Below are 121896 nucleotides of genomic sequence, written 5' to 3'. Positions count from 1 at the left end.
TTCATTCATCCTTACTGCATAGTCAGTGGACTGCAGCCTGCTGAAACCTTTTGGCAAGGATGTTGTTCTTTTTTTGGGCACCAGAATTTCTCCTGCCTTAAGCAGCCATTCTCTCCACAACTGAGTTACCTTCCTTTAAAAAAAATTTTTTTTAAAAAAATAAACTTTATTGGAATTCAAATTAAAATATGCTCACATAAACACATACACACTCATGAAACAATAATATAAATAATATAGAAATAATAACATACAAAATCATATATAATGAAATAATAATAATGAAAATATAACATAAAAATTAATCTCATACAACATCCAACTTAAATCAAACTTACATAATAATACAGTGGTACCTCAGTTTATGAACACAATTGGTTCTGGAAGTCTGTTCATAAACTGAAGCGTTCATAAACTGAAGCGAACTTTCCCATTGAAAGTAATGGAAAGTGAATTAATCCGTTCCAGACGGTCCGCGGAGGAAGCGTTCATAAACTGAAGCAAACTTTCCCATTGAAAGTAATGGAAAGTGGATTAATCCGTTCCAGACGGGTCCGCAGAGTACTTAAACTGAAGCGTTCATAAACTGAAGCATGGGTGTAATTGGTTCCGGAAGTCTGTTCATAAACTGAAGCGTTCATAAACTGAAGCAAACTTTCCCATTGAAAGTAATGGAAAATGAATTAATCCGTTCCAGATGGGTCCGCGGCGTTCATAAACCGAAAATTCATAAACCGAGGTGTTCATAAACCGAGGTTCCACTGTACTCGTAATCCTAAAAAAATTATGAGTAGAAACAAAAACTAAAATCCTACATTCAAATGCTCATTCAAACCCCAAAATATAATAATCATAATACTCAAAATACATTCCAGCTATAATCCCCTTTATTCATGCCCCTATATCTCCTGCTCTCCTAATACCGGTAGACTTCCACTCATCTCTCTCTCAGGTTCGTTAAATACTATATTCTGGTACTGCTTCCCCTTATTCCTACAAATATATATCCTAAAATTCTCAAATATAATCATGCCTCATAGAAAAAAGAAGTTCACCATCAATCAACTTTATCAACTTGAATTAAATCAAATCAGCTCAGTACGAGATCTTAGAAATAAACCCAGGATTTTATCGTGGGGCGCTGCCTCTTCATATACTCTCCAAATTTTCCCCAATTATGATGGAATTTCTTGTTAGAATACCCTCTGATTGAATTGGTCAATCCACATGTCACGCCTCTTAAGGCTATTTGCAAGTGAAGCCATACCCATAGGTTGACACATTATACAGTAAAAATAACACATATCACATTCTCTCATTAGATTACTTATGTCATTCTAGCACTCTGGGAGAGACATTCTTTCAATAATGGTCTACCCTTTATGCTTGGCAGGAAGGTCCAGTAATAATTGGGAATTGCAGTTTGGTGTGCTTCTGTTTTCTTGTTTTCTCAGGTGTCAAAGTTAGCTCTCTCCTGGTATTGCACCTTCAACACAGCAACAACCTTCCTCATGAATCCCTGGTTTTAGGGCTTTCATTGACCATGTCACCTCCCACCCAGCACAGGTTTGGACATGTTGTGAGATAATAGTAATAACCAGTTAAGGTGGTGAAGGTCCTGTGTGAGTGTCTGGAGGCAGTTGGAGGATGGATGGCGGCTAACAGATTGAGGTTGAATCCTGACAAGACAAAAGTACTGTTTTGGGGGGACAGGAGGTGGGCTGGTGTGGAGGACTCCCTGGTCCTGAATGGGGTAACTATGCCCCTGAAGGACCAGGTGTGCAGCCTGGGAGTCATTTTGGACTCACAGTTGTCCATGGAGGCACAGGTCAATTCTGTGTCCAGGGCAGCTGTCTATCAGCTCCATCTGGTACGCAGGCTGAGACCCTTCCTGCCCACGGACTGTCTCGCCAGAGTGGTGCATGCTCTAGTTATCTCTCGCTTGGACTACTGTAATGCGCTCTATGTGGAGCTACCTTTGAAGGTGACCCGGAAACTACAACTAATCCAGAATGCGGCAGCTAGACTGGTGACTGGGAGCGGCCGCTGAGACCACATAACACCGGTCCTGAAAGACCTACATTGGCTCCCAGTACATTTCCGAGCACAATTCAAAGTGTTGGTGCTGACCTTTAAAGCCCTAAACGGCCTTGAGCCAGTATACCTGAAGGAGTGTCTCTACCCCCATTGTTCAGCCTGGACACTGAGGTCTAGCGCCGAGGGCCTTCTGGCAGTTCCCCTCACTGTGAGAAGTGAAGCTACAGGGAACCAGACAGAGGACCTTCTTGGTAGTGGCTCCCGCCCTGTGGAACACCCTCCTATCATGTTTGTGCATAACATGGCATTGCCCTGGGCTTTCCACTACTTCTCTGTTGCGTGTGGATGGTGCAGTTTTGGCTACATAAGCACAAGAAGACTCAAATGGGTTAATAACGGGACTTTCCTTGCCCATCTCTCTGCAGTGAGCTATCTCCGGGTGAGTGCACTCATTCAGGCAAGGAAAAATGAATTTGTCTATGCAACATTTTCTAGACTCATATCTATATCTCTAAATTCATACCATGTTCATGAACAGGGGTCAGCAAACTTATTCAGCAGGGGGCCAGTGCACTGTCCCTCAGACCTTGTGAGGGGCCAGACTATATTTTGAAGAAGAAAATGAATGAATTCCTATGCCCCACAAATAACCCAGAGATGCATTTTAAATAAAAGGACACATTCTACTCATGTAAAAACACGCTGATTCGATTTAGAAGGCGATTGGGCCGGATCTGGCCCCCGGGCCTTAGTTTGCCCACCCATGTTCATGAACATCAAGTCAGAGCAAATGCATATAACAAGATGGGACGACCATTTCTATCTTACTGAATGCAAACCTGCTTTCAAAGAGAGGGATTTGAAGTGAAAAAGCACCAGAGTTGTTCCCTTGCAATCCTTCCTCTACAAGCTTGTCTTCTTCTTGCAAGGTTATAAAGGCAAATGTTGGAAGGGGGAGGGCAGGTGGGAGGGAGAGATTTGCAATAGAAAAACTGTGGGTGGTGGAAGGGCACACTCTGCCATGTGCTTGTCTCTGCTCCAAATGACCTCCGCCCCCAAGTCTGCCTCTGAGGACGACTAAAATGAAATGGGCATCCCTTTTATGGACTGCTTGCATCTTTTCCACAGTTTTCTGGCAGCTCCTTGTCAGAAACGTAACGTGGGGCTTAGATGGACCTTTGCTCTGCTCTGATCCAGCAGGACTCTTCCTTTGTGCTTGAACCGCCAATTCTGTCATTTCAGCACCGGAACTGAACTAGCTTGCAACTCATTGTGATTTTTTCTTCCTGGTCTATGTATCGTGTCTGGTAGTGCCATTGTACAGAGGTTGATGACAGGATATCTAATCTTTTTACATTCTTTGTTGGTCCGTAACATGGGGACGACAGAGGATGAGATGGTTGGACAGTGTTCTCGAAGCTACCAACATGAGTTTGACCAAACTGTGGGAGGCAGTGGAAGACAGGAGTGCTTGGCGTGCTCTGCTCCATGGGGGTCACCAAGAGTCGGACACGACTAAACGACTAAACAACAACAACAACAACGTGGTCAGTGGGTGAGCTGAAGAGATTTGCTCTGCTACCAGCTGCATTTCCTAGCAGTGCGTAGGTCAGTGATGGCGAACCTATGACACGCGTGTCAGACGTGACACGCAGAGCCCTTACAGCTGGCACACGCCCCATCGGCCCATTCGCGCTGTTGTTGTTTTTTCCCCATTTGTTCTCCCGCTCCTCCTCATGCTGCAGCTTGTCCCCGCTGTTAAAACCCATTGTCTCCGCTGTTAAAACCCGTATCCTTTTGTTATTGTTGTTGTTGCTTGTAGCCAGAGATTGGTTTTTTAACCCTTTTTTCTGGCACTTTGGCAGAAGATGACTGGGTGTAACAGCGTTCATTTTTTAACCCGTTCTGTGCTGGGTTTTTTGGTGCTTTGGCAGACTATGTCGGTGCTGCATGTTAGTTCCAGCGAAGGTATTATTCGTCATTTATGTTCTCTTCCCCCCCAAAAAAGTGCAGCAGCTGTGGGGCACCCCCCCCAAAAAAGCAAAGCAACTTTTGCATCCCCCCCAAAAAATCTCCAAAACTTTGGTCAGCAGCTCCCCCCCAAAAACTCAACAACTCTGGGCACTTTGTGATAAATAAGGGTTTTTTGGTTTGGTTAGTTTAAATAATTAGTTTTTGGTTTATTATATATTACAATTATACATTTTTGTTATTTAAACTATAAATATTGCAAAATTATGGTTTTTTTCTCGAAGTGACACACTACCCGAGTTATGCTCGGTTTTTTGGCGAATTTTGACACACCAAGCTCAAAAGGTTGCCCATCACTGGCGTAGGTTCTGCCATTTGGCAGCGTGGTAGGCTATTTATCACTGTCGTCGTCGTCGTCCTAATGGTCTGGTTTTGCAATGTCCAGGTGGCTCAGCAGCCATTGTGTGCTGAATTACTGGGGCCCACCCACGCCATCCTAGCCCCATGCCATTGGTGATTCTCGGGTCTTGCACAAAGCTTTGCAGGTTCCTGCAAACCCCTTTTGGCACAGCTGCATCTTCCTGCACCCCACACCTGATGTTAGATGCTAGATGGGTGTGGCTTTGATATGGGCGTAGGCAGGATATTTGTGGTGGGGACAGGCTTTTGTTAGGGGGGCTCCAAGGGGGTATCTGCGCAAAACAATAGAAATACTGAACTTACTGACCAATCACGTCGGTCCTGCCCCCCCCAACAGAAGTCCTCCCCCCCCAACCAAGTCCTGACCCCCCAACAAAAAATCCTGGCTATGCCCATGGGGGGGGCGCTGGCTTTTGTTAGCGGGGGCACAACCTAAGATTTGTATTGATTTTTATTGAATTTTACTGATTCAGTTGCTCCCCCTCGCCTCCCCTTGGCTACGCCCATGGGGTTGGCCAACCTGGCCGTGCAGGCCAAATGAGGGAGGCTTGGGGCGTAGTATTAGATGGGCTCGTCTACCCGGGAAGGGAGCCCATCTCGGAGAAGGAAAACTCTAGTCCTAAAACTCCGCTGCCTTGCGGGACATCTTTGGGAGAAGAAGAGGCTATACAGTATTCTGTGATTCCGCAACACACCGTTCCGGCGAAGAAGGAGTTAAGTGCTTTTCCCTGCCCCGCCTCCCCAGGGAGTTCCCTCCTCTGCTTGCGACGTCAGCGCCCGGGCCCCGCCCACTTCGAACGCTCGTACAAGATGGTGGCAGCTTCGCGGCGGCAGGTAGGAAGTTCCCCTTCCTCTCCGTTTCCGCGCGTCCCGCTGCTCTCTGGGGGTCGGGCGGAGAGAGGAGCCAGGGCGGACCCCGGGTCGCGAACCCTTCCCCGGGGCCTTGGGGTCTTCGTGGCTGGGGTGGGGTGGGGGGCGCTTTGCGAACCCTAACCTGAAAGGAATGGAGGCCCTTCGGTTCACAGGACACGCGCACACCCGTGTTCCAGGGAGCGGGACGGGGCGCGAGGCGGTCGTGGGAATCCGAGAGAGGCGCGCGCGGGCCCTTTTCCCGTTAGGATGGCGGAGTTGGGGCAGGTGAATCTGGGAGTGAGAGCTCCCAGGCTGTGGCAAGGAAGGAGCGGGGTGGGGCCCCTCCGTGCGGTGGAGCCGCCTTCCGCCTCCTGAGGAAAATATGAGGCGATGGAGGCCTAGTGGTTGGAGCCGCAGGGTGACGTGGCCCTGCCCCCCCCCCGGAATGCTGCCCGACTGGCCTGGAACTCGCCTGTGGCTCAGGTTTAAGTGGTGGGGGCTTTGAGAGGCTGGAGCTGCCTCTCCTCTAAGGACCAGCCCAAGACATTTCAGCACCTGAGGCGAACCACAAAATGGCAAAGGGCCCCCCGCCCCCCCCCCCGCCAGGGAAGAAGGAGTGAGTGGAGATCTACAATGGGAACAAGCAGAGGCCAAAGATCTACCTTGGGGCCTGCTGCCCCTGTGGATCCTGCCACCTTAGCTGGGCCCTGTCTCCTACTTTTCCCTGGTTGGGTTTAGGCCCAGCCTCAGCTAGGATGAATGCTGGTGGCCAGGGCCTGTGCTTCCTGGCATGAGGGGTCCCTCTCACCCCTCACGCTTCTCTGTTTAAAAGCAGCCACTGCCACCCACTCTGCATGTGGACGCAGCTGCATTTCATGCAGAAAGTGTGTGTGTGTGGGGGGGGGGGACACGACCCATCAGCCCCAGGCAGCATATAGCCCATGGTCAGGACAATTGCCTCTGGGAGGCAACATATTGGCTGCCCATGGACTACAGGATCAAGACTGACAGTTACCTGCAAGAGATATTTTCTTTCTTCACTGTCCTTGCCCTAAAATCAACTGGCATTTCCTCTCCGAATTAGAGATCCCAATATGGCAGTTGCCCTTGTTCCAAAAGCATTTTTGGTGCTGGACAAGAGATCCCTGTATAAGGAGGCAGTTGCATATTAGACACACTAAACAGTTGTGTTGTAGCTTTGGTGTGTGTGTGTGTGTGTGTGTGTGTGTGTGTTGTCAGCAATGCAGCAGGTGCATTCATGAGATGCAGCTTTTTGAGCAGTGGCTTCCAAGGTTTTGATAAAACTTCAAAAGCAAGTTATAAAAGAAAGCAGCCTCTTGCCAGTTTCACTTTTAGTCAGGCAGTGACAGTCTTATTCCTGCAAAGCTTTTACAGAATTTCATGATAAATAAATTGAGGTTCAATAATAAATAAATTCATTTCAAATTGTATTTCAAGGTCAAGGGATCCCAGAGCCAGCTTCATTTTAGCCACTGTATCCTCACTTCACAAGTTTTGTAATAATCGCAGTTCCCAGCTGCAAACCTGTGTCGTGTGTTTTCTGTTTCAATATTGGGACAGTAGCAGCACGATGCGCCTAATGCCTGTGATTAATTGGCGCCTGAGTGACGGAAGTGCTAATTTATTTCAAAAGAACACGCTCTTTGCGAACAAGCCTCCCACACTAGCCTCTGAGGTCTATCAGAGAACAGTTTGACAGCCAAGTGGGGAGGTCGGGGGACACCCCTTTATTCTGATGGAAGGTAGCCTGCTGTTGCTTGAGCTTTAAATAGGAGCCTCTGGAGCTGTAATGACGGTGGAGCTGCAGAGCGGAGCTTGAAGCCACCAAGACTCCCTGAGGGTGGACCTGAAACAAGTTGATACTGGTAACTCCAGGAAGCCCTAATGTTTATTCCCCCCCCCCAACTGGAACTGAGCAGATGAAATTATCCAGGGTACAGCTGCTCAAATGTCAAGTTCTCTCTGCTCCAATATACTATTCCTGTTCAAACGCTATTGCACAAAAAGAAGGAAAAGCTTGTTCGCTGTCACTTGCCTTTGGTTTTTCTCCTCACTTTGCTTGTATTATCCAGCATCTTCAGGCCCTTCACGGTGATTGGCTGTATGCATGGGGTTCATGAAAAGCTGCGAATGACTTGGGCAAAGGAAGGGTAACTTAGGAGGGGTAGCTAATGCCGCAGAAGACAGAATTGGGATTCAAAATGACATTAACAGATGGGAGAACTGGGTGCAAGCTAACAAAATGAATTTCAGTAGGTACAAATGTAAGGTCCTTCACTTAGGCAGGAAGAACCAGATGCACAAATATAAGATGGGGGAAACCTGTCTTACTAGCAGTACACATGAAAAGGATCTAGGGGTCCTAGTAGACCACATGCTTAACATGAGTCAACAGTGTGCTGCAGCAGCAAAAAAGGCTAATGCTATTCTAGGCTGCATCAACAGAATCATAGAGTTGGAAGAGACCACAAGGGCCATCCAGTCCAACCCGCTGCCAAGCAGGAAACACCATCAAAGCATTCCTGACATATGGCTGTCAAGCCTCTGCTTAAAGACCTCCAAAGAAGGAGACTCCACCACACTCCTTGGCAGCAAATTCCACTGTCGAACAGCTCTTACTCTCCGGAGGTTCTTCCTAATGTTTAGGTGGAATCTTCTTTCTTGTAGTTTGAATCCACTGCTCTGTGTCCGCTTCTCTGGAGCAGCAGAAAACAACCTTTCTCCCTCCTCTATATGACATCCTTTTATATATTTGAACATAGCTATCATATCACCCCTTAACCTTCTCTTCTCCAGGCTAAACATACCCAGCTCCCTAAGCCGTTCTTCATAAGGCAATGTTTCCAGGCCTTTGACCATTTTCATTGCCCTCCTCTGGACACATTCCAGCTTGCCAGTATCCTTCTTGAACTGTGGTGCCCAGAACTGGACACAGTACAGTGGTACCTTGGTTTACAAACACAATTGATTCTGGAAGTCTGTACTTAACCTGAAGTGAACTTTCCCATTGAAAGTAATGGAAAGTGGATTAATCTGTTCCAGACTGGTCCGCGGAGTACTTAAACTGAAGCGTACTTAACCCGAGGTAAGAGTGTAATTGGGTCTGGAAGTCCATACTTAACCTGAAGCGAACTTTCCCATTGAAAGTAATGGAAAGTGGATTAATCCATTCCAGACAGGTCCGCAGAGTACTTAAACTGAAAATACTCAAACCGAGGTATACTTAAACCGAGGTATGACTGTACGCCAGGTGAGGTCTGACCAGAGCAGAATACAGTGGTACTATTACTTCCCTTGATCTAGATGCTATACTCCTATTGATGCAGCCCAGAATTGCATTGGCTTTTTTAGCTGCTACATCACACTGTTGACTCATGTCAAGTTTGTGGTCTACCAAGACTCCTAGACCTTTTTCACATGTAGTGCTCTCAAGCCAGGTGTCACCCATCCTGTATTTATGCCTTTCAATTTTTTTGCCCAAGTGTAGTACTTTACATTTCTCCCTGTTAAAATTCATCATGTTTGCTTTGGCCCAGTTGTCTAATCTGTTAAGGTCATTTTGAAGTGTGATCCTGGTAGCATTGTCTAGCCCACATTTTACCAGCTTCTTTACAAGAATACCATGGGGCACCTTGTCAAAGGCCTTGCTGAAATCAAGATAGGCTACATCCACAGCGTTCCCTTCATCTACCAGGCTTGTAATTCTGGCAGAGTATAGTGTCCAGATCAAGACAAGTAATAGTACCACTTTATTCTGCTGTGATCAGACCACACCTGGAATTCTGTGTCCAATTCTGGGGACCACAATTTAAGAAGCTTGTTGACAAGCTGGAGCACGTGCAGAGGAGGACAACCAAGATGGTCAAGGGTCTGGAAACCTCATGAGGAATGGTTGAAGGAGCTGAATATGTTTAGCCTGGAGAAGAGGAGACTGAGAGGAGATATGATAGCCATTTTCAAATATCTTAGGGGCTGTCACACGGAGGATGGAACGGGCTTGTTTTCTCCTGCCCTGGAGTGTAGAACTTGAATGGCTTCAAGTTGCAAGAAAGGAGATTCCGACTAAACATCAGGAAGAACTTTCTGGCTGTAAGGGCTGTTCGACAGTGGAATGGACTCCCTTGGGAGGTGGTGGACTCTCCTTTATTGGAGGTTTTTAAGCAGTGGTGGGATGGCCATCTGTCATGGTTGCTTTAGCTGAGATTCCTGCATTGCAGGGGGTTGGACTAGATGACCCCCAGGGTCCCTTCCAACTCTACAATTCTATGGCACCCACCAGGTCTCTGAGCAAAAGAGCATCATGTAATTAAATAATGGCTATGTGGTTTTATGTGACAGAAACTTCTCTTTAGAACAGAAGTGGGGAGTTTTGGCCCTTCCAGTTTTCCCTGACACCTACCTTGGGAGGGTGGAGGTACTGGGTTCGTGGGAAAGTTTTGCTTAGCTGGGAGGTTGGGGTGGCATGGAAGCTTGGAAGCAAATGTGGCTGTTTGGCTTTAGAACAAAGCCCAGGGTAAAGGATGCTTAGAAACTCACAGGATTGGCTTGTGCTGCAAGGGGTGAGGGAAGTCTTTTGTGGTGAAGCCAAATGCAAAGCAGATGGGGATTGTGAAATTAAATTGTGACATTTCAGGATAACGGAGGCTGAGCCTTCTCAGACCCCTGCCATTCCCAAAGTTGCAATCTTCCAATGCTTTTTTAGCAAAACAAAATTGGCTGTTGTGGGGTTTGCATGAGTCTGCCTCTCTATGGTAAATGTTCAGCAAAATGTACTGTGCAGCACGGGAGCAGAAAATGCATTATAGGAACAACATTTATATGTGTGTTTTCAAGCCCGAAAACATTTATGTCCAACACATTTCTTTGGTGAAACTTGGGTTCTCCACAAACATTTGCTGTGAGAAGACCAGGTATTTGCCTATATCAGTGTGCCCCCCCCCCCGGGCTGCTTACACTTTAATTCAGAATGCAGTTACTTTCCTCTATACCAAAACAGAATGTGCTTCTCTTAAGCTGGGAACACAATAAGAAAATGTCCTCTGTTAACGTGACTTGTCAGGGTGCAAACGAAGTGTTGTCTTCCTGGCTAGCTCAGCACTGTGTGAACACATGCTCCACAACAGCAGCCATGCAAGGGGTGACCCCCAAAATAGTCCAGTGGTGAAGCAGTGGGGAGGGGGGGCAGGGGGCACTTTCACATAAAGGAAGTGTTGTTTCAAAACAAGTTAACATATAAAGTGATCACAGCAAGCTTGTTACCTGCTGCCAGCGATACGCTTTTCCAGGAGATTGCGTCAGACAATCATGAGGGGTTAGGAAACGGCTGTTCGTTTGAAAGCTAAATCTGGGAGCCCGTGGGTGCCGGCTTCATGTGCTGGGTAGCAGATTGTGCTCCATGTGAAAATTCTGTGGGCGTGCACTTCTGTGTGTTCTTTTATACTTGTTGCTAAAAAGCATGCATACTGTGACAGGGACCTGGAGGTCAGCCCTTTCGTTTGCCTCTGGTATCTTTCTCCTTGCAGGCCCCTGGATGAGGCACAGCCAGAACTCCTCCGGCGGCACACTCACGAATGGCTTCTCCTCATCCTCTCCAGACCCCGGCCCTGCAGGTGGGGGTGGGAGGGGAGACCTCCTGCCTCTCTCCCACAGCATGACAACGATGCTTGCCTCTCGCAGGAAAAGGCTCGGAGGCAGAGCCATGGCCGAGGCTCGGGGCACCATCAAGGTGGACCTCCCCAACCAACAGCGCACAGTGGTGAGCGAGACTTTCTGGCCATGAGAGGCTGTGGGTGATCCTAGGCTATTCAGGGAGCATCCTGCCAGGCAGCGGCTAGGCAAGCCTGTGGTCCTGCAGGTGTTGCTGGACCCCCGGCAGCACAGCCAACAGTCAGGGATGAGGATGAGTCCAGTACGAGGAGCACAGGTTTCCCAGTCCCCATTCTTGCTTTAGGGCAGCCAGCCGTCTTCCATTGCTGGATCACAACCCAAAACTGGGTCAAGCACTGACTTAAAGTGGGCCACAGTTTAGGTCAATAGAATTGCCATTCTTTTCATGTTTGCTTACATTTTTTAAGAGAAGGAAAGAGATGGAGGTAGAGAGTGAGAGAGAGAATAGGAAAAGAGCAGAAAAGGTAAGGAACAGAAAAACAAGGAGAAGGCATGAAAGTGAGGAAGGAAGACATGCATGGTAAAAATAAAAATGAAATAAAATAGGTCTCGTTGTTTGCAGGTTGGGTTTCCAGGTAAATTTTGCTGGTTTGTTGTGATTTTTTTTCTTTGTTTGCTTAATCATCTGCTTTTGCTGTATTTTTATTGCATCCTGGTGTTGGTTGATTTTTAATGTGCTTGAGGAGTTCAGTTTTGAACTAGAAAGGCAGGGTATAAATATTCATACTAAATACATAATCCTGGGTTTGGAAAGGTTGAGGACTACTGCTTCTGTATTGAAAAGTGGGGTTTTATTTATTTATTTATTTAAAATAGATGTAATTAGAGCTCTTTAATCTCAAAGTTGAGTTTTTTTATTCCCATTTTATAGGTGGGAGAAGTGAGGCTGGGACTGACCATGTAGTGAATTCAGATATCCTGAAGAGTTCGTAACTGGACTATCTTACTCAAAGCAGACCCGCTGAAGTTAATGGACATGACTACTCTAGGTTCACTAATTTCAGTGGGGTTCCTCGGAGTAGGACTTAGTTGAATATGTGTGCACGCTATATTTTTAAAGCACCCCCCCCCCCAAGAATTATGGGTACTTTAGTTTGTTGAAAATTGCTAAGAGTTGTAATTCTGTAAGGTGGTAAACTGTAGAGGCAAAACTTTGATGGACAGGTATAGTGTGTAGACAGCCTCAGAGGCCGCCATGACTGGATTTTAACCAAAGATGGAACATCTGTCGAAGATTAAAGACTGTCAAAAATTCCAACAAGTGTTCTTGCATTCTAAAAAAATAATTTTTGTCATCTTTCAAAAGAATATTTTGTGTCAGTTGTCAAATGGCACAGAAAACTGAAAACAATTGCTTAGATGGTATATAGCAGCACATCAGATATGGCTCATGTTTGATAAAAAAAAAACCCCGCAGAGGAGGATTTAGAGTTGGATCAGGGGCAGAAGATTTGTTGAAACCAGTTATCACGGATCCTAATTGACCTGTTGCCATGTAGTAAGTCTCAAAGCAGGCAGGCGCCAAACCAAGGATCAGAGCCAGAAAAATTTGTTGCTCAGCCAAGACCCCAGGAAGCCTAATGACAGGCCTTCTTTCCAGGGGAGCCCAGTGTGGCCAGTCCAGAGCCTGAGTTCTTGCCCCAGGGAGATGCTCAAAGCTGCATCTTACAGGTTGCCACATGGGGCCAGTGGCACCCAGAACCAAAGGATCCTGGTTCTTGCCCCAGTATTAACCAGACTGGTCTAAGTCCTGGGAATCTATTCTATTCTGTACTGGTCCATATCGGGCCTTGTTCAGCATGGACAGACTAATGGGAGGAGGGCAGAGACGGAGTGGAGTTCAAAGCCGCATGTTGAGAGCAGTGTCTGTAAGGTCAGTTCAGCACCATCTCCCTGTTCACTCAACTGTCTATATCCTGTCTTGCACACACTGATTGCTTCCCTCCTTCCTCTCAGGTGACTGTCCGGCCGGGTACAACTGTCTACAGCTCCCTAGACAAGGCCCTGAAGGTCCGTGGGCTCAACCAGGACTGCTGTGTGGTCTACAGGAAAAAGAGCGATGGGTGCGTGGCTCCGGTCAGGGAGAGGAGGTGGCTGCTGAGGTTGGCTGGGGAAGCAAGGGAAGGCAGGCAGGCCAGGCAGGGAGCTGAGGGTCCTCAACCTGGCTGGGTATAGGAAAGAGCAAATGAAATGTAGCCCACTGTGCCCAAGGCCTGCCCTTTCCACACCCAGAAATCCTGCATTATGGGTGTCCAGATCTGGATAGTTTTACATTCATCTAGTCCATCATCCCAAGTGTGGATCGAGGTCAGAAGCAGGGAGGCTGTTGCCTTCACGCCCTTGTGGCAGAATATTTAGAAGCACCACCCTGGCCTTTTTTGAAAACAAGAGGCTGGACTAGATGAACCCGGGGGCCTAGTCTTCCCCAACCTGGTGTGCCCCCCTCCCTGATGCTTTGGACTACAAGTCCTATCAGCCCCAGCTAGGATCAACACAGCTATAATGGCTGTGGCTGGTGGGAGTTGTAGTCCAGAGGAATGTAGTTCTTTCGTGTGCATTTCCTGCAAACATGCCAAGAAGCCCATCCAATTGGACAGGGGTCTGTACACAGTTACTTAGGCTTGTTTTGTTTTTTTTAATGATGTGCTGTACCTTTTGATTTTTTCCCCCAATTGAAATGGTTTACACAGTTGGAGTTTACACATGAACTTGCAATGGATTTCCACAGACACACTGGTGGGGCTGCAGCCACAGAGGAAGTGGTGGCAGAGCTGGGATAGGCCATGCCCACCCAGTTAGAGCTCAAAGGCCCTTGTGTCCTCCAAAGCTCCCTTGCCCAATTCCCTGTCTCCTCTCTCCATCTGTTCTTAAAAGATGAGCAAGCAACCCTCTGCATACCTTTCTGGGAAATAAAAGGCTTTAGACCAGAGGGGTTCTGTGAGTTCCTGCAAAGGATGCTTGCAGAGCTCAGGTGGGACAGCCTGCCTTCTTAGTGGTAGCATGTCAGACTCATTCCCCCCCTTAGCAGTGTTACTGTTACAGGTTTGTGGGTTGCCTTTTTTCACCTGTGAAGGGAGTGGGTGGACTGGCAAGAGGACTCTCAGGTGGGGCAGAAGGTGAGCACCATTTTGTGGCTCCATTCAGACTCGTATGGGTTGGAATCCAATTTGAAATGGATCGCAGCTTTTCAAGCCCAGAGGAATGCCTATTCACATGCCCTTCTCCACGGTCCCGTTCCTCAGCCTGCCCCAAAAAGCTACACCAGTGTCTTCTAGGGTCCATGCAAAGTTCAATCCCAGCCGATTTGACAGCTTCCCCTTTCCACACAGAATCTGGCTGTAAACATGCTGAAGATTTTGTTGCCTGAGCTGTTGGAATATTTTTAAATGTTCCTTCCCAGCTCTGCCCATCAGTGTTGGAGGCTTTATTGCCCCAAGCTCAGTGCAGTGCAGAGGTGGAGAGATTGCTGTCCTGGTGCAGGAACAGGGGAATGGGATGTCTCGGCAAAGAAAGAGTGGGTCCGAGACCATCACCTTTGTGTCCATATTCTCCACTATGGAAAATGGTTGATTTCTTGCTTCTTATTAACCTGGTGTGTGTGTGTGGTGGTTAGCATTAGCAATCGACTTGGAACTCACCAGAGTGGGGAGAAATTTTGAGGGGTTTGTTTCCCCCCCTGGGCAGTTGATCAGCTACAGCAGCATCGTGGCTGTCTCTAGGGAGGAGCTGCAGTAGGTGGCGGGCTTTGGGTCACAGCTGCATATGTGTTGATTCTCTCTGCAGGCGAAAGACCATCACAGATTGGGAGACGGACCTGGTCAACCTGGAGGGGGCTGAGCTCTCTGTGGAAGTCTTGGAGGACCTGCCACTTACTATGCACAACTTTGTGAGTCTCGGGAGGCCCTCCAGCAGCATGTTTCCTTGCCAGCACATGCAAACGCGGACACACCCCAAGCCCTGTGGACACCCAGTTGCCCCTTCCCCACTCCAGAGCATCACACAGCCACTTCCCCCAGCCTGGTGCCCTCAAATACGTTTTGGCCTGCAACTCCCCCCAGCCCTCAGCCAGCATGCTCACCAGTGAGGGACGCCGGGAGTTGTAGTCCAAAATACCCAGGTGGGCATCGGAATGGGGAACGCTGCCCTAAAGGAATGCACTAGACCCTGAGGCTGCCCTGCCTGTGCAGTGGAATCGCACAGGAATGCTTTGATGGTGTTTCCTGCTTGGCAGGGGGTTGGACTGGATGGCCCTTGTGGTCTCTTCCAACTCTATGATTCTATGATTCTATGTATCCCTGCAGCAAAGGCTTGGAAATGCAGGCCAGGCTTGTTACACCAAAGGGACGTATTTTCTGCATGCAGGTGACTTGGGCTCCCTTGCCCAGCCTTGCTGGGTGTCCACACAGGCATATTGGGAACGTTCCACCCCCAACTCCCCTTGCACTTGTCCTCCTCTTCCTCTGACCTGGACCTTCTTCTGGACAGGTGCGGAAGACTTACTTCAATTTGGTATTCTGCGATTTCTGCCTTAAGTTCCTCTTCCATGGCTTCCGCTGCCAGACTTGTGGCTACAAGTTCCACGAGCACTGCAGCAGCCGAGTACCTACGGTCTGCTTGGACCTGGCCACTACGCATAAGCCGTGAGTATCCTCTGCACAGCCGCCCCCTCCCCCTCCCCCTGCTTGGAGCATCTGCCTCCGTCCCTGTTCCCCTTGTAACCAGTCTCAACAACCCATTTCTCCCTTTCATGTAGTGTTTACAGCCATGATCCAGGTCAGCATCCTCCATTCTGGCACGACAGTGTTCCGACTACCCCAGTGCAGCCGAGTCACGAACCAGGGACCCCTCATGCTGTCAGGTAAGAGCCAGCTGTGCAAGGGATCGTGATCCAGAAATAGCCACTAGCAGCAGCATGGCCCACAGAGGAGCACAGGCAGGCAGGCAGGAGGCTAAATTTGCCACTCACAATGCATATGATGCAAGACCATCCCTCTTGCATTACTGTGCAGGAGACATTTGAACTGAAAGCATTAAGCTATCACACACCCAGGTTGTTGTGTCCTCCCTGTGCCATAGTTCATGTTCTGCACGTCAAAGGTTCTAGATTCAATTCCAGGCATCCCCAGGTAGGACTAGAAAAGAGAGCCTGCAGAAAACCTGGGTGGTCTTTGTTGACTAGATGGACTCTGTGATCTGACTCTCTATAAGGCAGTTTGCTTTGCTCTTCAAGGAAAGCTTGATTTTTGTTTTAAAAAGCAGGGGAGATAAGTTTCCAGTCCTTAGGTATTGGGGGGGGGGTAGGAAAGCATACCTGCTGTAGCCACCATGTCCACGGCATAACTATCAAGCAATGACTTGTGGTTGATAAACTCAAGGAAAAGTCACATTGCCTCTTATTTTTAAGTATACAAATAAACCTGAACTGCTGGAGGGTTAGTGTGCCCCCCCCCCCAGCTTGGATGCCATGTCATCCCCTCCTCTTCCTCTCTTGCAGCCCAAGAAAGCTGCCCCCCTTCAGCCCAGATGCCTTCAGCTTCCTCAGCCTCCAAGGGGGCGGGCAGCAGCTCCAACGGCACCGCTCAACCTCCACCCCAAATGTCCACATGGTCAGTACCACCAGCCCCGTGGATAGTGACCTGCTTGAGGTGAGGCATTTTGTTGTGGGGGGAGGAGAACTTCACTCTGAAGTTTCTGTCTTGGCTCATGGGTAGAGCCCATATTTTACCTTGGGGGGCGGGACCTGTCACACTCCAGATGTAGCCTTTTGAATTGTGGGGGTGGGGCACATGCTCCACTTTTGCTTCTGGGATGGCTCAGTCAGTAGAGCGTGAGACTTTTAATCTCAGAGTTGTGGGTTTGAGCCCCACGTTGGGCAAAAGATTCCTGCATGGCAGAGGGTTGGACTAGATGAGCCTCATAGCCCCTTCCAACTCTACCATTCTATTGTTTTTGTTTGTTGCTATGTTAGGCGTTTTAGTGCTTTTATGTTGTAAACCACCCTGTGACCCTCAGATGAAGGGCAGGATAGGAATTTAATAAATAATAACTAGGACTCTCCCCACTGGCCATACCAGCAACTGACATTCAGGGGTGTAGCCCTGGCCATATGTACAGCAGTGCCCACGAAACGACAGAACTAGACTTCCCAGGCTTCTCTGAAAAGTGTGGATTTACAGCAGTCTTTAAATACATAGAGCAGAGATGCCTGTCAGGAGCAAATGTAACCTAGGGGAAGATTCTGTCCCAGCCTGAAATAATACTGATGGGTTGGTCGTTGATGGCGGGCTAGTTCTTACAGAGGTGGTAAATCTGCATTGCAGCGGGTTGGACTAGATGACCCTCGGGGTCCCTTCCATCTCTACAGTTCTATGATTCTATGTGCCATTTCAGACACCAGGTCTGATGGAATGCTCCTCCATGCAAACAGACAAACAAACGAATGAATCCCTGCACATAGAAAACTAGTGTGCCGGGGAGGAAGCCAGGACAGAACACCTTTCGGAGGGGCTGGTTTTATCTGTGAATGGAGTTGCGTGGAAAAGCATTCAGTCATGTGAGCACTCTGAGAAAGTTCTCATATGCCCACATCTCCATGAGAGCTGCCCCCAAATCCCCCCAGAGAAAGGGAAGGGAAGACCCTCTCTCTTCTCCAGAGATGCCTGCCTGCGGAGCTGTTCACCTTCTGCCTTTTCTTTTCCAGCTCATAAGCAGGAATCATAACAACACAGAGGGTGAGTGTCTGCCAGGAATGGGGAAGGTTGGTGGGAGTGGGCCTTGGCAGCTGGAGGAGGGGAGGGAGCTGGGACAGAGATCTCCCAGGGCAGCGCTCCATTGGAAGTGCGTTGAGGGACATAAGCCCATGGGGGGAGGTCCGAACTAGGACTAGCACAGGGGGCATAGCCCAGTGCTAGAGGATCCTTAGTGGGTGACTTTCCGAAGTCTCCCTTCCTGCCGGAGAGGCTGCCAGTCAGAGGAGGCAGGCCTGGCCAAGATGCACTCACTGGCCTGACTTGGTATAAGCCGCTTCTTAGGTTCCAGGGAGGTTGGGCCTGCCACTGTTCCCTCAGCACGGGTGCCATGCTCAGTTCCCACCCCCCCCCACAGATCCATGGGCGGGGGAACCTGGGCTCTCTCAGACTCCCACCATCCCTGACCGCCAGGTGTTCTGGCTGCAGCTGATGGGAATTGTAGTCCTGCCACATAGGGAAGGGGAGCCACCCCTTCTGGGAAAGGCGAAGCCCATGGCCACCGCCATGTCCGGTGGCAGCAGATTCTATATAAGTTGCTTCTGCACCCTGTGAAGAAGAAGAGGCCTCTTCCTTTTGTCGCTCCTGAAGCTCCAGTGACCCTCCAATCTGCCCTCCCTCTTTCCACACACAGCATTTTATTTTACCCACTTTTATCAGAACTCTGCATTTGGAAGCCCCCAAGCACTTCATAAGGAAATGGTGCTCCTGTCCGTCTGCTTGTGAGGGAGCGCCCTGCAGTAAGCCCACCCTCCTTCTCGCCACAGGCCTAGGTGCGCTTGAGCCGCCTCCTTGCACCCCGCCGGCTCCCCCAGCTTCCAGCATGGCTGCTGTTTCATCTGGCCGACGCTCCCCACACCCCAAGTCCCCCGGCGAGTCCCCCAGGGAGCGCAAGGCCCCTGCCGAAGACAAGAAGAAACCGGTGAGTGTGTGTGGGGGGGTGGCACTGACGTGGGGCTAACTGATGTGCTGCGGGCACTTCAAATGGCTACCAAATGTTCTTATTGTGGGGCAAGAGAATGAACTTCGTTGCCATGACGGAAGGTGAGCCCAGATCAGTGGCTCTCGGAGGGTGCTGAGGGTGGAAGGAAGATTCAAGGACATTCAAAGAAGCATTTAAACATTTCAGTGTAGTATATAGTATCAAAATATATTTTGGGGGCTTTACGACCAGGGACAGCATCCACGCCTTTCTTCAAGAGCATTGGCTATTCTTCTGCAGTTCTCCGTAACACATTGTTGTGAATATGAGAGATGAGAAAAGAGAAGGGCTTCCTTGGGTTGAGGAGGAGATGAGGGTTAGTTTGTTTTAAATTAGACCCAATATAAATGAGACTACCTGGCAAAAGCAAGCTCACACCTCTCATTGAATTTGTATACATACTTAAGGAGAGGCATGTTTATTCGCATTCTTCTGCAACTGCATTGCTTTATACTTTCTGGATGCCCTGAGTACAGTAGTGCCTCGCTAGACGAAATTAATTCGTTCCACGGGTCTTTTCTTATAGCGAAAAATTCGTCTAGCGAATCCCATAGGAATGCCTTGATATTTTTTTTGAATTTTTTTTTGCCCATAGGAACGCATTAATTGAATTTCAATGCATTCCTATGGGAAACCGCGATTCGCTAGACGAATTTTTCATAAAACGCATTCGTCTAGCGAGGCAAGCTCCGCTCGAAAAATCCTTTCGTTAAGCGGAAATTTAGTTAAGCAGGGCATTAGTTAAGCGAGGCACCACTGTGGTTGTATTCTGTGTTATAAATCAAGCAGTGCAAGGAGTTGCTTCTTTTTGTTCCCCCGTGTATTTCTAATTGATAAAAAAAAATTCAGTGTGGGGTGAGCAAATGTTTATTCTGAAAGTGTTCCTTAGGGACAAGTGTGGCTAAGCTGTGGGGGCAGAGATGTTTTTGGGGGGAGCAGGGCCTCCTTGTGGAAGTGCTTGACCCTCTTTCTCCCTGTCGCTGGCACTGCCTTTGGCTCCCTGCAGAAATCCCTGGGCTACCGGGACTCCAGCTATTACTGGGAAGTCTGCCACACCGAGGTGACGATGCTGAAGCGCATAGGCACTGGATCGTTTGGCACTGTCTTCCGGGGCCGCTGGTATGGGGATGTGGCGGTCAAGATCCTGAAGGTCACCAACCCCACCAGCGAGCAGGTGCAGGCCTTCAAGAATGAGATGCAGGTGCTCAGGTAAGCAGGGACCTGTGGGGAGGGGAAGGCAGCCTGAGTCGTGATGCTGGCCAGGAGGCCTCTGACGCCGGCCTCTCCTTGCAGGAAGACCCGCCACGTGAACATCCTGCTCTTCATGGGTTTCATGACCCGCCCCAAGTTTGCCATCATCACCCAGTGGTGCGAAGGCAGCAGCCTGTACCAGCACCTGCATGTGCAAGAAACCCCCCTGGAGATGGTGCAGCGGATTGACGTGGCCCGGCAGACGGCCCAGGGCATGGCGTGAGTGTGAGGCAGGGCGCCCTCGGGGGAACCTCCCAAGTCTTATTGAGTACCGGTTGCCAGGGGGACAAACAACAGAGAGGGCTGTTGCCTTCATGCCCTGTATGGTATGCCGGACTAGAGGCACCCTTGTCCTGATGCGGTGTTTGTGCTGCAAGAGTGGGTCTGCAGCCAGGGAACCTCTGGGGCAATGCCAGCCGTGGGTGGAGCCAGAGGCAAAAGCTGGCAGAGCAAGGGGTGCCAGCTTTACCTTTGTACCAAAGGCAGATTTCTCTACTTGCTCACTCACTGCTCTGCATCCTTCCCCTGGGCAAGTGAGAGGTATTAGGAATTCTGAACTAGGGCAGCCAGATACGGGAACAGCCCTCAATGGCTCCAGTTCTCCCTCCCTCTGAGCGTGCTGTGCACATGAGAGGCAGGTATGGTGCCCTTGTGAATGGATGCAGATAAATGATCTCACTCTGTCTCTCTCTCGTTCTCCCAGTTACCTGCATGCTAAGAACATCATCCACCGGGACCTCAAATCCAACAGTATCCTTCCCTTCCACCTCGCCTTTTGGGGCAGGGAGTTTGGCTGTCCCACGGGGGCTCCCTGACGGGTGTTGCAGTGGAAAGGGGAGCGGGGGTTGTGCTGGTTTGACCTGCATGGCTGAGAGGGTGTTTCCAAAAGGGCAGGTGCCCCCTTACTAAAAAGGGAGATTTTCAGCATGGAGCTTGGGGGTAGGATAGTTCTGTAGCTCAGCCCACCCTGCTCTGGGGGTGAATGGAGCGGCAGGTCCCGCCAGGCAGAGTCCCACGCAAGGCTCCTTCACCCAACTGCCCTCAGACATCTTCCTGCACGAAGGCTTGACCGTGAAGATTGGCGACTTTGGCCTTGCCACCGTGAAGACGCGCTGGAGCAGCTCACAGCAGGTGGAGCAGCCCAGTGGCTCCATACTTTGGATGGTGAGCAGCGCTGCGAGGCCAGGCTTTTGCCCAAGGGTGGGGGCTGCTTCTGGCTGGATTTTGGGCAGGTGGAAGTTGTGAAGCCGGAGGAGAAAAGGGGTTGTGGTGGAGCAGCAGTAGCCCCCCACCCCGTCCCAGCAGACTTTAATGCCTGCCCTCTCTCTGGGGCTCCCACAGGCCCCTGAGGTGATCCGAATGCAAGACCCCAACCCCTACAGCTTCCAGTCAGATGTCTACTCCTATGGAGTTGTTCTCTACGAGCTGCTCTCCGGGACCCTCCCCTACCGCCACATCAACAACCGGGACCAGGTAAGGACAGAAGACTTGTTGGGGGAGGGGGCTGGCCAAGAAACCCTCCCCAAACTCTCCCTGGGTTTCTCACTCATTATTCAGGATGGCCAACCAAACGCGCCCAAAGGGAAGAGGTTTATCCAGAGCTGGTGGTGGTTCTGACTGGTGGGGAAAAGTGGGGCCTTTCTTTTTGTAATGGGTGCATTTATTTCCCTCCTTCCAGATTATATTCATGGTTGGCCGGGGGTACCTGTCCCCTGACGTCAGCAAGGTGCCCAGCAATTGCCCCAAAGCCATGCGCAGGCTGATGGGCGACTGCCTTAAATTCAAGCGTGAAGAGAGACCCCTCTTTCCTCAGGTGAGTCTAGAGGCAGGTATAGGCAGGTACATGTGTGCTCACTGACAGATCGGCACATTTGTATCCCACCTTCCGAGAACCTCAAGAAACTTTACTTAAAAGTATTAAAGCTGAGGAACTAATTCTTCAGCCAATGTCACCATGTTTTATGGCTCCCATAGAATTGCTACGTGTACTCAGCACAACTAAGGACATGTAGTGGTTTTAAAGAGAGATTCCTAAGGTTCAAACTGCTTTAGAACCCCACATCTTGTAATCTGAAATCCCTGCCCACGAGTCAGAAAATGTAGGTACTGGTAAAGATCCTCCAGGAAAATGGCAAGGAACTTTGCACGTACTCAGATGCACCCTTACCTTCTCCTGTCATGTGCTCCTGACACACATATCCCTTTCTTCCTTTCTTTGATTAGCTTTTAGTTTGGACAGCCTCCGTTTGTTTGCATTTAATAAGAATCCATCAAAACACAGGCATGTTTTCTATACAAATTTGGCAAATTAAGTTCTGCATGTACTTCTTTCATTTCCAAATGTCATTCTGCTTTGGCTAGTTATGAAAAGTGGGAAGGAGCTACGCATTTTTTTTAATTAAAGATTTTCTTGGTTTACAGAAATATGTGCAATGTCTCCCGTAACATTTTGCAAATCGGTTTCATTTGTTGAGACATTGGGAAGGAAAGGGGGAAAGAGGTAGATGGGGGAAGGGTGGGTGGGGGAGGGGTGGGGTGGTGATGTTTCTATTTTGCTTAATATATGGGGGGGGTTGTTTTTGTTTTTGTCAGCATCGCATGTGTAGGTTCTCTGCTGTTCGTTTGTGTTCCTTTGGTGGTGAGAGATATTAGAATCATAGAATCATAAGAGTTGGAAGAGACCACAAGGGCCATCCAGTCCAACCCCCTGCCAAGCAGGAAACACCATCAAAGCATTCTTGACATATGCCTGTCAAGCCTCTGCTTAAAGACCTCCAAAGAAGGAGACTCCACCACACTCCTTGGCAGCAAATTCCACTGTCAAACAGCTCTCACTGTCAGGAAGTTCTTCCTAATGTTTAGGTGGAATCTTCTTTCTTGTAGTTTGAATCCATTGCTCCATGTCCGCTTCTCTGGAGCAGCAGAAAACAACCCTTCTCCCTCCTCTATATGGAGGGAGATGTTGGGGTTGACCTAGGATATGGTTGTTCATTTGTGGTTGGCTGTGGTGGTCTTTGTTTCATGTGTGAGTGGGGTGGGTGAGTGTTTGGGGTCAGGTTAGCCATATTGACTTGTATGCTGAGCCCTGAGACACTCTGTAGTTACACACACTGCTGATTTAGGCCTAAACCTCCACAGTCCAGAAACTGGGCTTGCTAAGGTAGTATCTAGTGGGGAGGGGCACAGTTCTGGTCTGATCTCCATTTCCCATTCTTCCAGATTTTGGCCTCCATTGAGTCACTCCAACGTTCTTTGCCGAAGATCGAACGCAGTGCCTCTGAGCCCACACTCCATCGGCTGGGTCACAACGAAGACCTGACTCCCTTCGGTTTCCCTGCTGCCTTGCGGCTCCACAGCTAACGTGGCTTGACTGGAACTGCTGCCAAAGACCACGTCCCCCTCGAGGCCAGTGTCTGCAACTCGCGGCCCTCCCTGGGCGGGCAGAGGAGCCGGTCAATCCCAGGAGGGCAGCTGCATCCCTGGCATCTGGGTGTATCGCCCAGGTCTGTGTGCAGAAAGATGCTGGGGCTGGGGGGGTCCACCTGGATGTCACTCTCACTCCAAAGCCTGCAGTCCTACGAGGGGGTCGCCAAAGCAGGAAACACATTGATACATCCCTGCTCTGTAATGACTTTGGCTTCATTGTCCCCAGATGTATTCTCTTTGGGGGCTTATCCTGTTTCCAGGATGTTGTAGGTGTCATTTGTTTGTTTGCTTGGGAACTTCAGTAGGAGAGAAAAGCATTGGAGGGCTGAAAGAAGGACGGTGGTCTGCGAAAAATGAGCTGGAGATGGTGTAATAAAAAAGGCTAAGCCCTGTCTGGATGATGTCCTCCTCCCTCTGTCCTCCAGGCCTGCCAAACCACAACCTACCCACCTGAGCTGCATCACAGGAGGCTTGCTGTACTGCTGGCTTGTGGAGAGTCAGTTTCTTTTACCCAAAAGGGGGCATGTATCTAGACCTCAAGGACTCCTGGAACTCAGAGGAAGGTGGGATGGCAGCCCTTCTGACAGTTCAGGCGGACACCCTCTTCCTCACATCACCCCTCTCGTTTCCAGTTGTCTCACCTGTGCGCTCTCCAGCATGTACATGCAGCAAAGGGTTGGGATGGTTGTTGTGCATGGCAATCTACCCATAAAGCTGCACATCAGCCCCATAAATGCAGGCATGACGTGGACATTGCCAGGAGTGCCATATCTGCAGAGCAGCCCCTGAGCACGATCTCTCTCTGCCTTTGACTTGGAAATGAATTGCCCGGGTACTGAAAGTCATCAGAGGAAACTGTGTAGGGAGTGGGGGCAGTTTTTGGGATCGCTCAGTTGGTACAGCATGAGACTGAATCTCAAGGTTGAGGGTTTGAGTCCCGCCTTCTAACTATGTTTATAAAGTGGGGGGGGGGTGCTACCTTGGTCCTCCCAGGTGCTGTTGGACTCAGCCAGCATGGCCCGCGGTCACAAATTCCAGAGGGCCACCGGTTGCCCCCCCCCCAAGTGCCAAAGGTTGCCCAACTGCTTTTGTAAAGCGGCCCCAAGCAGTGGGGGAATTGAATGCCATAGCTGTGCCCATGGTGGTTTGCCTCTTTGTGCCCACATTCGACATGAAGCATTTTCCTCCCAGGCTTCCGGTCTTTCCTCGGCATGTGGCTGTGAGGTCAGCTGAAAGGTTGGGGAGCCAGGAAACACCGTAGGTGGATACTGATGCCCCAAAGGAACTGAGGGATTCCTCAAGCAGGGAATGTGGCCTGGTACTGTACGGAGGGCGGGGGAAGAAGCCCTTGACGGTTGCTTTTAGGCAAATGGTTGCAGGTTCCCCAAGCAACAGCCTCAGCGCTTTGGGGAAGGGGCCATGAGTCAGGGGCAGACCTTCTGCTTTGCCTATCAATGTCACAGGTTCAACCCCAGCATTTCCAAGTAGGGCTGCCTGAAACCCTGGAGAGCTGCTGCCGGTCAGTGGGGGAAATACGGAGATAGCTGGACCAGTGGTCTGACTTGGGAGGCTCCCCTTTCCCCTCTGGGCCAGCAAACCAGTTGCAGAGGAGAAGTCAGATGGGTAGATAGTCAGTGGACTGGATCAGGATTAGGCAACCTCAGGCCCGTGGGCCGGATGCGGCCCAATCACCACCTCAATCCGGCCCGTGGATGGTTCGGGAATCAGCGTGTTTTTACATGAGTAGAATGTGTCCTTTTATTTAAAACTAGTGTCGTTCAGCCCATTAAATAAACGGGCGCTAGAACACATGTGAGCGCTGCGCAGAGCACCGGATCGAGGAGCTGGTCTGCAGGGTCAGCACCCAGCAACGCCGTGCTGGATTGAGGAGGCGATGCTCCGTGCGGCGTTGCTGGGCGCTGACTCTGCAGACCGGCTCCTCTATCTGGTGCTCTGCGCAGCGCTGATCTGCGCCGACCCGGCAGGCCGCCGGATCAAGGAAGCGGCCTGCCGGGTCGGCACCCAGCAGCGCTGCATGGAGCATCGCCTCCTCAATCCAGCACGGCGTTGCTGGACGCTGACTCTGCAGACCGGCTCCTCGGTCCGGTGCTCCCGGGACCTCTCCTTCCTGTTGGCGGCAGGGGGACAGGAACGAAGGAGGAGAAAGCAGCCCTTTCTCCTCCTTCCTTCCTCTCTCCCAGCTGCCGACAGGAAGGAGACATTCTCCGAACCCCGGGACCTGTCCTTGCTGGACGCACACGTGCGCTCCCCCCCCCCCGCCAACACTTAGTCTGGCCGGGAGCGGCGGTTGGCGGCCGCAGGGAAACAGGTGGGGGGGGAGAGCGCGCGTGTGTGTGCATCCAGTCTCTGCATCCAATCCCTGTGTCCGTGGGGCACATGCGCAGTAGCGCGGACACAGGGACTGGACGCAGAGACACTTGCACTTTATTATATAGGATGCATCTCTGGGGTATTTGTGGGGCATAGGAATTCGTTCATTTCCCCCCCTTCAAAATATAGTCCGCCCACCACATGGTCTGAGTGGACCGTGGACAGATCCACGCCTGAGAAAGGTTGCTGACCCCTGGACTAGATTCACTTTTAAGTTTTTAATCCAGGCCATTGCTGCAAATCACCAGCATTACCCAGAACTTCTAAAAAGCACCTCTCCATGGGGTAGAAAGTCAGCCCCTGGGGTTAAGAGACTTAAAATATCTGACTGTGAAGGTTAAGAATGATAAATGGCACAATGTGTTTTATTGTGGGCCTCTTCCTGGAGCCAGGGACTAAAGTCAATAGGAAAAACCATTCTATTTATTGTGTGGGTGAAACTCTACTTTTCCTTTATAACCCTGAGCTCTAGGATAGGTTCATATCTCAAATTGTGAACATCTCTCCCTGCCCCCAATCTTCTTTTTAATAGATAGATAGACTTTAACTTAATGCGTTTAATGAATGCTTATGATTCAGATTTAAAAGATTGTAAGTGAAGGTTTTAACATTTTTGTATTAAACTCAAGATTTCATTTTAAGCCTGGTTATGTTTTTTCAGAGACACAACAACTGATATTTTTTTAACCCACATTTTTCAAAAAATCATTTCTTAACTATCAGAACAGATACACAGGCTCCATTCACACATAACAAAATGTAGCTTTAGATTGAGTGGCAAGTTTGGCTTGTTGGGGAGAAACAGGCTGCAACCCCCATTTTGGAGGCATCAGGAGTTCAAGGCGTCCTGCTTTGCTTGTCCTGAGCTCACCAGGAAAGGAGCAGAGGGGGGGGGGAGCAATTGGCCCCAACAGCTTGTTCCCAGGAAATCATGGCAAGCCAGAAGCTCTGGCTCATGGCATGTGAACACAACTGTGGACAGGCATCCCTGCAGGTAGGTGGGGTAGTATTATAGGGGTTTATTTTTCTGACCAGAGGGTGCCATTTGCAGTTTCTTCTTCAGTCACTGAAAACACCTTGCGCCACCCCTGGAAACAGGGCAGAATCTCTTATTCCAGAGGTACTTTTCGCCCCTTTGTCCCACACCTCCAATAATACACAAATTTCTTCTCATCATTTCTCCAGTTTAATATCTTGGTACATATATAACTCTCTTCTCTGCATAATATATATATATCTTTCTATTGGTTTCTTTCCAGCCACAAAATGTGTGCATTTTTTCAGCAGGTTGAGGGTTTTTGTTTTTTAATATTTATATAATATATTTATTTTTGTCTTTTACACCACTGATCCATTGAAACTTTGATCCACACAGAGACAGAATCACAGCAATAGGAAAGGCCTCTATCCCCATGGGAAGAGTGTGGGAAAGGGGATGCACTTTCCAGACAAGAATAAATAACAAAGAGATACCAGGTTAGCACTTTAAATTGCCCTCCCCAGATTCCTTGAGTGGGGAAGAAGGAGCATCTGCCTGGGGAGAAGAGGTTGAGGGAGAGAAAAGGGATGCATTACGCAGGGGCTGGCTGGACACCCCTGTAGTCTTCTCCCTCCCCAACCCTGGCAATAGGTTGCAAACACAGCTCAAAGCGTCATGTCACAACACGGCTACGACACGCGACTTTGCAGCTACCAGACCATCACGCGTTGAGGCATTCCCTCTCCCCGCCCCAGTGTTGTTTTGTGTTTTTTTTTCAAAGGGGAGCAGGGGGTAGGCGACACAACTTTAGAGGAAAAGGGAATCACAAAAATATAGTGGGGAGTTTCTCTCTTGAGTTTATGTACAAATAGGGAGGGAGAGGAATCAAGCTCTGGGTTTTGAACGTTGAATAAAAAAGGCCCCCTCAAATGTCCAATGGGTGCTTGTCTTTCAGCCACTGGCCCAAGCTGGCAAAAGCATCCCTTGGCTACAGCGGCAGTAGTATGGCTGTTCTCTGAGAAGGTAGGATCCATGAGGGGGGATGAGGGACTGCGGCCAGTCGGGGAGTGGGGTCAACAAATCTGGGTTCAAGTTAGAAGAAAGGAGAAACCTACTAAACATCTGGAAGAACAGCAGGTGCTAGACGGCTGGGATGGACTCCCATGAGAAGTGGCAGGCTCTCCTTCCTTGGAGGGTTTTAAGCAGACGTTGGAAGGCCATCTGTCAGGGGTGATCTAGCTGAGATTCCTGCATTGCAGGGAATTGGACTAGAGGTCCCTTGGTGCCTGTCCAGTTCTATGATGCTGTGATTCGACGCTCCCTCCCCATCGGTGGCCAACTGGCCCTCCGATCCACAGGGGCAGTGGATCAGAGCACAGGCCAGCATCCAGCTCAGACAAAAAGGGAGAGCCCGGCTGGTCCTGCCCACTGCCTGGAAGCTTTCTAGCAACAAGTGGACCTCAAAACACAACAGCCATGGGAACACTGCAATAAGGGGTAGAGAGGGGTAGTAGGTAAACCGGGTTTAAGGCTTGCCAAGTATACTGTTCCCAAGGGAAGGAAGATAGGTGGGGAGAGGCTGCCAATCGGTAAGGGGTCTGTGTGAAGGGGGGGGACACCTGTAGCCGAGGTGGTGGTGCTTGGCAGCTGGGGAAGCTACCAAGAGGGACACTGGGTGGGTTGGAGGGGAGCAAATTGGCGCTAGGTTGGCTTATTCACAAAAAGCAACACAAACACCTTTGTGGCCACAAACACAGACATGGCCCAGGAGGGGTCCCCTCCCTCGTGCTATGTACAGAGATCCCCGGAGACCCCTCTCCTCTCCCATGGACCCCAACCTGGGGACGCCCCTGCCCCCCCACCAGCATCGGGGCCAGGAGAAGAGAGCCGGGCAGAGTTTGCATATTCATGTTAGAAGAGATGTGGACTTGAGAAATCTCCAGCCTTGGGTTCAAGGAGGACTCCAGGGAATGCAGGCAGGGAGACGCACCTTGCCAGAGTGTGTGCTGGGAAGCATTAATTGTGGGTGTGGGCTCCTCTTCCTGGGGAGTAGGTAGCAAAGCATACGGAGAATTGGTTTTAGGAACCGGAGTTGGAACAAATGGGGTTTGGGTGGGGGGATTTATTGGCAATTTTTTAAACTGAGGCTCCCTCTGCGGGAAAGTGGAGCTCTTGAAATTGATTTAGGGTGGGGTGGGAAAATATTTCAGAATCCAGCTTTGCAGACGTTAGATTTGTGAGATGTATAGAATTATTTTCAAAACCGACTCCACAGTCAGAAGCATCACTGGACACACAAAACCCTGCCGTACATTTGGCCCCGATCCGTTCTGGTAGGTACGGTGACCTTTCAGGCTGGATTTCCAGGCAGAGACGTACCTAGGAGCCAGCCAGTTTGGCCCCTGCCGTGGGCGCAAAGGAGCTCCCCACCCCCACCCCTTGCCAAGGGCGCAAGGCAGCCGAGGCGAGGCACCCCTCTCTTGCCAAGGGTTCCCTCGGCCGGCGCCCCCTCCATAATGGGATTCTCCTTGGCCCAAGATGAGCAAATAGCAGGGGGTCGCGCGTCCCTTGTGGCTCCTGCGGTGGAGTGTTGGAGGGGCAGCAGGAGCAGAGGGAGGGGGTGCGGGAAGGAAGGGGAGAAGAGTCGCAGGAGGTGCGTGGGGGGGGTGTCAGGGGTCCCAGCGTGGAGGGGGGAGTCTCTCAGTCGGAGAAGAGGCTGGCGAAGCTCTGTCGGAGGCTGCGGATGCTCTCAGCTCGCACTTCGTCCTGACTAAGGCTCCCCCGCGGCACCGGCGCCTCTGCAAGGGGGAAGGTATTGGTCAGAGACTGGGATTTGCTAAGGGACAGCGAGGAGGGGAGGGGGCAGGAAAGAGGGGAGGGGGAAAGGGGGGGAGGCGGAGAGATTAGAAACACACTATTAATATCAGGCCAGGCAAGAGAAACTTGCGTCTTCAAGTAATGCAGGGTGGGGGGTGAGGGGCAGGAGAGAGAAAGAGAGGGGGCTTGCGTTTGGGAAGCACCCCCCCTCCTTCCTGGGAGAGTGAAGGAAACAAGGAGGCACGTGTGGGTGGGAAATGCAATTCTCTGCGCCCCACCGCCCCCCCAACCCTCTCGCCCCTCCTCCTCCTCTAAACTGCAACTGCCAAGGACGGCATGTCCAGCAGGGGGAAGCAGAGAGCAGGGAATGAACTGCAAAACGGAGGCATCCCTTCTAGAGAGAAAGGCACCTGGGGAGGGGAATTCTCAGGCGCATCCCTCGAATTCGGATGCAAGGTTTTGCCAGTTCAAGGTTTGTGGGGTTTTTGCAGCATTTCCAATTTCAGGTAGAACCCTAGCTGTCAAGTTTTCCCTTTTCTTGCGAGGAAGCCTATTCAGCGTAAGGGAATTTCCCTTTAAAAAAGGGAGACCTTGACAGCTATGGGTAGAACCTGTTGCCTTTAGAAACTTGAGAGAAAGCCCCAGGGATGCACTGGATATGCAATGAGACATTTTTGTCAGGAAGTCAGGCTTGAGGGGGGTGGAGGCGAGGTGGGGGGGTGTTCCCTGAAACCCCAAGTGCTCAGTTCTCTGGGTCTGTCTGCTGACCTGCTCCCAGCAGACTCTTGACCCTTTTTTATCTTTTGTGATCCCTGGGGTCAAGTAACCAGTCTGATTATGTGATGACACCATGGGCATACCCAGGATTTATTGGGTATTGGGGGGGGGCAGAACTGAGTTATCTGTGACACAATTGGCCAGTTACGGTAAGTATTTTTTTTATTGGCTTGATTTAGGGGGGGCAGCTGCCCCCCTGCCCCCCTTGGCTACGCCCATGGATGGCACCACACAGCCAATCAAATTTAGCTATCACCATTGCAAAGCCAATGGGGGGGGCAGTACTTCCCTCACTCTGAACAGGCAAACACTTTCACCTTTGTTTGGGGGAGGGGCTGGAGGTGTCCTTTTCACAAGCAACTGAAGTGTTCATGAAAGGTACCCACCTACCCTGGTTTTAGTTTAACCTAATGCAAACACCACAGCTTAAAACTCCATCAAACTTGAGCTACGCACTTGGCTATGGACAATGCGAAAGCATTGTTGCTCTTTATAGGGCAACTACATGAGCAGGGGAACCTAGTAACTCAGTTCTGTTTCAGGGGTGTGGTGGCTTTCCAGAACTTCCTTGCTCTCAATGATAGCAAAGGAAAGCTTGGAGGAATGCTGGACCCAGGAGTCCTGGAGGCTTATGAGAGGGTAGCTGGGAAGGGCATCCTGTGGGCAAGTGAGCTTTCATTCCCAACCCCCCCCCCCCCCGCCGCCACTCCATTCTCTATCATCTCTGTGCAATTCCCTCCCTCCACCCAGGAATTTCAGATTCATTGATAAGAGGGCAAAAGCAGAAACTATTCTGCAGTTATATGCAAATGCACTTCCTTTGCATAGCTCATTCTGCATGGCATTAGGGGAGAGCGCCACCAAGGTGCACACAGCTCTGTTGGGCCCCCATTGCCCCCCTCCCAGCATCCTGCCAAGTCACCACACCCAGCTAAACTGGCGACACAGGCAAGGAGGCATGACTGCTTCCAGCTGCCCCCCTCCCCCCCTCCCCAAGGAGCCCCAGAGTCCAACGCTTACTTCAGCTGGGGCTGCGGAGGAGGCAGGTCCTGGCTGGGTTTCTGGGCCACTTGTGGTTTGCCTTGGCTTGGTGGAGGGCGGCCGCCTTGTTGCCCGGGCCCCCCGGGCCCCTGCCCCTGAGTGCTAGGCCTTGGCTGTTGGGTTGTGGGAGGTGCTGGGCGCTGTTGCTGTGCTCCTGCCCCCGGAGGGCGCTGCTGAGGTGGGCCCCCCTGGCTGGCCTGCCGCGGATGTTGCCGTGGTTGACCTCCAGCCGCTGGGGGGCGCTGTTGTGGTGGTGGCTGTGGCTGCTGTGGCCCTGGGGGCCCCCCGGAGGCTGCCTTGGGTGGGCCTGCACCCCCAGCCCGCTGCTGCTGTTGCTGCTGTTGGTGGTGCTGCTGCTGCTGAGCTTGTTGCCACAGCTGCTGCCCGCCTCCGCTGGGGCTCGGACCCCTCTGGGGCTGGGGGGACTGTGGCGCGGACGGCGGGCCCTGCTGGCGAGGCTGCTGGGCTCCCGGGCCGGGCTGGCGTTGCCCCGCCTGGCGCTGCTGTGCCTGCGGAGGAGGCTGTTGGGTGGTGGGGCTGGGCAGGCGCTGGCCCATTGGGGGGCCACCTGGCTGAGGGGAGAGGCCCGAGAGCTGCTGGCCTTGAGGGGGAGGGCGCTGCTGAGAAGGAGGGCGCTGGGAGCCTGGAGGTGGGTGCTGTGGGCCTCCTGGCAGGAGAGAGAAGGAGAGAGAAGAAACCCATCACGACTGAAATGGGTCCTCAAAATCCCAACCCAGTGATTACACACAGAGAGAAGGATTCTGGTAGGTAGAGCGCACAACTTCCCAAGCGAAAGAGACTCTTGCCGGGGGTTCGATGAGATGACCCTCAGGGTTCCCTCCAGCTCTAGGATTCTAGGATTCTAAGCCTCTCCCCCCAGCTCCAGACTGTTCTTCACAAAGGGGCTCACATATCTGCACCCTCATGTGAGCCCCACTTCCCTGGCCTTCTTGATGTTGGGTCCTTACCCTGTGGCGGGGGTCTCTGCTGGGCTGGAGGGCCTTGTCGCTGCCCAGCTGGAGCTGGCTGAGCCTGAGGACAGAACCAAAGTGAAAGATTAATGGTGGGGAATGGTCAGAACCACACTCCCATCCTCTTCTCTCAGAGGCTGGACATTTCCCATACCTTCTGGCCCAGCTGGTGCTATGCTCCATATGTATTTTGCCAACCATCACCTGCCCAACAGGGGCAAGCTTCTCAAGCAGGGCTGGAGGAGCCTGATGGCCTCCCAATGTTGTGAAGTTGACAGCTCCCATCATTGGGTATTGTAGTCTTAGTCTTGTTCCTGGCTGTGAATCCTTCCCTAGCATGGCCATGGGGCTGCTCACGCCCAGCACTGTCTGAGGATGCCCACCCGACCAAGCGCACCAAGAGAAGAGACATGGGCAGGTGGGTCTACCCCACCAACCAGGTCATCACTATTGGTTAGGAATTAGATCTAAAATGGCTGATCCTCTTGTTGCTTCTCCCAATTTCTGGACAATGAAGTTGTCTGCAAGGCCAGTGAGGAATCTGTTCGACCTTATGCTCTTGGCTGAGTTTGACATCCAACAAATATCAGGATAGTTGAAATCCCCCATTACTACTGTCTCACTTCCTTTTGAATGCTTGGTCACACAAATCCAAGAGGCAGAAGCCCTTGTGCTTCCTCCTCAGTCGCTGAACTCCAGCCCTAACCTTTGAAAAGCACAGGACTTTCAACTAGTGTGCAACAGTGCGCTCTATTCCCCTCCTCTTGTTTAGTGTTTCCACATACCTTGTTTTTTAAAACAAACACACAAGCAAACAAACAAAACTTCCAGTCTTTTGAAAGCGTTACTTACCTGATGCACCGAGAATATTTTTCAGTATACAGAGGCAGATAAGTTTACCGCTTCCTGCTTTGCCTATTTCATTCATAGACAAGTTAAACATGGTGAGGGGAGATGCGCAGCCCTCCAGCGTCAGTAGGTCTGTCCCAGTTGGAGGCGCCTTGAGAAAGCGCTCTCTCTGCGTGGGCTTACATAGGCAGAAAGGGCTTGAGAAGCGCATTCTTGGTGCAAAGCAAAATAGTGGGGGAATGGGGTGATGGTGGGATGATGTGTACAGCACCCAAAAGGCACCTGCATTGAGTGCCAAATGCACATGCTCATGCCATGTGTGTGCATACACCCAATGACTAGCTGAGAGGACTTGAAGAGGCAAACAGGTTTGCCAATAGCAAGGAGCCACCGTGCATTAACAGAACCTCTGGAGGTAGCTGTGATCTCTGGATACCAGGTGCTGGGGACTGCTGCTTCTGACTCCACTTGTAAGCTTCCCCAAGGCACCTGGCTGTCCAAGGTTGGAATCAGGGCACTGGGCTAGGTGGACTCTTGGTCAGATCCAGCAGGACAGTTTGTGAATGGGAATGTCAGCTCTGACTGGCAACGCGTCTCTGGGGTCTCCAAATCCTGAGCGCCACGTCATCTTGACCCAGCAACCTTTTGACTTGGGAAGATGTCAGGGGCCTTGCAAGCTGTTCCACGGAGCTACAAGACACAGACCCCAGGCCAGAGCCCTGAGGTACTGGAACCACAGCCATGAGTGAACACACACTTCCGCAAAGTCCCCCTGCTCTTCCATCTCTCTGCCTATGGTCCATTCTCCTCCGCTTTTGAGGAAGTGATGAATTATCTTTACATATACAGACACACACAGTTGTGATGAGGTGAAAGCTGCAATCCTATCCCCACTTCACCTAAAAGCAAACTCTGCAGAAGTTCATGAAAGTTACTTCTGGTAAGAGATGCCTGGAGATTGTGTACTGAAAGTCCCATCTCACGGAGCGAAAAGGGGAAGAGAAAGGAGGTGCAATACCTGGGCATGTTGTCCTGAGGCCGAGCGCACAGGTGAGGGCACAGGTGTGCGAGGGATGGTCTGTGCCATGCGTGTCAGCACCAGCTCCACTATCAGGTGCTTGTCTTCATCCTGCTGGTCTCCAATCAATGGCATGGAGCATCCCACAACCTGGGATAAGAAGGAGAAAGAGCAGGTGGTGGGGAAGCAGGAGGGTCTTTTGCAAAAGGTCAGGGATGGGGAACCTGAATCCCTTCAGGCATTGCTGGACTACAACTCCCATCATCCCTCATCATGGGCCATGTTGGGTTAGAGCTGATGGGATCTGGAGTCCAATAGTACAGGCTCCCCACCCCTGTTTTAAATAAGTTATGTAAGATAAGATACACCCAGCACACAGACAATGGGGTTTCCTAAAGCTCAAAGCCAAACATGTAGATGGAGACAATCAGGAAATAAGAAATCAAATACAGCCAGGCTTAAAGGTAAAGGGACCCCTGACCATTAGGTCCAGTCGCGGACGACTCTGGGGTTGCGGCACTCATCTCGCTTTACTGGCTGAGGGAGCCAGCGTACAGTTTCCAGGTCATGCGGCCAGCATGACAAAGCCACTTCTGGCGAACCAGAGCAGCACACGGGAACGCCGTTTACCTTCCCGCCGGAGGGGTACCTATTTATCTACTTGCATTTTGACGTGCTTTCGAACTGCTAGGTTGGCAGGAGCTGGGACTGAGCAATGGGAGCTCACCCTGTCATGGGAATTCAAACCGCCAACCTTCTGATCAGCAAGCCCTAGGCGCAGTGGTTTAACCCACAGCACCACCCGCATCCTACAGCCAGGCTTAGCGTGGCACATTAGCAAAGAGACTGCGCTGAATACAAAAAGTTCCCAGTTCAAATCATGCGTCTGAGGGGGCCTTGCCACACACACACTATCCCTCCCTCAAAGTCTGGAGATTGTGATGATAAGCCACATTACAGGATATTTGAGGAAAGGATTACTGAGAAAATATGTATAAAAGCGCTAAGCAGTAGTATTAACAGAACCACATGAGGCAACAGGTGGTGACTCAAAAATGCAGCCTGATCCAGGAAGCCAAGAAGTCGCTGGCTGGAATCCACTTTGGCCTGGCTGACTTTTAGTACTTTGTCACCTTTAGAGGGCAGAAGTGGCCAGCCTCCCACCCCGCAGCCCTTAAGGCACATGGGAAAGGCAGTGTGGGGCAGAGTGAGGGACACACCATGTCTTGTCATTCCTCCAGGATGGATGCAGCTGCAAGGGCATCCAATGGACTGGGCAGCTGAACGGATTTTCTCAATGTGCAGCAATGTGCCTCTCCAAGGCAGGACAGCACATTAAGCACAGGTTTAACCACATGGGGTAAAAAACAAGACCTGCTACCTTCAATAGATTTAATCAGCAGATTAAACAGCTCAAGCTTTCATTTGTGTGGTCCCATTTCATTCAATGAATGCATTTTTTAACATAAAACAAAATTTTGGGGGGCAGGCAGCAAATTAAGGACATCTTAGTCTATGGGGAGCTATTTTGGTTCATGTGTGTTTATGCAATAAACATAGCAAATGAAGAACAAAAGTCTTTCATTCTAAGAATGAATGGTAGTTTCAAACTGTGAGTTGTTAATGTCTCCAAAACATGCATTTTAGGGGTTACATTTTTATCCCAGGCAACATCTATGGGGCTCAGGGCACCCTCCTTTAACTCACAACAACTTTACTAGGTATGTTAAAAACAGGAATAGGCCTGATGCCACAGCTGAGCTTCACAGCTGAGCAGGGATTTGGAGCAAGGCCTTTCAGCTGGCAGAGCACGAGACTCTTAATCTCAGGGTGAAGGGTTTGAGCCCCATGTTGGCCAAAAACGAATCTGGCACTGCAGGGGGTTGGACTAGATGACCCTCATGGTCCCTCCCAACTCTACAATTCTACGATTCTATGGTCTGTGGCAGCCTATCCACAATGCCATCCTGGATCTCTGATAAGGCATACACACTAAAGGTCTGAAGTTTGTTTGCATTGGTTACAAATAACAGACTAAATGGTAGATTGCTCACTCAAAAGTCTTCAATTAATCAACAGGCTTCCTTTAAAAAGCAATTCGTAAGCTGATTCATATTTAGGGCAAGTGGCGGCGAGAACCATGCACAGGTAGGTGCAGGTACCCATGTGCCCAGCACCTCACCTCGATGATATGGTCCCGTCCATCCTTCCCATGCAGAGCCTCCACAGCACAGATGTCCAAACCACCAAAGATTTCTGAGCAAGTGTCCACCCACAGCTTGTACCTGTTGGTGAATCCGGGTGTCAGGGAAGGGGAAGAGAGCAGTGGTGACTCTGGGCACATGATGGGGAGCAAGTGAGAGCCTCCGCCTCATTATTTTAGACAGGAAGCCCTTCTCTTTGCCAGGCCCCTGGATGTAATCCACTCCCCTTCAGTTCCCAGTCATTTTCTTTTTTAATATACTGTAATTTCATTTATGATTTTCATTTTGCAAAGAAATAAACACAAAAGTACAAATTATTATATATAGCATGCTTTGACTTCCCTTCCCCTCTTTTTGCGGTTCCTTATGGTTACTGTATAATACTTATGCTGCATTTCCAAACTGAGCCAAATGATTATTTATCCCATATAATCAATATATATTTTATACCACTACAAGTTTTTACATCAGTCCTGCTCATGATTTAATCTGTTTACAATAATTTTGCAAATATTCAATAAATAATTTCCACTCTGTATTTAAAAGTTTACTGTCTTGGTTTCTCATTCTTCCCGTAAGTTTCCAAAAACAGTTCCCAGTTATTTTCTCCCAAATCAGAGCCCCATCTCTGATGCTTTGCCACTTACCTATCCGACATGGCTATTTGCTCCAACATGGCAGAGCCTGTGTTGGTTTTCCAGTTCCCCGAGACTGAGGTTCTCCTGACATGGGAGAGAAGGCACCGTTAGTGTCAGGAAGGTTGCGGAGAAAGACTTGATAGTAGCAGGGAGGCAAAGGGACAAGGCAATGACTGTAGGGAGAAATGGTCTTGTTTCTCCACCCACAGGAATAAGGAAGAATGCCCAACAGCATCTCCACTGACTCTGACATGCCACAGAGGGATCACTGTTGGCATCACACTCTCTCAATACTCTGGCATTGAGAAGGCAAAGTGGGGGGGGGGAGATGAGTTCAAATGGCAGGGGAGGAATCACGGAGTTGCCCAGGAAGCTTCCCTAGAGAGACTGCATCTCGGAGGGTGCAGAGAAAGGCAATCAGCAGCAGCCCCAGCCCCAAGCTCACATGTAGGCCTTGTAGTTGTTGCCAATCTTCTGGATGCGGACGTCATATTTGGCATCAATAAAGGGCTCTGAAGTGGCGTAGGTTTTGGTGAGGGCCACCACACTGGCGATGTCTTGGAAGTCATACTGGTTCTCCACCTTGACCTGTAAGCAAACACACAGAAGCTTCCCCTTGCCTCATTGCGCCCCACGCACGCTAAGCCCTGCTGGGCCTCCCACCCCACTCCCCAAACAGTGAGCAACTCCTGGGGCTTCTGCTGCCCCTTTAAAAACCTGTCCTCGACTTGCACACACACAACAGCCACTTGTGGTCACTTTTCCACAAGCTTCATTCATCCAAAGAATTAGAGGGAATCAAAAGGTGGGCATGACCCATTCCCCCAAGTGCCAGAGGCAAATTTTGTTTTATTGTTTTAAGTTGAAGGTGGTTTTAAAAAGCAGAGTTCCCTGAGTTGCAGGGCAATGATGTTGAAAGAGACAGCAACTGCAAAACGTTGCTAAGAGGACAGGCTCATATTGGGAGGGGTTCAGGGAAAGAGAGTCGATTCCACCCCCACTGCCCAGCTGCACTCCCTTCTCCTACTGACCTGGGAAAGAGAGCCCTTGGGGACCCCAGAGGCAAACTAGGGAATTATATGAGGCGCCATGGTTTCAGGAGTGTCTGCTTCTGCCATGCAACTGCTTTGGAGAGAAAGCACTTTTGGAAGGAGGTGCAAAGGAGGATCTGAACAGCTCTAGTCTGGTTTGCATTCCAAGCAAGGCTGGCCCAGTCAAAGAGTTGCCTGGGGCATTGAAATTCAAGAGGTAAGCAAGAGGGGAGAGAAGCTACTTCATCAAGGTGGCCCACCAGACAGGAGTTCAGCTGAGGTGTATTCTGTAACATGTTCTATAGCACATTTGTGGCATAGCTGTCAAGTTTTCCCTTTTCTCGCGAGGAAGCCTATTCAGCATAAGGGAATTTCCCTTTAAAAAAGGGAGAACTTGACAGCTATGATTTGTGGTGGATTTTTTTCATGCGTTCTGAAATGCTTCCACAACACTAACACATTATTGCTGTGTGCACAATGAAAGTGGGACATAAATAAACCAGAACATTTGTGGTATAAAAAGTTGTGAAGTTTCAGCAGTATTTTACAGGTTGTGCACTGATTGGAAATGACACAGTGTGACTGCACCCTAAACTTATGCAATCACAAAAGTGGATTCACATGTGACTGTCCTGATAGCATCCTAAGTGCAAGTCACCCTAAGTGTGCAATACACAAAATGTCTGGGAAAACGAAACAAAACACAACTCTCCTTTCAGAATGGGGCAGCTGATAAATCAGCCCATTAGAGGCATCCCAGCGAAGGGCACTTCACTGGGCTGGGCTGGGCTGCATCTCGCAACCTCTTGGGAGAGAAGTTATACCACTCACCTTGCCCATTCCGGAATGAGCATGTCCCATCTTCACCACCACTGGGTACTTGGAGGTTGTGAGCTGGGAAGAGAAGTCAGAAAAGGGGTGATGATCAGCACATTTAGCCACAGGACAGCAGTCTGCAGGGGTTAGAATTCACAGGCTGGCCTGAAACAAGGGACTGCAAACGTTACAGAGAAGGTGGTGAAAAAGTCATTCAAAGATTACAACAAAATGCAGTTTAGTAAGGATGCCTCACAAAAAACAGCAGAACCAAATGTGCAATTGTAAGGTCCAGTCTATGCATCTGTGCATGTTGTTTGATTTGTGAACATTGGCAACTGGCAAACTGACAGCGTAATCTGTTCAGTAGTTCAGTAGGTCTTACTTCCAGGTACGTGGGTATAGGATTTGGAGCCTGAATGTGTGAACTAACTCCACTGGAAAATACAGAGACAGCTGATACAAAACTTCTCCCAGGTTGGCTTTTTTTACCCGTATGAGTTATCACTTGGTGTGGTGGTTGTCTAGTGATGAACACACATGCAAAAATCAGTTCCAAGTTAGGGACAAAAACTTTAGGTAACAGTCTGCCCAAGGAAGATTTACAGCAGATGAGGGGAACCATTGGACCTCCAAAGGTTGCTGAACTACAGCTCCCATAATTCCTGCTTGCTGGGCTGATGGGAGTTCAGCAATATCCGGAGGACTAGAGGTTCCCCACACCAGATTTACAGCCTCTGTCTGTCTGTCTAGGAAGCCACTTTTGTTATTGTTGGTGTCTGTATGTCTGTCTCAAGAGACAGTGGAAGAGTGTACCATTGCAGGAAAAGTCAAGCCATTCTCCAATGGGAGACCAATACGGAAGAGACATGTTTTATTGCAGCTGGTGCAGATCTTGGTGGCTTTTGTTACTTGATTGCTGGCAATTGTAAGGATGCAAAGTATGGAATGGCAGTCAAGCAGAGAGCAAAGAGACATCTTGATGGTGTGCTTCCGAAGTGACTGCCTAAAGAGGTTCCCCACCACCACTCATAGCTGCCAAGTTCTCCCTTTTTTTAAGGGAAATTCCTTTATGCTGAATAGGCTTCCTCGCAAGAAAAGGGAAAACTTGGCAGCTATGCCACCACTGCGTCACTGTTTTGGGAACAGCAGGGAACCTGTGGCCCCCACAGGTGTTGTGGGACAACAACCCCCATCAGTCCAAGCCAGCATGGCCAATGGTCAGGAACAATGGGAGCTATAGCCTACCAACTTCTCCGGAGGTCCATGGGTCATTCCCCATACTAGCTTTACATGCTTGCTTTGGGACCCCCCCCCCCAAGCTATTCCTGCATATGGTGTGGAGCTGCTTTAATAATCGCAGCACAACTTTAAGGCCTCACTCAGAGTGGTGTGTTCCAGTCCGGGCACCTCGTGGTTCAGGAAAATGCTGACAGAAAGGAAAGGAGTCAGTGGAGAGAGAGGCTGGAGATGAGAGTAAGAGCTGATCTCCATTGCAAAAGGAAGGAAGAAGGAAGGAAGATGACCAAGTAAAAGATCTTAGAGATCCGAATGCATACAAGAACAAGGGAGTCATCTGTACTGGAGTGGGGTGTGTGTGTGGCAGTCTCCCTATCTTATCAGGTCCTGAATATGCAAGCCTGGCTCCAAAGGGTGCCTAGGTTGGGCAAGATCATTTGGCTGTTACAATAGACCATTGTAACAGCCTGCTTGCTTCTTCGCACCCTCCCCACTCAAACACAAATGCACATAAAGACAACTTGGCATTTGTAAATAAATAGATATTATGAAAATGCCACAAGTCTTCTGTGCAAGAAAACGGATGCTGAAAAAGGCTGTACCGTAAAACCTCTCACCATTTGAGGAAGTGGGAAGTGCCTAGCAACTGTATCATCCTTTCTTTGTACAAATTCAGCCCCATCACTCATCATGAGTAATACTAATAATGAAAAAACTCTTTAAGTTTTCTTTTTCTTTAAGGCAGTGCAACCATACTTCACAATCATCACATTGACACCCAAAGCATTTTAAAGCAAGGGGAAGGTCTAGGGGGGTAACGAAAACCAAATGACACTGTGTCTCCTAGGACAACCCCCCCCCCCCAACAGCTTGTGCATAAAAAGTAGATTGTAGGCAGTAAGAACCTGGAGGGCACAAAACAGGAAGGAGCTGGCCTGTGATTAAAGAGGGTCTGACGTAATGCTTAGATGCCAAACTCTGTAGTTATGGACAAAGAGGGGCAATTTGTTGGTTGCCCAACAGACCTTTGTGTCTAAGCCCCCAACAGACGCCCCTTTTTTTCTTCTGCACTACTCTTAAGGACCCTCCAGACCGGGGTGGGTTTTGGGGCAGGCAGACAGTGCCTTCTGCAACCTGGCACTGGTGCAACAATAGTGGATTAGCAGTGGATTTATACTGGACTGTCCACACAGCCTTCTGCTTTATCAATTGTTCTGTGATGCTTCCCAAACATGATTGCTTTATTGCTCTCTGGAGGGCGCTACTAGTGCTATAGTGCGCGCAGGGGGGGGGAGCAGGACAAAAGATAAAGCAGAACACTGCAAAATAAAAAGTTACAGGATTTCACAGGAAATTATGGGACATGCACTGACTTGGAAGTATTATCTCTGCCCTGAAACTTATGCAAGCACAAACAGTACTGAAAGTGGGATCTCGTATCCCCCCCCCCCGGAACTCCACCAAGAGCACAAATAATCGTAAATGCATAATAAAAAGTACCCTTGGTCTCCTGTGTAGGGATTTGCCTAGTCTCTTGGAGTGCCATGGGGGCCCAGGTTAGGGTGAATGGGATTGGAGCCTTATCCAAGGTGTGGCAGGAAGTTTTCCCAAAGCTTCACCCATCAGGAGTGGGGAAAAATGAAATTATGGGGGGGGGAGAGAGAGAAGTTCTACACTTTCATGCTACATTTTGCAGACAAGAGTGCCCCAACTTTGCCTGTCTGTGTGTACAAGGATTGTCAGAACAACTCTTTAAGGCAGATCAGTGGCGTTGTGGTCTAAACCACTGAGCCTTCTTGGCAGTTCGAATCCCTGCAACGGGGTGAGCTCCTGTTACTCTGTCCCACCTCCTGCCAACCTAGCAGTTAGAAAGCATGCCAGTGCAAGTAGATAAATAGGTACTACTGTGGCAAGAAGGTAAATGGTGTTTCCGTGCGCTCTGGTTTCTGTCAAGGTATCCCGCTGCGCCAGAAGCAGTTTAGTCCTGCTGGCCACATGACCCGGAAAGCTGTCTGTGGAAAACACCTGCTCCCTTGGCCTGAAAGCGAGATGAGTGCCGCAACCCCATAGTTGCCTTTGACTGGACTTAACAATCCAGAGGTCCTTTACCTTTACCTAAGGTAGATCCGTATTAACAGCCCCACCCATATTGAAGCTTTGGGGAGGGGAGAATGAGAGAGGCCTAGTTGCCTGAGGCCTTCTTAGAAGTTCATGGCCATGATCTTCAGACCTGCTCTGCAGCGCAGCCTCTTCTTCCCAACACTCCCAAAGACAGTATCAAATTTAGAGGTAACAAGGCTTCTGAATTCTTTAAATTCTGACTTCAGGAATACCCTGGCCTAAAGGTTGCACTGTCACTGAAGAAGGGTCATCAGCATGAAATCCGTTTGCACATCTCCATGACTCACATTTTTATTTTTTATTTTCACTGCAATACTTGCAGCAGAATGGCATGATCAGCTGCAACTTTCTACGGTCTGTATAAAATAAATACAGTGGTACCTCGGTTTATGAACACAATTGGTTCCGGAAGTCTGTTCATAAACTGAAGCGTTCATAAACTGAAGCGAACTTTCCCATTGAAAGAAAGAAGTGTGCATGCACACGAAAGCTCATACCAAAATAAAAACTTAGTTGGTCTTTAAGGTGCTACTGAAGGAATTTTTTATTTTCCCATTGAAAGTAATGGAAAGTGAATTAATCCGTTCCAGATGGGTCCGCGGCGTTCGTAAACCGAAAATTCATAAACCGAGGTGTTCATTAACAGAGGTTCCACTGTACTGGAATGGGGGGAAAGGTGAGATCCTATCAGATGGAGCTCTCTTGTATCTGGATGTTGTCTCACGTGCAGCCCCAGAACAAGCCCTGCTGAAATAGAAATAGAATGCCTGAGTGACGCGCCAGCAGGCTGGCCAGCCAAGAGCGGCAGTGGGGGCTTGGGCTCTGCCAGTGGCCCTTCAGTAGGGTTGGGTGAATCCCTCAGCTTCTTATCTTTCCAGTCTTCAGTTCAGCTGCCCACACTTCCACACCAGTGCAATATATGTTACAGTGCTTTCTTCTGGGGTTACTCATGGGCACTGTAACAACTTCATGGTGAGAATTGGTGCCTTCTCTCTCTCTCTCTCTCTCTCTCTCTCTCTCTCTCTCTCTCTCTCTCTCTCTGTGTGTGTGTGTGTGTGTGTCTGTGTGTGGTGTCCTCATGAAAATTCATCAGCATCTTAGTGCGAATTTCCCTTAATATATGGAATTCTGCCCAATACACAATTTTTGGCGAGGGAATTTTCCTAATATTATATGCATTTACATAAATTGCATTGTATTATCATTTCTTTTAAAAAATCATTTCATTATATTATAATAATATAATAATAATTTATTATTTATACCCCGCCCATCTGGCTGGGTTTCCCCAGCCACTCTGGGTGGCTTCCAACCAAATATTAAAAACAATACAGCATCAAATATTAAAAACTTCCCTAAACAGGGCCACCTTCAGTTGTCTTTTAAAAGTAAAATAGTTGCTTATTGTCTTGACATCTGCTGGGAGAGCGTTCCACAGGGCGGGTGCCACTACCGAGAAGGCCCTCTGCCTGGTTCCCTGTAACCTCACTTCTCGCAATGAGGGAACCGCCAGAAGGCCCTCGGTGCTGGATCTCAGTGTCCGGGCAGAACGATGGGGGTGGAGACACTCCTTCAGGTATACTGGACCGAGGCCATTTAGGGCTTTAAAGATCAACACCAACACTTTGAATTGTGCTTGGGAACGTACTGGGAGCCACTGTAGATTTCTCAGGACCGGTGTTATGTGGTCTCGGCGGCCACTCCCAGTCACCAGTCTAGCTGCCGCATTTTGGATTAATTGCAGTTTCTGGGTCACCTTCAAGGTAGCCCCATGTAGAGCGCATTACAGAAGTCCAACCAGAGCATGCACTACTCTGGCGAGACAGTCTGCGGGCAGGTAGGGTCTCAGCCTGCGTACCAGATGGAGCTGATAAACAGCTGCCCTGGACACAGAATTAACCTGCACCTCCATGGACAGCTGTGAGTCCAAAATGACTCCCAGGCTGCACACCTGGTCCTTCAGGGACACAGTTACCCCTTTCAGGACCAGGGAATCCCCAACACCCACCAGCCCCCTGTCACCCAAAAACAGTACTTCTGTCTTGTCAGGATTCAACCTCATATAAACCGTATATGGTTTATATGCAGATTTTACCCTAATATATGCAGCCCTAAAATGGGGGACGCGGGTGGCGCTGTGGGTTAAACCACAGAGCCTAGGGCTTGCCGATCAGAAGGTTGGCGGTTCAAATCCCTGCGACAGGGTGAGCCCACCTAGCAGTTTGAAAGCATGTCAAAGTGCAAGTAGATAAATAGGTACCGCTCCAAGCGGGAAGGTAAACCACGTTTCCGTGTGCTGCTCTGGTTTGCCAGAAGCGGCTTTGTCATGCTGGCCACATGACCTGGAAGCTGTACGCCGGCTCCCTCGGCCAATAATGCCAGATGAGCGCGCAACCCCAGAGTCGGTCACGACTGGACCTAATGGTCAGGGGTCCCTTTACCTTTATCTTTATGCATCCCTAATACTCAGTAGCAAACCTCAGTTTGTTGAGTAATGTATGAGCGGTCCCAGGGAGGTGCAACAAAGCTTGCCTCCCAACAAAGCTTTCCTGCCTAGCTTCCAAATGCATTTCTCATCATCCACACCTGGAAATGGCTGTGCATCTAAAAGAATTGATGCTTTTGAATTATGGTGCTGGAGGAGACTCTTGAGAGTCCCATGGACTGCAAGAAGATCAAACCTATCCATTCTGAAGGAAATCAGCCCTGAGTGCTCACTGGAAGGACAGATCGTGAAGCTGAGGCTCCAATACTTTGGCCACCTCATGAGAAGAGAAGACTCCCTGGAAAAGACCCTGATGTTGGGAAAGATGGAGGGCACAAGGAGAAGGGGACAACAGAGGACGAGATGGTTGGACAGTGTTCTTGAAGCCACCAACATGAGTCTGACCAAACTGCAGGAGGCATTGGAAGACAGGAGTGCCTGGCGTGCTCTGGTCCATGGGGTCACAAAGAGGCGTATACGACTAAACGACTAAACAGCAACAAACAACAACCAATTCAAGAGAATGTATTTCTGTTTGGATGCATGAATGAAGGATGGATGAAGTTTGTACAAAATGCACTGAAAGAAAATGTAAGGGCTCATTCACCCTTCCTCTGGTCCTGCTGCTTCCCCTGGGGAAAAACCGTTCTTAGCACTCAATTGGAACAAATGGCAATTTCGGTTTTCTCCAGATTGACGTTTGCTCCAATTTAGCACTAAAGAGTGGGCTTTCCCTGGGGAAGGAGTGGGGCAAGGGGGAACCTGCTCAGATCCTGTGCCTAGAAAACACAGGAAAAGCAGAGTGTGGACGGGCCCCACGTCAGCTGTCACATACTGGAAAATACTGACCACCACTGCCTGGCATTGGTGATAAACCGGATTGCTGATCAGTGTCAAATCCTAATACTGAATACAAAATAATAGCTGGGCGCCCACACATTTGGAGGATATTCATCATCCAAATTCACAAGGGGTCGCTCTTATGGGCAAGTTTCATGTCCTGTCTGTTCAGAACCCCTTCATTTACTTCTGTTTCAAAGGTTGTCTTCCTATCAAGCACATCAATTTGTTTTTCCCCCTTTTCTCAGCAAAAGGAAAGTAAGTGAGTCCTATCCTGGGGGTTAAAGTAGGACACATTCCAAGTGGAGAAAAGTTGCCAGTTCTTAAAAATGGAGAGGGATTAATCACAGGCTGCTCAGAGAAACAAGGAATTTCCCATCAAGACCAGACATTCTTCTGAGGGCAGCAATTTTGAAACCCACATGTTAACATAATAGTAATGATCTCTGTCATCAGTGGGTCCAGAATACTGATCCTACAATAGGTAGTTAATTAGCAGTTTTGGAAAGCAATCAAGGGGGACCTATGATGCTCTATGTGGTGGAGTCAGATGTGATCCAGATGAGCTGACAGTGAAGCAACACAGGCTGCAATTACGACTCTTCCCTGTTCTGACCACCAGGGCAGTGATACATTGGTGGTAGTTTTCTTGTTTGGCAACACCCCTGGCTTGAGAGTAAAAGAATGAAAGCCCCCTTGAGCCTCTCTAGCACCAGCAGTTCTGCAGCCCTGGTGCCCGAAAGTGTCAGCACCACCTTGATAGCAAGATAAATTGCAGATTTATTTCCAAGAGAACAGTAAAACCAAACAAAAATACAAGTGTCAAAGGAATCATATCCAACAATGGAGTCACAATGTTGGCGTCAGGTGGTGATGCTGCTCTTATGAATTGCCATTCTATCATTATATTCCAGTGGGCATCAGGGCTTATAGCTCCCCACCTCCTGGAAATCTAGGGACTCGGCTGCAATGCAAATGTAAAGCAAAGTGGGGTCTCAGGACTCCCCTTCTAATTCTGGGGTGCCAGACATTGACTTAAGCACGCTAAAATATAAGCTATGTTAAAAAATAAGATGACCCAAGGGTGGTTGCTATTCTAAGAACCCACCAGCCCTTTGGACAGAATGAGCATCTCTCTGTGGTTAAAAAGCTAAAGCTAAAGGACCCCTGGACTGTTAATTCCAGTCAAAAGCGACTATGGGGTTGCGGCGCTCATCTCGCTTTCAGGCCGAGGGAGCTGACGTTTGTCCACAGACAGTCATGTGGCCAGCAGGACTAAACCGCTTCTGGCGCACTGGGATACCTTGACAGAAACCAGAGCGCACGGAAACACCATTTACCTTCCCGCCACAGCGTGCTTTTGAACTGCTAGGTTGGCAGGAGCTGGGACAGAGTAACAGGAGCTCACCCCGTTGTGGGGATTCGAACTGCCAACCTTCTGATTGGCAAGCCCAAAAGGCACAGTGGTTTAAAACATAGCACCACCTGCATCTGTGGTGCCAGCAGTCTGGTAGATAGGCACAATCCTACCAAATATTGGCTATTAATCATATCCAACTGTCCTTCCAGCACCATTCAGGCCCTGTTCTCTTCTTTTTTTCTAGTTACAATGAGCAAAGAAGACACTGCCCTCAGCCATCTATCACAAACTGGGGAAATGGGGAAATGGCGGCTCATCTTAGGAATGGGACCCCAAAGGTAAGGAGGAGTTTCAGGAGCTGAAGTGCAAATCAAGAGAGGAAGACCAGTGGGTGAACATCCTGGGAAGCAGGTGGGTGAGAACAGTAGTGCAGAGAGGCAATCCCACCTGTACACATGAACACCCCCCCCCAAATCCATTGAACTTACTTCTAAGGAGACATTGTGTAGAGTTGCACCTGGTGTGTCCTTTGGGAGGTGTTTTGTTCTTATCTTTTAATAGCAACTGTGGGGGAATCTGAAGCCAGACCACAGTATGAGTCTATGGTCTTTAATCTTTTCCAACATGCCACAGCTCAAATGAAAGCCAGCCTTGCCAACCCACGGGGGCTGCTATTTGCGTCAGGAGGCAATGGCGGCTTCTCTCTTGATGCAAATAGCTGCTTGGGGAGTGGGGTATCCAGGACCCCTGGACAGCATAGGGCCATATACCTGGAGAAGAGAAGGTTAAGGGGTGATATGATAGCCATGTTCAAATATATAAAAGGATGTCATATAGAGGAGGGAGAAAGGTTGTTTTCTGCTGCTCCGGAGAAACGGACACGGAGCAATGGATTCAAACTACAAGAAAGAAGATTCCACCTAAACATTAGGAAGAACTTCCTGACAGTAAGAGCTGTTTGACAGTGGAATTTGCTGCCAAAGAGTGTGGTGGAGTCTCCTTCTTTGGAGGTCTTTAAGCAGAGGCTTGACAGCCATCTGTCAGGAATGCTTTGATGGTGTTTCCTGCTTGGCAGGGGGTTGGACTGGATGGCCCTTGTGGTCTCTTCCAACTCTGTGATTCTATGATATAGCTCAGTGGTGGAGCATCCGTTCTACATGTGGAAGGTTCCAGGTTCAATTCCTGGCATTTCCAGGTAGGGCTGGGGAAAGATTGCTGCCTCAGGCTCAAACCCTGGAAAGTCATTGCCAGTTGGATTAGACAGTGCTGAGCAGGAAGGACTGGTTGTCTGACCTGGTACCAGGCAGAACCCTATATTCCCTAGTCATAGGGTAAAAGGTCAATAAAAAACTTCCCTTCTCTCCACAGTCCCAGTCTTGACCCATAACACAGATACTGGAGGTGCTCCTCAGACCATCACTATGTTCAGGTAGGATTCAACTCTTTCCCCACAAACTGAAGGTTGCACAATTAAAGCTGGCTTGGAATTCCTGCTCAACAAACCAGCTTCTCTGAAAGATCAGACCTTACTTTTTTCTATTCCATGAGGAAAACTAATGGAAAATGCACTGGAAAGTGTGGGATAACCCTTGCTAGCCACAACAGCCCCCCAAACTCCCTGCAAACAAATCAGGAAACAATTCATGAAACAGGTTGCCTGGAAGCACCTTGGGGATGCTATTCACAAAAAACCAAACCAACAAACAAAAAACAGGCACAGCCAAACTATGCATTTAACGCGAATCTTCACCTGAGCTTGAGTTTCACAAGCTCTCTGCTGCAACAGAGCTGAATTCCCCATGCTGGTTCCCACTGGCCATCATAGCTAGACAGGAAGCCCTACAAGACACGGACATATATAATCCATTTCTTGTGGTAATTGCTTGAGGCAACTCTAGAGGTTGGAAGCACTGTGGGAGGTGAGATGAGAGAGAGAGAGAGAGAGAGAGAGAGAGAGAGAGAGAGAGAGAGAGAGAGAGAAGGTGTGATCTCAGCCAGCAGTGCCTACCAGCAGCCCCTTCTGCCAAAGCTTCCCTTTTCCCATACTGGGGCTGGTTCCCATTCAGAGCAATGGTGTGCATGACTCTCCCTTCTGCAGTCCTACTGCACCTTCTTCCAGCCCTCAGCTTTGGCCTAGAAACCAGCCGGTGCCAAACGTCTACTTGGCATTGCTTCAGCTTAGGAGCCAGAAAACCAGACACAGTTTATAACACCTCAGAGTGCAGTGGAAGGAAGATACGTTCTCCGCTGCAGGACTCAAAATAAGGAGCAGAAACATTCTCTGGTTGCATCCAGACCAGCAAGGGGTGCTGGCTGACCAGAACAAAACTAGCCCAGCAAAGTTTTTGTTTTCTAAATGTCCAGGCTAGTTGCCAGGGTTTCTGCATCAAAGCCCGCTGTGCTGTTTTGTTTTCGGGGATTGTTTGGGGCTTAAAATCAGCCTCAGTATTTTCACTGAGTGCATGTGCTTGAATTGTACAGAAGGCGGAAGACTGAGATCTTTTGGGAAATCTCTGTGCCTGGAATAAATCTAAAAGGTGCAAAAACATAAATCAACCATTTTTAATAACATAGATATGGAAGGATTTGAAAAGTTTACAATAAACCTCTGACTTACGGAATATGCAATAATGACCAACCATTGCATGTGACTTCACAACACTGAAAAGCTGTGTGCATAATATCACATCAGTGTATTTTAAAATATCTAGCTGTATCTAGAATACATTGATGTGATGATACACAGTGTCCGAATCATTCTTTGTAAAGTTTTCAAATCCCACTGTATCTATGTTATAAGAAAGAATTGTGTTCATTTAGTTCCTTGGCTTTATTTACTCTTTTGTACCGTGTTTCCCCTTTTTTAAGACACCGTCTTATAACTTTTTTTCCTCAAAAACACACACGGTGTCTTATATTCAGGGGATGTCTTTTTTTAATTAATCTTACTGTTTTTATTACAGTACCTTACAGCTGTTCTGGTCTTTGTGTATCTACAAAAGAACTTGAACTTAGCTTGGTAATATATGGGAAGCCAGAGCAGGTGGAGAGCATGCAACACTGTCCAGGACAGGGGTCAGCAAACTTTTAATGTGGGGGGCCGGTTCACTGTCCCTCAGAATCTGTGGCGGGCTAGACCGTGTGCGCGCACATACACATACGCCCATGCCTTCCTTCCCTCCCCGCGTTCAGATGGAGCAGGCTGGGCTAAGGAGGGGGCACCCCGTCGGCGCTGGGTCTCGGCTTGTGCTGAGGGGCCGCAGCCACCCTGCCAGGAAGGGTGTCCATGACCATGCTGCTAAAGTGCCACCGCCAAGCAGCACAGAGGAGTCCTCCTCCTCCTCTTACTCCTCCTCCTCCCTCCTCGCAGGCTCTCTGCTTCCGTGGTGCTGCTGGGCTCTCCGAGCGCTCTGCGCTGCAGCAGCCGCCAGTTCTGGGCTGCGGGGTGGCAGGCCTCCTCAGCCGGGCCAGGCAGAGGCCCGGCTGCTGGCTCAGGTGCTCCGCCCGGGAGGGTCGCCTCCGCTACCTCTGCTGCCAGGTCAGGTCCCCGCCGTAGCTGCAGACTTACCGCGGGGGCCGCCTGCGAAGCGCCGCACCGAGGCTCCCCGGGAGAAGGCACGCGGGGAGCGGATTCCGACCTCGGTGATGTCAGGCGCGCGCCAGTCCCCTGAGCCGAAGCGCAGCTCGGGGTACTGGCGGCAGCAGCGGGGCTTCCTTGGGGAAGGCAGGCAGGCAGGCAGGCAACAACAGTCCCGGAGCCGAAACTCAGCGGGCGCTGCTTGCCGCCTGCCTGCCTTCCCCGCCAGTCCCCCGAGCCGAAGCGCAGCTCGGGGACTGGCGGCAGCAGCGGGGCTTCCTCAGATCGGGTCGGCGCTTATCGAGGAGCCGGTCTGCAGAGTCAGCGGCCAGCAGCGCTGCACAGAGCATCGCCTCCTCAATCCAGCACGGCGTTGCTGGGCGCTGACTCTGCAGACCGGCTCCTCAATCCAGTGCTCCGCGCAGCACTGATCAGCGCCGACCCGGCAGGCCGCCGGATCAAGGAAGCGGCCTGCCGGGTCGGCGCCCAGCACCGGATCGAGGAAGCTTTGGGGGTGGGGGGAGGAAGAGGAAAAAGGTGCCGGCGGGGAGGGAAAACGCGTGAGTCCTCTCCCCTTTCTTTCCTGTTTAGCCGGCTTGCGGGCATTTTATAGGAACAAACAATGTGAAAAGAAAAAAGAGGCAACGAGCCCAGTCAGCGGTGTCTCTCCCTCCCTCCAACTCCCCCCCCACCAAATGGAACTTCCCGACACCCCCCCCCCCCCATAACTTTTGGCCAGAGGCGTCCTCGGGCCCCGTTCCCACCTTCCCTGCTGGGCGCCTGCATGTCTTATTTTCGGGGTATGTCTTATATTTTTAAAATCTTAAAAATCCTGCCATGGCTTACTTTATGACTATGGCTTAAAAAGGGGGAAACACGGTATCTATTGATTGTTCAGGGAATAGTCTCTAGGTTTGCTTTTGCAGTAGATCTGCAAGGATCTTTGACTCCTACTCATTTCTCCAACAACTTTTCCCCACCTAAATCACACTGCTAAAAGAGGAATGGGCCTCCGTTGTGTTAAAGGGCTGCGGATTCAGATCCGTTCTGCTAGATCCATTCTCACCCTGTTTCCATGGAGTTGTTGTTTCTTCCCTTCTGCTGCACCTTATCTTCTATCTATTAAATCGGAACCACTATATTATAACCTAATTATCTCTTGTTACAGGTAGGAGCGGTGTTGGTCTGACGTAGTCAAAACAAAAAATAAAAAAAAATCCTTCCAGTAGCACCTTAGAGACCTACTAAGTTTGTCATAGGTGTGAGCTTTCGTGTACATGCACACGCACACGAAAGCTCATACCTATGACAAACTTTGTTGGTCTCTTAGGTGCTACTGGAAGGATTTTTTTTATTTTTTGTTTCGACTAATTATCTCTGTTACTCACAGCTCCAATCCTGTTCATGATGTATGGCAGCATCTCTAGAAAACAGAGGAGGTTACTTTTTTTTGTTATACCATCAAATTTGTGCCCAGCTGGGCAGGATGCAGCCTCTCTGCACATGGTTAGATTTGTGGCACCACATGCAGCACCCAGAGGAGCGCAAGCAGGATCTCATTTGTGTGCTCAGTGAACCCATGCAGGCAATGAATAAAGTCAAGGGAGCAGAGGAAGCTGCCTCTGACTGCATCAGGTCCCTTGTCCATTTAGCTCAGTACTGCCTACACTGACTGGCAGCAGACCTTAAGGCTTCCAGACATTCCCAACCCTGCCTGGGGATGCCATGGCTTGAACCCAGGCCCTTCTGCACACAAGGCAGATGCTCTGCCACTCAGCTATGACAATACTGTGTGGCACTTGGCAAATCATTTCCCCTGCTCCTGCCCTGCCCTGCTACTCACACTACAGCCAGTGTGGTGTAGTGGTTAAGAGCAGTAGTCTTGTAATCTGCGGAACTGGGTTCAATTCCCCACTCCTCCACATGCAGCTGCTGGGTGACCTTGGGCTAGTCACACTTCTCCAAAGTCTCTCAGCCTCACTCACCTCACAGAGTGTTTGTTGTGGGAGAGGAAGGGAAAGGAGAATGTTAGCCGCTTTGAGACTCCTTCCGGTAGTGATAAAGCGGGATATCAAATCCAAACTCTTCTTCTACTACTACTCCCTGGCCATATTACCTGCCCTGTGTAAGGAAGTCCCAGCTCCATCCGCCACGTTGATGCTCAATGAGAGCCACAGAGGGCTTATCCACACTTACCTCTTGCCCCACTTATAAGCTCTGTATCCAAGCATGGTTGTTTTTTTGTTTTGTTTTGTTTTTGTCCTGGAGCTTGCCCAACAAAAAACCACTTAATTGGAGCAGACACCAATTTGGGTTTTAAGCTTATTGCTCATTGCTCCAATTGAGCTTGAATGAGAAGGTTTTTGTGGGGAAAGCTCTAGAGAAAAGGAAAAGCGCTTGGACACGGAGCTTTAAAACACGGACCCTGCCTGGAAAGTGCAGAGGAAAGGCATGAGAGCTGCAGATCAAAGGCCAATGGTGGTGGGAGCCAAAGGGGCAGGAGCTCAGAGGCACACCCCACATTTAGTGCATGTGGCTTTCCCACAAAGACTCATGGGAACAGTAGTTTGCTAAGGGTGCTGGGAATTGTAGCTGAGTAAGGGGTAAATGACACTTCCCAGTATTCTTTGGTGAGGGGCAGGGGGGGGGAGCCATGACTGTTAAAGTGCAATAAATCTGCTTAAAACAGTGCGGTGCCAAGTATTGTGAGAGGTTCCTGGCTACTGCCATGCTCTCTGCCATGCCTCCGTCCATCATCCCTGCTCCTTTCAGGGTGGTGATGCTCGGTGCCAGTCTGTTGGTGGTGCCTGCTGGCCTCTTCTCTCAAGTGCAGTATTGACTGGAGAAGGAATTTGGGGCGGGGAAGGGGGAGATGGGCAGCCTTCCAGCAGGCAGAAGGTTCACAGCTGGGGCAGCCAGGATTCCAGAGAAAAGGTAGTGAGGGAATGAATCTGCTTTGACAAAACCTGGGTTGCTGTGTCACAACATCCCATCTCCCTGACCCAAGCAAGCAGACCAGAGAGGAGCCCACACAAGCAGAAACACACACACACACACACACACACACACACACACACACACACACACACACTGATTATCTTCCCCTCTGTGCCATTATCCCATATTTGGCATCCCTGGCCCCATTCCCAAAGTGAGGCCATCCTCTGGTGCATCACCCCATCTCCGAATCCCAGCCCCCGTACTTCCCTTGTCTCAGCCTCTCTGTTGCAACTCTGACCTTCGCACGCACACGCACACATACGCAGGAGCATAGGCAGGCTCTCTGCCTCTTCCCCCCCCCCTCTGAGGGTGAGAGAGGCATGTGGTTCCAACTAAGGCCTGGCTCTCAGCCCAGCCTAGTTGTCCCACTTAGCCAAAACTCTGGCTCTTCACCCCCCCCCCCACCAATCCTGGGCAACAGTTTCCAGGAATAATGGAGCATTCAGGAAAGGGGAAAGTGGATCGCCCCCATACAATAAACACACTCACAGACTGTTTCACTCTGTTTCCCCAAGGACAGCTGCTCCCCCATCCCTCCATCAAAGTGGAATGGGTTCATTTGACACTCCACAGGGCTGTTTTCTTCTCTCTAACCTCACTGCCCACCGGTAGCCAAGATTAGGACCTGGGATTCCTGGGTTTGGACCCAGCCAGGTCCAGCCCACGCAGAAGGCAAGAATAGAAGTCAGGAGAAGCTCTGAAACGCCAGTCCCACCCTGTGACCAACTGCTTATGCTATGCATTTGGGATTTCTATCCTGCTTTTTAACCCTGTCCCTACTCACAAGGGGAAGGTTCAGCATTAGAACGGCATGCTCTGTGTGCAAAAGGAATAATAAAAATAAAATAATAATAATAATAATAACGGTATATAATTTATACCCCACCCATCTGGCTGGGTATTCAATCCCTGGCCCTCTGAGGCCCTATCCTCAAACTACACTTAAAGTAGTATTATACCACTTTAAATAGTCATGGCTTTCCCCAAATAATTCTGGGAACTGTAGTCTACTAAGGGTGCTAAGAAGTGTTAGGAGACCCCTATCATGCTGTTACAGATGCACCATGGCATTTCATCTCTCAGCACTCCTCCCAGCGGTCATTTTTCCTCTGGTCACTGCTGTGGATGCACAACCAGACTGTTTCCAGACACTGTGGTCATCTGCAAGGAATTCCCAAATGGCAGGGTTAATGTTGCCAGCCTTTGTGTCACATTTGCAGACATTTTTATAACACAGAGTTGGTCTGCCAATAGGCCTGGTGTCTGAAGCCAGCTCCACAAAAAGCATATCTTTTGGGATCCTGCCACCTTCCCTTCTGTGAACATGACCAAGCCAGTGTAGACATTGCTGAGACAGGAGTGCAAACATGCTGGGAATGTGGGCTTCAGAGAGCAGATCTTTGTTTCAAACTCTGTCCTTCCTGTGGGATGGAACACTGGGGCAGACAAGTCACAACAGTTCCTAGAGTGTCCACTACCAAGAACTCACCTGGAGGGAACACCTGACTAAGTTCCTGTTCCCCCAGACATGCAAATGAGATGGTTTAGCTGGAACAAAAGCCCCTAGCCAGCAGCCATTCTCTCTCTTAGCCTTTTCTTCTCCGATGGGAACACATCTCCAGAGAATCTACAGCTAGGATGGTTCTCACTCTTGGCCTGCAGCCAAGAGTGAGACCAAATGGAGCCTTACCTTACTAAGTAGTCTCCACATGTATATATTTGTAACTTTTCTAAGTAAGCCTGCCTTTCTGAGATTATGCTGTTAACTCAGGATGAAACTGTAAGTAAACTCTATCTTATTTTATAAACACTGTGTTGTGTATTTCTTTTAAGAGGGACAAAGGGGACTTTGCCAGGAAGTGTAATATTGAAGTACTAGTATCTTGAAGCCCGTTAAATTAACGGGTGCTAGAACATGCAATCCCCCCCGCCCATTCCCCCCTCTCTCCCCCTCCCTTCTTTTCTCCACCCACACGTGCCGGGACTCTCCTGGGCTGCCACCGGCGCTGCTCCTCTGTCGCTGCTCCGCCTCCTCCTCCGCTGCTGCGGTCCATGCCTAGGCAGGGGAGGGGGGAAGGTAGGGGTGGCCAGGGCCCTCTTTCCTTCCTGCCCTCCCCCTGGGCTCGAGCCTGCTTTTGCGAAGGGTTAGCGGGGAAGAATGAGCAGCATCCCTCCGCTGCCACCGGCTTATTGCTGAACGCAGCGGAGGCACGGGGTAGCAGAGGAGATGCTTCACAGAGCAGGGAAAGAGGGGCGGGCGGCGGGCGGCTGCCACCCGCCCCTCCTTCCCTGCTCCCTGCCAAATATCTCCTCCCCCCGGGCTGCTCTTCCTCCCCCCCCCCATGCGCTGTCCCCGCTTCTGTCTGCCTCTGACCCTGCACCGCGAGGGAAACGGTAGGCAGAGGGGTGGGGGGGGGAGAGAGAGCGTGTGTGTGCGTGATGCCCGCTTGCTGCTGGTTGTCGGGGGGGAGCGTAGGAGAGGAAAAAAGGGGGGAAAGCAGCCTCCTTCTCCTCGCCTTTCCCAACCCACCCAGAGCTGAGCCCGCCAGCTCTGGGGGGAGGGGTTGGGATGCGGCGATGGGGTGGGGTGGGGAACGGCGGCGGCGGGGAACGCACGCTCGCGTCTCAATCCCTCACAGTCCCTTCCCCTCGCGCCATTAATCGGGAGGAGAGGCGCGGAACGGCAGTTTGGAGGGGGAGCCATTGAGGGAGAGAGAACCGCATCCCGTCGCCCCCCGCTCTGTGTGCGTCCAGTCTCTGCGTCGAATCCCTTTGTTCGTGGGGCACATGCTCAGTAGCGCAGAAAATGGGACACACGGAATCTGGATGCAGAGACACAGGGACTTTATTATATAGGATAAAGTATAATATTATTGTACAGGTTTTAGCAAACCTGAACGCATTCGCTTTGCTGCGCACAAAAGGGGAATGTCACTCTGCTGATATTGGAAGCTTGTTAACACAAGCTTGGATAGGATCTATCTAATAATATATCCTAATCCACATCCCTAACATTCCCACACTTCCATGTGATGCCCCAAATCTTCCTGACGCAGTACATGTGGAAGGCATTGAGGCATTGCTCATGGTGGTTGTAAGTTGCCCACGACTTGCTTCCATAAAGCAGTGTGCTCAACATGCAAGCTTGGTGTTGTTCCAACAGGTTTTGGGGAACTGAGGTTTTAAATGAAAGGGACGGCGCCATGTAGTTTTTATTCTGTAATTTTAATACATTAAATATGAGTAATACCTCTGGTGGGGGACATGCTGTGCTCCTTCTGGGGTAATTAGTCCACCTTTGATCCCCATCCTGAAGCCAACTCTCACCTGTGGCTCAACTGGCTGGCTAAACCAGGGAGGGTAGCCGATGGGTCTCAAACCCTCAGTGACTTAGAGACTTCCCCTGCATGCAAAGACAGGCTCTAGCAGATTGAACGGATTGAATTGGACCCAAGAGTGGGTCTAATGTCCAAGAAGGCGGTTTCTGCATGTGCTGTAGAGGGAAGTGAGGGGCAGATGGGGCTCATCCACTTGAGAAGGTAGCCCATCTAGGAGAAGGACAACTCTGATCCTAAACCTCTGCTGCCTTGTAGGATATCTTCAGGAGAAGAAAAGGCTACACAAATCCAGAGTGGATTCCCTAAGACACCTGTATGGCACCTTGTACTCCTCTTCTGGCAACTCCTGCAGTCAAGCTGGTGCCCAACGTCTTGCTCTGCTTTCCTTTGAACCACATCAGTGAGGCCAAGAGGGAAGTATTACCCTCTGAGCACCCCAGAACCTCCAGACACACTGCCAGGGCTTGGACCCTGGGGAGATCACTGTGGTTTTGCTAACACTCTGGTTTGATTTCACTCCCATTGTCTTTCAAGACAGACAGATGCCAACGTGTGTGTGTGTGTGTGTGTGTGTGTGTGTGTGTGTGTAAAGTATTATTTTTTCTATGATTTAGCTGTTATTGTATCTGTCAGACACCTGGAGTCCCTGCCAGGGGAAAAAGGCTGGGTATAAAACAACAACAACAACAACCGTCTAGTCCTCATCTGAAGACTACAAAAAACAAAGCCATACTTCCCCTGCCCACCCCCCTAATAGTCTTATGAGGGTCCCTTCTCCAGTCCTCAGAGAGTAGCTGGAAGTGGGGAGGCAGAAAAAGGTCCTCCTTTTGTTCCAGCAGTGGCAGTTCTAATCTGAAATCTTAGGTGCAGTACTGCTCCCATGAGCTCAGAAACTGTTCACATTAATGAAATTCCCTGTCGCAAAATGAGTATATCATCTAGATCAAGGGAAGTAATAGTACCACTCTGGTCAGACCTCACCTGGAGTACTGTGTCCAGTTCTGGGCACCACAGTTCAAGAAGGATACTGACAAGCTGGAACGTGTCCAGAAGAGGGCAACCAAGGACTTCCGGTCTGCTGCGCTGCCGAGAGGGCGCAGAAGCCTTGAGCTCTGAGGCTTCTGGCTTTCGCGGAGGGGGGGGATTCCGCGAGGGCGCGCGGACCCCCAGAAACCCCGGGTTGAGCTTCCCGGGGGCGTTTTGGCCCGGCAGAGCTCCTTAACGCGACTCCTCCGCTACCCGAGAAGCCGTAGAGCTCTCGAGAGTTAGCGGAGTGGTAGTTGCGGGAGCCATTTTGGGCGTCTTCACCACCTTCCGAAACGAAGCCCTGATCCCTCAGGCAGCTAGCAGTGGATGCCTTCCGTGAATTAAAGGATTGGAAAAAGAACTCCAAGTGAGTAAAAATTCTAAGCGGCAAAATTTTTTATTAACGATGGACATGGTGGGAGATTTTTTAAAAAAACAAACGGAAGTCGGTCTCCCACATTGGGCACTTTAAATTACAGTAACTTGTTCTCTGACAAGGGAAGGGAGTGGAACAACTAAATCGTCAGAAATAAGACTTTGAAACCCTCCAGGAAACCGGACCTTGGTTTCTGGAGAGATCAGTGAATGGACTTACAATTTTGTTGATATTACGATGAGATGACATGGTTTACTTGGATTAATGGAATAGCCAGGACCGGGACTCAAAATGGATTCTACAGTGTAATTTGATTCCTGCCACATCCGGTTTTATTATCTGCTGTTTCCCACGGGATTTAAGACCAAATACGATGGAAGTTCCAACACCATCACAGGATTTCTATTACCAAAAGATCTTTCTGGAACTTTTGTATATTAAAGATGAACTGAACAAGAACAATATGCAATGGAGTCAAATTAAAAAAAGATTGGACGTGCCAGGTGATGATAAAGAAAAAGACGAGGAAAGAGGACAGATCAGCTCTGAGACAATACAGGAGGAATTACAAATGATAGACAATAAGGACATTCAAGAAAAACTTAAAAGCTACAAAGAAGAGGAGGAAGAAGGGTGGCAAAATGTCCCACATGTGAGAGGTGTGGGGCTGATTCAGGACTTGATTAAAGAACCCCTCAATCGGGAACCAGGGAGGACCCTTGCACTCCCAGTGAGAGAGGGAGTGCGGGGAAGCCACTGGCAAACTGGGATGGGAGGAGGGTGCTGGGAAGCAACAAGAAAAATGGGGAAACAACATGCTGAACTCACAAAATATTGTGGGAAGGTTGCAGTGAGGGTGGGGGTGGGTTAAAAAAGTTATGTATGTGGTTAAAGGCTGGATTAATGGAGAAAGTCCGACACTGGTATGAATTATGGAATTTGCTGGTTTTTCTGGATTATCTGGGTCCGGGGGAAGGAGGGAAGAATGAGTATTAAAAGAGAATTATTTTCTGATGAAAATTTAAGTTGGGGAAGTAATTAATTAGAATGTATGTATATAAGAATTGAGTGAATTAGATAAAAGTGAAAGGATATAATTAGAGAGGTAATTTTAATTAATGGGAAAATAATTGGTATCATGTGAAAACTGTTCTATAAGGATTTTGAAATGGGGAACCAATGGGGGGGGAACCGGGGGAGTCGAAATGATACGATAATGTGATAATGAATATTATAAATTTTTTGGTTTTTTATGTATTTTTTTTTGTCTTCATATGTGTTTTTTTTCTTCTTTGTCTTTTTTCCCCTCTCTCTTTTTTTCTTTTCCTTTTTTAAATTTTGTATTTCTGTATGGTGTTTTTTGTGTGTGTGAAAAATGAATAAAGATGAATTAAAAAAAAACAGAAGAGGGCAACCAAAATGGTCAAAGGCCTGGGAACAATGCCTTTTGAGGAATGGCTTAGGGAGCTGGGTATGTTTAGCCTGGAGAAGAGAAGGTTAAGGGGTGATAGCCATGTTCAAATATATAAGGATGTCATATAGAGGAGAGAGAAAGGTTGTTTTCTGCTGCTCCAGAGAAGTGGACACAGAGCAATGGATTCAAACTACAAGAAAGAAGATTCCATCTAAACATTAGGAAGAACTTCCTGAGAGTAAGAGCTGTTCGGCAGTGGAATTTGCTGCCAAGGAGTGTGGTGGAGTCTCCTTCTTTGGAGGTCTTTAAGCAGAGGCTTGACAGCCATATGTCAGGAATGCTTTGATGGTGTTTGCTGTTTGGCAGGGGGTTGGACTGGATGGCCCCTGTGGTCTCTTCCAACTGTATGATTCTATGAAATGGCTAGTATATTGAAAAACATTGACATATTAGATCTAGAGGGCTTTAATAATCCTTTTGGCTGACATGCTTACTTATGCTACAACAAGGCAAGAGCCAACAGAGATTTTACGAATCATGTAATAAGAAGATCTCTTTATGCTGTTCCAGGGTATCCTGGAACAAAAGACACCCTGGTTGTCACCAATGGAAGCCATGACAGTAAAAAAAGGTCAACATGATGAATGATTGGGTTACATATAAAGACATTCTTTATGAAGAATTGAAGAATTGAAGAAATAAGAAATAAAAAAGTAGAGTCAACCATTTGTTACAGTACCATTAAAAACAAGACAAAAAAGGGCTTTAACAAATAACTTTCAAGGTTTGAAAGAGATTTGATATACAGTATAACAATGAGAAAACATTGTCCAAAATGTATAAAATCTTATTAGAATGGTCAGTGAAGGATGAGGAGGTAAAATCAGCCATGGTAAAGTGGGCAAGAGATTTAGGTCATAACATACAACTCTCAGAATTGGGGGGGGGGGGACGGACACCAGGCCCTAGATGTCAAATGACACTTGCAGAAACAAAGCTTTCCATTACACTTTTAACATCAACACAACACCACACCTGACGCAATCCAAATGGCATTCCCTGGGTACTCAGAGTCATTTACCGGTATATGAGTTTCGTGATTCACTGCTGCAACTGGATAGCAGGCCAAGCTTTGGCTTTTACAACTTCTTAGAAAGAGTTTATGCGCCTTAATTCAAAAGATCATGAAGGACAAAGCAAGATTTACATCTTAGAGCATGAACCCACTGTTTCTGGAAGAACCAGGGGCAGGCAGCTTCCTGCTCAAAGTCCTAGAGCTGGATCGGAAATGACACGGTCCAGAAATGGCTAAGGGCAAATTCTTTTTTTGCCCAGAGCAAAACCTGCAGCCAGCTCTAGGGTGGAGCAGTAGAACAACCACACAAAAATGCATCACACAGCGATGACTCATCCAGGGATGAGGTGCAACTCTGTACAACAGCTATTAAATAGGATTAGTAGCAATAACAGGAATTGTAATACTAAAATTTCTTTTTTAAGTCTGGTAAACTACTACTACTAGAGCAGTACAGTAGTAGTTTAATTTGCCTACTGCTGCTGCTGTTACTATTGTTTTCTTGCACCTACCACCAGTATCCTAGTCCAACACACTAACCACTACATCACACTGGAAGTAAAACTATAATTATTTCACTTTTGTTATATAAAAATGAGCAGGTGCACATGCCTAAATAAATAAATGACCCCAGGAGGCAATCCATTCATATTGCAAGTGTAGGGATCCTAGACTATCACTGGTCCTGAGAGAGCATTCTCCAGACAGGAGCCCCCTGCCCGGTGAGCGTCTCCAATCCCACTAGTCCATATTAGCTGTTTTCTCCGGGAGCAATGCGGTGCATTCTACTCAGGATCTCCAGAAAATCTAGGTCATGTATTCAAGCAATTGCTGACCCAAAGCTAAAAAAGCAGGATGGGGAGGTGGGAATAAGTCTGGATATTTTGGTAGCAGGGGGGATTCACAGCATGGCTCAAATCAGGGTTTAAATTGCAGAAAAAACAACAACAACCCCACACTAACATATTTTAACAACACTTCCAGGCCACTTGTTTACTGAGCATATGTACTGATTTGTTTTGCAGGGAGAATGGAAGGTGTTGGCTATTTAAGGATTATCCATTGTGATTTGTTTGCAGGGAGGCTTAGCTGATGTTGCATCAAATCCAACAAGTGGATCCTCACAGGCCACTGTGAGGACCAGAATCCTGGACTACATGGGCCATTGGCCTGATCCAGCTGGGCTTTTCTCATGTTCCTAATGGTAAAGGTAAAGGTTCCTAATGGTCGCCACACTTACTTTTTGTAATTTGTATTATCTTTTGGTTTTTTGTTTGTTGACTGTTTTTTTCTTTTTAAAACTAATAAAGCAATTTAATTTTTTTTTAAAAAAATAGAAATCAGCTTTGGCCAAGAGTCTGGGCATGCTCAGTGAGACACACCACTTCTCCCCCCTTGAACAACAGATGCATGAGCATTCGTGCACATCACATGCTGCTTTTGAACCGCCCCCCCCCCATTTTCAAAAGCGTGTTGCTGTGCAGTGGGGTTGATGCTCAGGAATCACAGGTCCCACTGGACATAGAGGGAAAACTGCACAGTTCTCTCTCAACCACAGTCCAGGGAAGCAGCAATGACTACTGCAAGGACACAAGGTCACTTGTGTGGGTGTGGGTTGCAGCACTGTGTCAGCAAAAGCATCTACGCAGGAGAATGAAAGGGCATTGCATTTCCTGAAATGTACATTCATAACATGTGTAACTTGAAAATAAGATAGGCAGCATTATAATGCCCTTATAGAGATCTAAGGAGCAGCTCCATTTTTAATTCTGTTCACCTGTCCTGCTTCAGAAAGGATAGCAAAGAGAAGTGAAAGGTACAGCAAATGGCAAACAGAATAATCCACAGGGTTGGAAGAGAATTTTCTGCACGTGAAAGGGTTTGGGGCTTTTTAGTTTATGGGTGTGTGTGCAATGAGGTGGGGGAGATATGATAAAAATGATGTGCAAAGGAGGCAGGCAGAGATAGAATGGTCCCTCTCCCATAATACTAGAAACTGATTTGGCAACAGATTTGGGAGACATGAAGGTAATCACCCCTCTATATAAGGCATTAACCAGCTTGTGGGATTTGGTGCCCAGAAGAAGTGGTGATGGCCACACGCTTAGATGGCTTTAAAGGGAGATCAGACAACTCATGGAAGAAGGAGACTTGCTCTTACAAAAGGCTACTAGTCACAGGCTACTAGTCACAGGCTGCCTTCTAGATCAAAGGCAGTACGTCATTGACTACCAGTCTCCGGAAAAGAAAAAGCAGGAAGAGGAGGGATTTTGCATTCATGTCCTGCCTTGGGGCTTCCCCAGTGCATCTGGTGAGAAGCAGGGAACTAGCAGGGCTCTCCACTTGCTGTTATCTTCTTTTAGTACTATGAATAATGACGATGATGATGATTCTATCTCCTTTCCACAAAGATGTTCAGATGGTATACATGGTTTTCCCGCTCCCCGTTTTATCTTCACAACAACCCTGTGAGGCAGGCTGGTAACTCACCCAAGGTTACCTAGTCAGTTTCATGGCTGAGTGGGATTTGAACCCAGGTCCTAGTCTCACTCAACAGGCATCCCAAAGCCCTGATGGTCACTCGCAAGCCAACCGTTGCTCCAGCTGAGATTTCAAGGGATGGAATCCCAAGCTATCACAGATGAGGTCAGCAGAGGGCAGGAACTAGTGAGCCTGTTAGGGCTGAATGTGGAAAGCAGAGGCTGGAACCACTAGACTTCTGCACTACCAAGTGACTCCCATCACCAGATGGCCTATGAATTAGAATTATTAGCATTGGCATTAGCATTCATATCCCTCACAAGGCAACTCAAGAGAATAATGAATTATTATTATTATTATTATTAAAAACACATAATGAAACACCATACCGTTTGTGAATATCTAAGTCAATTTACCTAAAAATAAAATAAAACAGCAGCATGGAAGCAGTATTTTCAAAACAGTTCAATCTGTGGCACTGAGAGACTTTGTTTAAGAAAAGGTAGTTCCACTAAATGACGTTTTTCAAAACACCCTTAAAAATGTGTCATGTTGGAGGGACCAGCATCTCAGTGGGCCTGGGGCCACCACAGAGAAACCTCCTTCTCCCTGGTGGCAGCAGCAACCCTACAGGCAGGGACACGGAAGGAAGGAAGGAAGGAACAAGGGGAGGGAACTCAACCACTTCCCTGCAGGGCCTCTGTCGGTTGTCATGACAATCACTGGCAAAGCCCCTCAAACTGACAGCATCTGGCTGCAAAGTGACATTTTGGAAAACAGCCTGAAAAGGCCAGTGAGCATGTTATAGAGAACATTTGTGTACAATGTCTATGTCACATGTATATACTTGCATAGTTATACCAATATATTGTTGGTATCTGTCTTTCTTGAGAGAGCATGGAGTGCGTCTTTGGGGGTGAAGTCAAACTACTTTATTAGCAGCACCGATGTGACCTTCCCAGGGTGCAAGCCAGGGAAGTGTGTCTGGAGGTTCTGGGCTGGCCAGACAACAAGACCTCCCTCTCAATCTTGCTGATGTGGGCCAAAAGAAAGCTTTGGCTGCAGGAGTGGTTAAAAGGAGACGTACAAAGCACAATCCAACCATCTCAGGGACTCCACTCCAGATTCTTAGCATTTTCTTACCCCAAAGATATCTCACAAGGCAGCAGAGGTCTAAGATCAGAGTTTTTCTTCTCCTAGATGGGCTTCCTTCTTAGGTGGATGAGCCCCACCTGCCCCTCACTTCCCTCTGCAGCCTGGGCAGAAACCACCTTCTTGACTATCAGTCCTGTCTGCCCAAACTGCCAGAGCCTGCCTTCATCTGCAGGGGAGGTCCTTAACTGCTCCTAAATCTCACCAGGAACATGGGAGCTACCAGCCTTAAAGAAGCAGCTCCTCTCCTGGCCTCCATTTCCTGCACCTGCAATATAGGGATGATACTAGTCTTCCTTAAAAAATAGTGGTTAAGCCTACTAAGTTGGTGGGTGTAAGGTGTTGTCATGCAAAGTATCTCCTCATTATTAATGATAACTATGATGTAAGACCAGAGCAGGGTGAGAGGATGAGAATTGTGAAAATATGCCTGAGGCACGACACACATCACTCATGTTCTGCCCCACCCATTCAACAGTCACTGTGTGGGCCCATTCTCCTCCTCCTCCTCCCTGACCTTCACCTTTTGGTTCCCATTCTGTTCCCCTTATGTCACAGCTCCTCCCTGACTCCTGATGCCCTGAGGGGGTTTTGCAAGAGAGAAATGGAGGCAGACCAGGGAGGAGATGGGGAGTGAGGAAGCAGGGGGGAGCTGGTGATGCACGGGGCTCTCCATTGCCAGGGGCCTTCCCTGCCTATCTCACTTTCCCCATAGCTTTTACTCATTCTTAAACACTGCAAATCAAACATAAACAAAAACACGGCCTAATTTCCTGCTGGTGATGAATGGAAAACCTCACTTTCCCTTTTCATTCAGCTGTTCCTTTGACCACAACCTTCCTCCTGACCTTTCTCTCCTCAAACCAAGGAGACACACAGGATAGAAACAGAACACAGGTGGCTCTTTTTCCAAACCCAATCTGCTTTGGCCCATTAGATCCCACAGACAGGCTGGAAAATTTGTGACTAGTACATACCTACAATCCAAAGAACTGGCTGGTGAGTTTGAATCCCAGATCTTCCTCCCCTCACACAAGCTGGACTGCAAACAGTCTGTTGGCTTTGTTCCTTGAGCAGAACATTCTGTGCCATCACCCACCTCACCCAATTGGAAGCACCACAAGCTCAAGGGAGGATGGAGTGCACCTAAGGCTGTGCCCTCTGCATAGTCCGTGGATGAAGAGGCTGTTCTTGTAAGCCTTGTAACCTCACTTCTGTCAGTGAGGGAACTGCCAGAAGGCCCTCAGAGCAAGACCTCAGTGTCTGCTGCCCATTCTCTTAAAACCGCGAAACTAGAACATTAGGGACCTTCACACTTCTCATGCACCCTTCACTCTTGCAAATGAATTCCACACTCTTTTTTTATTTTTGGTGCAAACAGTGGTTATTGCTAGGTTTGTACTGCAGATTGAGAACCACGCTTAACCTCCATGTTGTAGTTTGGAACAAACCACAGTTAGAAAAAAACAACAACCCAACAATGCTACTCATTCAGTAGCTCTGAAAATGGAAGTGAGAGGAGTAAGCGGGCGTAGTACCAATACCCTCAGGGTGATCTCACTTCCCTAACTGTGGTTAGAATATTGGGCAGCATCCATACTGAGCCTCCGTGTTTGTAGCAGAAATGTCTGCATATTCAAGGAGAACTCTTGCCAAGCTCATTTGCCCAGGCCTGCCCATCATAGCTGCCAAGTTTTCCCTTTTCTCGCGAGGAAGCCTATTCAGCATAAGGGAAAATCCCTTTAAAAAAGGGATAATTTGGCAGCTATGCTGCCCATTCAGTTTCCTACAACCAGATATTCTGGTCCGGGTCTTGGAAAGCAGGTGATACTGGAAGGTTTGCACTCAACTTCAGAGCCAACGTGACCCCAAAATCCCCAGACTCTGATGGAGTAACATTCAGGATTCTTTATTTGCTGAGTTGTATTTCCTGAGCAGTAGAGAAGAGAAGACCTCGGATCCCCTTTCCTGAGTCATACACCAGTGTGCAATTGTATGAGCCACCCTGTGACCTTTTGCACGGCCCTTGAGCTCAGCACCAGCAGTGGGAGGGACAAGAAAGTCAGTAGCAGCCCATGTGCTGTAGAGGGACTTAGTCTTGTGCCATCACTGAGGCCAAACCAAGGTCAGGGGTAGCTATGCAAGCACCACTTTTTCTTATTACTTCTACAGCAATTAGCATCCTGCACTTTCAGGTTCCAACAGGATTCCCAAGGTGGCTTACAAAACAATGCAAACTGCAGGCCCCTCCCAATGTCCTTTTAATTTCACATCTCAAAACATTGGGGAGGTTACACACAATCACATTTCCATTATCATTTACATCTGCAAAACTTTCAGGTGATCAGACCGCTTCATTGCTATTTGGTGCAGGCCCTGTCACTTCCTGCTAAAATACCGTCACTTTTTATACCATACAAATGCTGGTTTATTAGAAAGTGTTGAATTAGTTATAAATGGAAACGTAGAAGGGAGGATAGGAGGAAGTTCATAGAGATAAAGAATTGTATTTGACCAATATATGATTATGTGAAGGTAATCTTGATGTTATTAATGTTCAAATGTGTTTATGATTTTGTATGGTTCTGGTTTTTGTTTTTGCTGTATTTTTCTTTTTGTTTTCTTTTTCCCTTTTTATTTTTTGTTATTATAAAATCAATAAAAATATTATAAAAACATAAAAAAATGCTGGTTTATTTTTTGTCCCACTTCTGCTGCACTAAGACAGCAATAACACAGTAACATTGGAGAACATCATAGGACAAATAATAGAGCAGAATGAGGTGCAGTCATAAAGCCATCCACACATACACACAGAGTGTCATGGCTTCCCTCAAAGAATGCTGGGAACTGTAGTTTGTTAAGGGTGCTGAGAATTGTTAGGAGTCCCCCCAAGAGCCTACAATTTCCAGCACTCTTAACAAACTACAGTTCCCAGCATTCTTTGAGGGAAGCCATGATTGTTAAAGTGGTAAGAGGGATTCAAAGGTAGGTGTGGCTGTGACCTTAGCTAACTTGAAAAGACATGCTTGTGAGGTTCTATGAATGCCACAGAAGTTGCACACACATTCCAGATTGCTAAGGAATAGTCTTGGGGCTCATCCTGAGAGACAGCAGAAGAGCAGTAGCAGAGGTGAGGAGACATCATGAGGTGGTTTGGAAATGAATTTAGCTGCCAATGTAACCTTTGGCCCTGAAGAAAGCTCAAAGGAGCTCAAAGGAGGTGGAAGTTTTTGTGTTTTCATAGAACTATTTTCACAGGGCTCTTTAACACTCTTCTGCACTTTCTGGAAACAACTTAAGACTTATTATTACTGATAATAATATTTAGTAGTCACTCTTCCCACAAGTGACCTTAAGCAACTTACAAACACAATATAAACTCTAAAACTAATTACAAAAATGCCAACGAAAACCTTAAAGAACCCCACGACTATACAATTAAAAGACATAACTTAGAGAGCCTGCCCCACTAAAGGAGGCCACAAGGACTTGAAAACCTCAAGGGCCTGGCAACTAAAAATAAAGGTGGTAGCAGGCAAGCCTCCCTGGGGAAGGCATTCCACAAACTTGCTTCTGGAGCTCCTGGCTTGTTTCAGTGCAAAAGTTCATCTTGTAGCCAAGTTATTTTCCAAACTACCCCATTTCCCAACTGGGTGAATAGGACTCTGCCATGGTTGTCTTCTTGTATTTCAGTTCATCTGCAGTTATTTTCTCTCCTGTTTTTGCTATACGATGTACATCACCTTGAGACATCTGTGTGAAAGGCAGTTAATTAAGAGGAGGAGGAGGAGGAGGAGGAAGAGAATGGAGCTCTCAGAGTCTCCAAGAGGTGCAGAAAGCTGTCTTGCCCCCTTACATATTGCTTCCTGCAATTTCCAGTCATCTGAATGCTTATTTTACCAAAAGAGAATATCTGTGAAACTCAGAAGCTTGCCCAGACTTAAAAATCACAGACTGATTCTACATGGATAGCTCGGCTGGTTAGAGCAGGGTGCTGATAATCCCAAATTTGCAGGTTTGATCCTGGCATGGGACAGCAGCATATTCAAGGGGTTGGACTCTAGATGATCCTCAGGGTCCCTTTCACCTCTACAATTCTAGGATTCTATCTCACTTATTTAGTATGCCAATTTCCGTGACACGAAGGTAGTGACCAACACACTGTAAACTGGAAGAGCAAAGGAGGAAATTTCAGTGATCAACCCGAGAAGGAAAGAGTCTAGAGTACAAGAATAACACTCTGGGAGCTCCAGGAGGATGTGTGTCTTAGAAGCCAGCCGTCGAAACAAACACCATCACTTTCTTTCAATTAACCGAGTCATCCCAAACTTCCGCTAGACCTTTGAGGGGGCTGCGGCGGCTCCCTCCCTCCCTCCCTGTCCACCTTCCCCGCCTCTCCCTTAAGAAAGATTCTTGAGCCAAGAGGCACTCCACCCTGGCACGACGGCTAGCTCAAAACCACAGGCGGCTGCTACTGCTGCTGCTGCTGCCTGTCACGCCCATTTGGCAGCCAAGACAGGAAAAGCAGGGGGAGGAGAGGCGAGGGGAAAGTGGGGTGAGCTTTAAATACCAGCCGGAAAGCCCAGGAGCTGCAGGCTGAACTGGCAGCACACGCCTCGAGAGCAGCGGCAGAGAACAAGGTGAGCAACGCCCAGACGCTGGGGAGGAAGGAAGCCGCCAGCCCGCCTGCAGATTCCCAGCCCTCTTCACCCAGAGAAATGTCGACCAAGGCTCCCTCTTCTGCCTGTCCTTCTTCCTCCCAGCCTTTTTCTACGCTGGCACAGAAATCTCAGGCGCTTGACTTCCCTTCCTGGGATTCCCCCATGCCTGCTATGGCTTCCCCCTTTCAACCCACCGTCCCAGCCTGGGTGGGGTGTCTCCATAGGGACAGGAACCCACTGCACAGCTTGGGGGGCACACACCCACGGGGGAGGGAGGGGGGAGATGCCCCTGTGGTCCTTCCCGCCAAGTCATCCTTCTCTCCACCCTTCCTTTAGTTTCAATCCTGCCCAACCCACAAAACTGGGAAACAAAGAGCTTTGTTTATCCAGGGTTAGAGATCTCCCTTGCAGGTGCTACTCTGTGGATGATGTCCGCACCCCTTTTCCTGAAGGTCCCTCTCCTGAAACAACTCTCTCTCCCTCTCTCTCTCTCTGTGCCTTCCAGGTCACGACTGAGTCGCTTCTCTCCTCGGGTTAAAAATGGACTCCTCTAAAGTGTGTGTTTTCCTGACAGCCAGCTTCCTCCTTCTGGTTCTGCTGGGGGATCCAACTGCAGCCTGTTCCTGTGCCCCCCGGCACCCCCAGTCTGCATACTGCTATGCTGATGTTGGTGAGTCCACGCCCTGCCCTCCTCTCGGCCCTGTCTGACTTCCTCTGCCCTTTGGGGCACAACTTGTACCAACAGCCTGTGTGTTCATAACCAGTCATTTAAATAGTTTGATGGCGTACTGATGCCACTTGAGTAGTCAGACTTTAGGAGTGTGTTTTGAAGTCACTAGAAATGCTTTCACTCTGGATTACTTCCCAGTGGTGAGTGCTTGGACCCAGAGGAACTGCCCATCATCTCAGCATGCCTATGGCAATCGGATTGAGGGGGGCTTCCAGACTCTCATTATTTTCAGATGGGAGACCAGCAAATTCTGGTTGCACAGTTGTAGTTGAAAGTTCATAGTAAGGAAAGTGAGGAGGAAATGCAGTGGAAAGCACAGAACCACCTCATAGAAGCCTCTGTATAATTGCTCATTAAATAGCCAATTTCATCTAAGCTCCCTGCAAACAAATCAGGACACAGAGTCAATAAACAGGTTACCTGGAAGCGCCCCAAGATGGTGATAAGGATGTTGAAGGTGATGATTCTAGCTGGGCTCTGGGGTCTTCCTCATCTTCAACTACCTAACCTGGATAAGTTTGGCAATTGAACTTTCCCCAACAATTCATCTCCATCCCAGAAAAAGCTTCACATGCGAAATTTCTGCAAACCAGGCAGCTGGTAGAAGCGCAGGAACCCAAACACCACACAAACTGAAGGTTGGCAGTGCAAATGGAAACTTGGTCATACATCATGGTATGCTGAGGTTTCATCCCCTCTAAATGCTCCTGGAACTGTTTCAATACTTCTGCTTGCTAACACCCCCTTAAAAGTGCTTCAGAAGCATTTTTAAGTCCTGCAATAGTACGCACTTGATAAAAAGTAAATATGCCCTGCACTGCCCCCTGCTGGCATTATAGTATACAATCTACAGTATACGTATTCCCTTAGATGTACCTCAGCTACATTCAGTATAGAATCCGGCAATTAATTTCGCCCCCCAAAACTGTCACTAGGAAACTTTGACCCTGTCACTGAAATAAATTAGGCAAATGGGCATGTTTAGCTGGTAGGCTTGAGTCTGATTTCAAAAATGTGCCTCTTTCTTTTCTTGTCTCTTTAAAAAAAGATTTACATAAAATGATTCTGGGCCATTTTATTTTATTATACATTCTAAATTTGTGGTGGGATGCAATGCCCCACCATTACAAATGGTCCATCTGCACAAGAACTTCAGCCAGATGGAATGATCTTGCCCCTTCTTCACCTGCTTTTCTGCAGGTTCTCCCAGCCTCCCTGCCCCAAGCCAGTTTCAAGAAGTGGGGGAGCTCTTTTGTGCAAGAAGTCCTCACACAGCGCTTCCTCTGAAAGGGCTACTTAGGTGATTCACCCTTTGAATTTTTAAGATTTCTGTTCTTTCCTTGACTGGGATTGAAAGAGGCTCAGGACTCATAGAACACTGAGGTGGGGAGCAGGAGGAGAATTGCAGACAAATATGACCAGTGTGACTGAATACAACTGAAATTATTTGGTTTACATGTTATAAACCCTCATCTCAGCTGTTATCAATATATTATTATGCCACTAGTAACAAAAATTGCAATCATAGGTACCTGCCTTATATCAAGTCAGACCAGTGCTTTTTTCAGGGGATATTCAAGGGACACAGTACCAGCACATCTTTTGTTGTTGTTAAAAAGTGTGACACTTACTGTGACAACTTCATGGTGAGTACCAGCACCTATTTTTCTAGAAAAAAGCACTGAGTCAGACTATTTGTCAACTTTGCCTAGTATTGTCTACTCGGATTGGCAGCAACTCTCCAGGGTCTTGGTCAGAAAGGGAGGGCTTCCCCCCATCACCTGCTCCCTGATCCTTTTAAACTGGAGGAAGCTGCCTTATACCAGGTCAGAGTACTGCACTATCTAGCTCAGCATTGCCTACACACTGACTGGCAGCAGCTCTCTGGGGTTTCAGACATGGGACATTCCCAGCCCTATCTGGAGATGCTGGAGATTGAACCTGGAATGCCCTGCCCTGCCCTGAGCTACAGTCCCTCCAAGGACCTAATCAGAGGAGAGCACTAGCTATGCCTAAAGGCCAAGCCCATCACAAAGCTGTAGTAATTTGAGTCTTCTTTGGTTGCAGACTCTCAACACAGCACAGAGAAAGCAGCTTCCTTGGCTGCACTAGGGGGTGGGGGGGAGGCCGAGAGTGGGATTTCCACTTGCAGTCCAATCAACATGCGCACGCACGCACGCACGCACACCCCTCCCACCTCCCTCCTCCCCCTCAGTTTCCTTCAAAAGCCTGCTTGGAGGGAGATTATGGGAGAGCCTACAAAGAGGATTACATCTCACTTTGCATTTCCTAGCAGATCTATGACCAAAATGTGAATGACTGAAGAATAATCTTCAGCCAAGTGTTAAAATGCAAGTGGTGTTTCAACAACTCCAGTACATGAACCTAGCTGCAGGAAAATCTGTCCAGTGGCTTTTAGGAACTCTGAAAAGTGTCACCAGGCTCCCCCTCCCCACAAACTACTGAAGACTTCCTTGTTCCAGCAAGCTTTTGTTTTGTTTTTATAATTTGGTCTTAATGGCTGAATTTGTCTCCTTCTTCATTGAGCCTTCGTATTGTTGTTTGTAATGCAGTTTATTGTTGTAAGCTGCTCAGAGTGGCACATTTTGCACTGAAAGAGCAGAAACTAAATGTCTGCATAAAAAAACCCAGGCAGTCACAGCCCGCTCTCCACTTTCTGTATTCAGGGGGCTTTCAATATCAGATGGCCAGCACAGTCAGAGGTGAGATGACGGGAGGTAGTCCGTATGGAGGGCATCACTGACCAAACTCCAAGGGGAGGACTTCAAAACCCTGGCCCTTACAAGAGAAAGAGAGTATGGTTTTATGGGGAAATTGAGTGTGAGAATGGAGAACCGTGGTGTCCTCCATATGTGGTCAGGCTCCAAAGCCCATCCACCTCAACCAGCAGAACCAAGACTTAGGAGAGATGGGAGTTGTAGTGCAGCAACATCTGGAGGGCCAAATGTTCCCTGCTGCAGGCCTTGTGAGAACAACAGGTCTGGGTGTAACTCTGAGGCTGCAGAGCAGACAAATCGCAGAAGAAACCGGAGCTGAGGTGACAAGATTCCCAAGTGTCCTGCACCTGCTTAGGGTGTAACATAATGGGAGAGAGGCGTATGAAAGTCAATGTCAAGAGCTGGGGAGAAGGGAAGAAAAGCTGTGATGCAATACCCTTTTTTTTCCCTCTGCAGTGATCCGGGCTAAGTTTGTGGGAGTCAGCAAGCAGCAGGTGAACATCTCCATAGGGGAACCAGTGTGGTGGATGCGACATGAGATCAAAACCACCAAGGTGAGCTTCTCCCGCTACTATAATGTAACTCAGAAACTCGCCAATGGGATCCCCTATAGCTGCCATTGTGCTGGTGGGCAGGACAAGGTGGTGGAGATTCCATTCCACAGCTAGTGAGCCTGCTTGGATCTACGCAGCAATGAAAAGCAGCCGCCAAGTGTTCCTCATCATCAGTAGCTCCTTCCCTCTTCCCTGAAGATGCTACGTTTGCTGAGCCTAAAAACTTCCCATGGAATGTGAGCACTTTGCCTCTCCTCCTTGCAAGTTTTTGCTCTGCGCTGCCGCCCACCATTCTCAGAACAGCTGGTTTCTCCCTTTCCTTTCCTTTCCTTTGTTTTCATCCTCACTTCCCACTCCCTGCAACACCCTCTAGACCAGGAGGGGCTGCAAGGTGCCCTTGCGCTCTGAGGATGCCTCTTGCTTGTCTGGCGGGAAACCAGCCTGCAGCACAAAGGCAAAATGTACATTGCTAAGGATGCTTTTGCGTCTGGCCCCACCACTAGTGGCATGCAGCTCTCAGGAGGTGGCCTGGAAGGGAATGCAGCCCTCAGGTTCCCTGCCTCTGAAGGTTTTCTACACCCCTGAGGCCTCCGCAACACACTGACAGGTACTCCTCTGTTACCCTCTGAAGGGGGCGGCGGCAAAAGATTGAGCCTTCTCAGCAGTAGACCCTTCTTCAGCATTATGATGATGATGATGATTATCATCATCATCATCAGTTAAATTTATGGGGCTTGAACAATCATGAATGCAAGACATGTGCTTCCCCCTGAGCTACAACCTCTTACCCTCTTCTGTAAGAGCCGGGAAGAGTCCTGTCCCTGCACTTGTCCCTCTATTGGCCCCTTCTTGGTCACTGAACCACCTTCCCCCCTCTGCACAGGTGTACAAGGGCCCTGAGGAGATGCAAGATGTCCGTTTCCTCCACACTCCTGCCATGGAAAGCCTCTGCGGCTATGAGCACAAGGGTCCTCTCAAAGGAGAAGAATATGTCATTGCAGGTATGGTGCGCCATCTTTTTGCCAGGGAGCACTTGGGGCAAACTGAAACTCACAAATAGCCCTGAGTGAAAGAAGGCAGGCCTATGTGCCCTCTGCTCACAGCCATTTGAGGGTGGCATGGATTTGTCAAGAGGAGCGCCATGTCACTGAGGCCTAGATATGTGGGGAGTGGCTATGGCACCAGAGAGCAAGGGAAATGCCTTCTGCACACGCTCAGAGGCATCCCCCTGCCAAACTGCACAAGAAAGGATAGACAGTTCTACCTTATAGCCCTTCCAGGATCAAGGCCAGCCCCGTCACAGGAACGAAAGCCTTTGGCAGCAGGTTTGAAGTTCCCACTAAGAAGTACCAAATTGTCGCTTCAGGCACCAATGAATTTTCTCTCTCAGGTGTCTAAATGTTTTGAACCACCACAAGTGAGAGAATAGGAAAATACAGGAACCTCATGGGGTGAAGAGGCTGTGATGGCCTTTAAAGGAGAATTATACAATGGAGAATAAAGTCATGACTGGCTACTAACCATGATAGCTCTGGTCAGACTACTGGAATGCCGCCTCTGAATAACAGTTGCTGGAAAGTGCAGGAGGGGAGAAGGCCCTTCTGCTCTTCTGCTCAGCTGCTGCTGCCTGCTTTCCCCTGGGCATCTGGTTGGCCACTGTGAGAACAGGGTGCTAGACTAGATGGGCCACTGGCCTGATCCTGCAGGGCTCCACTTATGTTCTTAGAAAGTGCCAACCAGTCTAGGGGTTCAGCGATATCCTGGATGCTTTTGTTCTGCAGTTGCTTTGACACCCACTCTGAATCTGCTGCTCTTTTTGGACCAGCCACAACCAGCCCAGGGCCTTCATGACACCCAGGACTGTGTCACTCACAAAGCTTCCCTCTTAGAAGAGAGGAAGAATAAGTCAGGATCACGCAAGACTTCCTTGGGAGCACTGTGTTCTGGGCATCATGAGCACACAAAAATGGGCTTGGGGAGGTTTTTCAATGGAAGGCTATGAAGTTACAAGATTTCAGGAGGAAGCTACGGAGAATCACCAATAAGAAACAAAGCAGTCTTGAAACCTTTCCAGGTGCAAATCGTATTGAAATCCTGTGTAACCTCCCTGATACCATCATGAGCACAAATCATCATGAATACACAGGAAAAGGGGCATCCAGAGTAGCCCTTATACTGTTGATTTTGAACATCTTAACCCCAGCTTTTGTCGGAGAGCTTAGGCCTGATCTAGCCCAACAGCTTAATGCAGGAGTGCCCAATTTTTTTCCAAAGAGGGGCCAGATTTGATGAAGTGAACAGGCGTGAGGGCCGACCAAATTTGTGCTTTTAAAAGGATTGAAGTTGTTGAGCTAGGATTTAACCCCAAAGTTGTTGCTTACCCCAGGACATACAGTATATTGCCGCGGGGACCAGATTAAATCGACCGGTGGACCAGATTAGGCCCCCCAAACGGACTTTGAACATGCCTGGGTTAATGCATAGTAAGCACTCCTATGCGGACAGCACCTCTTCAGAATCCAGGAGTGGGATGGTCAACTGAATGCTCTCCCATGGAGGCAGGTGGAAGAGTTGCTACACAAAGGATGCCAGCATCTCATGGATAGTTTCAGGGCAGGCCAGAATGCCTCTCCCCACCAACAGTCAATTTTTCTATGTGCAGTCAGTGAGTTGTTCTTTTAAATGGATGAGTTGTGAGCACCCTACACTGCCCAGGAATATCTCACAGTTAGCGCCATGTCTAGGCTGGCCTCAAAGCTGCTTGTAACATAAGAATGTCAACAATATGTTTTCTGCTCTAATGGCCGAAAAACCCCCAAAACAAATGAACACAGCATGTCTTTTTGAAAGGGCAGCTTAATAACAGAGTAGATTGCCTAGGAAACTAGTGAAAACTCTTTTCTTCCCAGGGATACTTTAGCTATGGGTCATGAAAACACATAATGTTGTTTGGGGCATGAAATTCAACTGACTGAGAATATCAGCTTTCATTTAATTAAGAAGAAGCAGTGGCAGCAGGTTTCTAGGCCTCATGTTTTTAAAGATCTGTTATGACACTGGAAATCTCAAAAAGCAGAGGGAATGCTGCATGAGATGCTCGGGGAGAGGGGTTCAATACCTCGCATGGCTTCCTAACCTGAGCCACGACTACCAAAGTCAAATAAATCACGCAAAACTGAACAAATGATGGGGGAAAAATGACTCATGCAAAATGGCCTCATATGAATTACGTACTCAGGTCACACAATTCAATTTTTGGGGAGCATGGAATTTGCACTTGTCCAGCAAAAAGATTTTTTATGACACACATACACACCGAAGGGCAGGTTATGCACAACCCTGCTTATGGTTGCAAAGATGTGTGGTGTTATTGATAAACCTTCAAACCTCTCATCAGGTTACAATTTTAGTTATGAAAGCAAGGATTGGGGGTGACAAGGCCTTGTGCACAATTCCTCTATATTCTCCTCCTCCATATTTACACTTAACTTTTCTCTCTTACCTGCTCTTTCACCTCCCAACAGGCATGCTGGAAGGTGACCGTGTCATGATCACGGCCTGCTCCTTCATCGCGCCGTGGTCTCAGCTGTCCTTTGCACAGAAGCGAGGCCTGAGTTCAGACTACAGCAAGGGCTGCAACTGCACAGTGAGTACCTGCCCCCCAGCAGACCCTTTCAGAGGGACCCCAGAGACTGATGTAGTTGTTAAGAGGAGGTCATACGCTTGCAGACGGGGCAGGGCCCTCCAGGAGAAATCATCCAGCCTCTGAAGAGCTCTGTCTAGCTCAAAAGCCAATGTCATTTGACATTAGCTGCAAAGGGTCTAATGAAAGACATGCTTCCTTATCTGTTATACGTATGAGCTGCCATATGTCCGGGATTTCAAGGGCAGAATTGATGTCAGGGGGGGGGGGATTTCCAAAAGGTGGCACTTTGTCCTGGGGTGTCCTGGTTTTTATTTTTTGAAAAATGGCAACCCTATTTGGACCCTAATTTATTTTTTAACAGGAACCGTATTTTAAACTGAGCAAGGATTGAGGGGTCAGCCGCACTGGCGCACAAGTCCACCCCCTTTTCCCCAGTGTGGAGAGCAAGGGGGTCTTTGACAAAACTCTCCCCCATATGATCTCACTCAGTGGAAGAAAATGACTAGGAATTGTTGAGGAAAGCCCTGTGGGGCCAGAGTGAGTCCTCAGGTCACTGGTGGGTGGTCCTCACGATTAGGGCAAGGCAGAGCTAACACATCACCAGCAGTGGTGGTTGGGGTGTAAAGGAACTGGTAGGGCAAAAGGCAGGGAGACCAACAGGAGGTGGCGTCAGAGCCAATGACAGGCACAGATACCCCCAAGAGGATGTTGAATTTTATAGTTCATTATCAATCAAAGATGAATGGATAGAGGCTGGATCCAGATCTCCATTTTTCCAAAATGTAAGTAAGAAGCCAGGCAGGTGGGGTCTGGCTGAGAGCAGAATGAGGTTGGTGGAGCAGGGCCCCATTTGCCCTCCTGCAGGACCGGCCCACCCATGAGGCAAGGTGAGGTCACTGCCTCAGGCGAGACGATTCACAGAGGCAGCAGATCCAGATATGGATCTTATCCCACCTCACTTGTTCCTGATCTAGATCCCCCCCCACTTCTTCCCTGGTGGGGAGGGGGTGCCAAAATGTATTGGGCTGGTTTTGTTCTCATGGACCAGCCTCCACTGGTCAACAGAGGTGGGGGATGGGATGTTGCTACAATGTGTGAGGGGGACCTGTCCACTCATGTTTCTGTGTGTCACTCTTCCTTCAAAAAAAGGTTGTTCCTTGCAATTCCATGCCATGCTCCATCACCTCTGACAACCAGTGCCTGTGGACAGATGGGATCATGTCCAGGATATGGGATGGTTTCCAGGCCAAACGCTTGGCTTGCCTGCCCCGGGGCGAAAGCACCGGCCTCTGCACTTGGCAATCGCTGAGCACCCAAGGGCCTGGCTCCCTTCGCAAAGTTCTCCTGAGGCAGTGATATCTTTGTGGACCCTTCCCTTCCTATCCCTGGATTGTCAGGGATTGTTTTTAAAATAAAATATTGTTTTTAAAATAAACGTCAGTTCCAAACCACCTTCTCTGCCCTCGCCTGTTCTTCCTTGTTTGCTCTCTGCCTGGAAAATCTGAAGCTTCCATTAAGAGCAAGCCTCTAGTTCTTTTTCTGGAAGAAAAACCAGAAGAGCCAAAAAGTTTTCTGCAAAGGGCGTAGAGCCAGGAGAAGTTGTAGATGTTGTTCTTCAGTGGTCATGGAGAGAATCTTCTTCAAAATGAGCCGTAGAGCCTTTCCCACATCAACATTTTCTGCAGGACCTTCCGGATGGCCTGTTTATTGAGCATCCATCCTCATTTGTTGCAGGGAGATGAGCTGGCCCTGGCTATGGAAGGAGGTTAGGGGATGTTGCACCAAAGAAAATGTTCTACCACTTTTGAGTGCATTTCCCTGTCACTTTTCCTTCTTGCAAAAAGCCCAGTATTTGGGAGGAGTAGGTTTGTCATGCAAGATCTCCCTGTCAACCATAACTGCACAACCTGAATTGGCCATCATGTGTTTGAATCCCACTAGAAGATAGTGACAGTCTGGAACTACCCTCTGACTCCTGGCCCTTCCCCATAAACCTGAAATGCAGCCTGCCAAGCATCTGCTTTCAATATTAATCATTAGCCCGACATGGCTTCCAAGCTGTTCAAATGCGGCTCCTAATGCTGGAGAGGTAGCCCCTCCATCTCCAACCATGCAGTGTACTCAAGAGAACCTCGGAGGAGGAGGAAACCAAGGCAATAAGGCCGCTCTGCAGGGTCTCAAGCATGGGCAGTGGAGAACTATTCCCTGCAGATTGTGGCTCGGCTTGAAGAGGAAGGAACGGAGCAACTGCTTACAGCAATGGACTGTTTGGAGGTCCCCCCCACCACTGTGCTTAACAATTATACTGGGCATTGTAAGAAGAGTTTAAAATAAAAATTCCCTGTCTGCAGCTCTGTAGTTCATTGTTTTAAAGGCTAGAAGGAAACAGGAGGAAAGGGTGATTGGGAAAGGGGAGGGTTGCTGGATGATGGTTGCAGATGCAAAGCAAGAAAAGAGATAAGCTTTTGGTGTTCAGAGGTGTCTACTACCTCTGACTGTGTGAGTAGCCCAAAGCCATTATGGCTAGCAGTCATGAGCCTAGTCCCAGTAACAGCAAACGCAAACCATGGGTTGGGAAACCCCGATGCAAGCCCTTATTCATAGTCCTAGCCGCAGTCTCTTGGCCAGCAAGGTGTGTCCATAGGAATACCATACAAGGAAGCATGTGACATATTTTGAACCTGAAAGCTGTGTGTTCTCACCCCATCTCATTTAAATCCAGTGCACAATGAGAGCCAGCCAACATTTAAGCCCATGACAGCCCCATTTGAAAATGGCAATGGGCCAAAACCATCAAAATGAATGTCAATAGGGACAAATGTAAGGTTCTCCACTTAGGCAGGAAGAACCAGATGCACAAATATGGGATGGGGGAAACTAGGATCTAGACCAGGCATCCCCAAACTTCGGCCCTCCAGATGTTTTGGACTACAATTCCCATCATCCCTGACCACTGGTCCTGTTAGCTAGGGATCATGGGAGTTGTAGGCCAAAATATCTGGAGGGCCGCAGTTTGGGGATGCCTGATCTAGACCATATGCTTAACATGAGTCAACAGTGTGATGCAGCAGCAAACAAAGCTAATGCTATTCTAGGCTGCATCAACAGAAGTATAGTGTCCACATCAAGGGAAGTCATAGTACCACTCACTTCTGCCTTGGTCAGACCACACCTGGAGTCCAGTGTCCAATTCTGACACAATTAAAGAAGGATGTTGACAAGCTGAAACATGTGCAGAGGAGGGCAACCAGGATGGACCAGGGTCTGGAAACTAAGCCTTATGAGAAGTGCTTGAAGGAGCTGGGTATGTTTAGCCTGGAAAACAGGAGACTGAGAGGAGATATGATAGGCATCTTCAAATATCTTAAGGGCTGTCATATGGAAGAGGGAGCAAGCCTGTTTTCTCCTGCTCTGGAGGATAGGACTCCAATCAATGGCTTCAAATTACAAGAAATGAGATTCCAACTAAACATTAGGAAGAACAGTAAGAGCTGTTTGGCAGTGGAATGGTCTCCCTCTGGGGGTTGTGGACTCTCCTTCCCTGGAGATTTTAAAGCAGAGGTTGGGTGGCCATCTGTCGTGGATGCTTTAGTTGAGATTACGGCATTGCAAGGGGATGGACTAGATGACCCTCATGATCCCTTCCAATTATTCAAGCCTTTCTGATCACTGATCTAGCACAAAAAAGGAAGTAGAAATATGGTATCTCCAGCCCTCCCACCACATTCCAGCCCAACTTACCATCTCCTTGTGATTGGGGTAGAAGGTCTGGTCAATGAGTGGGAATTCTTCCGGTCCAAGTTTGCGAAAGAGGCGAACCATCTGGGCAAACTGTCAGGAGGACACCACAGGTAAGAGGCAGAACAAGAAAGAGACCTTCTAAATCTGTTCTAACTCCCATTTGCCTCTATTGCTTCCCTGAACCCCTTTCCCCCTCTGGGAGCTGCTGCTGCTGCTGCCTTCACAGCGAGACATTCGAAAGTCCACTTTGGCTGCAGGCCAAAATCAAAGTGGGGGTCATTAACTTAGCCTTCCTTCTTATGACCTTCTGCTCTGTTTCCCTTCTATTTATGAAGAACATAAGAAGCCGCCTGCTGGGTCAGGCCAACAGGTACTCTACCATCCTGCTCCCACAGTGGCCAATCAGGCCACTTCCTGTGTATTGGACCCATGGCATCCCAATAGCTGCTCCATGCCTGAGGCTGCATCCTTGCCTGGATCTGGTGAGCTTACAGCAACGCAATAAGAACCCTGCAAGCTCAGATGCCTCTAGTCCAACATCCAGTTCCCACAGCAACCAACCAGAAGCCCATGGGAATCCTGCAAGCATAAGCGGAGCAGAACAGCGCAGCACTCTCCTCCCAGGTTCTCCACCCACTGTCATTTAGAGGCCCAATTCCTCCAATACTGGAGGCTTTATAACCCCCCGGAAGCCTTATCCTCCAAGAATAGTGTCATCTATGTTCTAGAACAGCCTCTCTGCTCGAATCCTGCCAAGCTATATGACTGTCTGTTGCCTACAATTTAGTTAACACTTCTCCTGTTTATCCAAGGCTTTTAACTGGGTTTCACTGGCCATTCAAGCTTTAGTCTCTCAGCTTTATGTCAATTTCTTTTAATTTAGTGATGGTTCCATGGGAAGAAAATGAGCAAATGAGCCCTGAGCACATGATACCTGAAAAGCACATTCAAAACACATTTGGTCCCTCCAGGAATTCTGGGCTCCTTCATTCATTATTCATTTTTGGATAGTTGTAATTCTCTAAGGGGTAAACAACAGTGCCCACAATTCTGTGAGGGGAAGAGAATGCTTTAAAGATACTGTGTGTACACACCCCTAGTCCTTCCACTTCTGGGTATGCCAATAAACACTGCACTCATTTTTGCCACCTAGTCCAAAGCCTACAGTCATGTAGGTCTGGTCCTTCCCCCAAACATCAGCTCCCACCACTCACCACCCAGGGCTTGTCGCAAAAGTTGTACACAGAGTGCAGGGAGTTGACGCTGGGCACTCCTGCGTACTGCAGTCCTATCACGATGCCACGATGGTCTCCTCCACGGGCCATGCTGAAGGCATGCTGACGGACCAGCACAAAGTCGGGCTTCAGGCTCCTAGAAGGAGGAGGAGGAAGAGGAGAAGAAGAACCAGCGTGATAAGGAAGAAAAGGGTGGCCAGGAAAACCACTCTCCCCCATCCTTGCTCATAAGGCCTGCTTCCTAGAGACCAGGATCCCAGAATCTCAGCTCTCAGGTCTGTAATCTCCAATCTGCTGCATCTCAAAGATGAGACCAGGTGTTCTCTTGGACCATGTGCTTGCTTTCCTTTGACCACTGAAGGAGCCATAGATTCCTTTCCAGGGCTAAATCAACCAGAATGCATCTGCTGAGTCTGTACATTGGTGTTGTCTAGCATAATGGATAGCTCAGATTCTCTTTTGTCCTACAGCCCTCCTGTCTCCTTTCTGTGCGATGTAATCCATTGAAGCAGTCAAGTACAACATTGTTTTACTAGAGTGGACATGCAGTAGATGTTGGTTCAGCCAGTCAAACTTCCTGGCTGGAGCATCCTTCCTTTGCATGTGACCAGTAGGTGAGTGTGACCTTTCCAGACCTGGTAAAAGGCCAAATCACATAGCTCCCTCCCTCCCTTATTTTTCGTCTTGCTTGCTTCCTGCTTCACCTGGACTGCACTGCTGCTCTCAGCCAGCAGTCCCTGGGTTATCTCCCATATGGGGTGAACCTATTTGTACTTATTTGTAACCTCGAGCCTTAAGCCTGCCTTCATTGGGAAAGGAGTATGACAAGGCTGTATATTGTCTCCCTGCTTATTTAACTTATATGCAGAATTCATCATGCGAAAGGCTGGACTGGATAAATCCCAAACTGGAATTAAGATTGCCGGAAGAAATATCAACAACCTCAGATATGCTGATGACACAACCCAGATGGCAGAAAGTGAGGAGGAATTAAAGAACCTTTTAATGAGGGTGAAAGAGGAGAGTGCAAAATATGGTCTGAAGCTCAACATCAAAAACAACTAAGATCATGGCCACTGGTCCCATCACCTCCTGGCAAATAGAAGGGGAAGAAATGGAGGCAGTGAGAGATTTTACTTTCTTGGGTTCCATGGTCACTGCAGATAGTGACAGCAGTCATGAAATTAAAAGACGCCTTTTCCTACGGTTTTCCCAGTAGTGATGTATGGAAGTGAGAGCTGGACCATAAAGAAGGCTGATCGCCGAAGAATTGATGCTTTTGAATTATGGTGCTGGAGGAGACTCTTGAGAGTCCCATGGACTGCAAGAAGATCAAACCTATCCATTCCTAAGGAAATCAGCCCTGAGTGCTCACTGGAAGGACAGATCGTGAAGCTGAGGCTCCAATACTTTGGCCACCTCATGAGAAGAGAAGACTCCCTGGAAAAGACCCTGATGTTGGGAAAGATTGAGGGCACAAGGAGAAGGGGAGGACAGAGGACGAGATGGTTGGACAGTGTCCTTGAAGCTACAAACATGAGTTTGACCAAACTGCGGGAGGCAGTGGAAGATAGGAGTGCCTGGCGTGCTCTGGCCCATGGGGTCACAAAGACTCAGACATGACTAAATGACTAAACAACAACAAAGGCAGTAAATAGCTGTTTTTACTTTTGAGATTTTTGAGATTTTAATTTTGAAATTTTGGCAATTTTTTGAAATTTTAAAATTTTAACAAATTTTGATTTTTAAGATGGCTAGTGTGGCTTTTGACGAAGATGCAGGGCCAAGAATGCCTAAACTGAACGTACATAATTTTGATCACTGGAAGCATACTCCTAGAATCAAGAGAGAATTTGGATGCTATTGAAAGTCCTAAGCCTAGTGGGGGTTGAACTAGATGACCCTCATGGTCCCTCCCAACTCTAAAATTCTATGATTCTCTCTCTGCATAAAGTTTGAAAAACTTTGCCTCATGTTAGAAAGGAAAGCACTTCCAATGGTGGTTCCAGATGACCTGATTTTTAAGCATTCATCCTGCTTTGTTTACATGGAGATTAGGTGATGTTAGCTATTTAAGGAGCATTCACCCTGACTTGTTTGCAGGGAGATTAGATGACCTTTATTTGCTGTGTGGGATTGGATCCCACTCGGTGGAAGTGCCTTGAAACATGAGCAGAGAAAACACATGCGCACCTGCGTCAAAACAAGCTGAATGAGCCACCAAAGGACAGGCACTGCCACTTACCTGACTACCTTAACACCGTTGCGTATAACCTCCATGTCAACGGAGAAGTTGCCATTGGCATGAGCCACCAGATTGAGGTCGGAGAACTCTGCCTGCAGGAGACACCCACAAGACCTAGTCATGGACCAAGCAGCACACAAAGTACAGTCAGCAGCCCCCCTCCTGACTCTATGGAGGGACCAGGGATACACAGAAAGCCTGAAAAACACAGGCAGGACAGTTCATAGGTACGCAACTGGAATGGTTTTGTGTGCTGACTTAAGTCCTAGGAGACCCCAGGGTCCTTTCAAGAATCTCTTCAGTAAGAAGATCAGGAATTTTATTTATTTATAAATGTTTTTAGGCTGCCTTTCGGTGTACACTCATCCAATGCAGCTACAACAGAATATATAGAACCAAAAAGCTACCAGACGCCTCAATCTAGGGCATTGGACCGGTATTAGCAGAGCCATCTTTCCCATAGGGCTTAGTGGTGCATCGCGCCAGGGCGCCGGCTTCTCAGGGGTGCCCCAGTGAGTGGGGGAGCTATGCGGCTTTGCCGGCAGCCTCCCCTTTTCCTGCGCGCCCACCAGCTGTGCCCCGCCAACCATATGCCTGGCGGGTGCACAGCTTCCCTCCCTCTGCAGGGATTGCTCTCCCGTAGCAGCATGGGGGAGAGTTGCGCCCCACCATGGCTGGCAGTGCGCAGCTTCGCCCCCCCCCCACTACCCGTGGTAATTTGGGGGCGCTGGGCTGCACCCCAGCACCGTATCTGCTAAAGACGGCCCTGGGTATTAGCTTAAAAAAGCACCTTAAAAAAATCATGCCTGGTCCAAGGGGAAAAAGCACAACTTCACATCACAGCAGTTAAAAGAAGCCCATTTTTAACCAGAGCTTGAGCTGATTGACATCCAACGCCTTTTTAAACTGTGTTGGGGAGGTGGAGGTTAATTGGGTTGTTTTTGTTTTTATTAAGTATTTTTTGATTTTATATTGTGATTTTATGTTGTAACTGCCCTGAAACGTGCAGGTATAGGGTGGTTTGCAAATTTAATAATAAATAAAATTAATGAATAAATGGGGTATGTGTATTTTGCACAATGTCGGTAGACTTTGGGGTTCAAGTAAAAGAAGAAAGCAGCTCCAACCAGCCTGAATTCCGCCTTCCCCATCACATGGGTAAACCAAGACCTAAGCAACCATCCTGCATGAACTCAGTGTGCACCCAAAACATAACAGAATCCTTCATAATGCACAGAGGTTTTCCCAACAACAAACCAACAATTAAATGCCAATGCATCTATCAGTCTTTAGAAGAGATTCCGAATATAATGCACAATTGTTTGAGCTGAACGCTTTTCTTATATGGGTTTACATAGGTCTGCTTTCAGTTGCATGTTGTGTGTTTTTTGTATGTGTAAGTCTGCTTGTTTGTTTCCCCTTCGAAATAAAAAAGGGGAAGACAAAGTGACATTAAAAGGACTTCTTGGAAACTGCTGACCTAAGCCATCAGCCTTGAGTTTCACTTCCTGCTCTCACTGTGGTTGTTGCGTCCATTATTTCCAAAGTTACCCAGAATCCCCTTTCTGAATCAGGCAGTGGTTTGTGCCAGTAGCTCAACCACAAAAGCCACCTCATGACCTTGCCCTGGGCTCAGCCTCATGCCGGGGAAAGTGAGGGAACAATGAACGGCAACTTTTACCTCCCCCAGGGTGCATGGAGAGGGTCAGACTGAGGCCAGGCTTCTTTCATAAACATGCAGCATGCTCACCTACTGCCAACTGCAGACACACATTGTATCTTCAGGGTTTAAAATGTGAACTTCCTCAGTGACAAATTTTGGCTATGTGCGTGCAGGCGACTAGTGTCATGGTCAGTCTGGGGTCACAAACAGGACCACAGGTTTGAGGAGCTCTGCTCTTAGATCAGTTGGCCCCATAGGGGACTGGGGAAGGCCCACATTTGATGTGCATTGCCATTCAAACGATGTGTGTTCACATCACGTGAACAATTATGCAGGGTGGGGCTTAGCTGGCCCACCCATATATTATTCAAGTTGGCACCCTTGGTTGGCCCCAAGGAGTGTGCTGGATCAGCTGCAACACCAAGAGACAGCCATTTATATTTCCCACAATGCCACAAAGAGATGCTACCTTGAGGACATTGTGGAGATTTAAAATGGCAGCCCCTAGACTGAGCCACCCATCACTGGCTGAAGCGCCAGCTGGGGTGGGGCTGGTAGAGCAGGGGCCAGCAGGTACCCAAAGGTGGGCGCTGCTTCTGGGTCTAGACAATGTGCTTTCCAGCTCAAGATGGAGGAGCTGCAACCACAGCAAACAGAATACACCATCCCGTTAGCCAAGCCCAGGCCATTGATAGCAAGCGAAGCCATGTTTGTTGCTCCACTCCACCTGCTAGTCCCAGGCTTGTCAGAGCCTGTGGAGTGAGCCCACAGTCCCCACTAGGTTCCAGCCTGAGCCTATAAGGCTCTTGGTTCTTGAGTCCCCCACCCTGGACACTGGCTTACCTGCTCAACTTTGATGTCCATCTCCCCATGAAGCTTCTTCCCTTTGAAATATTTCGCCCTAGAAAAAGAAAGGCATTGTTAATGTCTCTGGCAGTAAACAAAACACCATGTTCAGCTCAGTTGGTAGAGCAGGAGACTCTTAATCTTGGGTTCATGGGTTCGAGTCCCACAGGTTGGACTAGACAACCCTCGTAGTTCCTTCCAACTCTACGATTCTGCAATTCTAATCTCTAAGTTTATAATGATCCCAACTGGAGCCAGCAGCACAAACACAAACAACTCACCTGTGTGGCCACACCACAGCGCACAGAACAACAGGGCTGGATCCAAGCCAAAAAGTATTGATCCAATTCAAAGCACAAGACCCACTTCCTCAGTCGAACTAGAACAGAGGTGGGTCCTCCACATGCTGCTAGACTCCCGACTCCCATCAGTCAGCATGCCCAATGGTCTGGGATGGCAGAGGCTGGAGACCAAAAGCCTCTGCAGAACCACAGGTTTTTTCCTGCCTTGAACTGGAGGGAACCGAAGTCCTGGGGTGATATGCAATGTGAGGTAGTTCTGTCAGCAAAAGGATTTCTGCAGCGCAATGGAAGGTGCCCCCCCTTCACACACAGCCTAAATCTAGTCTAGGGGTTCCCTCCAACCCTCTAGAGCAGATTTGGAGTGGGTTCGAGGCACTCACAGCTGGAAGGGGAGGGGAAATCCTGCTGCCCCAGTGGTAATCCTTGTGCTGACAGGACAGCTTAGTACAATCCTGCCCCTGGAAACTGAATTTGAGCAAGGATGGAACATGGAATCTGTGTGGCTATCTGCTGCTAAAGAATATTCCAGCCTTGGTCAGCATCTTTTCTGAGCACAATCATTCCTGCCTGCTCTGCTCTGCTTTATTCTATTACTGACATTTAAAACAGAATCCATCTATCTTCTAGATCAGTTCCTACCCAAAGAATCATATGGAACATGGCCTCCATCTCTTCCAAAAAGCATCAAGGCCTTCCAGAATGTAAAGATGGCTGGGTGCAATAAATGTGCAGTACCGGTACTTAGTCACTTGCCGCCAAGGAACCAGACATACTCTCCAAGCAGCGCTTCTGACATGGGGACATCACATCATCAAAGCTCAGTATTTTGTTCCTGGGGAAATGAAACTCTCCCCTCCTCCTCCCACTTCCCATATTGCAATGCTGTTGTTTGTTTGTTTGTTTATTGAACTGCTGTGTAAAGTGTGGTTGTTCAAATTATGGCAGGCTCCAATCTCCCCACAACTCTGCCTGCAGTGGAAAATCAAAATTTGACACTGTAGGTACATATATTTTTAGCCCCCACTCTAGTCATGGTTATAATTTGTTTCAAGTTGGTTTTAATACTGTGTTTTCTATTGCTGTGACCTGGGGCCTGCTGGTGGATAATAAATCTAATGATAATAATAGTAATTTTAAAATGGTGGTCCGCCTTCCACTCATTCACATGGGGTTCATGAATCCATCAGGACATCCACACAAGCCCCAAAGAAGTGCATGGGAGCCACAAAACCCTTCTGTTCCCAAAAGCAGCCAGAGATGCTGCTGGATTTTCACAAACAATGCATGAAAGGGAGGTTCATTCCCTGACCGGACTCAAGGATAGACTGCCTGTGTACATGGAAGGTCCATGCAACTATCTAGGCAAATAGCCACTGACGGACCTTCCATTGCAACTGTTTCCAGGGTTAGCCATCACAGATGTCTTGAATATGGAATCATGAAGAGCCACAAAGGCTATTTTCTACCCGCACAGTCAGAGGCAGCCTCCTGCTATATACCAGCTGCTGAGAATTGAATGTCAGGAGAGAACTCAAGTCCTGCTTTAAGGCTTCCCACAGGCACCTGGCTGGCCACTGTGAGAACAGGGTGCTGGACTCTCTCCTGTGTTTTTATCAGCTTGGGTGACTAAATCCACCGGTGGTGTCCTTTAGTCCACAAAAACTTATGCTATAATGGGTTGGTTTTTAAGGTAAAAGGTAAAGGGACCCCTGACCATTAGGTCCAGTCGTGACCGACTCTGGGGTTGCGCGCTCATCTCGCATTATTGGCCGAGGGAGCCGGCGTACAGCTTCCAGGACATGTGGCCGGCATGACAAAGCCGCTTCTGGAAAACCGAGCAGCACATGAAAACGCCGTCCCGCTGTAGCAGTTCCTATTTATCTACTTGCATTTTGACATGCTTTCGAATGCTAGGTTGGCAGGAGCTGGGACAGAGCAACAGGAGCTCACCCCGTCGCGGGGATTCAAACCACCGACCTTCTGATCGGCAAGCCCTAGGCTCTGTGGTTTAACCCACAGCGCCACCTGGGTCCCTTTGGTCTTTAAGGTACCACAGGACTTTGCAGTGTGCATATTTTAAAACCAGGACTCTGTTAAATCTTATTTTACAGCCACCTAACCTAGAGGCTTGTGGTAGTGAAATCCACCACACCTAGTGGCAGTGAATTCCATAGGCTAGTTACATGTTCTGTGAAGCAATATTTCCTTTTGTCTCTCCTGGAAGGCTATTGAGGCCACCAATGGCTGCAAAGGCAGTTTAACCCACAGGCACAATCGCAGCTGGCCAGGGCCAGGGCTCTGGGGTCCATTTCGCAGCCCATTCTAATCCCCTTTTCAGCAAATCCAGTTCTTGTAATATGGCGCCCCCTCGTGCCCACACACAAACATTCAGGCTCGTGGAAAGTGGGCAGGGTAGGCAGGCAGGGCAGCAAGCAAGACCTTTGGGATTTTGCTTCCAGCTCTGAGGGAGTCTAGACACAGCAGCTAAAAATAAGATGTTTTCCCCTCCATTTACAGCTCACTCTCCTCTCAGCAACCAAATGCCCAGCAGGGACAGGATGGCACAAACTGAAAGACGCAGCAGCAACAGCGAGGCAGCCCGGCCGGCTGCAAACGCACAGCTTAGAAGGGGAAAGCCAGGACCCAGCAGAGGGGCTTGCACATCGATCGTCCAAGCATGAGCGCACCTGAAAGCATTCCCTGACAATGCTACTGGTATTTGTCATCCCCAGGGATATTCAGCAAGGCTTGTACAGCTCTGGTGCCCAGCAGTGTCAGAATGAATGGTCTCCCCACCCTCTGCACATTCCAGCCCCACCGACCAACCTTTGCCCACCCACTTGCAGTGGTTTGGCACTGCAGCTGCTCACCAGTCTCACCATGGCTATGGCAGGTGGGGGTTTAGCCCCAAATGGCTGGAGGGCACCATGTTGGCAAAGGCTGCCCTAAACACCATATTTCCAGCACAGTTAGAGCCAATCCCTCTTTGCAGGGAACTCTGACATTTGTTCCCTAGGCTTCTCTGAGTCGAGGGGCAGCGAAGTGAACTACCGTATGCCCCGCTCCCCTTCCGGGATCCCCTAGGCGCAAAGATTATGTTTAAATCCCATGAAGCGGCTATTTGGAGGCAGGAGAGAGAGATTGCCCCTCTCGGCCGGGCTGCGATGCTACAGCGTGTCCTCCCTCCTCCAGTCTCCGATCCTGGACAGTTTCTCTCCCCCCCCCTCCATTCTGTAGCTGGAGCATCACTGAGGCGCCCCCGCGGCCTCCTGACTCAGTCGGATGAGAGAGGGAGGAGAGAGAGAGACGATGATGACGACGCTTCAGCCGTGCGCACCGCGAGAGGAGCTGAGCGCCTGAGCGCGTCCTCTCTGCGGATCACAAGATCCTGCCTATTCCTCCCCTCCCCCTCCCCCCGCGGTGCGAGACCATCTCCCTCGCGAGCTATCCTGGAGCCCGAGCGGCTGCAGAACTTCAAAGCTAAAGGCCAGCAATCGGTGGAAAGGAACGCCTGGCAAGGCATTTGCAAGACGAGGGTCCGCTGCGGCAGCGCACTGCCTTGGAACAACAATGGTCCCTTCTTAGAATCGAACTCTGCACCAAAATCCCTTTCTCACCCGCGCCCAACGATGGTTGCATCCTAAAACTCAGACTTTTCCGCATTGCAAAACAACAACCACCACCCCAAAGTCATCCATACTGAGGCATACACAGCACACACGTACGCATTGCAACAAAAGTCTGCGTGTCGAAGAGTGCAGCTGTCTCAGCTAAATAAATCCGCATTCCCTTCCCCGGTCTCTCTGCAGCAATGGACAACTGCGTTTGGGGAGAGAGAACGTGTGAACCTTCGGGAGACTGCCGCCTGTGGTGCTACGGATGCGTGTTTCTTCCGTGGATGGACTTTTCTGTACAAAACGCGACCTCGTGCTCCTTCACGATTTTTCAGCCTACCTATAAATCACTCCCCCCCGAAAGCTACTGAAATCTGCCCGATGGAGAGTCTCTTGCTAAAAATTGCAGCGAAAACAGCTGGCAAGGGGACGTGAGCTGTTTTCGCTGCAATTTTTAGAAAGTTAATGGGCCTCTCAGGAGGGCAGATGGCAACAGCTTTCTGAAAAAGCATTTCGCAGGTAGGCTGCAAAATCCTGCACCATTCCACATCACCTGTTTCCACACTCCTCAAGAAAACTGCAAAATCCTATGGTAGCCTGCATTGCATTCCTGACGCCTTCGATTTATGCAAAGCCCTGCACTGAAATTTTGGGTTACCCTCCAGGAGGCAGGACCCTATTCTTCTGCTGCAGGATGCACGCCCTGCTGGATAGGATGCCATTCACTTATAGAACATAGCAGACTGCTTTGTTACACAGCGCTGCATCTTCTGCGCAGCAGTCACCTTGCAAACACACATATCATCTGCATTGCAACATGGACAGCTTCTGCTGCATGACTGCAACATGTTCTTACAGGCATTCATAATAATAGCCTAATAATAATAATAATTTATTATTTATACCCTCAAAAGCCCCCAAAATGTGTACAGCTCAGTTGGTAGAGCATTAGATTCTTAATCTCAGGGTCATGTGATCAAGCTCCACATTGGGTAAAAAGATTCCTGCATTGCAGGGGGTACCTTCCAATTCTACAATTCCATGATTCTATGCTGCTTGGGTTACAGCTATTCCATTGCTAGTTGCCCAGAGGTGGGGGGACTTTTCACCCCAAGGGCCACATTTTCTTCTGGGAGCCACATTCCAGTGGGGGTGGGGCTAGAGGCAAAAGTTGGAAGAGAAAGTCATGTGAATTTTACCTTTCTGCAGTAGGCTGGTTTCTACCCACACATATTTCTGTCCTCCCACAGGACAAGCAAAAAGCATGATCAGACTTCCAAGGATCTACTCCAGGCAGGCAAAACCATTAAAGAAGGAGGGAAAGCAGGACCAGTATGAGGTGTGGCCTGGGCACAGTCCCAAGGGCCACATACAGACAACATCCATGTTGTAGCCCTAGTCTTCCAATGAATGCCCACTACAGTTTTTTTTAAAAAAAAATGGTTTCTCATCTGAGGCTGAGTGTTTCTGAACATGTGCAGAGTGTAACCACACATGCACATATCACTGAAAGGAACAAAGTGGGCTTCTTTAAGAAGAAGATGTAAGGGCACTTTAAAATTAACTGCTTTTAATTATCTTTAAAAACCTTTTGAAGATGGTTCAGAAACTTCAGTTGGTGCAGAATTTGGTGGCCAGGTTGCCCACTGGGGGAAGATGGTTAGAGCATATATACACATCACCAATCCTAGCCTGACCACACTGGCTGCCAAGTAGTTTCTGGGTCCAATTCAAAGTGCTGGTTTTGACCTATAAAGCCCTAAACGGCTCAGGACTGCAATACCTCAAGGACCGCCTCTCTCCATATGAACCGACCCAGACCCTGAGATCATCCTCTGAGGCCCTTCTTCCTGCGCCTCCTCCATGAGAGGAGCAACATGAGAAGGGGCCTTTTCTGCGGTGGCCCCCATTTGTGGAATGCTCTCCCCAGAGAGGTTCAGCTGACGTCTTCATTATGTACCTTTAGGAGCCAGATGAAAAACATTCCTCTTCAACCAGGCCTTTGGCTGATTTATATCTTATACCCTTTTTAAATGTGCTTGTGAGGGTGTGGGGAAGGGGTTTATTGGTTTGTGGGGTTGTTCTTGTTTTTATTATGTAATTTGTGGTTTTATATTACATTTTTATGTTGTGATCTATGGATGAAGAGTGGTTTATAAATAAATAAATATTCCTCATGTATCACATTAAGATAGTTGTTTAAAAGGCAGTGATGATGATCACAATACTACAAATGAAAATAGGAAAACAGTGAAAATGCTCACCCCACCTTCTCGAGCCTTCTGCTTTGTTCCTTCCCTCCCTTGGCTTGTTATCCACCTGTTCCAACAAATGTTCACAAAGCAGGAATTTCTGGTTGCGCCTGTAAAATTCATTTTGGCTAACAGCTCCTAGTTCTCTGATAAGAAAATTTATTTCTGACTGTGGGGCACTGCATTCTACGCTGCTAACAAGCAGCACTGCTTATCATGAAACGGTCACTGGGTGTGCATCTTGCTCCTTGCAATTCTGCAGCAAAAACAGAGGAGGAATAAGACTGCAAAGCAACTCCCCCGGCATCTACCTTGATAGAATTTTACTGCACCAAACCTGATAATACAGCTATCTCTTGCTTTTGACTTGTGGTTGCTAAAACCATTGCCCTCTGCAATGCACCACATTGTCCCTGCAGTCTTGTACGGGTACTCAAATCTACCGTGCTAGCACTGATCTGCTTTCCCATAGACTGGACCTTGTCTCTGCATTGCTGCAAACCAGATTTCCTCTCGGCTCTGCTGCACCTTGGTGTGCCTGCCACCCACACAACGGAGGAGCACATCTCGGTGCTCCACTAATGTGCATCAGCATCTCCTATAATGACACTCCCTAAGGGAGCATTTAGACATATAGATAGACGGGTGTCCTCTTGAGGGGAAGCATCTGTTACCCCAAACTTACATATCTGAGGTAGCTACCTTTTGCAGAGGAACTGCCCCCCACATAAACAGGACAAGTGTCACATTGACACCATATAGTCAGAGCACATGGCTTCTCCCCAAAGCAGGGAAGTGTAGTTTACCCCTCACAGAGCTACGATTCCCAGCACTCCTTAGGCTTAGCACATTACATTTCCCAGTATTTTGTGGGGAAGAAGCCAAGTGCCATGTGACAGTCTGCTGCTGGGTCTTAGGGTTGGATCCGAACCTGCAGGATTCAAACCTTCTTCTCAGGATCTCCAAGGGAAGGAGGGAAGCAGCGGAGAGAGAGAGAGAGAGAGAGGCCAGAATCAAGGGGACATGGCATTTTCTGCTTGGCTGGAGAGCTTTCGTTTATTTGCTCTATGCCCATCAGTTTCCACACCTGAAGCTCCAGGTACAACCTGTGGGGATCAACCCACTGAAGTGCCAGGACCACCCTTTCATTTCCAGGCTTTGCCCACTGAGCCCCCAAACACCTGGCGACTCCATGTGGAAAACTTTGGCAAAGCACAACCTCCGTGCAACACTGCTGCCAACCACACAACACTTCACACCTGTCCAACACAAGCAATGTTTTTTCATGCTGCAGAATCAAGTGGTGCCTTTCCAGGACTGCAGCACTTCAAGATACAGATGGGGTCCAATGTCTGAATGATCTCTCCCTGGGTGAACCTCTCTGCACATAGAAAACCACCCTCTTATAACTGTTCAGTTCAACTCCTGCAAATAACCTGGTTTCTTTTAACAGGGGTGCATTCAACACACACACACACACACACACACACACACACACACACACACACACACACCAGCTGCAGTGTACAGTCCAGAAAAAGTTTTTATTATGTAGTTCTGCTTAATTGAATGGGTTGCCTTTGAAGAGGAACTCTCCCGAAATACAGAGCACCACCTCCCTGAATTGTCCAAGTCACACCTTTAAATATAACAATGTTCTGTGATGCTTTATCTGTGTGACAACTGCAAGCAACAATCCCATGCAATGGAACAAGATGTTGTAGCCAACCCTTGTCCATCTTCATTACGTTTTCTCCCTGCAGCAAAGACGTCAAGACAGTCACTATAACGTTTTTTTCCCCAATATGCTGTCTCAACTGGAGTTGCCAGCTTTTCAAACTGCCACTTACACCGTCAAACAGCAGCTCAATGTGAAGCATTAGCCAGCGGTGATGTTAGCTCTATGAATTGCAGGAGCTACCATTTCCTCCAGATCAATCTGCTTTTAACGGCAGAGAAGCAGGCCAGGTCAGTTGGCAACCCTACGCCTCTAACCTAGACTCCATTATCAAATTGCAATCCACTCTCCTGCTCTAAAGAGTCTTCAGTGCGGGTAGTTTTATACCTTCTAACACATTATGGAAGCTTTAGGCACCCCCCCCCCCCTCAGGGAGAAGACAGCACCATAGCTGCCAAGTTTTCCCTTTTCTCACGAGGAAGCCTATTCAGCATAAGGGAAAATCCCTTTAAAAAAGGGATAACTTGGCAGCTATGGACAGCACATCAGCACCTCCTGGATTGCCACATGCTGCCTCCTCTTACGTATGTCAATGTGCCTCACAAGTAACATTCTCTTCAGTTCACATCTACAACCACATTTAGCTGCATTTTATGGCCTTCAGAGAAGGGAGACTAGCAGAGTCTCTCTCATAGCTGCCAAGTTATCCCTTTTTTTAAAGGGATTTTCCCTTATGCTGAATAGGCTTCCTCGCGAGAAAAGTGAAAACTTGGCAGCTATGGTCTCTCTTGCAGATTCAGCAGGGAGGACAGGGCTTCCCAAAATTTCTAAGAATTGTGCAGAAGAGGAAATTTCAGGAGGTGTTAAAGATGCAGGAGCTCTGCCCTCTCTGACATCTGGCAACCCTAGCATAGAGCAGCGCTGCTGATTAGAGCTTTACTGTGGACTCAAAACTGACACCTGTTTAAATGCCCCAGCTCAGACCTGAAACATATGGAACAATAAGTACCTCTGAGCATGTGCAGAGTACATTTCCCTCCACACCAAATATCACCTATCTGTGAAATTGTCTGTTTTTGGAATCAGAATGAATGTATTCCATGCTAGAAGATGTGACACTTTACTTAATAGAAATTGAGTGTTGTGTCAGTGTTTGGCTGCCACATGCATTATTATTCAAATAATGACTCTGATGTGAAAATGCCCTCTTCACTTTTTAAGAAAAAGCACACATATCCACCCATATTAATCTACAAGAATCTCACTATCCTGCAAAATTGGTTACTGGGGGTGGGGGTGGGGGGGCCTTATTTGCCTATAACAACTCTGTGATAGACAGAAATGCAACCGGTATGTTGCCACAAGAACAGCTTTTCCTCTATTGGAAAAGGTTTTGCCTGTTGAATTTCTTCCTGTCACACCTGTTAAAGACAGATTATCCTTTCCAGGAAAAGGCAGAGGTGCTACTTTAGGCATTGCCAAGATAGTACCCCTTAGAACCTCTGAGCCCTCCCAATTCACTGTCCCCTTGGTCATGTGGGGTGAGGTTGGTTACCTTTTTCTCCCCAGAAGGAGGAAGCTGGGAGAGTGGTGCTTTTTAAGCAGATTAATTCTACTGGATCCAAGTTTTACAGAGATCCCTTGGAAAAGTGACAGGAGGATGCATTTGCTTTCTGTCTCTCTGCAGGGGGCTCACTGAGTAGGGAGCAGTAACTAGAGAGGGGGTGGCACCCAAGGCACTCACTCAAATACACATCTGCACCCATAGGCCTAAATGGTGGCAATCACTGTATATGCAGAGCGTTAAGGGGCCATTCATAAATTTGCTCCATCACCGCATTCTGTAGCATGTGTAGGAAGGACGTCTGTTTCTGCAAGTAGGCAGGAAGGAAGGAGGGGTGCTCTGGAAAGGCTGAAGCTACATCTAGTTAGACTGCTGTTCCAGTAGGCTGGATGGAGATATGGTGCATTGTTTGCGCAACAGGAATGTTTTGAAACAAGGGGGTGGGATCCTTCTAGCTAATGCATCCCCATAAAAGGAGAGCTTTGCTTGAGGTATCTGAAGAGGTATGGAGTTTGACTGAGCCTTCAGAAAACTATGATATTGGTTTCTGAACCAAGGGGCAAGTTAGGGCAGCTGCCCTACTCTAGAAGCCAGCTGCCCCCCCCCCACAAGGGCGTACCCACCGCGGGGCAAGTGGGGGCCGCAGGCTGCCCCTCCCTAGAAGCAGGGCTGGTGGGCAGAGGCGGAGCACAGCCCGGCAGAGCACGAGTTCGCCATTCCCGCCGCGCCGCGCCGCACCCTCCCTCCAGCTCCCCGGCGCGCCCTCAGGCAAGGCCAAGCACGGCGGGGAACCAGAGAGCGCGGCGCGGCGGGCGGGAACGCTGAACTCGCGCACCGCTGGGCTGGGCTCCGCCTCCGCCCACCAGCCCTGCTTCTAGGGAGGGGCATAGCCCGGCGGAGCGCGAGTTCGCCGTTCCCCCCCCGCCGCGCTGCGCCCTCCCTCCAGCTCCCCGTCGCGCCCTCAGGCAAGGCCAAGCGCGGCGGGGAACCAGAGAGCGCGGCGCGGCGGGCGGGAACGCTGAACTCGCGCACCGCTGGGCTGGGCTCCGCCTCCGCCCACCAGCCCTGAAGAGGCACAGTCCATTCAATCACTGGATTCCACTAGCTTATTCCCCACTTGGTTCTACCTGCATGTGGAAAGCAGATGTATGGGATCTTAGTCCCCTCAAACACAAGAAATTAGGTCATGAAGGCTTTATGCATCCTGCTGTTGTATATGCTGCAGCTCCCTCCCTCCGCCCCTCAAGTTTCCTGCCTCTTTGACAGGCAGAAATTCAACAGGTGCAACTGGCAAGCAACAACAAAGTGAACCAATGCTTTAGTTATTATTAGGCTAGGTAAAATAACCAGGGTGGGAAGGGAGTGTACCTTTGAAATAACAGCAGAGAGTGATCTTAGCGCTGGTTTTACTGCCCTAAGGGAGGATTACAAGAACTGTGCTACCACAGCCATCTTTCGGAAAGAGAAAGCAGGCGTATCAACTATAGCAAAAATGGGGACTTGGTCTCCTCCAGATGCTGTCCCACCAGTCCCAGTCAGCATGCCCAATGGTCAGGGGTGATGGGAGCTACAGTCCAGCAATATATATGAAGTGTCACAGGTTCCCCTCCCCTCCCCATACCAAAGTTATGAACTGGGGTGGTGGGGGCTCAAACTTATCTAGAACGGAGAGCTGAAGGCACAGATTTCTTTTAAGAGGCTGCTTTTATTCTGGGATGTTTCTGTAATCAGGCATGACAAAAAGCAAATATTGTCTTCCAAAAAGAAACAGTAAAACAGAGCTTCATTCATTCAATTATCTTGCACTTCCCTCAATATCACAGAAAGGCCCTTAAATAGCAGTTTTTACCACTGAAATTATTAAAATTGAACTTTGTTATTATTTGTTCAATTGCTTAAAAGGTGGGTGATTAGCCAACTAAAATATTTAATTGGTTTGCTAAGAAAGCAGAGGAGCAAGATGAATAAAGAGAAGCAGGGGGCCAAAAGAGAAGGGATAAAGCGACACAGATGCTCAGTGTACTGTTTTTTGCTTGGATTTTAAAATAGCCACAGAGAAGCTCCCATTTTGATCAGTACAGCAGCACTATGAGTGGAGCTGTTTAACCCCTGCATCCCCACAGTGGTGTTTCCCTGTCCTAGATGCCCCCACCCCCACTATATTTTCCCTACCTTGGTGGAATTAGCACAGCTTCAGGTGTGCATGCGTTTGGTGAGGGAAATGGTACAGGATGTAACAGTCTAAGACACCATCAAAATTAGATCCCTCCTGTGGCTGCATTTAAGTAAAAACAACAACAGAAAAACATCAGGAGATTCAATCATGGATCTCTTGCATCACATCTATTTGGCCTAGATCAGTGGCCCTCTGATATGTTGTTGACTCCAAATCCCATCAGCCTTAGTCAGCATGGCCAAAGGCCAGGGAAGATGGGACTTTTTGAAGGAGGAGGAGGAGGGGGGAAGATTAAGACAGACAGAGTTAAAGTAAAGGCACAAATTATGTGTGCTTAGAAGATTGATCCCCTTCATGGATCACTGCCTTGTTTTGGCGAAGGGGCTTGAAGAACTCCAAGAAGCTATGAGCTATGCTGTGCAGGGCCACCCAAGATAGACAGGTCATAGCCGAGAGTTTAAACTAACTGTGATCCACCTGGAGAAGGAACTGGCAAACCACTCCAGTATTTTGCCAAGAAAACTCCATGGACATAAAAAAGGAGAAGCTTTGAGAAGAAAGTGAGAGTTTCCAAGGCATGCTCTGGTTCATGGGGTCACGGAGAGTCAAACATGACTAAGACGACTAAACAACAACAATAGAAGATTGATCCACATAGTTGTGCTCAGCCCCAACAGGCCATTTCACAAATGGTTGCATGCAGAGCAGCCCAAGACATTTTGCTGCCAGAGGCTGAAGACAAGATCCTTCAGTCCACCCACATTTACAGGTAAACTGAAAGGGCAGCTGAATTTTACTTCAGCACTGGCGAGGGGACAGCATCCTCCACTGCACTAGAGCAGAAGCAAGCTGGCTCGCTCTTCAGGGCATGTGCAGCTCTGGCGTCAACATTTTGCCTGTTTCCCTCCCCATCTGCTGCCAGAGTTGGCAGCCTCACTCTGCCTAATAGTAGAGCTGCCTCTGCCTACACAAAAGACATGGGGGTGCATGAGCATCCTATAATAATAATCCTCCACAGGCTCTGTTAAGGCCAAGGTAAGATGAGGAGGGGGTTACAGAGCAAGAGAGCATCTGGGCATAACCACCATCTCTTTGCACAGCTCATTCACCCTGCAACAAATTCTATGCAGGAACACAACAATGGCTGCAACACTGGCGCAGCTGCTTTGCATGTCCAAGGTCCCAGCCTCAATCCCCAGCACCCCCATGTCCATTGTTGCTGCTAGTCAGTGTTGACAATACCAAGCTAGATAGACCAATGGTCTGACGCAGTTCAAAGAAGCTTCCCAAGTCCCTAGAGGTTTAATCCACTTGATTTACCAGCACCAGACATAGGAGTCATTCTATTATTATTATTTAAATATATTAGCTGCTTCTGCTGTTGTGCCTGAGGCTTACCCCCTTCCCTACCCAAGTATCATTATTTTTAAAATAAAAATGGGCACTCTAACCTTGGCAAGCATAGGCTGCCAACATGTCGTGCATTTAAGGCCCACGGCTTCCCTCAAAGAGTCCTGGGAACCATAGTTTGTTAAAGGTGCTTGTAGCTCTGTGATGGTAAACTACAGTTCACAAGTCTCCAGGGCCAGATGAACTACATCCAAGAGTATTAAAAGAACTGGCAGAGGTGATTTCAGAACCACTGGCAATAATCTTTGAAAATTCCTGGAGAACAGGAGAAGTTCCAGCAGACTGGAGGAGGGCAAATGTTGTCCCTATTTTCAAAAGGGGGGAAAGAGAGGACCCAAACAATTACCGCCCAGTCAGCCTGACATCAATACCAGGAAAGATTCTAGAGCAGATCATTAAGCAAATGGTCTGTGAGCACCTAGAAAGGAATGCTGTGATCACTAAAAGTCAGCATGGGTTTCTGAAAAATAAGTCATGTCACACATTTTTTGACAGAATAACAAGACTGGTAGATGAAGGGAATGCTGTGGATATAGCCTAACTTGATTTCAGTAAGGCCTTTGACAAGGTGCCCCATGATATTCTTGTAAAGAAGCTGGTAAAATGCGGGCTAGACAATGCTACCATTCAGTGGATTTGTAACTGGCTGACTGACCGAACCCAAAGGGTGCTCATCAATGGCTCCTCCTTATCCTGGAGAGTAGTGACTAGTGGGGTGCCACAGGGTTCTGTCTTGGGTCCAGTCTTATTCAACATCTTTATCAATGACTTGGATGATGGGCTTGAGGGCATCCTGATCAAGTTTGCAGATATACCCCATAGGACAGGATCACACTTCAAAATGACCATAACAGATTAGACAACTGGGCCAGAGCAAACAAGATGAATTTTAACAGGGATAAATGTAAACTACTACACTTGGGCAAAAAAATGGAAGGCACAAATACAGGATGGGAGACACCTGGCTTGAGAGCAGAACGTGTGAAAAGGATCTAGGAGCCTTGGTAGACCACAAACTTGACAAGCTGGAACGTGTCCAGAGGAGGGCAACCAAAATGGTCAAAGGCCTGGAAATGATGCTGCTCCAGAGAAGTGGACACAGAGCAATTGATTCAAACTACAAGAAAGAAGATTCCACCTAAACATTATGAAGAACTTCCTGACAGTAAGAGCTGTTCGACAGTGGAATTTGCTGCCAAGGACTCTCCTTCTTTGGAGGTCTTTAAGCAGAGGCTTGACAGCCATATGTCAGGAATGCTTTGATGGTGTTTGCTGTTTGGCAGGGGGTTGGGCTGGATGGCCCCTGTGGTCTCTTCGAACTGTATGATTCTATGAAATGGCTAGTATATTGAAAAACATTGACATATTAGATCTAGAGGGCTTTAATAATCCTTTTGGCTGACATGCTTACTTATGCTACAACAAGGCAAGAGCCAACAGAGATTTTACGAATCATGTAATAAGAAGATCTCTTTATGCTGTTCCAGGGTATCCTGGAACAAAAGACACCCTGGTTGTCACCAATGGAAGCCATGACAGTAAAAAAAGGTCAACATGATGAATGATTGGGTTACATATAAAGACATTCTTTATGAAGAATTGAAGAATTGAAGAAATAAGAAATAAAAAAGTAGAGTCAACCATTTGTTACAGTACCATTAAAAACAAGACAAAAAAGGGCTTTAACAAATAACTTTCAAGGTTTGAAAGAGATTTGATATACAGTATAACAATGAGAAAACATTGTCCAAAATGTATAAAATCTTATTAGAATGGTCAGTGAAGGATGAGGAGGTAAAATCAGCCATGGTAAAGTGGGCAAGAGATTTAGGTCATAACATACAACTCTCAGAATTGGGGGGGGGGGACGGACACCAGGCCCTAGATGTCAAATGACACTTGCAGAAACAAAGCTTTCCATTACACTTTTAACATCAACACAACACCACACCTGACGCAATCCAAATGGCATTCCCTGGGTACCATGTTCAAATATATAAAAGGATGTCATATGGAAGAGGGAGAAAGGTTGTTTTCTGCTGCTCCAGAGAAGCGGACACGGAGCAATGGATTCAAACTACAGGAAAGAAGATTCCACCTAAACATTCAGAAGAACCTCCTGACAGTAAGAGCTGTTTGACAGTGGAATTTGCTGCCAAGGAGTGTGGTGGAGTCTCCTTCTTTGGAGGTCTTTAAGTGGAGGCTTGACAACCATATGTCAGGAATGCTTTGATGGTGTTTCCTGCTTGGCAGGGGGTTGGACTGGATGGCCCTTGTGGTCTCTTCCAACTCTTTGATTCTATGATTCTATGTATCCCAAATGATTATAAAATATTGTTCTTTGACGTGTTGTTTCTCAAACCAGCTTCATGCTAATTGAGGTCCTTAGCTGATCCTAATTTGTTGATAGCCAAGGTGTGAACACATTTGTGTAAACACATTGGTGTCCTGGAGCGCACACAAGCAGCAGGAACAAATATGACCCTAATGAAGCCATACAGTGGTTCCACTCCTTCCTCCTGGTCTGTGTCCAGAAAGTGGTGTTGGGGGATGAGTGTTCAGACCCCTGGGCTCTCACTTGTGGGGTGCCTCAGGGTTCCGTTCTCTCCCCCATGCTTTTTTAATATCTACAGGTGAAACTCAGAAAATTAGAATATCGTCGAAAAGTGCATTTATTTATTTCAGTAATGCAACTTATTACTATTTATTTTTCTTTTAATTTTTACAAATACTTTCTTTTGGAAATTCCACAGTAATAAAACAAATAGTTACAATAATACAAAAATAAACATCGCTATTACATTTTATTAATTACATTCCATTTATAATTGACCCGCCTAACGACAAATAATTACCTGTACAATGACAACAAATAAAGGCTTGACATATCTAGCTTTCATGTCATGCATCTATCTCATATATTGGTTTCACCTTTTAAGTTGCATTACTGAAATAAATGCACTTTTCAACGATATTCTAATTTTCCGAGTTTCACCTGTATATGAACCTGCTGGGAGAGATCATGGGGGGGGGGGTTGTTCATCAGTATGCAGATGATACCCAGCTCTACCTCTCTTTCCAATCAGAACCAGTGAAGGCGGTGAAGGTGTGAGTGCCGGAGGTGGTTGGAGGATGGATGGTGGCTAACAGATTGAGGTTGAATCCTGACAAGACAGAAGTATGTTTTTTGGGTGACAGGGGGCTGGTGGGTGTTGGGGATTCCCTGGTCCTGAATGGGGTAACTGTGTCCCTGAAGGACCAGGTGTGCAGCCTGGGAGTCATTTTGGACTCACAGCTGTCCATGGAGGTGCAGGTTAATTCTGTGTCCAGGGCAGCTGTCTATCAGCTCCATCTGGTACGCAGGCTGAGACCCTACCTGCCCGCAGACTGTCTCGCCAGAGTAATGCATGCTCTGGTTACCTCCCGCTTGGATGACTGCAATGTGCTCTATGTGGGACTACCTTTGAAGGTGAAGCGGAAACTACAATTAATCCAGAATGCGGCAGCTAGACTGGTGACTGGGAGTGGTCACTGGGACCACATAACACCGGTCCTGAGAGATCTACATTGGCTCCCAGTACGTTTCCGAGCACAGTTCAAAGTGTTGGTGTTGACATTTAAAGACCTAAACGGCCTCGGTCTTGTTTACCTGAAGGAGCGTCACCCTATCATTCAGCCCGGACACTGAGATCCAGCGCTGAGGGCCTTCTGACGGTTGCCTCGTTGCGAGAAGCCAAGTTGCAGGGAACCAGGCAGAGGGCCTTCTCGGTGGTGGCGCCTGCCCTGTGGAACGCCCTCCCATCAGATGTCAAAGAGAAAAACAGCTACCAGATTTTTAGAAGACATCTGAAGGCAGCCCTGTTTAGGGAAGCTTTTAATGTTTAATAGATTACTGTATTTTATTTCATTTTTCTGTTGTAAGCCGCCCAGAGTGGCTGGGGAAATCCAGCCAGATGGGCGGGGTATAAATAATAAATTATTATTATTATTGCGAGAAGTGAGGTTACAGGGAACCAGACAGAGTGGCACCCACCCTGTGGAACACCCGTCCAACAGATGTCAAGGAAATAAGCAGCTATCCTATTTTTAAAAGACATCTGAAGGCAGCCCTGTTTAGGGAAGTTTTTAATATTTAATGCTGTGTTTTAATATTTGATTGGGAGCCGCCCAGAGTGGCCGGGGAGCCAGATGGGCAGGGTACAAATAAATAATTTATTATTATTATTATTATTATTATTATTATTATTATTATTATTATTATGTGAACAGCTAGCGGGGAAAGACCTGGGCTATGCTGGGGGGTGGGGACAACGTCTCTTGTAAGGCAGGAATGTGAACTCACACTAGGAATAATAAACTTTTGCACACAACTGTGGCACAACTAAATGGTTGTTACAGGAATAGGCCTTAGACTGCAGGTTGTTATCTCTTAGCGCTGCAGATTTCAAGAAGTCTTTCTTGGAACTGTAGGATTTCTTCCGTGTTTATCAGAGGTTCCTTGGAAGAATGATCAAAAATTACAAACAAATTCCTCCAGAAACATCTTCTACTCTAAGACAGCCCCCCCTCCATGTTTCAGTGCTCAGCAGTAGAGTTGTCACATTTTGCCTATAACTATTATAGCATGTGGGAGTGGTGAGTGCTTCTGAACACCTGCAGAGTTTCTTTCACTGCCCCTCTTGGCATGAGCAGAGTATCATTCGTGAGCAGAATACCCTGCTGCCTGCCCAACAACTGCCTGGGTGTTCTGGGGAATCTGGTGTTTGGCATCCTGCTCTCAAGGGAGTTTGGTACCCAAACTTCTGCACTGCCTGTGAAGCTGCCCTGGTAGAAGACAGCAGGTGACCAATATGGCTGTGGGGGAAGAATCTCAGGGTCTTCTTGAAGGACAGGATCACACTTCAAAATGAGGAGGACAGGATCACACTTCAAAATGACCTTAACAGATTAGACAACTGGGCCAAAGCAAACAAGATGAATTTTAACAGGGAGAAATGTAAAGTACTACACTTGGGCAAAAAAATGAAAGGCACAAATACAGGATGGGAGACACCTGGCCTGAGAGCAGAACATGTGAAAAGGATCTAGGAGTCTTGGTAGACCACAAACTTGACATGAGTCAACAGTGTGATGCAGCAGCTAAAAAAGCCAATGCAATTCTGGGCTGCATCAATGGGAGTATAGCATCTAAATCAAGGGAAGTAATAGTACCACTGTATTCTGCTCTGGTCAGACCTCACCTGGAATACTGTGTCCAGTTCTGGGCACCACAGTTCAAGAAGGATACTGACAAGCTGGAACGTGTCCAGAGGAGGGCAACCAAAATGGTCAAAGGCCTGGAAACGATGCCTTATGAGGAACGGCTTAGGGAGCTGGGTATGTTTAGCCTGGAGAAGAGAAGGTTAAGGGGTGATATGATAGCCATGTCCAAATATATAAAATTATGTCATATAGAGGAGGGAGAAAGGTTGTTTTCTGGTGCTCCAGAGAAGCGGACACGGAGCAATGGATTCAAACTACAAGAAAGAAGATTCCACCTAAACATTAGGAAGAACTTCCTGACAGTAAGAGTTGTTCGGCAGTGGAATTTGCTGCCAAGGAGTGTGGTGGAGTCTCCTTCTTTGGAGGTCTTTAAGCGGAGGCTTGACGGCCATATGTCAGGAATGCTTTGATGGTGTTTCCTGCTTGGCAGGGGGTTGGACTGGATGGCCCTTGTGGTCTCTTCCAACTCTATGATTCTACTCTTTCAGCTACCTGCACTTCCTTGGTGAAACAATGCTCCCTGTTGCCATTTTGCCACATGCCCCCTGCAGAAATGGTGCCAGTATACTCTCTGCCAGTTCACAAAAGAAAGCAAGGACAGTCTTGCAATCCTCTCCCCTCACATCCCATTTTTTCATAACATGCATCATTATTCTCCCTGCTGCACCCATCATTCCACGCTTCCAAAGGCTTTTCTCTGCCTGCCGCCTGCTGTATCCATTTGCTGTGCACCGACTTAAAAGCCAAGATGGTGTTTGTTCTTTTGGTTTTACAAATACAGTAGAAAAAGAAAGAAAGAAGTTTGTTCTGTAGTAGGTTTTTGGCAGTTCAAGATAAACTTCAGCAAGTGCAGTGGATGGAACAGCAGGCTGTGTGGTGTATGGTGACTTAGTGTTCATGCGTGCACATTCCATTGCATGTGCACTAGAGACAAGATCTATGCTCCACTCAGAGATTTCCCTCCTAGATTGCCTGGGGAGGGAACTGAACACTGCAGAACAGGCTACACCAACCTAGTGCCTGCCAGCTGTTTTGAACTACAACTCCCATTGATCCCAGAACAGCTTAGGGAAGACTGCTACAGAACTATAGCTCTTGCATCTTCTACTAACAAAAAATATTATAAGGCATTTCCCCCCCCCCAAAAAAAGGCAAAAATAGGGGGACAATGGTTTACCTGGGACAGGAAAGCAGAAAATAAAAGCTGTCCCTAGTGAATAGGAATAACTGGAATATGATTTTTTAAAATATTTTTAAAAGACTCTTAATATAATTTTCAAAATCAGTTAAGCACCTTACAATCACAATGGATTTGTACCCCATCCCTCCTCCTAGCCACTCAGTATGTGTAGTGCACACATTCACAATCAGAGCTCACACTTGCTCATGCATGTCTTCAACTGCCTTGTGGCTTCTGAAAGACTAACAACTCTACCATGGCACAAGCTTTTGGTGGGCGCTGAGTCCATAGATGGATGAAGTATAATCCTCAGTAGGCACAAATATATCCATGTGAGTATAAAAGAGGGTGGGGAGGAAACATAACGGCTGGGGTTAAAGGGAAAAGAAATGCAAAAAAGGGCATTTTGTGACAATAAAATTCAAGCTGAAAGGTTTGGCAAACAAACACAGTGACCCTTTGCAACCACTTTTGCCAACCTGGTACCTTCCAGGAGTTTCAGACTACATCTCCCCTCTGCCCCTGCCAGCATGTTGGCAAAGGCTAGGTTATGCTAGAATGAATACGCTAATCTTCAGCGCAAGGACTGGGGAACCTTGTTCTCTCCAGATTCTCTAGCCTTCAGTTCCCTTCATCCCCATCTCTACATTAAGCTGACAGAGTGTTTGTTGGTTTTGCTGCTGCAGGAGACTAGCATGGCTGCCTCTTTGGCTAACAATTAAAGCAAGTACTGTAGCCAGAAAGGAGAACTATGCAGTGGTTCTGTCAACATCAAGTTGGGTGGCAAGTATCCTTGCAAACAAACAGGCCATTCCATTGAAAGGGATGCCCAGAGCACATGGACCCGGGTGGTTCAAGCAAGGCTCAGAGGCTGTGGCTTAGGACAATGAGCTCAGGGAAGGGTGCAAGAGATGGCAGCATATACAAGGCAACCTTTGGATCTTCTGTTCAGCATGGGGCTGCATACCCAGTGGGAGACAGCTGGGGAGCAGGGCTTTGGCTGCAGCTGCTTAGGGCTGCTGTCTGTGTGTCTGCCGCAGCCTTCAAGGCACTGACACCCTCTATCTTGCCCTGCCGCGAAACAACAGCCTTTGCATCCTGACACATCATCCCCAGCAGGGATCCAGAGCCGCCTGCGACAAACACCGCCAATCCATGCTCCCTACGGTGCACACATCCTGAAGCTGCAATCTCTAGGACAAAGCAGGATGCCCAAAGCATGCATTACAGTTGAGGGTGTGATGCAGAGGGCGTCAAGTGGAGCGAGTACGGCAGACCACCTACCACCCCACTTTGCCCCTGCTTCAGCCAGTTACTGTCGTTCTCCAGCCCCCTTGCTTGCTTACCTAAGATGTCCCTAGAAGGGAAATATATTTGTAGCTCATTTTCCCAGCATGCACATCTACCACATTAGCCAGCCTCAATCCAGCTGGGAGCTGAATGTAAGCCTATGCACTTAACTTGCTGTGCTATTATAATAACCCTGGTGATGCCATTGGGGTGTTTCTGAGTCACCCTGTTAACCAGCCGGCCTCAGAGACCCAGAGAGTCTCTACGAGAACCACTCATTCCAACAAGAGAGAATGCTACTCTGTGAATTTTATTAAGGACTCTTTCCTTTTATTGAGGGCTTCTTACCATAAGAAGTATTTGCACAATTGTCTACCAAATTCAATCATGTCAAAATGTGATATGTATGTCATTAAAAATATTAGAACAAATCAGATCAAAATCCCATTTTCATCAGCATTTTGTTTTCTAATAACAGCCAGCAATCTGTATCTGAGAACCTCATAGGCAGGAGTTAAAGGCAATAGCCTTCCCCTGTTCTTGATCATTGTTACCTGATATTATACAGGTATACTGCCTCTGTACATGGGGTCTCCATTTCCTGACCATGGCTAGTTGCTGTGGATAAACGTATTCCCACCCAACCCCATGGATCTGTCTCATCCTTTTGTTGAGCCAAATACCATCGTCCACGCCACCTTGCAGCACGGAATTCAGTAGGTTACATTTGTATAAAGGAGGTAACTGATTAACTACTCAGAAGTTTGGAATTTCTATGCTATTTGCTTGCAGGATAAATAGATGATAGATAGATAGAGATGATAGATAGATGAGAGAGAGAGAGATGCAAATTCACAACAGATTGCCAATTGGCCTACTGTGGCAATCCTCAACATTGGCAGCCTGGGATTTGACACATTCAGGCTGCAGAAATCATATCTTTCTAATTCACATAATAAACTTAACTGGCATGAATGTTTACATTCTTCCCTGTTGAGTATCCTGACCTCTGTCTAAGTGAGGTTTCTCAAATTTCATGCACCTTCACACATACCAACAACAACAACTGCAACCACACAAGGGCTGGCATCCCCATGCCAAAACCTCCGGATGGCAACTGGCACTTGGACCATGCAATGCTGGAGTGATGGGTTTGGGGGGCCTGTGCCAATTGGGAACAGAAGAAGCGGGGGTGGAGTGAAAGAGCGAGCAGGAGGAACTATACCATGAGAGGAAAGGAGGTAGCTGAGTATAGCAGCATATCCTGCCACGCATAGGCAATCACAAAACACATATACCCATACCTGATCTATCACAGGTGAGTGAAGGCCGGTGATAAGTGAAATAGAGCCAGGCAAGAAATCAAATGGCTACTAGAGGCTATTAATAAAAGGATGATCCATCCAGTCTGGTAATATATAAATCAGCATTTTTGTTTAAGGGACTTGTAGCAGGATACTAAATCCTTCTTCTTGGAAGCCAAATGGTTAAAAATATGCTTAAAAACACTCCCACTGAAGCCAAGATTTTAAAGTGGTTTGTACATTGTGTTTGCGCAGAATCTTGTCAATGGTTTCCCTGGGCCTTGCCTTAACCACAAGTTGTCCCACAGATGATCAAACAAACTATGGCTTGTATCTCCAACATTTCTTTTCTTTTCCAACTGCTTCTGCTTCATGCCTTTGTAGCCTGGCAAGGGCCTAGGGTGGGTTGGTGTTGGGTTCACAGATAATGCCAAGCCATAGTTAAAACAAGCCAAGGTTATGAACCAACGACAAAAGGATAGCTTCAGAAAATGAGTAAGCCACTGGGCAGGGTTCACATAAACCATGGTTTTAATGTCATTCCACCAGGGCCTGCAGGTATAAATTCAAAGAGTCAAAGAAGCACCTGCAAGCCTGGTTACTTCAGAATTGCACCCAGAGCAATCTTATCAACAGACACTGTGTCATGGTGCCCCACCAGGGAAAGACATACTGGTAAAGCCCAAAGAAGTGTGAATTAAGGAGCCCCCTGCAATCAGCTCTGCATGGATGCACCACAACTTCCCTAAGGTCACCAATGTTTTTCTAGCAAGATTTCCTATGCCTGTACAGAGAAACCACATGGCCTGAGATTGGGAGCTTGCCAAGTGAACCACCTAGGATTGTGTGTGTGCCCAAGCCACAGTGTCTTCCTCCAACACAGAAGGAAATAGGGCTCTGCCATAGCCATGATGGTGAGGTGACTAAAATGTGGCAGAGATTGATCAAGCTGGAACCCAGGTAGGTCTCCATTGCCCAATAGTTCTTAGAGCTAACCGCCATCTGTATTGGCATTCTGCCGGCCTTTGAAGACACGTTTATGCAGGCATTCCTTTGATGTCTCAACCCAAGTTTCCTGTTTCAATTGCTGTATTGTTTTAACAGGTATGCTTTCATTTTAATTATGGATTTATGGATCTACAGTCATACCTCGGTTTAAGTACGCCTCGGTTTGAGTATTTTCAGTTTAAGTACTCCACGGACCCATCTGGAACAGATTAATCCACTTTCCATTACTTTCAATGGGAAAGTTCGCTTTAGGTTAAGTACGCTTCAGGTTAAGTACGCTTCAGGTTATGTACAGACATCCGGAACCAATTGTGTTTGTAAACTGAGGTACTACTGTATAGCTTAATGTTTTAACAGGATTATTTTGTTTTGTATTTTAATCAATTATTTTTATGTGTGATAGTGCTCACTGATCTGAATATCAGTCACCTCTTTTTCTTTTCTTTTCTTTTTTCCTTTTTCTGTTCATGACAACCATTGTGTGTTGGCACCCACTGCATGTTTATCAAAATATGAGTACCAGCACCTTATGATTTTGTTTTGTTTTTAACCAAAAAAAGGACTGCTTTAAATTATGGTTCTTTACATTTAATTTTTTGTGTAACTAGTTTTTTATACTTTATGCTAGTTTTTAAAAGTACTTAGGAGCCTATTTTGGTAGCAAGAGGTGCTAACAACAACAACAACAACAACAACAACAACAACAACAACACAGCTTTCCTTATTCATTTCTTTTTTGGTTTTTTCATAAGGCATGCTTGCAGTCACTCTTTGTTGCTTTCAAACAGATGCCCCCTTTGTCCTCAAGTGTTTGAAAGTGAAGGACTGTTTTGAGTTAATCGGCACATCCAATTCTGCCTTCACACAAACACCCACAGAACAGGAGCAAACTCTGCCCATAACTCTGCCTATTAATTACAGGCAGAGCACTTGAAACACAAACAGTCCATAAAAATGACGAAGAGACAGCAAGGCCAGCATCTGCTCTGTCTGGCAACTGCAGGGATAATGGAGGACTGAAAACCATTGAGGTTGCAGACCAGAGTGTTTCTCAAACACAGCTGCAGGAAATATATATTTTTCTTTTCCAGGAGAGCTTCCTCTGTTTATGAATAACACCCAATGTATAACTCAAAGGCACAAAAGGGCTGGGAAACCTTGAATGATCTTGGGAAATGCAGCTTCCTGTGTGCCATTGGGACATAAATATGCTGCATGAGAAACTCATATAATTCATAGAATCATAGAAGTGTAGAGTTGGAAAGGACCTGGCTCAAAGGTCATCTAGTCCAAGCCCTGTTTGGGGGGGGGCAATGCAGCCCGCCAGTAGAATTAATCCGGCCCCCGTGGCAGTATATGTCCTAAAAAAAAAGCTCAACAACTTCTGTTGACCCTCACGCATGTTCACTTCATCAAATCTGGCCCTCTTCTGGGCACCCCTGCTTTAGTAGAACACAGTTACTGATGTATCCTAATGCTTAGTATGTCATGACAACCAATCATCTATTTTAGCCAGTATTGTGTTATGGACCGTGGACAGCATCAGATGTTATAAAGGGGGTATATAAAACAGCTTACACTCCTTCAGTTTACACATTGTTTAACTAATGGTGAAGTCACAATGAATTGGCTTTTTCCTTTCCTCCCTCCAGGGGATCATGGCACATTGGCAATCCTCCTGAATTATCTGAGATGGACTGAGCTTGCAGGTCCTGACACTTATGTTGATTTCCCCACATTAAAACAAAAACAAAACACAATTCTACAAACTGGTGCTGTCCTAATATTCCTGCCTGCCATCAATTTGTCTAGCTCATTTTCTAATCCAGTTATACAGTTGACCATTAGCATATTCTGGGGCATTCAATTCCAAAGCTTAGCAGTAGTACTGTATTTTCTAGTTTAAAATTCCTATTTATTTTAAATTATGTGCGCATGTGCTCATTTCATCTGATCCAATTCCATGCACAAGGACTGATCCCATTCATAATGGAAGCATTGAGTTCTCCATTTTCTTACCCATCAGTCTTGTTCAACTTGCCCTTCTTGGTTATCACAACCCCTCAAAATCATGATTCCCTTGGGAGAGTTCACAGAGTCCATTTCTCACCCTGTAAGGTCGCTCTGACAGAGAAATCAGGGGCAGGCGAGAGAAGGCTCTCGGGGGATGCCTAGCACAGGAAGCTAGGCATGATTTAGCTTCATGCCATATAATATGCCTGTCCCCAACTGACATCCAGCCTGGGATTTTAGCACTGGAAGCAATGCTCAAGGGACTGATGCCTTCATAGGCTTGTGTTCCCTGACTGGTAGGTCTCAGAGTCCCTATATAGAAACCACAGGTAAATGGAGCCTTCTCTTCATGTTGGCTTCTGGAAAACTGGACAACCATGCCACTTACAGGCCAGAGTGGCCCAACAGTTGGGGGTAGAGAAGGTCACCCAGACAAGGAAGCCGGAAGGTTGAGGGAAAAGGAGGCAGAGGGCAAGTGTAGGCTCTGGAAGAGCCAGGAGAGAACTGATGCCTGTGCTGTAGCCTCTGAAGGGAAGGGAATCTGGGTTAAGGCATGGTGGGGGCAGGAAGGGGAGTCTGGAGGGACTGGGTCGGACTGGTGTGTCAAACCAGAGAGTCACACATTCTCTGGAGACTTGGAACAAAATTAGACCATGCAGTGCAGCCTTAAGAACAATCCTGGCTTTTGGTTGTGATCATTCCCCAAGGGAGTCTCCTTGGGGAAGTGCAAAATTGTTTCACCAAAAAGCTGAAGGATGAACCCACACAGTTCTCTTCCCCTTCATCTTCCATGAGCCTGGGGAGGGGGAAAGGCAGACACAGAGAGAAGCATCTTCCAGTAACTCCCTGAAATTCCTGTTCAATTATTCAGACCTCCTCCATACCTTAGCAAGGCCAGCCAACCCAAGATGCAGACTGGGAGGGCAGCCAAATTGGCACTTGCCACACAGCTGGCATTTTGACTTCTCAGCCTGATACAGGTTGGGGCTGCAAGACAAATACTGGTTGCCCCCCTTTCCTTTTTTTTTTTTTGGTAAGCCATTTGTGTTAGGAAAACTAAGCACCATTTCTTTCCCACAGCTTCAACACACACCAACCTGTTTCACCTGGAAATCTCTCCTCTTTCCTCCACTTACTGAAAACATGGTCTACAAAGACCCTGGGCTGAGTTCACCTCTGGTTCAGACCAAAGGGTACATTGCCTGGTGGCCATCAATGTCCACCTGCTATCTGACACCTCCCTCCCTCTAGCCTTTTCTTTGTTACCTCTTGAGCCCTGCCAGACGGGCAAGAGATACTCAGCACAGACCCAGATGGGGCAACAGAAAAGTGCAAAGGGAAAATAAGAAGAGGAAGTGAGGGGGTGATGCAATAGCTGAGAGGGGGGGTGGATTTTGGGATGGAATGACAGGTCGGATGAAGAGGTGGAAGAGGGATGGATGGGTGAACTCTAAAGGAAGGTGGGAGCATGCAAAAGTGAGAACACTGGCGCAACTGAAGAAATGCACTGCAGAGCATGCATGATAAGGAGCTGTTTGCCTTGTTGTGCGCTGTGACAAAAGAACGGGGGGGGGCAGGGTGCCCTCTGGATGTTTGGGCAGTGCTGGCTGGGGCCAATGGAAGCCGCAGCCTGAAACACCTGGAGGGGACCAGGTTAGCCAGGGCTGGGCTAAAGAGCAGCTACCAATTTGCCAGCTTGCCTGGCACCACGGTATGCTTAACACAAAGGTGCCACTCAGCGTGGAAACGGTTGGGTGGGGGGAAGCCGGCCTCGGAGGAATCATTTGCCACAACTTGGTGCCACGGCACTCAAAGTGGCCAAGGCTGGGGAGGGGAGAAAGAATAGAGTTGGTTTTTATCACCATCCCGTTGGCCCCCTCTGGAGAACTGGGAGCGGTGATGGGGAGGAGGTTTGGAGTATTTTCCTTTGTCTCCTTCAGGCGGAAGGAGGAAGGAAGGGTGGATGGATGGAGAGATGGAGGGATACGCGGGGCGGAAGGGATGGCTTCCCCATCTCCCCTTGCCAGCTCCTTACCAGTCTGTCCCTGGCTCATCCACCACCAGCAGCACTTTGCTGCGTCCCGAGGACCCTCCGGAGCCTGCAACCCCCCCGACCTGCTCGCTGAAGGTGGCCGCCGCCGCCGCGGTCGTCTGCTTCACGGCGTTGGAGAGGGAGGAGAAGAAGCCCCCGGCCCCGCCGCTGCTGCCCGCGCCCGGGCTGGGGGCCGACGGCGGCCTTTCGGCGGGCGAGACGCTGCCGGGCGACGGCGAGGTGGCGCTGGGGGGCGGCGGAGGGGGCTGCGGGCGCTGCAGGTCCGTCATGTAGCCGTTGGGTAGGTTGGCCATGAAGTTGCTGTCTGAGAGACGCCTGCGCAGGTAATTCATGTTGGCGCCGGGGGGGTCGCAGGGGGTCGGCGGGTGGGGGCAGGGGGACTCCTAAGGAGGGGACCCCCTTGAGCGATGCGTCTCTGGGTGGGGTGGAGTTTTCTAAGCCTTCCAGGTGGGATCCCCACCACCCCTACCCCCAGACGGCTGCTGTGCGGAGATCTCAGGGATTGCCCACCTAAAGGAGGATCCAGAGAACGGCCAGCCTGCCAGGGATTTCTCAAGGGGGGTCGTCTAACGGGGAGAGGCTCCCTCCCTGCAGCAGATCTATCTCCTGTAGGGAAGATGAGGCTGCTCTTTTTCTTTTTCTTTCAGCCCTCTGGGATCCTTTGCTTCTGAAGGGATTTGCAGGAGGGATCTCTCTCTCTCTCTCTCTAGCCGGGAAAGGTCCTCCAAAGCGCTTCCTGGGCGCTCCTGCCTCCTGGGGAGAGGATCTATAGGGAAAGATGGGTGCCCTTGTTCCCCTGCTCTTTGGGAGCGGGAGATCGCTCGAGAGAAAGGAAAAGCCAGCCCAGCGCGGCTCCTCCCAAGTCCTTCTGTGAGCCACAGCAACCAGCCTTGCCCAGTTAAGCAGCTCTCCTGCGCGTGGACTCGCCCAAATGCTCCCCTTCCCCCCTATGCGGCTGCAGTGGTAGGCACCTTATCTCTGCCAAGCGAATCCCGGGGTGGACCATTAGCCGACGGGAGAAGGGGAGGAGCTCGGCTGCTCTCTCCTCAGCCCCCCTCCCTGGCGAGTGTGAATGGTACGGCCCGGTACCCAACATCGGAGATGCAGGGACAGAGCCAGAAGGATGCTGGTGATGCTGTGCGCTCCAGCGGAATTGATGCTGGTGGTGCCACTGCCCTTAATGCTGAGGTTGACGTCATGGTGCCAGTGTCGATGATGTCACGAAGCTGGTGGCAAAGAAATCCCAAAGCTGATTTATATTCCCGCTGGTTCCACTGCACTGTAGGATGTATCAATGGATATCGGAATAAGTGGAAAGCCTCCCTTGAGGGCAGCAGGGAATGGGGCTACAGTCACAGGGAGAGGCAGGAACTTCCCTCTTGCCCACATTTTGATCCTTCAATGAATGGGCCAGAGACAGACAGACAGACACCACCCAGGACTCTGAGAAAGAAGAGAAATGGGAGGTCCGTTTCCTACCTGCTTGAAGTGTGACCCGGCCATTATGTGGACTTTTAAATTGTAGAATTGTAGAAATTGCTTTGGTTGTTTCTGGAGCTAGTTTAATTGTTTGCATTTAATCTTATTTTAGCTTATCAAATGCCACTCCAACAGCTTTTGGCATTCGGCCACCAAATACCAGTTCCTGGGAAGCCTCGGTGAGCCAAGTGCTGTTGCTGCATCCATGCCCAGCTTGCAGGCTTCCTACAGGCATCTGACGGACCCCGTGAGAACAGGGTGCCATGGACTGATTGGGCCTTGGCCTGATCCAGAGGACTCATCTTATGTTCTTAAGCAGTTTATCAATCTGTAAAATAAATAAATAACAATTTACCTACAGAGCTATGAAAATAAGTAGAGAAGGGAAAGGTGCACACCACCAAGCAAAAAGAAAAAAACCAAACCAATAATATTAGGGAAGTTTTTAATCTGTGATATTTTAATGTATTTTGGTATTTGTTGGAAGCCGCCTAGGGTGGTGGGGGAAACCCAGCCAGATGGGCTGGGTAATAATAATAATAATAATAATAATAATAATAATAATAATAATAATAATAATTTATACCTTGCCCATCTGGCTGCGTTTCCCCAGCCACCCTGGGTGGCTCCCAATAAAATATTTAAAACATATTTAAGACAAAATTCCCACTGGAGACAACTTGATACTAAAGCTGCCCCTTCTCTCCTGAGTGCCTGAAATGGGGAGGGGGTGAATGAAAGGGCTTAAGCAAGCCCATAACATCCCTGGAACTCATAATGTCATAAGTGCGGGCGGGCAGAGGGCAACTAGAGCACTGCTCCACTAACCTCAGCCTGCCCTCAGCCAAACCCTACCTGCCTGCCTTCCTTCTCACTAACCAGTCTAAGGGTTGACACTTCCTGCTGGCTTCCTCCTCCATAGTCTCAGTTGCCCTTGTAGATCACAGCAGGGAGGAGGTTGGGCAAGAAACTGGAATTAGTTGGCGCAGCCTGGCTTCACCTGCTGTTGGCCTCCCAGCCTTCCACTTTACCAGTTCCAATGGGCACCAGCCACCACTCAGCACTGGAGGCAGGACAACGGCCTAAGGTTTGACCAGACAATATTTATCATGGTGGGTGTGCTGTCCATAGTGCTGAAGATTGTGCCTGTGCCTTTGTCCATGGTGCTGATTGAACCTTACAGTTCTGCTCTACCCTGCATATGCTGTGGAGGGAAGTGAGGGGCAGATGGGGCTCCTTGACCTGGGAAGGAGGAAAACTCTGGTCCTAAACCCCTGCTGCTTTGTGGGATATCTTCAAGAGAAGGAAACTCCAAGGAGTAACCCCAACACAAATCCAGAGCGGAGTCCCTAAGAAGGTTGGGTGGCACCTTGTATGCCTCTTTTTGGAAACTCCTGCAGTTGAGTGGTGCCAGACATATTGCTCTGCTTTCCTTTGAACCTCATCAGCAAGGCTGAGAAGTGAGTCTTGTCATATGGGCAGCCAAGGCTTGTGCCCTGGGGAGGTCATTTCGATGCTGCTAACACAGTAGTTTGACTTCACCCCTGGAGGCACTCTTCATTGTCTCTTAAGACAGACAAACACCAACAACTTCCAAGCTCCTTCTCAAAACAGCAGCTGGAAAGACACTTTGAACTCCCCCGCATTTATGATGATCCGGTGCTCTTTGACTCAATAGATACTATGCTTTTTCTCCATACAAGCCTCATGACTAATGTAATGAATCAAGGTGAAACTGGTGCTCTTTGCATGTTCAGAGGGGGTCTAAATATTGAGTTGCCAAGATAGCTGATTAGTATCCTAGCCCGTTGCTTCCCCTCAGCATCCAGATCCCAGGTTCACCTGTGCAGCTTTGAGACCTGTAAATCTTTACAGAAAGAGAATAGAGGATTGGGGGCATCGACTGCTTTGGCCCCCGCTTCAAATTATTATTGGATCTGAAGTACAGGGAAATGGCCAGGATTCATATATAAATTCTATGAAAATGTTTAACATCTCCCTCTTCCACCAAAAAGGCCGGTTAATGTGACACTGGTGATGGTAATATGTAGCAAAGAGGAACACATGCCTGTGCATCCAGCCATGATGACTCACATCTCCTTTTCAACATTTGCTGAAATTGGATTAAGCTCAAACACATCAAATATGAATTAAAGCCCTAGGTGTCAAACATTCTCTACCAAAATAATTTGGAGGGAGGATTACATCTTATTTTCTCTTTTTGCTATTGAATAAGTAGGCTGCAGACCTAGCTAGAACTATTACAGAGGGTCTCCACCCTCTCAGCCCTCAGGGTGTAGGGATACCACTAGCTTGTTTTTCAGGATGTATCTGGGAGAATTCATACTGTTCACACCAGATTCTGAATAGTCATTGATTTGTGCTCCCCTTTTGGCTGCCCACTTGGCACATGTGTGTGTGCATGCATGCATGCGTGCGTGCTGAGGATAAACTTTCCCCATGGTGTTCTTTGCAATGAATTTCTCAGCACAGAATTTTGTGTGCCTTTTTTTCCTTTTTCTTAAAGCATGGAGCCAGGTCAAAAAGTGCCTGAACTTGCTGTGGTTTTGATTCAAAAAGAAAGTAAATGTTGACGGTAAATTCCACTGCATCTCCCACAGGCCTGGTGGGAATAGTCTCTTGTTCTGGCCTTGTCTCCTCTTTCTTTCCTAAGTGCTGTAATTGCACGTCTCACTTCCAGACCTGCTAGGGGTTCTTTAGGTGTTAATAACACACTCGCCTGGTTGCGTATCTGCAGGGCCTGGCGGCTCTATTCTAAATTACACCTTGTCATGCTGCTCCAGTCTTGCTGAACATAATTGTACTGCTTTGAAGAGGAGGGGGCAGGAAAAGACCTATTGGAAGTGTGTCTACCATCCAATTTCTACTTCTGCATGTGGAAAAGCAAATCTAGCTATAGATGTTTGTGGAAATCCCTGATAAAGTACTGAATGTGACATATATATTGCTCATGTGTATCATCTGCAAGGACGTGTCAGCATTTCATTTAGAATCATAGAATCATAGAGTTGGAAGAGACCACAAGGGCCATCCAGTCCAACCCCCTGCCAAGCAGGAAACACCATCAAAGCATTCCTGACATATGGCCATCAAGCCTCCGCTTAAAGACCTCCAAAGAAGGAGACTCCACCACACTCCTTGGCAGCAAATTCCACTGTCAAACAGCTCTTACTGTCAGGAGGTTCTTCTGAATATTTAGGTGGAATCTTCTTTCCTGTAGTTTGAATCCATTGCTCCGTGTCCGCTTCTCTGGAGCAGCAGAGAACAACCTTTCTCCCTCCTCTATATGACATCCTTTTATATATTTGAACATGGCTATCATATCACCCCTTAACCCTCTCTTCTCCAGGCTAAACATACCCAGCTCCCTAAGCCGTTCCTCATACATCGTTTGACCATTTTGGTTGCCCTCCTCTGGACATGTTCCAGCTTTTCAGTATCCTTCTTGAACTGTGGTGCCCAGAACTGGACACAGTACTCCAGGTGAGGTCTGACCAGAGCAGAATACAGTGGTACTATTACTTCCCTTGATCTAGATGCTATACTCCTATTGGTGCAGCCCAGAATTGCATTGGCTTTTTTAGCTGCTGCATCAACACTGTTGACTCATGTCAAGTTTGTGGTCCACCAAGACTCCTAGATCCTTTTCACATGTACTGCTCTCAAGCCAGGTGTCACCCATCCTGTATTTGTGCCTTTCATTTTTTTTGCCCAAGTGTAGCACTTTACATTTCTCCCTGTTAAAATTCATCTTGTTTGCTTTGGCCCAGTTGTCTAATCTGTTAAGGTCATTTTGAAGTGTGATCCTGCCCTCTGGGGTATTAGCCACCCCTCCCATTTGGCAGGCTTGTTTCAGGCTATATGAAAAATTGCAAACATGCATGACTTGGCATGATGGTTTCTGTTTTAATGATCTAATGTACATGTTTTTGTATATTTTATGGTTTTGCTGCTTTGGGCATTCCACAAGGTCCTGAATTCAACAAATAAATAAAGCTGGAGTTGTCATATTTACCTGCATCAAATGTGCATTTCTGAATGTGTTCCTGCATATTTGAGTCTTAGTATATTTCTGTACCAACGTGCACCAATGCAGAATGGCCTGCCTGTGTGCTTGTCTGCTTGCTTGTTTTTGTGGCCCCTTGACTTCCCCCCTCACATTTTCTCATGAGTGGTTATGACTAAAAGAGGCAGCCTCAGAAACTGTGAGGACTTCTGCTGCTGCAGTAGTGCGGGGGGGGGGGGAGAGACGGAGAGGGGTTAGAGGATTTTCTGCTTTTGCATCACCATGACAACCACACTGAAAGAACCCTAGAAATCCCATTCTCTCATCTAGGCCAATCCTGGCCTTTCCCAGTGCTGAGAGCAAGGTGGGGGGGTCGTGATGGAGAGAACAGTGAAAGAACAGCAGCTAAAGAGAAGCTCTTGGCCACTCCTGTTGCTATGGGGATGTCTAGGATAAAACTACCGGTAGGAGGTAAGAGGGTAGATTTCCCCTTATTAGCCTGAGCATCAGCTGGGGCCCAATTTAGCTAGGATGTGCCACTAGGTGTCACTGCCGTCTTGATTTCATTCCACTCAGAAAGGTCTTGATTTCATTCCATGCGAAAGGCTGGACTAGATGAATCCCAAGCAGGAATTAAGATTGCCGGAAGAAATATCAACAACCTCAGATATGCAGATGACACAACCTTGATGGCAGAAAGCGAGGAGGAATTAAAGAACCTTTTAATGAGGGTGAAAGAGGAGAGCGCAAAATATGGTCTGAAGCTCAACATCAAAAAAACCAAGATCATGGTCACTGGTCCCATCACCTCCTGGCAAATAGAATAGGAAGAAATTGAAGCAGTGAGAGATTTTACTTTCTTGGGCTCCTTGATCACTGCAGATGGTGACAGCAGTCACGAAATTAAAAGACGCCTGCTTCTTGGGAGAAAAGCAATGACAAACCTAGACAGCATCTTAAAAAGCAGAGACATCACCTTGCCGACAAAGGTCGGTATAGTTAAAGCTATGGTTTTCCCAGTAGTGATGTATGGAAGTGAGAGCTGGACCATAAAGAAGGCTGATCGCCAAAGAATTGATGCTTTTGAATTATGGTGCTGGAGGAGACTCTTGAGAGTCCCATGGACTGCTAGAAGATCAAACCTATCCATTCTTAAGGAAATCAGCCCTGAGTGCTCCCTGGAAGGACAGATCGTGAAGCTGAGGCTCCAATACTTTGGCCACCTCATGAGAAGAGAAGAATCCTTGGAAAAGACCCTGATGTTGGGAAAGATTGAGGGCACTAGGAGAAGGGGACGTCAGAGGACAAGATGGTTGGACAGTGTTCTCGAAGCTACGAACATGAGTTTGACCAAACTGGCGTGCTATGGTCCATGGGGACACGACTAAACGACTAAACAACAACAACAACAGAAAGGGGCAAGATATCCCATTGACTATTTCCCTTAACCCAGGGTTGGGAAGCCTGTAACCATGAAGATGTCGCCAGACTAATCTAACTCCCATCAGGCCTGACTCTGACCACTGGCCACACTGGCCTGATGGGAGCTGGATTCCAACACCACACAGAAGATCACAGGTTCCCCACCCCAGCCAGATGGGCGGGGTATAAGTAATAAATTATTATCATTACTGTTATCTTTCCCCAGGTGCCTCAGAGGTAGGGCCGTTCCGCCAGTGAGGCAAGGTGCGGTGACTGCCTCAGGTGGCAGGATCCACAGGGGCAGCAGAGCTGGTCTCCATGGACTGCACCACCTGCTGTGTTCACTCCTTGGAGGCCAGGTCTGCTTCCTCCTTGGCAGCCCCCCCCCCCCATGCCACCTGTACAGTGGCCTCTTAACAAATAGGAGGTGCTGCTAGTCTTCTGCCACCCTTCTTCCCAATGATGATATTTCTTCCCCCCTTGTTCCTAATGTAGATCTTCACTCATTCCTTCTTCCCTGGTTGGGGGAAGTGCCAGAATGTCTTGGAGATAGACAGAAATGAAGCACATGTCAACATTTCCAGCCCAGAGCATGGGAAATTATCCGGTTGAGTTTCAGTCTGTTGTGCCGGGGTTAAAGATTCGCTGATGTGGTGAGTAGGGAAGGAAAAAGAGGCCTGACCTGGCCATCTATATCTGTCATATTTCATACTGCTGCTGAGACCCTTTATGGCTTTTGCTGTTATTCTCAAAACAGCCCGCTGCACCCACCCTCTTTCCAGGCTTCCCATGCTGGCTTCCTGCTCCCTCCCCACCCAAACTGCAATACTCCCCAAATCTAGAGATTATCCTTCAAAGAAAGATATAGTCTGCCTGCATACAGTTGCACAGCCTCCAGTTTCTCACTGATGAAAATAGGGACACGTGTGCATGCTTACAACATCGCTAGACTCACACCAAAGACACCCTCCCACATCAAATGTTGCTGAAGGCACCTCTCCACAGGGGGCATGTTTTAATGTGATGATTTGTTGCTTTAAACTGATTGTGTTAATTGTTAGCAGCTCTGGAAACCCAGAGAGGTATGCAATACATGTAAATAAATTAATATTAATTGAATCTGCCTTAGTCCTGTTCTGCACTGGCTGCTTCAATAAATCACTCATATTCTTCTCCCCTCCAGAAAGAAGCGTAATCCCTTATATGTCTACTCAGAAGCAAGCCGATTGAGTTCAGTGGATCTTCCTCCCAGGTAAGTGGGTATAGGATTGAAGCCGAATAATATATAGTAGACCATTTCAGGTCACAGTGGATCTGGTTGTACTTTCAGAATAGTTTCCAAGCATTTGTTATGTGACAAATTGATGGTAGTTGTGGGTGGGAGTTTTTAATAGACAGACAGCGAGAGAAA

At 48.3% G+C, this 121896-nt stretch overlaps 3 protein-coding genes across 5 annotated transcripts; 2 read left to right on the top strand and 1 right to left on the bottom strand.

Annotated features, from left to right (window-relative positions):
• Positions 1-5213: 5213 nt before the first annotated feature.
• On the top strand, positions 5214-23767 carry ARAF (A-Raf proto-oncogene, serine/threonine kinase). 3 transcript variants are annotated; one of them, XM_035140649.2, is made up of 16 exons: positions 5214-5262; positions 10824-11056; positions 12925-13031; positions 14752-14854; positions 15454-15608; positions 15722-15826; positions 16463-16613; positions 17669-17699; positions 18482-18636; positions 19703-19905; positions 19990-20166; positions 20651-20697; positions 20993-21111; positions 21289-21420; positions 21626-21760; positions 23167-23767. In XM_035140649.2, the coding sequence occupies exons 2-16, from the start codon at positions 10832-10834 to the stop codon at positions 23305-23307; spliced, it is 1986 nt and encodes a 661-aa protein (XP_034996540.1). In that variant the 5' UTR covers positions 5214-5262; positions 10824-10831; the 3' UTR covers positions 23308-23767. The 3 variants fall into 3 exon arrangements, with proteins under 3 accessions (XP_034996540.1, XP_060125061.1, XP_034996539.1); XM_060269078.1 differs by having other exon boundaries at positions 5218-5262; positions 10896-11056; XM_035140648.2 differs by lacking the exon at positions 5214-5262 and having other exon boundaries at positions 7975-11056.
• Positions 23768-26910: 3143 nt separating this feature from the next.
• On the bottom strand, positions 26911-113889 carry SYN1 (synapsin I). Its single transcript, XM_035140651.2, has 13 exons — positions 113540-113889; positions 86449-86506; positions 83943-84034; positions 81677-81833; positions 80463-80552; positions 38921-38983; positions 37504-37646; positions 37068-37142; positions 36399-36501; positions 34217-34366; positions 32347-32410; positions 31358-32045; positions 26911-29579 (listed from the first exon to the last, which is right to left on the bottom strand). The coding sequence occupies exons 1-13, from the start codon at positions 113887-113889 to the stop codon at positions 29444-29446; spliced, it is 2169 nt and encodes a 722-aa protein (XP_034996542.1). The 3' UTR covers positions 26911-29443.
• Positions 68891-78172, top strand: TIMP1 (TIMP metallopeptidase inhibitor 1). Its single transcript, XM_035140652.2, has 6 exons — positions 68891-69032; positions 69559-69723; positions 72978-73075; positions 73959-74076; positions 76600-76721; positions 77871-78172. The coding sequence occupies exons 2-6, from the start codon at positions 69594-69596 to the stop codon at positions 78075-78077; spliced, it is 675 nt and encodes a 224-aa protein (XP_034996543.1). The 5' UTR covers positions 68891-69032; positions 69559-69593; the 3' UTR covers positions 78078-78172.
• Positions 113890-121896: the final 8007 nt, after the last annotated feature.

This window comes from Zootoca vivipara, chromosome 16 (assembly GCF_963506605.1).
Source record: "Zootoca vivipara chromosome 16, rZooViv1.1, whole genome shotgun sequence".
Taxonomy (NCBI): Eukaryota; Metazoa; Chordata; class Lepidosauria; order Squamata; family Lacertidae; genus Zootoca; species Zootoca vivipara.
The sequence above is the reverse complement of the archived record's forward strand: the minus strand, read 5'-3'. Positions and strand labels throughout refer to the sequence as shown.

Coding starts and splice junctions, on each gene's coding strand:
- ARAF (XM_035140648.2), top strand. CDS start 10,757: ATGCATACTGTGACAGGGACCTGGAGGTCAGCCCTTTCGTTTGCCTCT. Junction 17,700..18,481: donor GAATCATAACAACACAGAGG/GTGAGTGTCTGC, acceptor TTCTCGCCACAG/GCCTAGGTGCGCTTGAGCCG. Junction 20,698..20,992: donor CCGGGACCTCAAATCCAACA/GTATCCTTCCCT, acceptor AACTGCCCTCAG/ACATCTTCCTGCACGAAGGC.
- TIMP1 (XM_035140652.2), top strand. CDS start 69,594: ATGGACTCCTCTAAAGTGTGTGTTTTCCTGACAGCCAGCTTCCTCCTT. Junction 69,724..72,977: donor ATACTGCTATGCTGATGTTG/GTGAGTCCACGC, acceptor TTCCCTCTGCAG/TGATCCGGGCTAAGTTTGTG. Junction 76,722..77,870: donor GCAAGGGCTGCAACTGCACA/GTGAGTACCTGC, acceptor CTTCAAAAAAAG/GTTGTTCCTTGCAATTCCAT.
- SYN1 (XM_035140651.2), bottom strand. CDS start 113,889: ATGAATTACCTGCGCAGGCGTCTCTCAGACAGCAACTTCATGGCCAAC. Junction 38,984..80,462: donor ACCCCAATCACAAGGAGATG/GTAAGTTGGGCT, acceptor TTCTCTTCCCAG/CTCACAACCTCCAAGTACCC. Junction 32,411..34,216: donor CCTCAGGACAACATGCCCAG/GTATTGCACCTC, acceptor TTCTGTCCTCAG/GCTCAGCCAGCTCCAGCTGG.